The sequence below is a fragment of the Anomalospiza imberbis genome, chromosome Z (genome assembly GCF_031753505.1).
Source record: "Anomalospiza imberbis isolate Cuckoo-Finch-1a 21T00152 chromosome Z, ASM3175350v1, whole genome shotgun sequence".
Lineage (NCBI taxonomy): Eukaryota > Metazoa > Chordata > Aves > Passeriformes > Viduidae > Anomalospiza > Anomalospiza imberbis.
Window position 1 is genome coordinate 66,108,760 of NC_089721.1, and position 144,179 is coordinate 66,252,938.

Sequence of the window (144,179 nt, forward strand, 5' to 3'; positions counted from 1 at the left end):
TTGGCTCTTTCTGTAGAGGTGGTGAGTGAGAAAGAACTTTGTCTCTGATTAAATTAAGCACAGTGAATTTTTCAAGTTATTTTCATAAAGGTTTGTAGCATTCATTATTGCATATTTTTGCAGTATCTTAAACAATTTTTTGTTATACCACCCAATAACTAAATTTGATGGGCAGCTCCCTGACAAAATTAGAGGTATCATAGTCCAAAGAGATACAGCAGTGTATTTGGGTTTGACATCTCTTTGCTGTGTTACACTAAATATTATTTACTGTAGGCCATAATAGTAGGATTTCTCCTGTCCCCTAGTGGCTATTTCATTTTCTTAGTTCAGTACACTTGTTACCATTTCTGTCATCCTATCAGAAATTATGAGCTGCTTGTGGTTTAATTTTCATCAGAGAAAGCACACAAAAACAAACTGAGTTAGAAATATTTTCTGCTATAAAACATGACCCCTAATAGGAGTCCTATGAAATTAAGAGCAATTGTAGCTATTTAGCTCTAACTTTTTAGGAAGGTGCCAGAAGGTCCTTGCGTGATGCCCTTCCACAGAAGCTTGCAGTGAAAATGAAAGCAATGAATCATGAAAACAGCTAGAAAAGTAGCTTTCATTTTTATTGAAGTAAATAGTTGATATTTTGACATAGTGCTGAATTTGCTTAACTTGTCAAAACAATGTTCTGAGAGGGCAGGAGTGGCACAGACACTCCCTTTCCCCTGCATCCTGATGTCAGGCTGAGCTTGACAGCTTCTGCACTCAGACCCCCACCACCTGCTGGCTTAAAGCCATTTCTGCAGCAGCAAAACTGAACAGATGGCAGCATTGCCTGACCTGCAGCCTGAATAGAGCAATGATTCATCAGGTGAGGTTAAAAGGAGCTTTATGAGTGAGTTTTGTATAATATTACTGTTCCTAATGAGAGAAAACTCTGCACAGCTTCAGTAGGCTAGAGATGGGGAAAATGTGTGACATTTGTAAAGTTCCTGCAGAACAGAGATTGTTGTTGAAATGTAATTCATACATTAAAACTCAGCTCAAACTGCTTGTGTAGAATGACCAAATCTTTCCATAAAACTACAGAATGAAAAAATCCAAGAAGAGCATTGTGTGATCCTTATGTCTCGGAGTGTTTTATCTCCATCGATTAACTACAAGGATAATGATTTTTTTTTTTTTTTTCATTGCTTAAAGACTTTTTTGATACTTCTACCTACATAAGCATGGTTTGAGAGTCCTCAAACATGTATCAGGGATTCTGGCCTCCAGAGAGCATCCATAATGTTCTGCTACACTTTTTCCAGTCATGAAATAGTTTGCATGACTTGATATAAGCTGTATTGGAGCTTCAGCTGATATGAGGGATAGTCATACAGCAACTTTTTGTATTAAGTTTATGGAGCTTGGAGCCAGCTGTACCGGTCTTTTGGGAGCTCTGCTCTGGGAAGCTTCAAGTGCAGTCAGGGCTGCCAAGCCTCAGCATTTCACTGCAAGTTGACAATATCTATTGCTTTTCATGAAGCCTTTGTCTCCTTGCATAATGTTACATTCAATTGCTGACCATCACAGGAGAGTGCCAGCATCCATGCCTATGGAGCAAAGGGTTTAGGGGCAGGGGTGGCTCCACCTTGACAAGCACTGACAAGGCAGACTGACAGGACTTTGAGTGCCTTGAAAGGACACTTTCTTCTAGGCCATGAAAAAAAGACTGTTAGTTCAGATGCAGCGCTAGTCAGAATGTCTGTGTTCAGTTTTGAGTCTCTATGTGCAAACCTGACTTAAGGAGCTAATAAACAGGGTCCTGTCAGGACTCAATAAAGATTAATAATTAAAAAATAAAGACCTTTTTTTTTTAACAGCTTGTCTGGATCTGATTTAATTCAGGTGCACAAGCATTTAGCTTACCCTTGGGTTAGAGGAGTAGTGGATTTCTTGAATGGAGCTTTTTTGTATCTATTTTCTTGTCTGCAAATCTGCAGTTTATCAAACTAATTCTGCTATCACTGGAAAAATATGAAATTTTCCAAGGAACTTAATTATGTTGGAGTTCAATGGATGATGAACCTGAATCTCTATGAATCCTCAGTGAAAAGAGGGCCAGTTTTGCAAAGATATTCCAGCATAAAGGATAGTACCTGGCATAAAAGGGAGATGTCTTGATATCTAGCAGTCAGTGTATATCCTTATTTTAATAAAAGTCCTATTTAATTATTAAACCAATATATAAATTGGCATAAAGTGGCAGAAAATTCATGGTTAGAAGGGAAGAGGTAGGGGCCATAACCTGGGCAGGCCTTTCCTGTACCTCCACACTGTCCAGGTGCGGAGTGACCTGAGAAGTTTGTTCAGGTGCAGCTGTTCCCTTTAGTCTTGTGCTTTACAGCACTGGAGCGGTAATGCTTGCATGTGAATGTTTTATATATAAGATTTAACAGATGTCTGCTGCAAATCTTACTTTTTTATACAATTCTCATTTTTGCAGAGGTACTGAGAGTGACAGTAGTTAATTTTTTTTTACTACTTCTTAGTATCATAAATGGACTTCAAGCTGTGGCTATAATGTTTTCCATCTGCTAACTACATCAGTAATAAACTCCTTACCAACATGGGAAAAAAACCCAAAATTCTGCTAATTTACCCACTTCTCTGTTGTTCATACATGGCCAAATGCAGTCCTTATTTTTAAGTCAATGGAGCAACTACATGGATCAATTTATGCATGTTGAACAAATTACACAAAACAATCTTTTCGTTTGTTTGCACATGCATAAATGGTGTAAGGAGTCATGGAGCAACATAACATATGCTTCTGTATTTCTTTTTTTTAATTAAGTCCTTCAGCTGAGCGGGGAAACTATTCTTTTACAAGACTAAAATGTAATGTAGCTAACATATTCATAATGGATTCTTATGGTCCAGTCTTTTTCCCCAATGACTCATTTTCAGAGCTTAATTCAATACGCCAAAAGCTGAAAAATGTAATTCAGAGCAGCTTCCTGGTCTAAAATATTGATTCACTAGTTCAGTTTATAGCTTCTTGTTGCAGACTTTCCTGGTAAGTAAAACACAAACCAACTGAATATCCCAGTTCTTTCACTGAAATCATCAAGAAGGGTTTGATCACAACTCCAGTAAGCCTCAAATATATTTTAAAACTGGAATGTATGCTTATATATCTTCCCAGAGTGAAGAGGCTTTTCTAACCTTGTACCAAAACTGGAAGGGTTTGTCTAGAAACCAAAAGAAGGCAAATTACGATTACACACCTTAACTAAAATGTATTTAAGTCTTCCATGTCGTTTTATAATTTGGCAAACAGAAGCCAAGAATTTGTCTTAAACATTTAAAAGAAGCAGTAACAAAAAATGCAGTGAATATAAGAAAAAAGTGAGCATGAGAACACCAGACCTTCTGTTTGTTTATTTCCTCCAGAAATGCTCAGCCATGAGTGCCCATGAACTATATGTGCATATTTCAGAATTTTGTTCTAATAATTGGTCCTTGTTAAATCTCAGTCAAAAAAAAAATTACCATTTAGCCTGTTTTAAATACAATCATGAATTAAACTTCCAGAGTTTTATTATAAAAAATTTGTTGGTGTTTGATAGTTGTGGATTTAAAATTTATAGTTTTCTTTTAGCAAAACTAATGCTTGCGACTTTTCATCTCTAGGTGAAACTACATGCTGTTCACCCTTGAGAACTTGAATGCTGCTGGCAAGTGAAACTCCTGGGACTCTGTTTCTCACCAAACCCAGAATCTGGACCCAGTTCTGCCACCTCATTCACTTGAGCATTTCAGTGACTTTGGTAGTATTGGAACATTATTCAAGCATGTCTTGCAACCCTAAGATAAACATTACTTTCCTTTTTACAGCCAAAAGACCAAGTATCTGAGAGACCAGAAGATTTAGACAGTACTATCCAAAGTCTTCCTGTCCTCTTCTCTGCTCAGCCTCCCAGTGTCTGAAATGTTGAAATTGAAATTCCTTTGATGCCTGAAGGACTTCTCCCAAGCACTTTGGAGGTTTTTGGCTCCTGCTGCTGCATGGATCATCTTGCAGCTGAAGACTAAGCCTGTCAAAATTCACAAACCTCATTCTGATTCCTCACTTAGCCTTTTTAAAGGACCATTTGTCACATGTGCCCAGAGACCTGCTGCATTGGCCTTCATGTAAAATGGAAGTTCTTCTGTCCAGAGCAATGGATGAGGCAAGACCTTTGTGTTCTTCGTGGCTTGAATGAGGAGGTTTGACCTCACTTTCCCCATGACCCTGGCAGATTTGCTCTAACCATCAGGACACAGGTTCCATTGATTTGAAGGAAAAGCTGGGGAAAATTACCTGGGTCTCCACATGAAGCCATGGTGCTAGCAAAAAATAAATAAGATGTAGAGTGATGTAGGAGTGCAGCCAAATGTTTTGGGATCTTTGGGAATGGGCATCCAGGCTCTAAATCCTACCTGTGCAATTTTGATAACTGAGTCTCTAATTTCCAGTTGATTTCCCTAAACTTTAGTTTTAGTTTCTCTCACAGCTCTTGCTTGACATACAAAACCAGTTTTCTCCTAAAAAGCAGACTACTAGGTGTCTAGAACACTTTCTGGAGATACGTGAGGTTTAGCATTGTAAGGCAAAACTGAGAATAGGAGCTGTCTCATCTGTAGGCTGTAACTCATTTGAGCAGTAGTCATTTGGCATTGAAAGAAGGGTGCATCCTGATCCCAGGAGGCACAGAAAAGACCTATAGCACAGTGTGGTGGTGAAGGTTTAATGTGGGCAAGGTTTTAAGAGACATTCTTTTGCACTGGCATCACCTTTTCAGGCTATTTTCAGCAACTCCCTTTTCTTTACGGTCCATTATGATTTCTAGTTCCAAGCCATTTATTCCCACTGGCATTTGTTTGGGAAACTGAATGGGGACCTGAGGAGGCAGCTCTCTGCAGAGGTGATGCTGTGAGACTGAGTGGCCAACTCATATTACAGATCTTAAATTTCTTGTTTAGAATAAGACCCAAGGGTTTGATTCTAGAAAAGAAAAGCTAAAAATACCCCAGAGGGTCTTTCCCTTAAGTCTCCCTTTCTAGTGGAGACTGATCCCTTCCATGTGGGTGCAGGAAGCCTCCTCCATCCCCTAGCTGATGGCACACGTCATTTCTTGAGGGGATTTCAGCAGTGTAGACACTTCAAATGCAATTCAGAAATCATATAAATTTAATAATTGATATATTATATGATAAATTCGTTATTTGAATTATAAAAGATACAAACCCGGATCTTAACAGGGGAAGGATGGTGATCCTCTGAGTCTTTTCCCGGAGAGGCAGAGACTCAAGCAAAAGGCTTGAGAATAGCACCATCTCCTGGAAACACCTCATATGGCTTGGCTTTTCTCCTATGTCTGAATGCACTTTTTTTCTGAAACTACTATAATTTAACTGGTACTGTAGTTAAAGTATTCCTTACTGCTACCAAAGTGATGCTTCAGCAATAACTGAACATCACCCATGCACGTTTTTTCATTTATCCCATGTTAACTGTGAACCAAATATGACCCACGCATAGGGACGTTTTTTCAGTGTAGAAGTTGTGGGTACACCATGTTCACCACAGGGATGTATCACCATGCCTCTGAAGGCCAACTGGGACAGTAGCCTGCAACCCAAACAAAACTAATTTTACATTTTCTCTGAAGCCATCATCCGAAACCTGACTTTTCTTAAAGGTAACAAAGAAAATTAAAAAAAACCCAAAATGTAATATTTTTTCAAGGCAAGACTTTATAGCAGGGGGCTGTGAGGATGACTTACAAGACATGCTGCCAGAAGCTTGCCCTGTATCTGACAGAGCCAGTTCCAGACAGCTCCAAAGTAAATCTGCCACTGTCCGAGGTCAAGCCCATTGCAATGGTGGTAGCACCTCTGGTGTAACATATTTGACAAGGGGGGAAATATTACTGGACAGCAGCAACTGCAGTCAAAGAGAGGAGTGAGAATATGCTCTATGAACATGCCCACCTTGTATCACAGTATGTTTTTTCTTAAGAACAGCACTTGAATGCTTATCTCACTTGAACACATGCAAGTAGATAGCAACTTGATAGTCACATGATTTAGATTAAGCCTTTGACAAAATTTGCCACACCAGTGATTTATCACATAAAAATTATCAACGAAACACCCACAAACCCCTTGAAAATTAGCTGAAAACCAGTTAATTATTAAACCGGAGAGGATAATTTGAAAAATGAAATTAGAAATGTTATATTTGGCATCATGTAGAATTTCAGTATAAATATAAATATAAATATAAATATAAATATAAATATAAATATAAATATAAATATAAATATAAATATAAATATAAATATAAATATAAATATAAATATAAATATAAATATAAATATAAATATAAATATAAATATAAATATAAATATAAATATGAATGTCGAGATTTGTCTCTATTGTTCTTGTCAAGTGTTGCATTTTGCCTTTTATATTTATACCACATTAATTGAGGGCTAGCTAAATGCACATTTTGGTAATTGCTAGAGTGATTTTCCTAGTAGCACAATGATTTTGCAGTATTATTTTGCATTTACATTAATGTTTTGATTTAACATTTTTTCCCATGCTCTAATTTGAAGACCTGTCCTTATACTATCCGCTAGATTTTTTAATGCTTGAGACATGACTAATTTATTTTCTCTCCAGATGAAACCTAACCTGAAGATGAAGCATCTGACTACAGTGATAGGAAAAGACGCTCTGCTTTGTTAGCTTTAACTCACCAACCAAGCTGTGTTTCAAGAATTAAGTCACAGAGATCTCCATGTGGGCTTTGCTTCACCCTAAAATAGTACCATGAAAAAAACAGATAATCCTTCTGTATCTTAAGGTCTATCACTAAATACTATCAGCTCTTTACTTCTTTTACAAGTGAGATTGTGTGATTACCAGTGTAACTTCTTCTCCCTGTAAGTCATTATGGGAAACCACAGTTATTTTAAGTGAGTATCAACTCATTTAGACTCTCAGCTGATACTCATACTTAGTTTCAAGTCTGCTCTTTGATGCTGCATCTTTATTTTTCTTCTGAGTCTATGACTCTCAGCCTGACATTTCACAGAAGACTTTATGTGCATTCCATTCCCTTGCATCTCTTCCATAAAATGTTACATTACTGAAGACAAACAAGGGACTTGCAACAAAACTTGCTTTCATTTTCATTCAGGGACATAAGAAGCAGTTTTGTTTAACACTCCAATCAGTGTCACTCCCTTTTATTTTCTTTCCTCCCCATTTCCAATCTAAACTATGTGTCTTTGTTAAATCTGGTTAAAACTAAACCCAGGGTCAATCTGATTTCAACTAACGCTTTTACCGCTGTCAGTCATGTGTGTTATGCTTGCTTCAGCTAATAAACCACGGCTTACAGAATTAAGAATAGATTGCCTAGAAAAGCAACACCCTTCATGTTCCACTGGTAATAGAATATAATCTTACATTTCACAATATACAAACACATAGAGAATTGAACATGGACTTCAGACAGAATAAGAGAATGGAGCTCAGTTTTGCGGTAGGTGAAGCAAAAACGTTTTGAAGGAATCAGATCTAATTGCTATGCCCAACCCCAAAATTTTCTAGAAATAATTGCCCTTTCTTAGGTGGCTAGATGTATAATTACTAAGTAAATAAATATTTTTTATTAAAAGTAAAAGAGTAATTGCAGTGGCTCACTGGCTGCAGAGCAGAGCAGAACAGAGCCATTGTTAAGTAGCAGAAAGTGACCTGTGTGACTTTTGCCCTGCAACCAGATGACAAAATGGTCTCTCTGACATTGTCTGTTTTGCATGTCTTCCTGTGATGCATTTGTTATTCTCCTGCTCAAGCATCCTCATGGCAGTGTGTCCATGTCAGTCTTAGAGAGACCTGAAATGGGGACACTAGTCCCATCAATATACATCAAGGTATTCAGGGAGATAACAAGCACTATAATGTGTTGCCTTTTATTGGTAACTTCTTCCATGATTTTCCATTAGCAACCACTCAGGCTGTCTTTTTACAGTTAGGGGTCTTTCAATGTGAGTGATGGTGCATGGAGTACAGTGCAGTACAGTAGAAATTCCTAGAAGACAAGCAAGCAGAAGAGTGTGATTAGCAATTCTGTTAAGATGTCTGGCTTCTGTTACAAGGTATGTATGACTGGCTTGTTCTGAAATAGGAGAAGCTGTTGCAAAAGCAGAATGAAGGTTGCAGCTACTTCCTTCTTGAATGCACTTTGCAAGTTTATCTAAGGAAACTGAGAAAGACATAGACAAGACCTCTCCTTGAGCTCCCTCCTGCCTTGAGACAATGGAGTGAGGTGGAAGGTGATTGCTTTTCAGACCAGTGCAAAAAGTGATCCCCTCTCCATCAAATGGCAAATAGCCCAGCTTGTCTCTTGGGTAGTGAAAGGCAGGCCCAGAGTAAAGCACTATGAAACACATATCCAGGTACATTGGTGAAGCTGGTGGTGTAAATGGGGATCAGTCCTTTCTATGAGGTAGCTGGCCTGCAGACTCTGAAGCCACAAGGCTGACAAGTGAGAAACATGAGTTCAACAGACCTCCACTAAGAGCCTCTGCTTGGGATATGAAGAAGCAATGAGTAGAAGAAACGCGAAAAAGCAATTTCCTCCTTTCTGTGTCACTTTTAATTTCTCTCTCCCTCCCACACAATTCTCTATATACAATGTAAAGTGACCTATACAAACCTGGAGGGCTTTCACAATTCACTATGGTTTTATTTTGGTTTTGGCACTGATGACCATAATGGACCACTGTTGCCTTTTCAAGACATTAACAATTTCAGCTGTCAAACTGGTCAGATTTACATTTCATGCTCCTTCCCCTCTGCCAGCCAAACTGCATTAGTAAAGGTCATTGCAGGAGTCAGCTGGGAGGTGCAGAACTCAGTCTCTGGTTAGTGGTTACAGTGTGAGCTCCAGCACAAAGGTGAACAATCTTGGATAGGTTTGCTCTTCTTAAGATGAGAGGGACTAGTGAGCTGTGCCTCAGGAATTGCCCCTGCTGTCATATATCATTATCACACTACAGGCATTGCTGAATCCTGAAAATCTGGGAATTTCTTGGGAGCACAGCTAAGGAGATGGAATGATCAGCAAAATACTGAAATCAACAAAATCTATATACAGGTATTATGTCAGATTTATTCATATGTATTTGAAAGCCTAGGTTTAGATCTCAATTTGTAGTGTTGAGAACACAGTACATTCAATCATAAATAAATGTGAATCATAAATAAAGTGTCAATACACACTATATGGACCTACTTAAAAAGATCATATTTGGTCATAGAGTTAAGCAAGGGCAGTATTTTGTATTAATACTTACCTTTCAATTTTTGATTTTGAGGATTTTGGTCTACATTGAACTTTCCAAGCTAAATTTAAGCTTATGACAGAAATTATCACTTATCCGGTTGAAGAGATCTGATTTGTAATATACGTTAATTAATAAAATTGTGATTATCTTCTTGAATAAGTCACTTTAGACAGCCCACCTTGACTTTAAGATGTGCTCTAGATGCAGCATTAAATGGTAAACTAAAATTGTTAGTTTATTACATGTGATTTTTGTGTTTTATGCCTGAATTAATAGTAAATTCTGTGCAGTACCTCAGAAATCTAAGATGTCCTAAAAAAAGCAGAAGTAAAGTTCAACTTTTTTTGACAACCTTTACAAAAGCTTTTTAGATGTCTCTGGATCTTCCCTAGGAAGGAAGGGGAAAAAAAAAAAAAACAAGCTGGGAAAAAGCAAGCTGGGATTTTTTTTTTTTTTTTCTCTAGTCCACTCTAATACCAATCTGGATGGCTGAGTTTGCCTATTTAAATTCTGGCCCACAATTTCAGTGGGATAGGACAGGAGACACTTCTTGTCCTAAACAGCTGCTTGTGTTCTCAGTGGCTTAATCCTCCAACTCCAGCAGCACCGGGAGGATATTGGGCATCCCATTGTATATCAGTGCCCATTAAACAGGAATACAATACCAGAGCACTCTGCAGTCTATTTATTATAGTACACAAGGGGTGTTGTAAGAGAAGATTTTCACTGGGACTAATGAGCAGATTTTTAATTGCAGTGGAACTAGGACAACAACTTTTCAATTGCAGCATAAGTGATTGAGGTAAAATGAGGATATTCTCCTCAGGTCATCCTGGGCCTTTTGAAATTATTGTCAATGTAGATACCAGTACTTGGTAACTGTACCATGCAATTGTTTGCTCAGTTCAACCTGTGGCAATTTTTTTTTTAATTTCAAATACAGCTTAATAAGTATTTACTAATGCAAAATTTCTAGTAATTTGTTTATCCTTTCTGGAACTTCAGAATTGCATGTAATGAATTATTTTTCCCCATTAAATATTTTGTATCTGGTGTCTTGTTCTTTTAATTTGAAACAAGAAGCCAAAATATCTCTCTCCAGTTTGAGCCTGAGGTGAGATTTTTTTATTATAAACAAAATGAAAACTCTTTGCAATGTGATTGTGTTCACATGACATCAAAACCTAGTAATGGAGAGGGTGTACCAGGTAGTCCAACAGAAGGAGAGCCATTGCAGCTCCACACTGCCAGGCCCTCCCAGGACTACACACTCATATACATATGATACTCACATGCTCAGATATTCGTATACAGTACACACGCATATATAAACATATGCGCATAGCTGGCCACGTTGATGGAGTCAGACACAAAAATGCACCACTCGCACAAACTGCACCAATGGCCTTGTACTGCTGCCTTCTCTGGTTCATCAGGATCAAGGTCAATCTGTATGTTTATACAAAATATAGATTGCTTTAATAACTGAAGCCCTCTCTAAATGGTAAAGTGGATCCTTAGTTTACATGGTTACTGGCACCTCTGCACACACACTCCCAGTGCCTGCAGCTTTTCTCAGGCACATAAGCCCACTATGGCTCCCCAAGTAAGTGCCACCTGGATCCTCTTGTCTCCACCTGTCTCACACAGACACGCACACATACAGATAGAAACAGGTCTTTCAGTTGACCCCAGCCTGTACTTTCTGGCCTGACCCCGCAATGCCTCCAGTAGCAAGCTTGCACACCTGCACCCATGCCAGTCCTTGGTACTGTGGATTGAAAGGACTCCTGTGACACGTGGTCCCTGCTCCATACTGATGAGCCAGAAAAGGGAACAGTGCAAGGCCATTGGTGCAGCTGGCACTCAGACATCCATGCCCACATGTGCATACAGAAGAGACAGTCCTTCACCCAGGAAATTGCTTAGGAATGGATTTTAGTGGGAAGACAACACCACCTGAGTGTGGTGACCAGGCACATGACATCGTCAGAGAAGCAAGTGGAGCAGCAATGAACATGTTTAAACGTCACAATCTCTTTTATCCTCTTATCCTTCTATTTGCCATACTGGTTCCTCCCCAAAACATCCTGATCTCTTGCTTTCTCCCCTAACCAACCTTAATTAAATATTAAATAATCCCCAAATGCTCTTCCCAGTACCTTTATCATGGTTTATAGTTTCTCTACTGCAGGCAGATGATCCTGACACAGCTGCTTACTCACGTGCCACCCTCCTCCTCCACTCTTTCTGGTGCAGGAGAATCAGAATGGTACAAGTGAGAAAACTTAGGGATATAAGTAAAGACAATTTAGTAGGAAAAGCAAGAGCTGTGTGTACAAAAAAAAAAGCAAAACAAAAAATCATTACTTTTCTACCTGGATAATGTAGCTGTCATTCTATCATATATATAAAGAATATAAAATCAAAAATGAGGACAAATATAGCTCCTGGTCCTGCAAGAACATACAGAAGTACCAAACTTCTTAACATGCAGAATGCTGAACAAGCAGAATGCTAAACACTACCTACAAGTATAGGTAGTAATCCTAGACTTGCTTCTAGTAATCAAGAAAGAAGTCGGGTGTTTTGTTTTGATTTGTTTTGTTTTGTTATAAAGGTTGACTACATAACATGTATGACTAAAGATTATCTTTGTTTTAAGGAATAATCTTTGATTCCTTTGTCTGTAGACAAGGAATTAAAGATTATTATTATAAGGGCTCCTGATCACAATTGTTTCAAAGAAGAACAGTTCTTGCAGATAACTCCTCTCAGAGACTTGAAATGTTTTCTTTGGCAGGTGTTGAGATCTACCTTTTCCCAGGTGAGGAGGTTCTATTCAAACTCTCAAGTGTTTATCCTTTAAAAATGGAGACCTGAATTAAGGTTACGAGTATTGTAGCATTTTAAGGTAATACATGGTCAGATTCACTTAGCCAATAGTTTCATTTTATTCTACATTTACATTTGCTCATCCTCCTGATTTTGCAGACGAAAATTTTTGCAGATGAAAATCTCAGAAAATGTGTTTGGAAATGTTGAAGGATGTGCATAATTTGAAGAGAATGGAACATGAAAGTACATTTGAGACTGAAGTTCAACTGTCGCCTTCAAGACTAGATCACTGAGCCCATAGCTCCTACCTATCTGTGAAGACTGCTTCTCAGGAAACTCCACAGGACACCTGACACTGAAGTATCCCTCTTCTCACAAAGAATGCTAGTTGATAGTGACTGCAAGAACTAAGACTTGAAATTAGTATATATTCCCTTCAGAAACACACAGCAGAAGCTGTGTCTTCTCACATGGACATTCCCTCTGGAGTATGAGTGTAGGCACAGCCACACAGCAGTGAGAGCCAATGTCACCATTGTCCAGTGCATCAGGATGAACAGGCACACCCTCTGCAGCAATGAGGGAATCAATGTACAGAAACATGGTGCACAGGGAGAGCTGCAAGAGAATTTTAAAAGCAATTTTTGCTGTGAATTTGGGGAGTAAAAAACCGGATTTTTTTTCCTGATAAAGTAGGTAAGGTCACTGAAGTGCTAAGAAGTAAGCAAATGTGTGTTTTGTAGTAATAAATACACATAGATAACCTGAGGGTGAAACAAAGAGTTTGCTGTCTTCCAGCTCTTTTCTATTAAAAGTATGCTCAGTTAGAGCAATCATTTTCATTCTTTCCTGCATTGCAGACTTCTACATTGCAATGCCTACTTCTGTATGATAAAATCAAGTAAAACAACAGCAACTTGCCTTTTATTTAGTTATACTTCAATATTCTTTTAAAAATTTTCACAAACCCACACACAAACTTATCCATGTTAAAAATCACCATATTAGATGAGTGAAAAGATGAGGTAGTGAGACATTTTTATCTTCAAAAACACAATGTAAGCCACATTCCTGTCACATGCACAACCATCAATGTTCTCCAGTTCTGCTGAAGCTACAGGATAAATCCTGGCTTCAGGGTTACCATTTGACTATGGTAATCTGTGTGTGGTATTTTAGGGCAAAGGCCATCCTTTATTTTTTCTTCTCTACCATAAAATGTTAATCCTGTCATAAGTGAATCTTATCTATGACCAGAAGATAGCTTTGTTTAAAGAATTGACAATTCTGTTTAAAGTCTCATGATAGGGAAGGAAGTATTAGGGGTTTATGACAGAAGCATGAGGCAACAGGGACACAGCAGTGACCAGGACCAGTCTGACAAGGAGTGGCCAAGCCTATGAGTTGTCTGTCTCTACCCATATTCTTTCAGGTGTTTGCAGCTACCACAAACAAAAAAATGCATTAAGAAAGGATTTGAAGGGAGTCATGGAGAACTGCTTTGGTATTTACGAAAAAATCATGTAAGTGCAAGGAAAGTGGGTGTATTTCTGCAGAAGTTAGGGTACAGCACAGTGTTTCGTTTGGTTGTTTTTATGTTGGTTTTTTTTTTGGTTTTTTTGTTTTTTTTTTTTTTTTTTTTTAATGAAAAGGGTAACTCCCTTACAATCACCTTATTCAAACCTGGGTAAAAGTAGTGTCCTGGGGTGACTTTATGATGCTTGCATCCCCATTCATCTGTTTAGCCCAGAAATAAGTTTTGCACCTTTAAGACTGCTTCTGAGAGTGAAGAGGGGGAGCAAAGAAGCACCGAGGTTGTTATCAGAATCTGCGCTTCCTCCCCTGCATCCTTCTCCCGGACTGTGCTGTCTGCAGACAGACAGAAAGTGGGACACAGCTCTCCTTTGATTTTTAGTTTGTTTTTAGCTAGCTGAAGCATAGAAGTTCCCTAGACTGTGGTTTCTCTTTTTTCTTAAAACTGTTCAAACCTGCTCTGGAGTGAACACCCAGAAGAGCAGCAGCAGCAGCTCGCACCTGTGGCCCAGCGGACCGGGCCTGGGCTGTGGCCTTTCCAGCACTGGAGGGACTGAAAGAGACTGAGCGAGCTGAGCTACAGCCCATGAAAAAGTCTTTCTGAGTTTGTCATCTCTTCAAAGTAGCCAGAGTTTTTATTGTTTAATATTGTTCATTTCTTGTGCTAGTGAATGCTTAGCCTGTTCTACATCGCAATGCCTACTTTTTCCACTTTTCTCCAAAGAATTATTTTCCCAAATCAACTGGGGAAAGGGTCACTTAAACATGCTTTACAGAATAGCCCCTTTAAAGGTTTTCTCCCAAATTTGCCTTAAACCAAGACAGGTAGTTTTCACCGCAGGCCTCCAGCCAAGTAATAATTAGCATTGACTCCATGATTGCAGAAGGCTGATCAATTGCTTTATTATATCATCCTCTACTATATTATACTATATTTATTAAGAAACTCAGTAACGCTTCCAGCTAGTCTGATACAGCTTTGACCTAATTGGTCAATCAATCCAAACACCATCCACTGTCCAATTAAGAAATCACCCTTTGGTAAACAAATCTCCATGACACATTCCACATGTACACAACAGGAGGTGCAACAAGTGGAGATAAGAATTGTTTCTCATTCCTTTCTCCGATCCTCTCACAGCCTTCCCTGGGAAAATGCCTGGGAAAGTCTGTGCCTGCTCTCTGTGGTCAGAGAGCTGTTGCCACAGGTAGTTTCATAGGTAGTTACTATAGATTATTTAAACCCACATGAAGAATTGTTTCAGACCAGCTTGGTCCTGTCTTGGTCATGGAATATTCTGAGTTGGAAGGTGCCCACAAGGATCATTGAGTTCAGGTCTTAAATGAATGGCCCATACAGGGACTGAACCTTGGTGTTATTAACACCCTGCTCTAACCCTCTGAGCTAATCTGAATTTGTCACTACATATTGAGATAAATTGACCTTGCTTACTTTAATGCTTTCGGCTCTTCACCATTTAAATAATATATTGCAAATTAGATCCAAGTTTTTCAGCTTACTTTAATTTTTCCATTTTGTATCTTTTCCCTCATTCTTCCCATGTGTGCCCTGTTAAGGGCCTCTCTAACTTCCAAGGACTGTGACTACTGAATGACTTGTTGACTTTCTCCTGCAAAGAGCAGATGGGACTGCTGCTGTATTTCATTTCACACTAGGAAAACTGTGAGGGGCCCTAAGTCTTGCAGCCAGAAGGAACAGTAAGTCATGGGGCCAGCAAGAGGGCAGGGACCACAAGGCTAGGTTTCAAATTAGGCGCATAATAAGACCTTTGTACTGGGAGACTGGGGGAGTAGGACATATAAATCCTGCAGAAGTCAGACTGCTGATTGCAGGCAGTCCTAATTGGAAGATGTGGAGGATGAAGAAAAAATACTGAATCTACATGTTTGAGTAAAAAAAAATTGATCAGTCTCAGAATGATAAATATGTTTTCAAGGCTTTGTGAAGCGTCTTCTCTTGGATTACTCTATGATGGAGCTCTGCTGGAGACTTGCTACACTGACAGTTCCACATGGCATCTTTCAAGACAGTCACAGGTGTATGCATTATTAATGCCTTCTTGCTATGAATAAAAGAGCTGACCTGGTTAAAGGCCTGCACACTGTATGCACATTAATGTGTTTGCCTGTGTGGCAGCCACACCTCTGACTGCAACATCAACATGGTGCAAGAGGGAGTCTCTGTTGGTGATTTACAATGCAGTGTGTGAAGTCAGAAGACCTCCAAATGTATGAAGTGACTCCTCAACAAAGGTAAAGAAGAGCTGTCCAGATTTTATTCTCACCTTCCCAGTTTTTTTACAGGAGAAAGCTTTCTATTTGGCTCATTTAGAGAACCTTTGGTTGACCTATAAATGCCCATTCTGTCTTATTGGAAAATAAGAAGCTTTTGTCAAGAAATGGAAGATGCAGACAAAAGTTTATGAAAAAAAAAAAAAAATGCTCCAAAAAATTCACCTCCTGGTAAAACTTGTTATGATCATTCAAAAATGTTCTCATACCAGAAGGCAGAATATGGAGTCTTTGAGAGAATGGGGGCTAGGCAAAGTAAGGTCAGACTGGGAAAACACATCTCCTACAGTACTTGGAGGGAAAAGGGAGATTTCAGACTATGAAACTGGTAAATGAAAAGAAGTGTTAACTGAGCAACTGTTATTTCTATTGCATGTGTTGGATAACGAAACTTCCAAAGAGACATAAAAATCCTTTCATGTATGAAATAAGCTGACCAGAAAGGGACATGTTTCTAGCCTTACTAAAGGAATGTAAGAAGAGACAGACAAACTTTGTAGAGTGATAGTGATTATATTGAGTTTGTGTGGCAAGGATTTGGTAGCAGGATGTTGCTTCTTTGAGAAGCTAACAAAAGCTTCCCTCATGTCCAGCTGAGGCAGTTGGACCCACCAATGGACCCACCAATGCAATCCAAGATGCACCCACCAATGGCCAAAGCTGAACTAGACATCAGTGGTGTTTACCTGTTATCACAGTGCCTCTGTGATAATGCTTCACATGCTGGAGGTGAGATTCCCCTATGATGAAGACAATAGTGAGGCAGCCCATGGAGGTCCCAGGCAGAGCACATGTAGACTAGCAGCCTGTGGAGAACCCTAGAACAGAACATGCTGAAGCAGTTTGTGAAGAACCGCAGTTCATAGGAAGGACTGACAGTGGAGAAATTTGTGGAGGACTGTGGATGCCAGCCTGGTCTGGGAGAGAGAAACGACAATCGTTTCTCATAGTGGCTTGTGAGAATTTTTAGGGAATTGTAGGAATGTGATAACTTGTTAGTCAAAACAATCTGCAGGTGGTGTTTTTCCACCTTGCTTTTCTGTTCCTCTCAAGGATGGTGTGTGAGAAAGGGGTTTTTATTAACTAACCAATCAAATAGAATGTGTTGTGTCAGTCTATTTAAGCTGAAGTTTCCCTTCCATTAAAGCCTTCTTTTCTTCCTTTTTTACTCTGTGTCCTCATCTGTTCTTGTGTCATTCTTGGCACAAGGGTGACAGAGGACTGTTCTCCCAAGTGTGGGACTCCACACTGGAGCAAAGGAAGAGTGGGAGGAGGAAGGAGCAGCAGAGACAATGCATGATAGACTGACTTCAACTCCCATTCCACGTTCCCCTGTGAGACTCTGGGAGAGAGGGTAGAGAAATTGGGAGTGAAGTTGAGCTTTGGAAGAAGGGATTAGAAGGGGAAAGGTGTTTTTAAGATTTGTTCTTATTTCCTGTTATTCACCTCTGATTTGCTTGGCAATCAACTAAATACCCCAATTTGAGCCTGTTTGTCCTTTGACAGTGTTTGGTGAGTGATCCCACCCTGTCCTTATCTCAACCCAAGAGTCTTTCATTATATTCTTTTTGCCCTGAACAGATAAGGAGGAGGAGTGGTAGAGTGGCTCGGTGAGAGTGTGACAGCTGCCAAGATCAATCCACCACAGTGGAAGATACAGACTTTTGCTAATAAATCACATGGATGGAAATATATCACTAATAAAGATGAGGAGGTAACATCACTCCTTCTGGAATGAACACATCTGTGCGGAGGATGTCAAGGCTGCATTTGTTCTTGCTGTGGAAGGTGGTGGGTGAGGTTAAGGAAGAGAAAAGAGGGTAGTTGGACCTGACGTAGCTGCTTGATGTGCCCTCAAAGAACTTGTTAGTAAAAGGAAGTAGCAGATGCATGCTTCTTTCTTTAAATCTTTCATTCTTTCTTTCCACAAAATTTATTAATATCTCTAGGATTGCCATTTTCTGAGGATGAAAGGAAAGAAATACAAGTAGTCAGTAGCTATGATTTTGCATGCTTTGTATGCTTGTTTTGTTATGCTTAGGTCTGTTATGTAAATCTTGCCAAGGTTGTCCTTTTCCTACATGGGTTAGGCACTCCTGAGTCATTAGCAATAAATTACTTGGCTGCCAAATCCTGCTAGCCCTGCCTGTGCCTTTCAGCAGGAGTACAGACATCAGAGCCACCCAGAAATATCTGCCAACAATTCTTGCCTGACCCAGTATTTTGCATGCTAAATTCTTGATTTTCTCTATTGAGAAGTCTCATTATCATTAGCTGTTATGTCTATTAATTAATATATTTCTATATAATTTTTTGTTTGGGTTTTTTGTTTGTTTGTTTGTTTTTGTTTGTTCTGGGATTTTTGGGGGGGTTCTTTGTTTGTTTGTTTGGCTTGGGTTTGGTTTTGGTTTTTGTGAGGGTAGTGAGATACTGGACCAGATTTCCCAGGAAAGTTATTGATGTCCCATCTTCAAAATGCTCAAGGTCAAGGCAGACAGCTCTGGTCAATCTGGTCTAGTGGAAGATGTCCCTGCTCAAAGCAGAGGCAGTTGAACTAGATGATCTTTAAAGCTCTTTTCCAACCCAAAAATTTCTATGTTTCTGTGTTTCCAAGCAGCTGTATCACTTGAATGAATGTTTGGAATACAAGTCACAGGAGTTATGCTGAATGCATGTTCAGATGCATGTCTTGTAGCTACATTAGAATGCTTGTATTGAGCATGTTGCACAGTGTGCTTGTCATTTAGCATGTGCTATTCATGACTATGGCATAATTAGAACTTGCTACATTTCCTTGTAGTTGCTTTTACTGGAAAAACCTTAAATCTGGAAGTCTCCCTAGGCAAGCTGCAGGTACCTTTGTCACTAGAGATTTAAGAAAAATTAGCCTAGAAAAAACATCTGACAGTGAGATGTGCCAGACAATTTACTGGGGTTTCTTCCAGTCTGACATTTTTTGGAAGGTATCAATTTTGCTAAGATACCAGAGACAGAAGATGTGAAAATACAGGGTAAGATGTCAGACCTTCCATGTCTACATTTTCTCTTTAATGCAAAGGTTTGACAAACTATTTAGTTCTGGGAGCACAACCTTCTTCAATATACTACCGTGAATGTCATGGCGTATGGTCTTCCAGGTAAAAATTACCATGGGAATCCAAAATGTCGGAAGAGATCCAAAGTCTCGTTGTGGCAGATGGGAATGCATGTGTGTGATCTACAGCACATATATTCAGAGGATCATCCTAGCACCACGTACTGTAATCTATAAAGTCTCCCACTGCACTTAATGTTATCGGTGTGGGTACTTGTACTAGTAAGGTTGAACATGCTTCTAAAAATTTACAGTGTAAGCATGACAGAAGAGAAGAGAATACACAAACCCACAGTCAGATTAATATGATTACGAGAAAAAGCAATAGTCTTAAACAAGAATCTTTTGTTAAGATCTCTATAACTCTCACAACAGTAGAAAACACATATTTATTTGTGGGGTTTTCATGGAGATCCTTACAGTTATAGGAGGTGGCATAATAGAAAAAAGTAATAGTTTAAAAACAAATTTACATGTAAAACTGTTTCTAAGCAATATTGGAGATGGCCTACAAAGGCAGCAATTTATTGGAAGGTTTCTGCATGAATTAATTTTCTGCCTTTTATTTCCTCTCCTAAAAGATTTCATGAGAGGATTTTAATAGCATGTCCATATCCCAAGCAAATGAGAAGGTAAATACTTTTATTAAATTACATTGTGTATGTCCAAGTCTCCTTATCTCCTTTAAAATGTCTAGTAAATGACCATGGCCAAAAAGTTTTTCACCAAAAAAGGCCAAAAGTTCTTGGTTCTTCCACAAAGCTGTTAGTAACAATGCAGGTAGAAAATTACCACCAATTTTGAGGTTCTTTCATTCATTTGTTGTGAAAGCAAAAAAAATACAGGAAGCAGAGGTACTTATTTTAGGAATTCCCTGCTAAGTTTAGTTCATAATCTTACTCCTTTAAGATATCTTATTTTGCATACCATATATTGCAGAACAATTTTCACTACATAACGCTGCACTAAAAAAATTTTCCTTTGAAATGCAAGTGTAAAATATAATCAGTATTACTCTAACTAGGAAAAAAAAATTAGGAGAGCATAAACATTGACCCTTTTTCTCTAGCCAAGAGAACTTTGTCAAAGCTTGTCATAAACAGAGTTTTAAGATGACTGCTCATTCAAAAAAATTTTTGTTGATGCTTCATCCCAGCCCCTGACTTGTAATCTGTTTTGGCAAAGTTACATTATTTCAGTGTGATGGGTTCACCATGCCTGGATACCAGGTGCCCACCAAAGCTGCTCTGTCTCTCCCTTTCTCATCTGAACAGGGGAGAAATAGTATAACAAAAAGGCTTCTGATTCAAGATAAGGGTAGGGAGAGATCACTCACCTATTACTGCTTTGGGCCAAACAGATTCAAGTTGGGGGAAATTAATTTAATTTATTACCAATCCTGTCAGAGTAGGTTAATGAGAAATAACCTTGAATCTTAGAAGCACTTTGGCCACCGTGCATTCCTTCTTTCCAGACTCAGCTTCAGTCCTGACTTTCTCTACCTCCTCCACCAAAGCAGCACAGGGGGACAGGGAATGGGTGTTGTGGCCAGTTCACCGTATGCTGTCTCTACTGCTGTGTCTTCAGGGGAAGGACTCCTCACGCTTTTTCCCTGCTCCAGCATGGGATCCCTGTTAAGGAAAACACTCCTCCCTATTCTCCAATATAAGCTCTTCCCATGGAGCGCAGTCCTTTAGGAGCAGACTGCCCCAGGCTGTGTTGTCCCTAGGAGCACAAGTCCTGGCAGAAAACTTATTCCAGTATGGGCTAGTCTCTCCACAGGTCCACAGGTCTTGGCAGAAGTCCACAGGTCATGGCAGAAGCTTCAACATGGGTTTCCCATGGGGTCACAGACCTTTTTTGGGCATTCACCTGCTCCAGTGTGAGTGAGATCCATCACAGGCTTCAAGTGGATCTCATGTTCCACCATGGGCTGCAGTGGCACAGCCCGTGTAGGTCTTCACCACAGGTGGCAGTGGAACATCTGCTCTGGTGCTGTGGCACTTCCTCCACCTACTTCTTCACAGTCTTCAGTGTCTGCAGAACTGTTTCTCACAGAAACACACAATACGCTGAGCTGGAAGGGGCTCACAAGGACCATGGAGTCCAACTCCTGGCTCTGCACAGGACCATCCCCAAGAATCACACCATATGCCTGAAAGCATTTTCCAAATGCTTCTTGAACTCTGTCAGTTTTGTGCTATGACCACTACCCTGCAGAGCCTCTTCCAGTGACCAGCCAACCCTGGGTGAAGAACCTGTTTCTAATATCCAACCTAAACCTCCCCTGACACAACTCCAGGCCATTCCCTTGGGTCCTGCCACTCTTCACCACAGAGAAGAAAGCTGTGCCTGCCCTTCCTCTTCCCCTCATGAGGAAGTTGGTAACTGCAATGAGCTCTCACTTCAGTCTCTTCTTCTGCAGGCTGAACAGACCAAGTGATGTCAGGTGTTACTTATAAGGTTTCCCATAAAGGCCCTTCAACCATCTTAGTTGTCCTCCTTTGGATGCCGTCTAATAGCTTTAGTCGTCTTCTCTCACATTTTTTCACTCCTCTTTTGGGCTGGAGGTGTGCAGGTTGTTTTCCCCTTCTCAAATATATGACCCCAGAGGTGCTACCGTAATCACTGAGGGGCTCAGCATTGGCCAGTGGCAGGTCCAGCTTGGAGTCATCTGGCATGGGCTCTGTCAGACACAGGGGAAGTTCCTGGCAGCTTCTCAGAGAGCTCACTCCTGCAGCTTCCTCATGACCAAAACCTTGCTAAACCAGACCAACACATTTGGACATGCATGTAACCATTATAAGCACACTGAATACCTACTCCTCTGGTCCCTGGCATTACAGAGCTATCTTTGGCAAATAACTCTGAGAAGCCCTTGAAATTACTGCTGCCATTTGGCAGTGACCCCAGTTTGTGCCCAGCCTCCTTTGTCCCATGGGTATTATCATAGGTGTGCACCTACTACTTCCCATTCTCAGAGCATCGTAGCTATAAAACAAGGGTACATTTTACAGCTGGAGTCAAGGGCAAGTGCTGTCTTCTCACAAACTCCTTCATTTGATTTTGGTGTTCTTCAGCTTTCTGACATACAGGTCTTCTTGGGGGTGGATATTCGGGTGCCGTGGTCAGTGGTGGTCAGTGCTGGGGAGCAGGGATTAATGTTTCTTTTTGAAAAACAGGCTTCTGCCAGTAACTGAGTTCAATCAGCGCCCCAATTAGGTAACAGGAGGAGTGGTGAGGCCTCGGGCTGGTCCATGGTGACAGTTGTTGGAAATGGGGAAGCAATCCTTACTGCCCGGGTCCGTGAAGTCACCTTTCTTGCAAAGAAGATATTACCCCTAGCTTTGTGGTGAGCTACCCAGCACTAGGAGACGTTGCGTGGCCTTGCTCCTTCCTCCTTGCTAGTACCACAGATCTCACAGCCTCACAGAGGCTGCTCCGGGCTCTCTCTGTATGCCAGGGCTACAGGACCGGTGCGACTAACCCAAGGCTGGTGAGGGATAGCGTGGGTACCAGGTCTGCCCATGCGGCTGACCACGGCGCAGGTAGCAGGGCTGCCTGCCGTGGTGGCGGGGCGGTGGCGCGGGTACCACACCCGCCGCGGACGGGGGGGCGATGCGGGGTCCCCGCAGCCGCCATGGCGGGCGGCGCGGGGCGAGCGGCGGCGGCTCCGGGCGCATCAGCGGGAGTGCGTCAGCGGCGAGGGGCGGGGAGGCCGCCGGGGGAGATGATATCAGGCGCCGGGCAGCAGGACCGGGCGAAGCCGGAGGTGAGCGGGGGTGTGCCGGTAACGCTGTTAGGGAGCCCGCCTCCTTCTCCGTTTATCGCCGCGGCGGGCTGCCCGGCCGGCTGAGGTGAGGCGCGGCGGGGTGTCGCGGGTAACCTGCCGAGGCATCCCGCATCTCCGCAGCCTAGCCTAGCCTAGCCTAGCCTAGCCTGGCCGGGCCCGGCCGGGCAGGGCGCGGGGAGCGCTCGGCGGCCGCCCGGGGGCGCGGGGCGTGCAGCCGGGCGGGAGAAGAGTGGGCGGGCTGGGCTGGCCGCTGCCCCGCGGGCCCTCGTCCGCCGCGGGCGCCAGGTGTCCGTCCGCATCCCCGCCTGCGTCGCAGCCGCCGCTCCCCGGGCACCGCTCTCCCGCCCCGGGGCCGTGCCCGACCCCGCCGCTGCCATCGCGGCGCGGGCAGGGCCGCGCCGAGCTCGCGGGCGGTGGGCGGAGGCGGCCCGGCGCCGGGACCGGCCGGGCTCCCCCGCGGCGGGGGCGGCTCGGCCGAGCTCGAGCCCCTGACCTTCCCCCGGCCTTGGAAGAGCTTGCGGCACGCCGAGTTCGGTGTGAGCTCTGGCCCAGGCCACTCCGTGTTGGCCAGGACCAGCCATCTTTTGTGGAGTCTTCTATTGTAGCGTTGAAATTTACGTGTTATAGCCAAACGCTCGTGTAAGAGCCATTTATACACCTCTACGTATGTATGAAAACAGTAATTGCTATGCTACAGTTGCTATCTCCCACAAAGATGGCTGTGTGTACGTGTGCAAATACATGTGGACACACGCAGTTGCACACGCACACACACTCTATCTTCCTACGTATGACGTCTTTTGCAATTTTATTTTGAGGTAGGGTTGATTCATTCCTCTTAAAACACAGGGAAGCATCTTGCCTAAGATATCCATTAACGTAGCACTGCTGTCCTGCTTATGAGTGTTAAATGCAGCCTGAGAAAGTGGATTGCACCGAGAGCTAGAGCAAAAGGTTTTACTAGCATTAATGGTAAATAAAATCTATTAACTCACCAATTTAATACATGTATTAATGCTCTATTTAGAGAGAACGATTAAAGAATTATCTTTAAGCTTTTCTGAGCTGTGGAGTTTTCAGTTATTAATAATCAGAAATTTAGAAACTTAACCTTTGGTGTGGAGACACCGTTCAGCTCATACTTGGGTTTTTTTTTTTTGTGTACGTGCATGCAGTAGGAGGGAACTCTTTTCTTGTTCTGCATAACTGCATTTACTCATTTTATGCATTGGGCTGCACCATTGGTCATAGCTTAGTATAGAGCCCACCAGTTTGTATGGGGAATAAGTATTGTGTCAGAGTGATCATTATATTAAAATCAGTGCTTCCTCACTTGAGGACCTATAAAAGATTGCTGCAGATTAGAGTGATGGTGGTTTTCTTCCTCCATCAAACTCTATAGGAACTGAGTGCATCTTCTCTCTGTTTCCTCAACCACACTGGTACCTTTCTTGTTTAATTGACCTCTGCTTGATTTAGGTACCAAAGAACATCTTGCTTTTTCTCTTGGTGGCTAGTGAAAAAAACATGTCATCACCTGTTTTATAGTGGAAAAATGTTAGGACAGAGAGTGGTTTATAAAATTAATGTTCAAATTCAAGTATAATTAATGTCAGCAAGCATCTCAATTTCAACATTCTTTTTTTTTTTAGTTGTTTGTATAGGGAGGTTTTTAAATCCTTTCCTTGTTTCTCCTTCTCCAGTCTGATGTTTATTATAATTTTCTTTATGTGGAATCAACTGTTTTACAGTGTCTTTCTTTCCTGTTGTGCAAGATGAGTACTTAAGACGGGATTCTACTGTACTTTTACAGTATCTCTCTAGCAATGCGTGATCCAGAGCTCTTTTTGGAGTCTTACATAACTAGACACTTTACAAAGGGGCATTACTCTGCAAAATGAATTGGAAAATATGCTTAATTTCTTCAGTATGCACATCAAGGTAGATAGTATCTCTTTGATTTAATAATAAAAAGTGTGGAGGTTTATGTGTGTGAGCAGGTTTTTTTTTCTTTTTTAATGTCTGTTAGTGTTGTAAAGATAATACCATTCAAAATAATCTTAAAGCTCTTCTTATCCACACATCATATAAGCACAATTTGTTTTGAATAGTTTTACTTGCATACCTCATCCAGTGCAGAATCTTTGCCAGTGAAAGAGAGAGGAAGTTCACTTCTGTACTAAGGCTAACAATTATTAATGTTGTTTGGTTTTGGTTCTTTTTTCCATCTTTGATACAAAATCACTAAAAGACAAACATGGAATTTGATGGTGATGGAGAAATTCATCAGAGTAGAGGAGCCCATCAATTGCTTTACGTTCTTAGATATGATAAGACTTGATATCAATCTCTATTTTCTACCAATCAATGAATATCAAGTAGTGATGATCATTTAAAGCTGTTACCAATTATATTTCTAAACTGCAAGTACAAATGTAGCATTAGAGCTGAAGTAATATCTACTTAGGCTTATTTTCACATTGGCATTCCTTAAATATTTTTCCATCTTGTTTCCTTGCAGTTTTTTTTACTTTTTCTTTACTTTACTTTACTTTACTCCTGACGCTCAAAGTTGTGACTTATTAATCACATTGTATCAACTATACATTCCAGAAAGCCGCAGTCATCCTTTTGATGACTGCAGTGAATGTTTGGGGCAGCGGTGGTAGAGGTGTGCACTTCCCTTTGAACTGTTTTTTGTCAATGAATGTCTCTGAGGTGATCATTTTCTAACCTGCTGAAAAACAAAAAAACCTTTTTCTCACGATAGAAATGGATTAAAAAAAATAAATAATTCAATCAGGATTCAACCCTCCTCTCAAACTTACACTTCCAGGTGTTGCAGCATGGATTAAACAAGTCTGAGTGGAAAAGCCTGCTCTAATGTGTTTCCTCTACTGCATTTTTTTAAACATAACCAAAATGGCATATGCAGTGTAGCTACTCTGTGTAGCTATTCTCTCATACTCTTGCAGTTTTGTCTGCTATTGCTGATTTTTTTTTCCTGAACAATGGAATGTGACAGCATATATTTATTTAATCGTTATAAATTTAGTTGGTGTTCTCTAGTGAGTCTGAGATTTCAGAGAAGCTTTTAAATAACTTGCTAAAATATGTAAACGAATCCTGTCACAAAAGAGTCATGAGCTTTCAAATCTTTACTAAAATCTCAATAAAATTAGTGAGAATTGTCAGGACTAACATATTTGTTGCTGTGCTTTCAAAGTAAACTGGAAAACCTACTACTGTTTTAAATGATAAGTCTGTAAGTTCTACATGATCCCTTTAATTGAAAATCTAGGAAAATCCATTTCTCTGAATTGTATACTGAGCTGAGTGTTGCACAGCTATTCAAAGTAATAGCTTTGATTTGTTTTCAAATCTGAGTTCTCTTTGTCTTGTACTCTTTTTTTTGGTGTACATTAGTATTTTATGTCAGAGTACTGTAGAACAAGGCACCTCCATATTCACAGGGCCAGCATCTCTTGCAGCAGCTTATGATTAGAAACTGTTTATGGACCAGGATGAATTGAATTCACTGTTACTCTTTCTTCTAGGCTTCATCAAAATATGTAAAATAAAGGTGTTTAAATAGGTTTTTTTAAATCTGGATTATTGAAGAGAAAGAACTATCAGTAAAGGTGTGGTCTCTGTTGAATCAGTAGCCCCTGAGGCAGTGCTAGAAGAATACACCCTGTTCAGAAATTCTGGTGTGGCAGTGTCTGTGAGCCTGCAGCTGCACCAGCCACTCCACAGCACTGAGAGCTGGTGAACTTCGATTGGTATGAAATGCTGTCTTCACCCTAACTGGCTTCATGCTTCTAAAACACCTGGTGTAAAAATGTAAAGTGTGCTTGAGTTATCAAATGCATTGCTGGAAGACCAGTCTTTTATCTAGCTCTTTTGCAGCCGGCAAATTCTACAAATAGAAATGTTTTCTAGGTTGAATAATACTTCTCACAGCTGTTGTAGAGTTAGCCAACAATAACCATAACTGGGAAATTTGAATTAATTGTGAGTTGATAATGATAAAATTGTAGGGGATTTTAACAATAGCAATGTAAGTTTTACTACAGTGCAGAACAGAGAACTTTATAGGATTTTAAAATGTTGGAATAATTTATTTATTTTGGTACCTCAACACTGGGAGTTTATGTTGCCAACATTTAGTCTGAAGCTGCAGAAAGGAGTTTTTTGAAGGAGCAGGAGGTAATAAGCTGATTCCTGGCAACTCAGTCTTAAGCTGAGCACTGATTTAAGGTTAGTATAATGAGTCAGCAGTGCTAATACTTTTTTCTACTAATACTAGCACTTTTTGTTGTTGGGGGTTTTTTGTTTGTTGGTTTGGGGTTTTTGTTTGTTTGTTTGTTTGCTTTTTAACAAAGTACAGTCAGGTGGTATGTTCAGAAGTATGAGTAGCTTACTTATGTTGTCCAAACCTACCACTAACAATCAAGCGATGTCTGCATTTCCAAAGAAGACAAGTAATTGAAGCTTTTAAAGCAGTTTGTTCATTAGTTTTTTGGTTTTTTTTTTCAAAAATTTAAGTACACCTGTAACAGGAGAGCATAGGTACTAGAAGATGTAGCTTAAAAGTGCAAATCCTACAAACATGTATTACAGTGAGAAGCAGGGGAAGTGCAGTGTGCTGACAGAAGCTTGTGAGTTCTTGGAATGTCAGGATGATTGTTGATGGAAATGATGGCAGATGACACCAGGGAGGAGGTTGTGTATGAATTCCTTCCTGCTATTAGAGACATTCTTGCTAAAATTTGCAGACACAGATCTTGAGTTCTGTAGTAACATGTTTAGTGACACCTTATGGATTCACATGAATGGATGGGGTTTTATAATGTGGCTGTCATGAGTTGAACAAAACTAGCAGTGGCTATACCCAGACAATTGTGGGAAACAAAAATTCACCATCCACAAGTATAAGACTACTGAAATAAAAAGGCAAACAGAGCTGCTCGGGAATCAATCTGATAAAGATTTTGTTAAATATTTGTTTGGATGACAACGAAGTATGAACACTGGGGAGAAGAGGTTCATTTTGTGAAAGAGAGAGTCAGTTGATTCTGTCAGTCAGAACAGATTCTTGATTCTGATTCTGGGCAATGAAATATTCTTTTTTATGTTTTATTCTTCCTTTGTTATGGAAGCAAGATTTCTACACAAACAAATACCAGAGCTTCCTAATTTTTTTTTTTCCTACTAGCTAGAGCAGCTTACAAGATGCCTGTCTCTTTCCTAGCTTTTTAATTGTATTGATATGAAGCTTGTATATTATTTTGTTACTTGCTTATTTTTCAGAGGATAGGGTTTACTTCTAATTTTCTAGTTTTAATCCATATGTGCCTTTTTTCCATTCTTCTGAAGATGGGATGCGGAAGATAAACATTGTTTCTGCTGACTACAACTGACAGAGCTAGAGACAGACAGAGGTAGTCAGTTTTTGTGGCCTTTATAAAGCTGAGGAAGTAATGGTGCTGTTTTGTGTGGACATATGGGGCTGCTTATTACTGTTTTTGTGAGAATGGTCTCTGTCACCTGGGATGGTAACTTGTAATACCTCTTCCTAACATGACTGGGCTCAGACTGGGACTCAGTAATGACTCCTTATACCGTCTATGGCCCAAGCATGTTGTCTACAAGCCTGTGAGTAATGTTTTTGATGTGTGTAATAATCTTGACATACGACTTTCACCCTACCTTTCCTTTGAGAAAGGCAAGGTAAAATTCTTTCTCATTATCTGTGTCTGTCTCTCATTCTTTTGGAGTGTTCCCACACTATTTTGGTAGGTCCACAAACTACTTTGAGAGTGTGCCTGTGAAGTTAATAATCTTGTTGTAGTTCATAATTTGTTTGCAAAGAAGCTGAAAGAACTTGCTACAGTCAGACACTGAGCATGAGTAGAAGGTAAAATTCAGAATTTGCTCATATTAACACTGTTTTTTTTAGCCATCTGACATCTTCTGAAGATAATTGTAGTATCTTCAAGATACTGGAGCTAGATCAAGAATTTGGAGATAGCTGCCTATTCCTTTCTGGGAAAAAAAGAGCAATTTTTAATCTATGATGATGTTTAAATTCTCACTGCTGCAAATGTGTTATATTAACTTTCTTTCTGCTTTCAGAATTCTACTCCTCAGGCAGTTGTAAATGGCCCATAGGGCCATACAATGGAGAGTCTGAACTTCTCAATTATGTGTGCTTATTGGTTTGCAAGGAAGTTTTATGGTTGACTGACAGGGATCTCTTGTTGCAGCCTTGTTTATTTGCAGTCCTGTGTCCAGGAACATCTCATGTTAATTCCTATTCCCCTTTCTGCATTTTCATTTGAATCACCCACAGAACCAAGGCAGTTGCTGCTTTCTTAGTTGTAGGCTGTTTTCTTAATTGTAAGTCTCCTGCTGCAAATGACATTAAAAAGCAGGCAAAAACCTGCAAAACCACCCACAACTAATTTAAGCAAGAAAAAAAAAGATTGCATACTGCTTAACTGTTGAATTTTCCTACAGCTTGTCTGCTGAAAGCCAGACTTCATGTGGCATAATTTCAGACAACTGTTTTAATAACTCCTTGGGTATGGAGACTGTGATTGCAAAGATTAATCACCTGCTCCTCATTGTTAGTAGCCGTAGACATCATCACTTGAATTTCCATGGGGAATATTCTCCAAACAGCCAGAGAGAGTTGCTGTTCTTTGGCTGATGAGAAGTAACTCATTAGACTTTGCTAACATGTATCTGTGATTGCTAATCTAATCTGTGCAGCTTTGACGTCTGCCCCAATTGTGGGGATAGGGGATAGGACAATGCAGCCAAGTATTTTAAAAATAGATGCAAATGCGTACAAAGGGTTACTGCAGCTCCAGTCCCACTGTGGTATTAGATTAGTTATGTTAGGCTTGATAGTCCACCAGCTTTCTACCCAGATTTGGTGGGTTTCGCTGTCCCTTTCATTTATTTTCTAAGTGTGGTAAAAAAAGAGCTTTCCTTTTTGTCCTTATCCTTATCTGAAATCACTAGATGTCTTTATGAAATGGCCCTTGCAAACCAGTGGGGTAATGTTAGAGGAGGATATGAAGGTTTGAAAAAGGAAGAAGTTGCCAAGAAATGTGGGTGCCAAGTGGGAGTAAGAGATGATCTTCTGATATTAAGCAGCAAATAAAGCTTCAGAGTATTGCCTTGTTAGATGCCCAGAGGAGCAGGAGGTAAACCTATGGAAGTTATAGAAGACCAGCAGGGATAAGGATAGTGTAGCTGTGTGTGTTTCAGGTGGCCCAGCAGCCACCTGTTGAAGAGAGGCTGCGGAGGCTCCATGTGCTGAGTGCTATAAGAAGGTCATTAAGGTCATTAAGGAGCAGATGGTGTAAGGCCTAAACTGCAGAAACAAAACTGGAGGGTATTGAGGGTGGAGCTGGAGAACTGCACAGAAGCAGCTTCAAACTGCTAAGGCATGGAAGGGAGAAAGAGCAGTGACCAGAGATGAAAGGTGGGTCATTGAGGGTTTCTGTGTGGAGTTTGGTGTTTTTTTTCCTAGCCCTTAAACAGGTTTGTCATGTAATGAAGGGAAGTTAGAGGAAAGTGAGAAATTAGAAAGAAGAGTGAGTGCTGAGCAGTGGAAAGATCAGATATACATCCGAGAGAGGCAGATTCATGAATTAATAATACCTAACTGTATCTTTCTGTCTTATACATGTTAATTATTTTCAAACACAACTAGAATGGTTTTCATTTTATGTATGGATGTAATCACCTTGAATTGGAGTAGTTGAAAAGGGAGGCATGAAAGGTTTCTTTAGGAAAAACTAGTTTTCCAAATTTATTAATTGTGTTTATTTTGATCAGTCTCAAACACAGAATTTTAATTCAGCATATGTCTGACACATTTTCATTGCAGGAAACACTTGTGCACATTAACTTCCAAAACTCCCTACTAAAGGAACTGTTCTTCAAAAAACCAGACAATAATCTCATTAAAATGTGAGACTGTATAAAAATGTAAATAACAGGTTAGTAGTTTGTATACAAAAGATCTTAGTTGTTGATTAAATGAGCTATCTAATATAATATAATATAATATAATAATTTAAATCACTTGAGTAAAATGCCACTGGTGTTACACAGGTGGCTAATTAGGCATATGAGTAAGAATAAAAAAAATAGAAACCAGTGCAAATCTATCTGAGCTGTCAATAACTTGTATTTATTAGCCTATATTCTCAAAAAATGTGAAAAAAAGCTATACTGCAGGGAAATATGCCTTAGTGCTAACGTGTGGATCATGGTTTGAAGACTTGTTGTCCAACCCCCAAATTTGTGATTTATACCCCAAGAAAACCTACCTCTAAATAAGTAGATATTTAGTGAGAAAGACTTGAGTTGTCTATTCAATGTAGCAGATCAGTGTGTTATTGTTGCTGTTTCAGGCTGGTGCAGTTTTCAAGAAATCCTAATAAACACTTTATTGTTTAAAACGTTAACACCTCTTTCCTAAAATATGTTCCTCTTCCTACAGCCAATGTACGTAATATTACAGATTAAAATTAGTGGAGTTTTAAGAGATGGGGATGTTTATAAAACTCAAAAGCTTTGTTACAATAGTGGTTTAAATAGGTAATTATGGGACAGGTTTTGTCTATGTATTTTAATTATGTTGACTCATGATAAACCAAGTATGTACTCTCTTAAATTTATTTAAATAACTAGTTATCTTTGCACAGGTTTAAAATTTACTTATTTTTATAATAGAATATTATGAACTTTTTAACTTATTTCATACTCTATATTTATAGAAATAAAAAAATACTTTGAAAACAACTTATCTCAGTTCAAAGTATTTGTTATTGAATAAAGAAGAAACAAAATGAAAATGCTGTGTGTATGTAACAGCTGGTAGTTAAAGCAAAGAAACATTTATGTAATTTTTCTGTTAACAGAATAATTGGTAAGAGATCTCAACAATTCTAGTGACAGATGTGATGATTTTGTTTTGTAGTTGAAACCAGAAGACTTAAAAGACTACTTTTTAAAAATTTTAAATTTTCTTACAACCTTTATGTAGTTTCACAGCTTTCACCAGACCAGCAACTGGATGCTGCAAGGTGGGAAACAAGCACAGAAAAATTGAAATGATGCTCCTGCTGCTCTGAACAAGGTTGTTGCTGCTTTGGTGCATCATCAGTCTGGGCCTGGAGCCTTGCCTAGGGCTTCTACAGTCCTGGCTTGGCTTTCTCTGGAACTGGTGTATGTGTGGACATATATGTTTAGTTTGTTTTTTATGTCTCTTCTCATGATGTGAGCCCAGGTGTAGCTCACAGCTAGTCTGGAAGATCGTGGTAGGATCATGGATTATATTTTTTAAAACAGAACTTGGTTTAAGGTGTGTGATGATTCATAGGAAATGCACGTCAGTCCATGAGGCATGGTCATCCAATACTTCTGCATTCATTGAAATTGATCAAAGCTTGGGTCAGACATTACTGCAGTTTACATTTTGTCTGAGTAGGCTGGTGCTTCATCATAGGACTGGACTTGTATTTGTATCCTGCAGGCTGGGTCTAAGTTGATTTTCCTGGTTTGGCAGAAACGTTTTGCTGGTCATGACTTGAGCACTCTGACACCTGTTCTCTGAACTGCAAATCACTGTTTTAGAAAAACCCCAAACTACTACTTAAATTATAATTATTTATTGCTAAAAACAAATTTAAATCTGAAGATTGTTCACCTGCATGATTGTTTGTCCCAGTTATTTTCTCATCTTGAAAAGGCCTTGGATGATTTTTTTGTGATTTCATTTTTTCTACTATTTTATTTTTTTAAGGAGAATGAGTTGTTCAGGTGAGCTGTGCAGTGTAAGTAACTGTATATTTCCAATACTTGTCAAGTTTTGATACAATGTTCGAGTATCTCATGATCTCAGTTAAGTATTTCTCACACTGGTCCCTCTGTGGTAATGATTATTTGTGTTTTGTAAAGGAGTTCAGGCAGGTCACATAACATGTCTGTGTTCACATGAAGTCTGTGCTATGTCTAGAAATTTCTCTAAATCCTGTTAGCCTAACCAGTTAGACTCCACTTCCCCTGAGATAAAGGCACCCAAACCCAGTTTTAAGCTGTATTTAAGCCCTCTGACATACTGTAAGAAATAACATAGCTTTTGGATTATTATCCTTCTGCAATTTTGTGTCATTCATTATTGAGGAACTGCAGGGGGATGAATAGATCTCTTGGTTCCTTTTAAAATCCACATGTAAGCTGGAAGTTGTGTGTACTGTACACCTCTCTTTCATGCACTCTGAGAGGAAATAGGAGTTGTAGATCTAATTTATAATTAAGCCAATTTCCAATGTTGCTCACTTATTCCATGGCTTTTCTTAACCTTAGTGCTAATAGTAATAAAGATTTTGTGAATAAAGAAGTGCCTGTGTTGCACAGGAATGTGTTCACTCATCCTGTTACATGTGGTTTTTGTTGGCATTCCATGAATTGATCTGTTACCCTCTGGTGCTGCAGCTGTTCCTAAAAAAGGACATGCCATTTCTCATGTAATAGCTTGCATAATGCTGGCAAGAGAGAAAGTCATACGATTCCACATTAAAGCAAATATTATTCATGTGAGTTTATGACACAAAGCCATTAATATTATTTTGTGAAATGATATGTTTTTGAAGAGTGTAAGATTTATTTTCTTTCTCTTGAAATGCTTAAGTTGCCTCATTTAAAAAATGAAATGTATTTTCTTCCCTCCCCTCCAAAAACACCCTTCTAATATGCTTTTATGTACAAATGTATATAAAAGCATATTATGTACTCATGATGAGTTTGGTTGCTTAGGGCTACACTGCATGTGCTCAGTCAGCCTGACTGTGTACTAACCAATTGGAATGGTACCCCATGAGCAGAACGTGGTCATGCAATGTGTGACAAAGATTTGACGTGACAGTTTTACAGCTGTGCAGTGCATAGAGGTCCAGAGCAACAAAAAGTGGCAGGAGGAACTGCATGGTAGAGACCTGTGCTGTTCCTGCTGCCTCTGCAGCAAAAATGTGTTAATGCTGTAGTCAAAAAACCTGTAAAGCGGTTTTCTCCAGCCTTTTTCTCTCTCTTGTTTTACATGAGACTGGCTAGATATGGATCCATCAATATTTTTACTTTGTTTAAAATACTGTCAAACCGACTGTGTTTTAATGAGCGACTAATATTAATTCATTACTGTGGGAAGACATTTGATTTGTCTTTGGTAGGTTATTTTGCATTTCAAATTTGGGATGCTTGCATTTTGTATTGTGATCTACTTCCTTATGCTCTGCTGTAAATTGGCATGGAACATTGTTCTTTCATCACTTGTTTAACGTTTTTATTATAACTTGTTAACTTTGTGAACAGTTACTGATTTCTTCAGGTATACAGTGAACTTAAATGCGAACTATTTCTGACCTCTTCAGCACAGAGACAAAATGCATCACACAGGTGTATGAGAGCATGTGACTTTGCATGTCTAATCTGCTGCTTGGTAAAAAAGATTAATGTTTATTTAGAAGGAGTGCTGAGTAGGTTTTTCTTAGTTTCTGAGGAGGTCTTTCTTAGTTTAGTCTCTGTATTGCTTTCTTTTGCATGACATGTTCTCTGTAAATGCTGCGAAAGGAGAAGTCAAAAGTGACTAGTGGGAGTTGAGAGCAAATAAAATCTAAGTGTGCCAGAAGAAATTAGGTACCCCAAATAGCAAACAGAAAAGTTGTCTGTGAGTGATTTTGAGGGTAATTTAATGAATGCAGTAATTAGCCTTTTTTACTTTTAAGCAAAGGTATGGTTGCTGGTTTTATTTTCATAGTGTTGTAGTGGTTGGAACTCAGATAATCTATTGGATTTCTTATTGCATGTTTTCTGTTTTGGTCTTTCATTATTTTATTCCAAAAAATGTCAGGAATTATTACCTAGAGGCCTAAAGTTATAGCTTGTGGCTTATTTATCATGCAATAATGAAACCTCAGCTCAATTTCTTTGTTAGTAGCAGAGTTATCTAAGCACTAAGGTATTTGTTTAATAATAGAGGGGGGTTACCCTTTCTGCCAGCATACAGAAAATTAAGTTTTGTGTTTTTCACATACCTGTATTCCTTTACAGCTGAATTTATCTTGCCTGTTGCAGTTAACGTGGTGGCAAAGCCTCATCTTCTTGTAGAAGTAACATCATGTGATCTTATACTTCTCTTTGCTTTGTCTTGCAACATGCTTATCAGCATAGTCTGCACGGTATTGCTGGTGTGTTTGAGAACTGTAATATGTGCAGGCAAGCTGTATCTGCTAGAGATAAGGAGGCTGGTGGTGGATGAATTTCACCCCTGAGGGCAGCTCCTCTGTCTGCTTGTGCATTGCTGCTACATTCAAAAGCATGCACACCTCACCTTTAGCTCTGGAAATCAGTTTGCTTGCAAACAGGAGGAGCCAAAGGAGTTGATAGCAACGGCAAGGACAGCCCTGAAATGTGGGAAAAAACAGGTGGAGAATTAAGAGATGCAGCTAAGTATCCGATAGGGTCAGTGAGAAATAGTAGAAGGAATATGAGAGACTGGAGAGGAAAGCAGGAGAAAATGCAAATAACAGTTGAGGAGAAGGAATTAACCTGAATTTGAAAGGAAATGGCTCTGAGGAATGCATATGTATATCTAAACAATGGCATTCATGGAAAACATTAGTGTTTTCATCAGCAACAGTGTTAAAGGCAGCAGTTGTAGATACCAATGAAGTCAAGTCCAAGTTCCATTTTAGCAGGGAAAAAAATCTCTTCTGTAGAAGGAGCAGTCTCTTCTCTCCAATCAACTTAGTAGTAGCATGTTATTGCTGGTTAAAAGCCTTCAAAATGTAGACTTTTAATTTCTACTGATTGAGTCAGAATAAGATGTTGTTTTGCCGTTGATTTACCTGTATCAGTAGAATAATGAATGGTGGATTAAATAGGGGGGGACTGAAGGTAAAGAGGAAAAAATCATTGCACACTAAGATTAAAAATAAATCTGAAAAACTAGCCTCCATAGTGAACACTAGGAATCGTAAAACTTGTATGAAAACTTTTGTGTTCAGAAACGTATGTGATGGGCTCGTGGGAGCTGAGAAAGACAGTAAGATCCCTGTGTTCCTCCAGAACACCGGAGTAGGTTCTCATGAACTTGTATTTACTCCTGCTTCTGAGAGATTGAGTCATATCTTTGAAGCAGCTGAGGGGTATATTTCTGTGTATAGTTTTATAGAGCTGGAATAGCATTACCTGAAGACTACTGGCTCCTGGATTCCAGCAGCTCTTCCTCATTTTAATTTCATACTGCTTTGACAAGGAATATCTGAATCTAAGAACTTTTAAGGAGTTATTGCCACTATGGTTTGGCTTCAGTGTTACAGTCTTGTCTTGTCAACTCCTTAAAGTGTCTCTCTTTAGTCTGTTGTGGGCTCTTGTTTTTAATGAGATTGTGTAAGTTTCTGTTCACAGCTGAAATGCTTTTGGAAACAACCATCTGTTAAGAATACTAACTGGCCAGTTGATGAGAAAAATCCTGAGCAATGTTTTGGTTTCTTCAGAGAGGGATTTAAATGCAAAGTCTCAAATTAACTCCATCTTGTTATCATCTAGATGGTTTACTTTCTTTTACCATCTAGTTATAATGTGACTGGTGATATCAAAAACATCATCTTGGAGGGAGATAGAACTAAGTCTGCCACCTCAAAGCAGCATGTACTTGTGCAGCAAACATGGGCCTTGTATGCTGGAAATCTGCCACAGCTGAGGTCTAGGGGGATCTGTAGGCTAATCTCATTCTTTTCCACTTATGAGTACAGATTTATTCTTTTACAGGCTGGGTGTTATTGGTCACCATCCTAATTAATTGTAAATGCTGGAGCATTTCTCTTTTCTGTCATGGAAATAGGGTCAAGAGCAGAGTGTGGGTGTTCAACAGTCTTATTTACATCTGCATTGTATGTCTCAAAGTACCTGCATTAACAGTGTTTCTTTATTTCTCAAGAGCATGTCATTCCCTGTGGATATATTGAACAATTACAGTCATGAGGACTTGGAGAACTCAGCAGAGGACTACCTCTTTGACCTTCGGTGGGGGAATCCAAACTCTCCTGAATTCTTTTCTCTGCCAGACCGCAGCAAGGTAAAAACCAACAAATACTGTAGTACTGGTGTTCTTAATATCCTTATAGATTTAAGATTTAAGATATCCAGTCCTATTGAATTTCAGAACTATTTTATCAAAGCTTTCATATTTTCCAAATTCAGAATTTGTGTTAAACTCTACTTTTTTCACTCTCTAACTGGGTTTAAATCTGGGTTTCAGTTATGGTGTGCTGCTTCTAGGCAATGGATCTATGTATATTATGCAATTTTTAAAAACCTAAAAAACCCAACCTGAATATAACCCTAAATTTTCAACTGATGAATCAAACCTCATGCGTTCTCAAAAACCTATCATAACTAAGGGGTTCATGATTTACTTGAGCTAACTGGCTCTTTTTTAATCTCAGTCCTTCAGTGTTCATGTTTGGGTTCAAGTTTTGATTAATAAGCTTCACTAATTTCAGAAGTGGTTATTTTTTCTTTATCTGAAATATTCTATGCTGTTATTGATCTCTAGTAGAGAATAGCTGTGACACTTTTATGTTTTAAACACTTATCCCTTGTGTGATGAGTTGGTCAGTGTTGATTCTGTCCAGATGAATGCTTGTATTAGAAATAGTACCAATAAATGCAGCAGTGTATAGCTTTAATGAAAAGTAAGTGAGCCGAGAGGATTTTCTGTGGGATCTAAAGGTCAGTGCAATGGATTCCTTGGCAGAATCAGATTCTTGACTACTTTCCAGCATTTATGCAAGTGCTGTATGCCTAAATGATTGCTTGTATTAACATCCTCATTTGTGACAATAACATGTGATAATCTTCTTAAATTTGTTAAACAAGTCTGTCTACCACACCATTCATGTCTGTCAAGTTTTTTATACATTAATTTAATAATGGAAGCATGTGAATTTAAATATCAAAATGCATTTCCACAAATTTACTTGATTCCTTAAAAGAAGATTATTTGACCCTTCCCATATCTTTTTCTGAGGAGGAATATCAAGTAGACAACTTCAGAATTTCTAACATATGTAACTTCAGGGGACAAAACCCTTTTGAATTTTCCTTCCCACTGTAGCACATTAGCACTTGCTAACAAACACAGTTTTGCTGTGCCAGCTTGTTTCAGCACTTGACCAACTGCCTCATTTTTCTGTTGGCTTTGACAGCTTGTGCAGTTGGGACTGTTGAAGTGAACGTAATGCTGAATCCTTGCACACCTTACTTCAGTTGCGCACAAAAATGCAAACTGTCAGGAGAAGAGAGCTGTGCAAATTACTGTTGTCTTTTACAGCTAGCTGTTAAGGACTTGATTTTTAATATTCTTGTTTACCTTGATAAACATTCTCTGTATTTTACTGCTGTTGTTTTAGCAAGAGTCTACTGAATTATTGTACATTCTTCTTGCAGGTTCCTATTACCTTGACATCTGTGGGCTTCGTTCCTCTTTATGGTGAAGAGCAGACACACAAAGTTCTTGCACTGTTTGCACCATGGGATTCACTTACAGGTTTAATTTTAAGTTTTTTATCTCTATATTGCCTTTTTTTTTCCTTTTATTGTGGAAAATGCATGTAACCAGGCCCTTGCTCATTTCATGCAACTGTAGCCTGTAACTTTTCCATTGTGCATTTGTTGTTCCCCATCTTTTTGCTCACATAGTGTTATTTTTTGTTGTGTATTTATATACACAAGTACTAGAACATCTCACTCTAATCAGATCAGAACCGGACCCATTGAATTCAAATGATAAGTAGCAAAATAATGTGATGCTTGTCTGGATCATAGTACAACATGTATCTCTTGATCTCTTTATGTATGCTTCACCTCTCCAAAAGGTATTTATTGAACATTCCTAGAATCCATTAATTTGCATATGAATTTAAATGCTGTTTATTAATAGAGATTGATCAGCATCGTGTGTAAAATTGTCTTCAGCTTGAAGTCCTAGCATAGCTCTGGCTGAGATTACAGTTTTTGTGGGTTTTCTCCTTCCATTCCTCCTCCCTTCTTCCTCCCCTTCCAGTTCTCCACATTTCCTTCTTCCATTTAATGCCATGTATATGATTGCCAAGTATGCCACGAATGCCTATATATCATACTCTTCCTAACTGCTGCTCAAATGGCTATCAGCCTCTTTACATTCATCTAACTCTCTAAAACTTGCACAGTTTCAATATTAATATCTATTAGCCACCCAATAATAGAATACATGTATGACTGAGACTTATCTTGACAGGCAGTTTTTAGTGGAAGGAGATGTTAAGAGCACAGTGTTAAAGGATAGAGCTTATGTCTGAAAAATAGTTCCTGTATACCATACCACAAAAAAAACCCTAAACCCAAACAAACGAACAACCCCCCCCCACCTAGTGTTTATGAGTCTCAGTTATCAAAATGTTTTGGACTAGGGAGCATTAATATAGTATATTAATATACTTAATGTATTATAGTATATATTAATATACATTAATATAGTGCCATCTACAAGATGCCTAATGTGATTACCACATTGTTATTCCTGAGTATTTAGCAACTTTAATGAATATGGTTCTTTTGGAATGGTAAGAATCACTAACTTTTTATTTCCCTTGTTTCTTTCAAGCTGTAGCCCTGTATCTTGCTGACCAGTGGTGGTCAGTTGATGACATTGTGAGAACATCTGTTCCTGCTAGACAGGGGCTTCATCAGGTAAAGCGCTCCAACATTCGCCTAGCAATTAATCCTATACTCCAAAATAATGGAAAATAGATAGTGTGCATGATATTACATGTTTTAATTTAACTTGGAAATGAGAGGGCTGTTGCAAGGCAATAGAGGATTAGGTACAAGGGGGAAAGGAACCTCAACATGAAGATAGAGTCTTGAACAAGAATGACCTTTGTACAGCAGCTTCATATGTAGACAACTTAGATGTTAGCTGTGTTACCATTTTTTTTCTTTATTCTTTAGAATATTGTGATCTGGTTGTGTTGAAACATCTTGGTAGAATAGTGCATTGTACCATAGCAGTACCTACTGATCTTATCAAGAAACCAGTAAACCAAAAATATTGTCAGGAATGTGTTGACAGAAATAAGTTGGAGTCAGTGGCTTCCTGTGGCAATACATGAGGTTTGGAGAAGTAAGTTGCCTGGTATCTGCTTTATTGCCCATCATTGACCTTTATTACCATTATTTAACCCTGTGTAGCAATGAATTTTCCAAAACTGGAAATCTGTGTTTTTCCAGGGGTGTAATTTATATCTGCTCATGGAATCTGGGCATTTGTCTTTGATTTTTGCAATTTTTAAGATTTTCTCTTGAGAGTTTGGCATGTAGCCTGGCTTTCTATATAATTCTTAATGGTAGGAAAATCAGGAAAGCCAAATCTTTTACAGGGGAGGTAGCTGAGATTAAGGATTGGAATAGATCATGGTTCCTCCTTCTTTCACAAAAAGTAGAATAGTGGTGAACTCAAATTTCATATATGAAAGGAACCCTGTAGGACAGATAAAGGATATTTAATCCCTTATTACATGCCACAGAAACTGTTGTAAAAGCTTTTTTCACTGCATCATGTCCTGTTGCCTGCCACTCTATCAGGAGTGATTGAGTGTGCCAAGTCCTGCCACCCTGAAGCTCATAATTTCTCCTTTGTAAGACTTCAGTTACCTGCTAGCCTGGGAATTCTGAGGCTGATGTACTGCTGTTGTGCTTGGTGAGTGTTTAAGTACAAGCATAGGTTTGAGTTAGATCATAATATTCTCAGTCCACTGCCCTTCTCCCAGATTTTACACATTGGATTGGGAGTGACACTGAAGAGACGAAATATCCTCTGTGGTTGTGATTCGTCCTTAACCTGTTGCAACAGCTTCTGAGCATCTTCTTGCCTTATAAGAAACCTCAGAGAGTCACCCTGCTTTAGCACTTACAGCCTTCCCTTGAAATCTCTCTGCAGCTGTGTTAAATAAGGTCTCTCATGTATGGGTATTAACTAATCTGACCAATCCTCTGAAATGTTTTTTCTGTGTTCCCTTAGGTGAAGTCTGTTGGAGAGAGAGTTGTTCTCTATGTTCTAAATCGAATTATCTATCGAACACAAGAAATGGAAAGAAATGAGATCCCATTTCTCTGTCATGGTAGCAGCCATTATGCTAAGATCATGTGGAAAAAAGGAGAGGCTATTGGGTTCTATTCTGTTAAACCTACAGGTACAACATTTGAGGATTGTGGGATTTGGGAAGTAAAGGGGAGGAGATAGCTTGTTTGAAGAATATTGTATTAGTAGGCTTTATAAGCCTTGCAGGCCTAATTGAGTTGGTGTTTTCCTGCAGTCATAAGAGATCAGATGGCTGTGAAAATCTCTAGCTGAAATAAATATATGCTTTAGCTAGATAAGCTCTTAGATTGCTTCATAATTACAAAATATATTTCAAACTGTAAGAAATTTGATATACCCGACAGCATTTTTTTTCTTCTCTAGAGCAATTGTTGGACTTGGATTGGACTGTGCTTGTCTTCAGTCAGCAAAAATGGAAGGCTTCTCTTTCAAAAAATTTTCAAAATTTCACCCATATTTGAGTGTGTGTTGTACTCTCAAATGAGTAGCCTATGTGGAAAAGGCCACTCTGTAGATACATATTTTGAGGAGCGGTGGAGCTCTTTAGGCATCCCAAAGGGTACCCAAGTAATGTAACCTCTCTGCTCAAGTTTCCCTTGCTTGAAAAATGAAAATAATAATAGAATCACAGAATGATTTTGGTGGGAATGGACCATTAAAGACCATCTAGTTTCAACCCCCCTGCCATGGGTGGAGACACCTTCCACTAAACTAGGACCCCATTCAGCCTTGCATGAACATGGGATGGGACATTCACAGCTTCATAGTTTGAACTTCCCCTTTCAGGGATGGAGCATTCACACCTTCTTTGAGCAACCTGTCCCAGAGTCTCACCACCCTTGCAGTAAAACATTTCTTCTAATATCCAATCTAAATCTATTCTCCCGTGGCTTAAGGCCACTGGCCCTTATCCTATTACTACATGACCTTTTAAAAAGTCCCTCTCCAACTTTCTTGTAGGCTCCTGTCAAATGCTGAAAGGCCACAATTAGGCCGAACAACCCCAGCTTTCCTTATGTGAGCAGTGCTCCAGCCTTCCGATTAATTTTGTGGCCCAAAAATAAGTATGTTCATGGGTTGGAAAAAATACAGGGTTGCAAAGACTAGCTGGATTGTATAGACATCTTTGTTTCTCATTGGCCTTGCTAGAGAAGAGGGCAACTCTTTGCCATGGTTCACAGATTCACTGAACGGCCTGAAAATGGATTGGCTGTTAATGGACTGTCTTAATGCCATTATAAAGCCATCCTTTTCTCACTGCTGAGTTCATAGTTATCCTTGGAATCCTCTGATGCTGAAGGACTTATGTGTTGTCACCATCTGTTTCCTGTTTGTTTAATTTAGGATAATATATTGTTTATGGGAGAATTTCAATGTAAAGTGTCCTAGCATGTTTTTTGTGTCTTCATTTTAAAAATTGGAATCATTGTTTCAGTCTTTAAGCAAGAACTGAATTACTTTTCAAATTTGTCCTGAGAAGTTATGTAATCAGCATAAAAGTGTAAGAAATAATTTTGTTTTCTCCTATTCCCTCCTCCAACTTTCAGCTCCATTTTTACTAGCTTTCAAATAGAAGTGTAGAGTGAGATTTCAAAGTGAGCCTTTCCTTTCTGTCTTGTCTACTCTTTTCTGGTGCTACAGACTTTTTCTGTTACATTATTCTATTCATGTATCTTGGAAACCTTATGAAGCTTGCTTTAAAAAGTTAATAAATGACTAATTGAAATTATTTATTTTTAATAAAGTTATAAATTATTTTTATAACTTTCCTTACTTTTGCTTACTATTATATCGTTTGGAATTTTTATAACTTATAAAAGTCTGTATTTACATATGCTGAAATCCATGCTGCAGCATGTCAGTCAGCATGCGGTTATGTCATCCATACTCATGGATATTTTTTCCCTCTGATTATTTCAGGAAGTGTTTGTAGCTCTCTTGTTCATCAGAAATATAAGTTGCCAGTGCTAGACACAATGTTTGTTAGAAAGAAACATCGTGGGAAAGACTCTGGGTTAATCATGTTGGAAGACTTTGTGGATTCCTTTACTGAAGAGCCTCTTGGCCTACGATATCCACTGTCATCTGTCATGTATACAGGCAAGCTCTTTAATTTTTTCTTCTAATTGTCTTTGTGGTTTCTTTTCATGTCCAAATGAGTATTGTCATTCAGCCTCCATGTTTGTGGCCTCATCCTTATGTTCTACATTAAATTTTCTGCACTTTGGTGGAGACTAAAAATCCTGATTTGTGTAAGATGAAGTAGTTCCTGAATCAATTTTTAATCCTCTATGTAAAAGTTCTGTTGGCTTTCTGCTACTGTGAAGTTTACCACTGTCCCGTTTCCCCCACCAAACCTGTAGCATGGGCTAAGGTTTTTCTGTGTGGGATGTAATGTCTATTTGCCTTGTAGCACCTTTTCCTTGCTCACACCTAAGCCCCATGAGGTTAATTCATTCTTTCTCTGAATTTCTGGTGCAGAGGACATACTAGGCTCTGCTTTAACTTGCATATCAGAAGGCACAGTTCTAAAATAAAAGGAAAGCATATATGGTTCTTCCATTAGCAACCTAGGAGGACTATGTCATGCAGGAAATTACATGGATTCCGGAAACTATGTTCTTGGGACTGCGTTCAGACAAGAAGCACATTTCTTTTGCCCTGTTTCTCAAGGCATGTTCCTTCTTAAGCCATTTGCCAGGGCCCCTTCTATGAACATTTTTATGCGGCCTTCTTAACCAGTAGAAATTTTCTGCTTTTCCAAGCACCACAGACTATCACTGGATCTGATAAGACCTGCTTTGTTAGGCTTCAATGAGGAAAATTACTTGAGCAGAATTTAATGACTAATTCATTTTTGTAGTCAAGAAATGACACAGTGGGGATCTTGTGCTCTGAAATTGTGTATCAGTATTGAACCAGGTGAAAAATGGTAGCTTTTTCTAGCAAAGACCAAAGAATAGGGTCAAAGCATGAATGCCTCTTCACCTGTATGCTTGATACATGTATAGAGAGAAAAAAGATGGAAGGACAGCGGCGCAGAAAATACTGTGGAAGTGAATAGTGTTTAACCATTCAATGGTAACATGTTAGCCCTCCCAGAGAGTGCTTGTCACAGGTGCCTACTAGAGTGTGAGGTGACAAAAAGCACTCAGTTACATCCTCTGCTTAAGAACCCTTCTGTCCTGAGTCGAGTTTTGTTGTTGGCAGGAACAGTAACTAGTGAAGTTGCAAAAATCCCAAGTGGATTCTAGGAAAAGAAGAAAATCCCATTCATCTTTCTTTGCAATTCAAGATAATAATGGAAAGTATTTAAACCTATATTAAGAAAGGGTTAATTAAGAAAGATGTGTAGGGTAAAGCAAAGTTTATTTCAGACTATACTATTTTATTAAACAGTTTTTTATGTTGTTATTTGTGTATAATGGTAGACTGCAAAATAATTTGATTTCAGATAAACTTTAAAAACTGAGGTATAGCTGAGTATATAGTATCTATAATATAGTGTTTTTCTTGTGTTTGCTCAGCTTGTAAGCAATACCTTGAGAAGTACCCTGGGGATAAAAACCTTTTGTGGCAAGTGGAGGGAGGAGGAGATTGGTTCCAGAGAAAGTCTATTATGTCTATAGTGCAAATGGAAAATCTCAAAACTGCAGGTAAGGATGCTTTGTTTTGCTGTTTTCTGACACTTTGTAAAAGTTGAACAAATACTGTACAAGAGTGACTTCTGTGAACACTGTGTAGAGACTAGCAGAAAGATTTCTATTTGTCCTGAGACCTTTGAGATCATATTTGGAATGGTGTCATGTTTTAACCCCAGCTGGCAGCTAAGTACTATGCAGCTGTTTGTTCACCCTCTTCTCCACCAGTGAAATGAGAAGAAGAGTCTGAAAAAAAAAAAAGTAAAACCTCTGGGTTGAGATAAGAACAGTTTAATAATTAAAAAGAAGATAAAATACAATAACGAAAAGGGAGACAAAAGCAGATAAATAAACCCCAAGAGAGAGAAGTGGTGCACAGTGCAGTTGCTCACTACCTGCTGATAAGGTGCTGAGGCAATCGGCAAGCAGCCCCTTCTAGCCAATTGTCCTCAGTTAATATACTGAACATGATGTTCTGTTGTGGAATATCCCTGTGGCCAGTTCAGGTCAGCTGTTCTAGCTATGGTCCCTCCCATCCTCCTGTGCACCTGCTCACTGGCAAAGCATGGGAAACTGAAAAGTCCTTCACAAAGAGTAATCACTACTCAGCAGCAATGAAAATAGTGTTGTATCAACATTATTCTCTTACTGACTTCAAAATGCAGCACTGTGCCAGCTACTAGGGAAAAAATAATTCTATCCCTTCTGAAAATGTGATGATATCCACTCCTTATTTTCTGTATCTTTTATGTCATATCCATGTTCTGTTCTTTGCAGTACACCATTAGCTGTCCTGTCTTCTGACACATACGCACGCATCACACACATGTATCATTGCTTTAGTCTATGGGCCATCCCTCTAAAACGTCTGTTGAGTTCCTTTAGTCCATGACTTTGAGCTCCATCTGTTGTAACAGTCTTTCAGGGCAGAAAAGATTTTGCATCAAGTTGGATTGTTGCATGCTAGAACCAATTCTGCTTCTGTCACCACTGCACTTGTTTGATTTCACAGAGTTAATTCTTCATTGGTCTGGGTGATTTTTACTGTAATACCTTTGATATGGCAATTGAATGGGAATCAGGTTCTGATCCCCAAATTCAAAATGGTGAAAACAAGTGCTGGGAGGTACCCAGTTCAGTGACAGGCATATAACCATGATAGAGACAGTAAAAAGTGTTATATGGCAATTAAAATCATGCAATTAAATTTATTGGCTACTCAACACCCAAAATCTAATCCCCATAAGGAATGCAATGGACTTTCCCATCTTCCTGTATTACCTGCTAAGTAGAAAGTGCTTGCGCAAACTCTATTCCAGAAATTATTTTGCCTTTTCATGAAGCAGGAATAACCCAGACTTTGCCTGTTTATGCACACTACAGGAAATGTATCCCTTTCTACAATGTGGGGAAGTTTGGATTCTGCTGTGTCAGACTGACTGTCAGATTCCCTAGGGTTTACTTAACAGGTGGCTTCTGTTAAATGTGTGTCCCAATATTTGGAGGTCCTGCCACCCACTGCTGCAGGTTAAATGGGTAACAGCCTGTTGTATCATTTAATTTTTCTGGAGGCTGTTTCTGAGGCACATGACAAGGAATGTGATAATCCCACTCAATGCCATGGTCTTTGCCCCAGTTGTCTACAAAGCTGTTTAGGAAATTAATCCCACTCCCTTATTCTGGAACTTCTGGGACACCCTGCCATCTTCTTAATGTTTTCTTCTTAAGGCCCACTGTTTCTGATGGTGGCATGGGGTTCAGGCTATATTGTCTCCTCTCTAGGTGTTGCTTCCACCATTATGAGTACATGACATTTTTCCCTGGAGTTTTGGGGGAGTATGATGTAGTCTATCTGCCCAGTCTCCTCATATTTCTATTTCAGTTGTCATTCTCCATAATAGAGAGGCTTTAACCACTTGACCTGTTTAATTGCAGGGCATGTTTCACATTCATGGATAATCTGTGAAATTGTGTCCATGGTTGAGTCCACCCCTGGATCATGTGTCCACATAAAATTAATCATCCTTGATTGTCTGAGGTGTCATGGGTGCACCAAGGTAGAAATAATGTTCCCTTCTGTTGACAATTCTGATCCACCTGAGTCGCTTCAATCTTAGCAGCCTGATGCACTTTCTGGTTGTTCTGATGTTCCTCTGTGGCCCATTTCTTGGATGATCAGTCTCTATGTAAAGTACTATCACAACCAGGTCCTCCACCTAGACAGCAGGATCTTGTCACAATGTGGCAGCTCAGATGGCCTTACCTTTTTGCTGCCAGTTACTCTGCTTCCATCACTGCAACCACCCCACAGGGCATTTGCCACTACAGATGTCAGTATAGAACTAAAATAACAGTCATTTTTCTCATTCAGCAATGTCTAAAGCCAGCTGGATGGCCCTTACTTCTGCAAACTCACTTGATTCGCCTTCTCCTACAGCAACTTGTTGTAGGAGACTCGATCTCTGATCCTTCCCAACAATGTGACAGAACAATCAGTATATAAGGCATATTTCTTCTCATTTTCTGGTAATTTATTACACAGTGAGTCCTCTTCAGTATGAGTCAACTCATCTAGTGATATTACAAAATATTTTCAGGCCAGTCCTTAATCACTTTCAAGATTCCTGGACAACCTAGTTGGTGCAGTATTTCTGCTGGTGCACCATTGTGGTAGTGACTGGCACCTGTTATTCTTCAACAGCTCCACAAGAGAAGGGTCCTCTGAGACAAAATGCCAGGCAGACAGATGCTTAATTTCCCCTATCTCCAAGGCAGATGTAGTGAAAGTGCAATGCTACCCTTTTGTGTCCCTGAAATATCCTCTTCTGAAATGGTCTGTGCCAAAGATGCACAGAATCTCTGGGCCAGTCACAGTGACATGCTTTTGCCACTCATTCCCAGTCAGGCTAGTTTCAGCCTCCATTATAGTCAGCTGTTGGGACCTCCCTGCCACTCCAGAACTACAAATGGGTTATTGCCCTCTATAGCATGATGGCATTATGGCACACTGTGCACTAATGTCTATTAGAGCCTTGTGCTCTTATGGGTTTGACATTCTAGGATACTGGGTCCTCACATTCCAGTGAACTTAACTAATCATCTTCTGCCATTGACAGGAGGCAGGGCCCTCTAGTACTGGATATTGAATTCTCCACCCACTTCTTGTGAAAAAGGATTAGAATTCTTTACCACAGAATCAGGAGTAAGATTAGCCATTCCATTCTGTCTGGGGAATTGCTGACTGGAGCAGCAATTTTCCTGTAAGAATCCACATTTGTGATTGTTTTTCCTTGCAGTTCATGCCTATAGGGTGGAGGTGGATTTTCCATCTCATTTTTTAATATCCTTTCTGTGGTCCCATAGAACTTTAAAAACCGTGATGTGTACCCTTTATCCTCTTTTTTTGGGCAAAAGAATACTCTCTTAATAGCTGCGATACTTGTCTGTACAGGTGGGGAGTAGAACCTGTCTTCTTTTTGTTGCTGTAACTCCTGGAGCTGTTTTTCATACTTTTGGAACAGATTTTTTCACAGCTGAGAGGCAAGTCCATAGGTGGGAAGAGAGATTTTCTTTGTATTCCCAGAGTTAGCAAACCACTTCATCCACCGTGGATACTTCTTCATCTCTCTAGGTCATTAATGCCAATGCACACATGATGATGATGATGTGCTACATATACAAATATCTACCATGTGGATTATGTACATTGGGCTTTGTCTTGATCTGTATGTGACTGCACATTCTTTGGCTCATAACAAATAATCTCTAGCACAGCTAGCTACTTCAGGTACTAGACACCTCTCTGTCCATGATGGTCCACTTGCCTGGGTGACATGGAATGTCTTCCTTGAAGGCCTTTCCTTCACACTTGACAAGCAACTAAGTGCCACACTCTGCTTGTCCCCCACCTTAGTGGGGTGGGGAAGATAATCTGAAAAAAATGTAAAACCTTGGGATTGAGACAGGAACAGTTTAATAATTGAATTAAACAGAAACATAATAAAACAATAATCATGATGAGAAGGGAGACAACAAAAACAGAAAAATGAAACCCAAGAGAGAGAACTGATACACAATGCAGTTGCAGTGATTAGCCCCTCCCAGTTCATGCACTGGGCTTAAGAACGTGGTGTGGAATATTTCTTTGGTTAGTTCTCCTGGCTGTGTCTTGTCCCCAGCTTCTTGTGCACCTGCTCACTCAGCATAAGAAAGTGAAAAGTCCATGAGTTAGGGTAACCCTCATTCAGCACAATTAAAACATCAATGTGTTATCTCACACTAAATTCAAGACAGAGCACTGTATGAGCTATTAGGAAGAAAAGTACCTCTGAAATCCCTGAAAGCAGGACAAACAGTTGTTATATAAAGGTACTAATTTTCTCTTGCTCTGTTTACTCTTTTATATCTTCACAGCAGAAACCTCAAAGAAGGAAAATAAGAGTTTGCAAGCAGAGGACAATTTTTGTCAGTCTGCAGTATCTGAAGCAGGTGGACCAAGGACTGAGGCAGAAACACAACTAAGTGTGGGTACACAGTCTGTTACATTTTTTTTTTTTTTTTTTTTTTTTAGTATATTGTTACTGGAAAAACAGTTATGAGAAATTATTTTTGCCCATATCATTATAACTGAATTTGCCATAATGTATATAAAAGATAAATAGCTTTGTTACTTTCTGTGTGGATGTAATGCTAATGTCTAAGATGGGTTGGTGTTTTTTTTTGTTTTGGTTTTGTTTTTGGTTTTGGCTTTTTTATTGGGTTTTTTTTGGGCAGCTGGATTTTCCCCATGCATGTCGAGAGTCTATGCCACAGCTGTCAGGGTCTTTAATTTGAGCTGTTTACCAGCAGATTACATAAAGGATAGTAGTTCAACTGTCTCTGAGATTAAACTGTTTAGAGGGGTTTTAGAAGTACATATCCATGTTACAGTTCAATATAATGGCTGATGTTCAGTTTGCATGGAGAGTTAGACATTGTCCATACAAAAAGACCGCAGCTTTCTTTGCATGTATTTGATACAGCAACCAGATTACAGCTGCTCGTAGACATGTGGTCATGGATATGTTTGGGTCATTAAATATTATGAAGCTCTTCCTTTATTTTATTTGTGTTCTGAAACCACACAGAATGTGCTTGACAGTCATTCATAGCTCCAAATACCATCAGCATGGATTTTGCATGCTTTAAGGACTGTCTGTGTTATTGACACAACCATGCTTTCATAGAAGTCAGTGCTTTAATTAAAAATGGGAAATTATGGCTAAATCAATACTCTCATATATTAATATTAAACTTTATATTTAGAATTTAAGTCAAGTTTTCCCAATTGAGAAAATTGGTATTTCCCAAAGCAAAATCGACAGAAAAGTAGTGATGTTTTTAATCTCTCAATGACTGGATGCAGTTACTCTTACTTGTCTTTCATTTGTAAGAGTGTCTCTAGCCTCATCTCTGAGTTTTAGATAGATTCCAATAATGATCATATCAGCAAAACTATCTGAAAACTTACATATTTTGGTTATAGATCTATATGGATATACCTGGAGAAAATAGAAGACTGATAGTTGTTTTGATTTTTGTTGCTGTGAATTAAAAAGTCAAGCCCTGCCTCTTGCCCTTTTCCAGAGGACAAGACTGTAGATACCAAAGTGTTCCAACTCCTCATAGCTTGGTAAAACAGCTGGCAGCTCTAAAATTGGCATCTGCACCATCTATAAGCAGTTCTGCAATGGTTTGAAAATTGTTGGACCACCTAAGAAAATAAAATACCCCACCTTCCCCGAAACCATGAAAAAACATCTCCAAACTTTAACTTTTACCTTTCACTTAGTGCTCCCCATTTTGTGCAATTTGATTCTAGAATTATTTGCTGTTAGTTTACAAATTCTTATGTATTTAGTACTTAATTGAAACTACTTCAAATAGTAGAATGTAGACATGGCCACTTTTTGCTAGCCTTCTTCCACAGTATTGGTAGTGAGACTGGAAAAGTGAACCAGGGTGCTGGTAATTGCTGTTCCGGATTATTATTAGCAGCTAAGAAAAAACAATGTACCTAATTTTATTTTAATGTGTACAGCTTGTACTCACTTTATTGTATTAAGTGCTGAATCCTCAGCTAACTTGCAGAAAATAATTAAGGTATTGGGATGGTGTGGAGAAACGGGAGACAAAAAAAGTTCTAGGGAGAGGGAGCTAAGCAGCCTCTTGTGCTGACTGTGCATTACTGATGAATCACTAAGTTCTGGCTTTTCTTATTTTTTACATGGGTTGCCATTTTCTGTTGGATGTCATGATAAAAATAAAACTATACAACAGGATAAAAGTATAAAAATAAGATTTTGCAATTAAATTTTGCCAACCAGTGCAGTGTAGTCCCTTGGGTTTATACAGAAAGGGGAATCAAACAGAAAGAGGTTCCTATAATTGAATTGTGTGGACACTTGTTATAAGCAGAACTGTTAGGAAAACATCTTGGTAGTATTGTTTATAGTGACAGGTCACTTTCAAATCTTGTCCTCTACATTGAGGCCAGAAGTAAAAAACAGAAAAACTAGTTATCCATGACATAAAGATAACTTTTAAAAAATATTAAATTTGTTGAGACAGAAGACTTAGCTATAAAGTAAGAATTGTTTTAGCCATTGTTTTAACGGATCATTACTATGAAATAGTGCTTTAGAAAGGTGCAACCATAGGTAGGATGATGAAGGTATTTTAGTAAATTCAGAAAATTTTAGAATAACATTAGCTTTGCTTTTGTTCCACAGGCTGACTCTCAAAAAGGTAAAGAATCAACAGATGTCCATGCAAGCACATCTGAAGGTAAAAATAACCTTGATTATCAGTATTGCAATTATTCTAGATGGATAGTTTTGCAGGCTATTTTACAGCTTTCTATTTTACTTCATTCATCTGTAAAATGGATATAAAAACATGCTTTCCTCTAAGGTGCTGAGATTCAACTCATAAATGTTTTAGAGGAATTCAGATAAAATTGTTATGAGTCTTGGTAAAGATAATATCCAGAAAAAAAGTACCACAATGAAATGCTGGTTTAGTGGCACTCAATTTCTTTCATGAACTATTTTGGGTGGAGAGGTCATATGTAGACTGAATTTGTTCACTTGAAATTTTTTTGTGTTATTCTCCTAAGACCCTAATGCAACTCATGTTTCCATCTGGACACGAAGCAGTCATTTAAAACGTCAGAAGCTAAGTAAATATAGACAGAAACCTGGACTTGAAACTGCCCAACGAGATGAGGAAAATGCTCTTCAAATGTCCAAAAGCAGGTACCAGGAGCCCATTTTTACTGATTTCTAACATTGTTGCTTGGGCAGCCATGAACTACATTAGTGTCTCAAGGTGTGCAACTGGTATTTCTTCTCCTTTCTGTCTACTCTACTTGCTTGATTTTAAAATTAGTAAAAGTAAAGTCTAATGCAAGCTGGGAAGAGAGAAAAGTGAGACATCATTTGAAGAGTGGTTGCACCAAAATGTAGTACCTGTGAAAGCTCAGTATATTAGAAATAATAAGAAAAGAGTGAAGGCTGAAAGTGTCCTGTTTTAACTGAATCTGTACAATGGTAAAAATATTTGTATTCACAGCACAGTTTCTTGAGATAATATATCTGGACTTATATCCATAATACTCTATGTGGTCTTTGAGGAGGTATCCCATCCCCATTTCTTGTTACAGTTGATATATTGCAGTAAAATATAGTCTGGCTGTTCAGCTGGGGAGCTGGTTGCTGCTTGTCATCTAATAACAAGTGTTATAGAGACCATGTCTTCAAAGGAAAGCCCTTTGTTCAGATAGTATTTTAAACCATCATATCTGATCTAACACCCTGAAAAGAGCCCAAAACAATTTCCAGTTTAAATGATGTTAATGTGTGTAACAACAGTCAGATGTGGATGACTTGTAGTATGACTTGTGTGCCATAACGGTGCTGACAGGACAGGGCTTGGAGTATTAATTTGTACCGGCTTTCCATTCAGAATATCTATTTTAAGTAAACAAATAGCCCCTTCCTCATAGACACACTGTGCCCACCCCACCCTGCTCCATGTGTATGTCTCTCTCTCATTCTCTTCCAAAGAAGCCCACTTCAACCCCTAAAACCTCTTTTGACAAACTGAAGGTAAATTGATTATTTTCTAGGAAATCACTCAAGCTTGTGACTTGAGGCTTCTTTAAACATAATTAGTTGTGAGGATTTTTTTTGTGCAGTTGAGGCCTTCCACTAGGTAGCACCTAATTTTTGTGTTTAAATTGCTCTGTGGAATTACAAATATTGTATTGCTGTGCTGCACTGTCAGTGCACTGCCCTAAGCTGGTTCAAACAGGTCAAGTGGCACACCTGATACTGCCACCGGTTAAGAAATGCTGTTACTTCTAATAATGTTCGTATGTGAGAGGACTAACATTCTACTGAATGTCAAATTTTGGGCATTGCAAAATTAAGGCAATGAAGTGTTGCTGTTACACAAGATGTGTTACATGGTGTTTTTTAGCAGAGCTAAGAGGAATTCTAAAATGAAGGCATCAGAACAGCATATGAGCTTGGTATTTGCTTTCCATGCACACCAACAAATGACACTGGTCTTCTGTTGTGCACTTTCCTATGGAGTCCTACTTTCATCTCAAGACTGGCATGTAGGATAAGACCCTCCAGTACTGCCTTGCTATGTGATCACAAAGTAGACTCCTTTTGCATGCACTTTTTTCTTTGCTTGTATGTAATAGTTCCAGTTCATCTAAACTTTATAATCTCAAAAATGAGAACTGAATATTTGAGGTACTGTTACTACCCTGCAGTAGTGGGGCAGTGCATCAGCACTTCATCTTTAGATATTTGCTAATGTAACCGCTAGCTGATGGCAACTTATTCACCCATGATGTGTTTATTGCCTTGAGTTATTTTCCAGTCATGGTCTTTGTAATATCTGTATTTTCAGTGATTATACAAATATAGTAGTTTTCATAATTCCATAATTTGAAACTGTTTCTACAGTGGGGATGGGGAGAAAAAGAAATTGCTGTTTTTCTGAACTCTTTGTAGCTTTCAAATATGTAATGCATCACTGCTTTCTAAATTTAAAATAACAAACTTAGAGAAACTTCAGATTTCTTTCCCGTAAAATGGAAGTGAGACAGATATAATTTTATAATTGCCAAAGTAGTTTTCCTAGTTCTTATTAATTTTTTTTCCTAATGAGGAGTTAGCCATTTTTAGATGCATTTAGTTTTTTTGATTTGTATTTTATATGGCCAGCATGCACTACATAATTGGTCATGAAAGAATTTCTGTGCTGAGATCACCAAAATTATGTATTAATCTGAAAGATATATCTTAATATCTGCTACAGGCCGGAACTTCTTGCCCACAAATCTGAAAGCTCTGAAGACTTAGTAGAAGTGCCTAAGGTGGATACTGTTGAGATGGATGAGGAAATAATTGATGAAAATGAGGACCAGTCTTCATTAGAAGCAGAAGTGCATGTATCACCCTCTGAGAAACAAAGTGAGACAGAGGTGAGCTGGAGGGGATGGCAATAGCAGATAAGTTTGGAATACAGCTACAGTTTCTGTTAAATATGGTCCTTGCTACCGTGCTCTATGTGATTCTCATTGATTTTTTGCAGCAGTACTTCATTAAGAAGTGTATCTGAGAAGTTAAGGCTAGTAGATAATTAGTTTCAGGGAATACTGTACGTATTTTGAACAATAGAGTTTATAGGATCTTCAGTAAGATGACTTTCTAGCTTGTCTACCATCCTAATTTTCTTCATTGATTTCTCCTAACAAGAAATTACAGACAACTGGGATAAGGTCAAGATCTGACCCAGTATCTCTAATTTTTAAAAAAAGTTTTTTGAAGACATCAGTACCTGGTATGCTTCAGTGACTTCTATTGGCTCTTTTTACTTCTCTACTTAAAACTTGCCTGTTGGATTTAAACATCAACTTTAAGTGCAGCTTTTAGCTTTGCCTTGTTAACAACTTAAATTTAAATTTCTGAATATTCTTTGTGCCTAGCAATGCCCTCAGGGTTTTATGTTCTTACTGATGGATGAGAAAGTGGACCTAACACATGTTGGGTTCAAGGAATGACTGCAGGATGCATAAGACATGCATTAAAAACCTCTTGTCTTGGCTCCTGACTGTAAGCTATGGTCATGTATTTAGTGCAGGTGGTAACAACAAACTAATACTCTGGCTAAGTTAGCTAATCTGCATTAAGTTCTGCCTTCTTAGCACACAATTCTGGATATCTGAGCTATCTGCTTCTCACATAAAGCTGCAAATTTAGATCCCATGTACATCCATGAGTGCTGGGGAACAATTGCTGGGCATGATTTACTTAAAAATATAATTTTTTTAAATTTTTTTTTTTTTTTAGGAAATGCCATCAGACCCTCTTAATGGTGAGGTAGCAGAAGAAACTGGTAAGACCTCACTCATAGCTGAAGGGGAGATGGTAAATGAAGTGCCAAGTGGCGAATCAAAATTCCCGTCTGAGAATCAAGGAAAAGAACCTGTAATGCCATTTGTTCCATTGACCCTTGATGCTCCAGCAAAACCCCCAGAAGACACTGAATCAGAGAAGGTGAGGGAACTGAAACAAAATGTGAAGTTATTTTTACTTCAAAGTGTACTTATCTTGCAGGGATTTTTTGCTTTTTTTAAGTAACAGAAAGTAGCCCCTAACATTGTGTGAAACTATTGGGAGAAACAATTATTAGGCCAGATGATGTAAATCCATAAGGAGAATATACTAACATTTAACTAATTAACTAGTGCTAAAATGCCTTTGCTTTCAGAACACAGGTTTTACTGTTTTCTTATTTACGGTGCAAAAGCAGATTATTATATGCTAGCAAAGCAATAATTGTATTTGTCTAAATTAATATTTTTCCTTTGGGATTAATATCAGAGTGCTTTTTCTGTACCTCAAATTACTCAACTCTTTTGAACAGTTAGAAAATCAGAGAGAAACTCTGGATATGAAATGCAGGTCACAAAATAGTCTTGTGCTAGAAGAAGGACTGTTTTGTCAAGTTATGTGTGTAGAATTAAAAACCTGCTGAATGCCAAATTATCCTCTGAGGTTAATAGCTAGGGGCAGTAGTTGTTCAGTGTATTTTACCTTCAACTAATTGCCCTTTTGATTGTTTTCGTCCACCCACAGGTTTTAAATGAAAATGATTCAGAAATGTTGACTGAAGAAGTTACATCAGTAGAGAAGGAGGGCACTGAAGAACAGCAAGAATTTGAAAAGGCCAGCACTGAAAATGCAGCTGCTTCTGCATCAAAGGAAGAGCTTTCTGACAATGGCCTGCCCAACTCTGTAGTAACTGAAGCAGCAGAAGAATCTGTTTCTGAAAACCTCCCTTCCTCATTAGAAGATCAAAATGAGGAAGCAGGGCACAACTCGCAGGAGGCACCTGCTGCCTTGAGTCAGAGCTCCTTGGTAATGGTTGAACTTGAAGGTGTTTCTTTTCAGCAGCCTTCTGGACAGGAAGCACAGAAGAACCAGTTGGAAGAGCCCTCAGAAGAGTCTACAGAGCAGACAGATCATTACACGCAGACAGTGGCAGAGCGGGCTGCTGACAGCAGCTCTGAGGAAGCAGAAATTGAGGTACCCATTGTAGATCGGAGAAACTTGCGAAGAAAGGCTAAAGGCTACAAAGGTCCACCCAAGAAAAAAGGAAAGCCAGCTTAATAATCAAATAGTGATAATTTATCTATTTATAACAAGGCTATTTTGTGTAAAAACATTAAGGTGTAACTGCACCATATCTGGCACAGGACACACATGCTTAAAATTCTGGGTTGGATTTCCTCTTGGATTCATCACCTTTCCTCAAGTTTTGATTTGTTTAGTTTTTAAATTTAACCACTAGAAATTGAACTTCTTCATAGTATGCAAGTAAATAGCCAGTGTCCTCCCTTCATAAAGGATACATGAATAGATGAATAAATATAGTTGTGCTATCAAAGGGAATAGTTTCTCTATTTGAGGTGGTAGCCATGGAAGAAAAATGCAGTGTGAAATCCTGACCCTGTCAAGGCCCCTTAAATTGCTATAGACTTCCTTGTCACTGGACATCACTCGAGTTAATTTTTTTAAATAACTTTGTGTTCTCTACTGTGGAGAAAAGCAGAACAAGAAAAATCCTTCATTGTTTCTTGTTCCCTTCCCACAGACTAAGAGATTAAAAGAATGTAAGATCTCAAAATGTAGGTCTCAAAATGTACAAGAAGGTGTCGCTCAGTAGATCAGTGCCACATGAGCAGTACTTGTCTTTCATGAGAATCACTCGAAACAGCTGAATCAGTAGAATGCAGTGCAGTGTCCGCCACAGCACTTCCTGATAATGGATTTCTTGAGCAAAGATTAAGAGATGCCTACAAAGTATACTATTTATAGCTTCCAAAGCAAGCATTTTGGTAAGCTCAAGTTTTTCCAGAGTATATGGAATGGAGCCTCTGTATGGAATCATTTGAACTGCCTTCCTAACTACTTGCATGTGTTGAGTGCATAACTGCTTCCTTGTTGCATTACAGGAAAAGGATATGACAACTCTTGATCTTGTTTTGGTCTGAATGGAAGTGGTTCTTTGTGTTTTCCAAATACTTGGCTGGTGCTGTGGGGTAACTACTAAAATGTTGTTGTTTCCCAGGTGTGTGACTCCTGTGAGCACTGACATTTCAGGTGGTTGTGATATTCATTAGTGTATTTGTGGGTATTTCAGCAATTTAGTGGGTATTTCAGAAGTTTGCCAAACTTCTATGCCTTTAGGAGTTAGTGGGTGATACCTTGCAAATACTTCTGATTCCCGCTTTTGTTTTCTAACTTGAGGGGAATTTCTGGGATGATAGCTTCCCAGTTGATGACTTTTCTTAAAAGCAGCAACCAAAATTCACTGTATGCCAACAGGATACAGTCTGGAATAAACCCAGACTTTTCATGCTCATTTCCCTTCTGAGGTTCTCTTGACAAACTGTGTATTTAACTTGTCGCACATACCTAAGTTAGCCTTAGTTTGCGTGTGTTTCTTTCCAATAAATGCAGATCCTTTTGTAATGGGCTAACAACTCAGAAATAAAAGAACAATCATTCTGAGAAGAGAAAATGACACCACCTTTTGTCCTGCATATGCCTTTTCCAAGATGTGTGAACTTGTCTTTTGCAATATCTCAAAAAGAGAGGTACAAGGTTCACTTGAATAGTTGCAATGCTGTCTTAAATTTTATCCTTATATGAAGTCAATGTAATAATCTGGTTTTGGATTTTTATGCTTATAAAATTTTAACTCTATTTAAAAGATATTCTAACTATATAAGATACATTCATACTATTTTTTTTCAGGTGATGAAGTACCATGCTCCTTTTTAATCTCTTAAGAGCAACTTACAGAAAATAAAAAGGCAGTTTTAAAGAAGTGTGTGTTACCTTAACTTTAGATTCAGGGTGTGTGAGATTACTGAGTTAATTTTGGGTTTCTTGAACTATTGCATGTAGCTATAGTATCTTATCAATGTACATACAGATACTCCTTATGAACGCCATGATTGATAAATATTCAAGATCATTCCTGATTGTGTGTAAACATATTCAAGTGAACCATAAGCATTTCTAAACTCATAAAGCTTTTTATATAAAGCACATAAGACAAAACTTTTGTTATTTTCTGTATGGTTTCTCTTTTACTGCTGAGATTAATTGTTTAAAAAAAAAGAAGTGGCTAGAAAACACATCTATTGCATTGCTAAGAATTGGGAATTTTTGTGGACTGGTGGCCTAAAGTGGAGTGGTTGTATGCAGTATACTGCAACTCATCTTCCATTTTTAGGGCAAGCTTTACTGATGATTCATCTTCTGAGTCCTTCAATTGATAGAAATGTATTCACTTTGAAAAAGTTAAGGATTTGTTAACTTATGAGCCCCAGTAATTTCAATTACTTCTAGGTGGATTTTTGATATGTATGTTTATCACTTGTATTCCTAGTGAAGTTGGAAAACTGTTCATGAGAAGGTAATTTCACTCACCTGGCTTTTACTTTTCATGGCTAAGTTGGAATTATTTCAATTAGTATCTTTCTTTTGAGACATTTGCAGAGTAAATATATAAGTATTATGAGATTATGATATTAGGATAGTTTTGGTTTCTACTGAGAACAGTAAAATCTCTGATCTAATTTTAGTGAGTTTTAAATACTGAACTTAAATTCACATGTTAAAAGTATACCCTTGAGTAGATATCTTTATAAATCTGGGGTGCCTGGGATAATAGCTGATAAGCAGACTTTTACAAACAGAATGTGGGCAGTTGTGGTGCAATTAGCAATTCCAATAACCAGTACAGTCATGAAAAACGGGACATTGTTCTAACAGTGATCACAGCAGTACTTTGAACCAAAGGACACATTTTATTTCTACAATTTCTTTGGCATCAGTCTTTCTCCAGTAAATGCAGAGTAGCAAAATCAAAATACTGATTTTAAGTAATAGTTTTTATTGCTGTACTGATTGTCCCACAGGAACAGTAGTTCAATACCTTATTAATTCTGTTTCACTTATGTAAGGGAACGTGTTTGACAACTATATTGACTGGAGTGCTTTACCTTGGGGACTATTAACTGTCTTATAAACATCAAACTCTTAAACAATTTTGAAGATCCTATTGCACCAGCAATGAAAGATTAAAAGATCAACTTTATACAAGTTTGTACCAAATGTTATTACGAAATGCTGTGGAACTATGTGTGTACGGTGAAAGCAGGCAGTATTATTTTTGAGCTTTATTTAGTCTAGGAATAGAGTTTAAAGAACATTAATTTGTGATTTCAGCCTTGCACTTAAATGGTAAATGGTTTTGTACTGGAATCCAATATTTGTTCAAATGTCTGTCTTGTACTGCTTCTCCCATATTCTCTCTTGGTCTATTTTAATTTAATGCAGAATTCTTGTTTGCTGTTCTCCTGTTTCATAGTCCTTCGCATGAAAGTGTATATATCTTATTTTAAAAGCGCTTTAACTTATTTCAAATTATGTCTGACCTTGCTGCTTTTTTGTACCATTTCTTTTGTAAATGTCAGTAATCAAATTGATCATTTACAATGTCATTGACACTATTAGCAACAAATTGACCTAAGTTTCAACTTCCTTGCTTCTAAGTGACTGTTCTAAAATATTACCATGGGGATACACATTAAATTTATTTCCACAAATGTGGTGTTAGATGTTTTCTAAACTAGTGATACCCTGTTTATAAATCTTATGAAAGATGTATTGCTATTACATAGTATTGTACCTTAGTCTTGTTACTGTGTTAATTTTTCCTGATTTTTAGTACTGTCTTGGCTGCTTTTGAAATGTTTTGAAGTAGTAATAAACTTTTATTTTGTGATTATTTTTTGCTTGGATTTTAATATTTGAGTCCTTTTCTGCTACAAAGGAAGCACATTTTAAAGTGGTTCAATGCACTGGAACAGTCATTTTACAACCTGTCTTCTACAAAGGAGTTTTTAAGAAATCAAAAATTATTAATTAAAAACCTTTGTATCAATCAAAATAATTTTCTTTAGCTTATGCATCAAATCTTATTTTAAAAAAGCAGCAGAATAGGCTCTTCTGAGCACCACGGCATGCATTCTGCTGTTTATATCAGTTCTGCAACATGATGTAAACTTAGGAGTTATTAACTAGTAGTTCATATATATAGTATTTTGCCATAGACAAGCCAACTAGAAGTGCTGTAACACACTCCCCTACAGAGTGGTACATTAAAATGTCTTAAGTGCAATTGTGATATTCAGCCACCAAGTTATGTATTTATAGCACTAAATATACTAAAGCTTTTAAAGACAGCTGTTGAATTGCTTTATGTTGTTAATGTCCAGCAAAGACTAAAGCAACAAGAACTTTGCTTTATAAGAATAAATGGAGGTTTACATATTCTGACAAAATGCCCTCTCTCCAAGCAAGTAACTTACCAGTTTGTTACCCTCTCTTACTTTCAAATGACTTGTCACTAACACAAAGTAAAACTTACGAGTTACTAAGTCTAGACTGGGGCAATGTGTTAAACTAATAAAATAGTTGTAATAGGTTATGGTTACAGTTACTGTGTCTGTACAATCCTATAAGAGAAGTTATAAAGATTGTACAAAAGCAGCTAGCTTGACTTCCTGCCAGAGTTCCAGATCTGAAACATGACTGGAGAAGCATCTGTGATAGAAGAGCTGGAGATGCAATTGTTCTTCCTGCAGAAGAGAAAGCTCAGAAGGGTCTTAACCTTGTGTACACACACCTGGTGGAAGGGGACTGTATGTTACGACTGGTTTAGTTTGCTTAATGAATCACTGTCAAAGGTATTAGCAAAAGCAGGCTTAATATAAATTTGCAAATCATTACTTTAAAAAGTTTGATGGCAAGATTCACTTTATTACTTACTAGAGAGATGAAGCATACAAAGGAAAACTGAATTAGAATCAATCTGAATTTATTCACAGAGATAGAGAATGCAAAAAGGTTAGGGATACTTCCTGCTGAGTCATGATGTTCAAAAAGGACCCCCTTACTTTTGTAGAAGCATAGAAGATAAGGTTTGTTGGCAATTACACACTGAACAAGAGCAGGACATGGACTGACATGGGGACATACAAAGGTAGGGCAGCACTTTTCCAGCAGACACAGGAATAGGGTTGAGGTAGCCCCATGACTCCACGAAGCTCAGGTACACATGTGCCCCAGGATCCGGACAGCGCATCAGCTGGACCTTCCCTTCCCTTCCCTTCCCTTCCCTTCCCTTCCCTTCCCTTCCCTTCCCTTCCCTTCCCTTCCCTTCCCTTCCCTTCCCTTCCCTTCCCTTCCCTTCCCTTCCCTTCCCTTCCCTTCCCTTCCCTTCCCTTCCCTTCCCTTCCCTTCCCTTCCCTTCCCTTCCCTTCCCTTCCCTTCCCTTCCCTTCCCTTCCCTTCCCTTCCCTTCCCTTCCCTTCCCTTCCCTTCCCTTCCCTTCCCTTCCCTTCCCTTCCCTTCCCTTCCCTTCCCCTTTATCCAAACTCCACTGGTGTGTCTAGGAGATCAGGGACTAACATACCAATTTCCATGCTAAGTATGGAATTTTGAGGATCCTCTGGCTTTTTTAATTCTGTTCAACCATAAGCACATACAAATTTTGGATGCTTCCTTTTCCCTACAGATGGGATGCCACAGCTTTCCAAACTCCTGATATGATTGAGTCCAGTCTTAGTTCTGGACTTCATCAGTGGTTTATCTGTAAAGGACTTGGCAACACTCAATCATTGACTGTTTAACATTTATGAAGAGATTCAATGGCATTTACTCAACAATATAACATAATTATAGATCTGAGATGACAACACTTATACTGTACTTGCTACAGTGTGTTTAAATCAACTCACAGATATGTGTATATGTACAAAGATAAAGATACCTACTGAAGTTCCCCTTAAGTTCAGTATATAAGAAATACTCATATCGACTGCCTTTGCATTTCTGAAGGAGTAAGGGCTGAGCCTTAAGCAGTGTGGGGAGCTATCAGTTCAGGTCCCATCATCAGCTTTTGGCATGGGTCCTCTGAATATTGCAAACTCTCGAGTTAGTGAGCTGTGGGAAGTGTTCCCTTCAGAGGAGCCTGCTGTGGCCCAGGAGGGTTGAAAGGGCCTCACTTAAGAACATTGTTTATAGGATTGCAAGTTGATTGACTTAAGACATCAGTTAATCATCATCCTGGCTGTAAGTAATTACTGGAATTCTTCAAAAGTCCAGTAATAATAATACCGTTCCACTGGCTATGGTTCCTGTTTATGGAGTGTTTCTGGTAAGCTCAAGAGTAGTTTAACTGTGCAGGAATCATTAATCACGGGAAAAACCTAATGAGATCTGTGGAGGAGGCAGAGGCCATGTATCACTGCAGGATATAAAGATGGATTAAGACTCAGTGGTGCCCAGTTGGGGAAAAACTGGAATATAGGAAATTCTATTTAAACAAAAACCAGTTTAAACTAGAAGTGGTCAAATGCTGGATCAGGTGGCTCAGGGAGGTGGTGGAATCTCCCCACCTGGATATACTAAAATCTGCTGTAGGTGACTACTGCCTGTATAAACTGGAGGAAATTTATTAGGGTTTGACTTGCAACTTGTGCTAAAAACTCTTCGGCTAGAAGTGAAGTACTATTTAAGAGTAAGAATATAGTGGTGAGTGTCGATATTTATAGTGATAAAATATTTCTGTTTACCACTAAATCCATGACTGGAAGATTACCAATTCAGTTGCAACATTACTGAAAGCTTCCAGTTTAGAAGCAGCATTTGATTTCTTTATTTCAAGAATGCAAGCTACCTATATATTGATCAGCGAAAGCTTGTGACCTGTAGCTTCTCTTCAGTATTTCTTAAAGCCACCAAAATTGCTACAAATAGTTGTAGTATCAAGACTGTAAGACCATTTTAAAGTTCACATCTTTAAGCTCTTTTAAATTCATACATTTTAACTTCTGAAACTGTTATCTTGCTTGAAACTAAGGTGCCACACTCTCCTAGATTCATTCATTTCACTAATGCAGTCATGGAAACAAAGGGGAGAAAGGCATGAGAAAAGGGGGCAGGTGGAGAGTTGCTGCTCTTCTGGTTATATTTCACTCTGCTCTGTGGTGGTGCATCCCCTACTCCTTTTCCAGGCAGTGCTGTGATCTGACAAATGCTTGCTGGGCCTCAGCCATGACTGAACAGCACCCAGGCTCAGCTCCTCTTGGGCTCATCAGAAACACTGCCTGTTCCCAGAAACAGCTGATAACAAGTTCCTGTTCATAATGAACAAACTTGGAAACTGTTTCTCTTGCCTGACTGCCCTAACATCCTTGATCTAACACTTTCAAAGAAAGCGTCTGACCCTAACTGTGGCTAGGATGAAACACTGTTATAACTAAAGCCCACTCTCTCGGGGCCCCTAAACAGAGGTCAAAAATAAGACCTCCTGAACTGCAGCAGGCTGCGACTAGCAACTTCCAAGCGGGGCCTCTCAGAGCCAGCTAACCCTTGTTTGTCATATACACAGGATTGCTGAAAGAGGATACCCTCTCCCGGCCCAACCCTTCAGCTGCTGAGAAGATCAAAAGCATCCCAAGTGAGCATTTCACTACCTCTGACGGGAATGTTTCACAGGTACCTTGCACTTAGTGTGCATGCATGTGCGCATAGGCTACAGAAAATTCAGGAGAAATTCTGCTTTCTTAGGCTTATAAGTACCGTAGGTATCTAAGTTAGGCCTGTAAGTTAAAGACATAAGATAAATGTTGTCAAGTGTTGTGCTTTTGCTAAGTTGTTAAGTTACAAGTTAGGTTAAGTCCTGTTAAACGTTGTTCTTCTGTTAAATTGTTAAGGCTAAGTTATAAGTTAAGTTATGAGTGAAGTTTAAGATATAAGTTAAGCATGGTTAAGTTTGAGTGCTGCTGGGGTTTTAGGCTGTTTTAATTTTTATCCTTGCTTTGTCTATCCTTTTGTCATACACACTTAAAACACACACACACACCCACACCCACCCTTGGTAGTTCTTAGTTCATTTCTGTTCTGATTTACTAGATTTTGTTTTTTTTGGTTTGTTGCATCGCTTTTTCCTTAGTGTGGCTTAACTGTCTCATAGAAGTAGAGTGAATATTGCCCAATGAACTTTGTTGTGCTGTTACTTAATATTAAATCTGTTTCTTTCTAGTACCCTTGCCAGTGATTTTTTAAGCAATCTCAAACACTTGTTTGTAAAACACACCCCCATTGCTGCTCACATGTTCCCAAGCCCTTGATTCTGCAGGGGCAAGTATCACATTTGGTGCTTAGTTTCTAATGTCAGTCTGCAGTAACATTCCAGCTGCAGCCTCCCAGGTCTTCTGCTGTCCCAGAAGTCGAACACAAATTAGCATGCTCTTCTGTACCTTTAGTTGTTACAGCAGGACATTTTGTGACATAGTGGCTGTATTTCCCATATGGGAAATTTCCCTTATGGGAAGACAACCTGACTTAGGTACAACATACCTAAGCAAGGAAACTGCTATTGTAAAAACACTACGAAGGTTTAGATCAAATCCATACCACATGAGCAAATAGAAATTAAATCTCTTTATTTGGACAATGTTCAGCTGAGCAAACATAAAAATGCGAGCAGTTGTTTCTGACTGAAGTTCCTCATCGGCTTGTGGGGTCACTGTTGTGGAAAGGCTGAAGGTTCCAAAGATCTTGTAAATTTGGGTAAAGTCCACTTGTTTTGTACGTGCCCACGTCCAACACTTAGTATTCAATTTAAACAAGTAGAATTGCATTAATACAGCCATCATTTTCTGGATTGTTAGTTACTTGGGCGTATTTCCCTAGAGAGAAAAGGGAATTACATGTGTACAAAAGCTGAAAGTACTTCTTATAGATTAGATCTTTCTATGTTTGCAAATTCAATCAACAAGTCCCTAAAGTACAGGGACTCAAATGCATTTTGAAATCTAAATCTACCTTCTACTGAGCAGTAAACTTATGTTCTCAAAACATTATATTCAAGCTCTTTTTATATAAATGGACCATTTAGAGTTCTGAGAAGATTAAAAAAAAATCATAGGTTTCCGACTGTCCAAGTGAACTCCTCTGTTAAATGAAGTCAGTGTGATCTTAGGAAGATCACAGAACACACTAAGTTGGAAGGGATCCATCAGGATCATTGAGTCCAACTTCTAGCCCTGCACAGGACACCCCCAAGAATCACACCATGTGCCTAAAAGCATTGTTCAAATGCCTCTTGAAATCTGTCAGGCTGGTACTGTGATCACTTCCCTGGGGAGCCTGCTCCACTGCTCAGCCACAGCCTAGGTGAAGAACCTTTTCCCTTGATACCAACCTAAACCTCCCCTGACTCAGCTTGGTGCTGTTACCTCAAGTCCTGTCACTGGTCATGAGAGTGAAGAGATCAGGACCTGCCACTCAGCTTCCCCTTGTGAAAAGATGTTGAAGACCACAGTGAGGGCTCCCCTCAGTCTCCTCTGCTACAGACTGAACAAACCAAATGACCTCAGCCTCTCTTTAAACAGTTTCCCCTCCAGACCCTGCATCATCTTTGTGGCCCTCCTTTGGATACTCTCCAATAGTTGGCCACTTTTTTACTGTGGCACCCAGAACTGCCTCCAGCACTCGAGGTGAGGCCGCCCCAGGGCAGAGCAGAGCAGGAGAATCCCTTCCCTTGCCTGGCTGATGCTGTTCCTGATGCTCCCACAGGATATAGGTGGCATTCCTGGCTGCAAGGGCACTGCTGACTCATGTTCAACTTGCCATCAACCAGGGCCTCCAGGTTCCTTTCCATGGCACTGCTTTCCAGCCTACTGTCCCCCATTCCATACATACAACCATGGCTGCCCATCCCAGGTGCAGAATCTGTTGATAAGGCTCCTACACAGAACTCCCACTGCAAATAAAATTCAGTTGTTCATGGTTCACATGGTTACAGACCTGTGGCACTGCTCAATATGACATACAAGTAAGCAAGCTGAGTCTTTGTTCTGAACTTCATCTAATTTGATTTTGGAAGTGTGAATGAAAAGCCTAAGAATAACACTTAAAAGCTTGTATTTTCAGAGTTGCTATTAGTTGCTTCTGCTACAGCCCAAACCTAACTTTTAACAATGGATCAATTATGATAGAGGATGAGGTCCTGACAATACACAACGCAATGAAGATTAAAAACTTTAAAAAGTAGTTCTGCAGTATAACTAGTTAAACTTACTTACCCCAGATAACTTTGCCCCCTTGTGTCACAAGGCCAAGCTCACTCACGTTCACCTCAATGACGGTACCCTTAGTAATTACTCCCAGCTGTGTATACAAAGGAGATGATGGATTCTTTTTTACACCAAGGATAGGTAGGCAAAAAGTAGCTTTAAGTTCAGGGTGTGTCACATGTGCCTTCTTGAAACGCAAGCCCTGTTACATAAAGAGCATTAGAATGAGTTAATATTTGCTTTAAACTCTCACAACTGATCTAGTTAAACACTTTGGGAATTACGTCCTCATCTTTGTATGTATAGAGAGACTAGGAAGAATGAAACAACTTAGAATACGAATGCCATCTGCTTGCAGATTGCCAGACTTAATTTAAAAATCTGATTAATGAAAAGATAAAGCTTTCCATGTATATTTTCAGGATGTCAAGTTTTAGTAGTAGCCCAACAACAGTACTTGTTACCTTGGACAATTTCTGTTCCATGAAGAAGTATGGTAAAATATGAAATACCCATCTCCTATAGCACTTTTTATCTAGTGACCTGCACTTCAGAGGGTACGTTATATACCATACATTTTTCTGTATCAAGAAAATCTTTCCAAGACTACTGTGTAAGACCATCAAACTAGTAGTGAAGTACAACTCAATGGGCAGCCTGCACAGTGACTGTTGATTCCTGTAAGGGAACAGGAATGGCTATTTATATATATTAAAAAAAAAAAACTGTCTCACTGAATCCAGCTTTTCTGCCTGTCTGCTGCCAGGCTGATAGAGCCCAGGCACTGCTTCTGCATCTGTGTAAGTAAAGGTTGGGCTGGAGGCACAGCTTTTCCCTTCACAGTCACAACTGTGCTTCAAGCTTATTTAAACTAAAAGGAGGGAATCCCAAAGTCCTAGAACAGAGTGACCTTCTGCAGTTCAGAGAATCACAGCAGCTTGAAAAAGACACCTCCATCTTTAAAATATACACAAACTACTTTTGATAAAGACTTTTCCACGCTAATTCGAGAGCTCGTAGCTTTAACTTACTGGCATCTTCTGAGTTACAGGAATAAAAGCAGGTATTTCAACATAGACTGGGACTGTAGAGGCATCTCCCCACCCCCCATGCTATTAGAGGTTTATATTTTTGCGAGGAAACTAACAGGAATGTTCTACATGAGAAATGATCAAGTGAGTTATCATACAACAAAGTTTTTTTAACACAGAAAATCAAAGCAGTAAATCAAGAGAATTATTACTTAAATGTTCTTTAAGGCTCTAAAACATTACCATTGGTCGAATGAATCGCTCGTACTTAGGAGGCTTCCTAGTAAAGCCATCTCCAACAAAACAAACTTTTGTAACCATCCTCTTCCACGCCTTCTTCTTTCTCTTTCCTGTACGAATCACCTTTAAAACTTCTGTTTCTCCTTGTGCACGAACCTTTGGCACGGGAACTTCCCACTTCCCCTGGAAGGAGGGTAAAACAAAAAAAAAAAAAAGGGTCAATATTTAAATGAAAGGAGAAAAACCAAAGCATAAAGTCAAATTTCTGGAAAGCAAAGGGGCAGACCATAGTTGTTATGCAACTCATAGCCACTTACTTTAATTAGCACTTAAAAGTTCCTAAAATCAAGATACTGCATATGCTCACATTGTCCTAAACTGTTCAGTTACTCAAGGTTTCATGTTTTACTTAGTTTTTGCTTGAAGACTGCTAGGTAACCTGAGCATCAACAATATAAAGTGGTCATTGTTACACGTAATTTTAGGTATCTGATATATTTACTTACAGCTTTTTCTTTTCTTTTTTGTTTGATCATGTTAGAGAGGACCTTGGCCCGGGACTGGCCCTCTCTGTCCAGCAGATATGCTGGTACAGCTCCTTTGGGTGTTTTTTCATCACTCTTCTGCTTTGTATTTCTCTTCTCATGCATTTTAATGCTGCAAAGAAAGAAAACCAATATTAACAGCACAAGAAAAAAGACCTGTTTTTAGTTATACCATTTTAACTTAGCCTGTGCCTGCTCAAATTTTTCTTTAAGAGGTATTTGTGAAGTAAAATATATTTATATTTAAGGAATAACACTAAATAATTTTCAAGGTAAATTACTAACTTCACTTAATCTTGTCACTTCCTACCAGGACAGGAACACAGGAAAGACATGCACCTCTTTAAGGAATTTCTGTGTGACCTAAAGCAAACAGCCAAGCACTTTAAGAGAAGGTAGCCTTCCTCTCTGCTGACAAAAAATAACATTCTATTCCTCTTCTGAGATTTGATAACAATGCTTCTATATGTGAGACATGTGTGTTTGTAACAGGGGCCAAGTTTTGTTAATTTTGATGTCGTTTACTGAAGGAAAGAAAAGACCCACAAACTAATAATGGGTTAATAAACCCATTATCTTTAAAAGTAGCAGAGGAAAACAGCTATCTACACTTTGAAACCAGCAAAAACTACATGGTAAAAAGGTATGAAGTTCATTAGCAATCAATGAGACTTTTAATGATGCCTTGGCAACAAGACAATTCTTGAGCTATGCAAAAAGCTGGAGCTATGAAGAAAGAAGTAGTTACTTTTTAACAGAGTATGTGAATGAAGCACATTTTATGCAAATTTAGCAGAACAAGCTAACTGCAAAAGCTAACCACTGGCTACTTGAGCAGACAATCTTATGGAGCATGTGCAGGAATCAGGGGTGAAAAGTTCAAGCCCACCACCAGGAGGCTGGTGACCACCTCGTGCTGAAACCATGCATGTGCTACAAGGGCTTACATAATCATGTAATTAGAAAATATGCTGCATCATGAAGGCTGGGAAAATATCATTTTCACATTTGCACATTAAGTAAGAAAAGTAAAAAGCTAGTGCTGTGCAAAGAATGGACAAGTGAGTTTGTGCTGCAGCTATCCCCCTCACTCCCAGCATCTAATAAACAAATACCTGCTCTATAGGCCTTATGCTATGGAGTACTCTTTTCAATCCTAGTTTTCAGGAATCATTAACAGCTTTAGTTTCAAGTTCTGGATAACAGAAAAAATTTACCAAAAAATGCTTTTATTGTTGATGCTAGACACTGCTGTTAATCCTTGAAGACAGGCCTCACCTTCTCCCTAAATACTTTGTATGCTACCGTAAATTTTCTATTAACTATTAAAAAATGCTGCCTCTTGCTACAGTAACACAGCAGCTGATATAAAAGCTCCAAGGAATTGCATTCACATTTTTTGTCATGATTACATTACTCACAGTTACTGCTCATCAACACTTGTCTCAGAAGTACTTCTAGCAGTGAAACTGTTAACATTCATTTAAAAGAGAAGGGCTCTGAAATGTGTTTGCTGCGGCAAAGTCCCCTTCCTTCTACAGCTTGGTCGCTATTTAAGACCATAACGTGCGACTCAAGCAATAGTGAGCTTTTTGTAGCAGTATCAACGCCTCATCTCCTCCTTCAAGCGTCAAGCTGACGGGACGGTACCAGAGAGGAGGCGGACACTCACGTCTTTTTCATCTGTATCTTCTCGGCATGCCGCTGTTTATGGTACAGCTTCGCCTTCAGCCCGATCATCTTCTTGGCCTTGCGGGACCGCTCGTGCGCCTCTCGGCCCTCCTTCTTCCTCCGCTTCTCGTGGTAGTCCAGCCGGTAGCCATAGCGCTTGCGGTGGAGCTCGATGTGCTCGTTCTGCGGCTGCGGACACCAAGGCAGCGCGGTCAGCGGGCACGGGAGCCCGCGGGGCGGGGACGGCTCCTCCGCCACACGCGGGGAGGCGACGGCCCCACGGCGACACCCTCATCGCGGGGCCCGCCCGGCCTCCCGCAGCCTCCCCGTCCCTCCCCTGCACCGCCGTTTGCATCGCACCGCCCCGGCCCCTCGTCCCGTGCCCCCGGCCCCTCGTCCCGTGCCCTCGGCCGCCGTATCCCGCAGCACCGGCTCCCACCATGTCGGCAGTCCCGCCGCCTCGCCGCGGCGGAAAAGGCGGGCCCTTTGGGAAGCGGCCCCAGTGGAAACTCTTCCGCGCGCCTCTTAGGTTCCTCCCGGCGGAGAGGCAGCGGTCCGCGCCCCCCGATGGCTTCGCGCCGGGCTCGGCGAGGTCAGAGAGAGGGAGAGAAATGGAGCGGAAGAGGCCCAAGCGGCGCTTTTTGCTGCCGGGTCTGTGAGGCTGCGGCGGGAGAGCGGAACGCGGGAGGGAGGTGAGGTAGCGGGGGAAGGAGAAGCAGGTTGCCTTCCGGCGGCGGTGCTGACGGGCGCGGGTCCCGCGCGGTCGCGGGCCGTGCCGAGTGGGAGGTCCGGGAGCAGAAGGCGACCGGGAATCGGCGCATGAAACGCCCCGGGCGTTCGGAACGCGGCGAGGAAGTCGGCGTCGCTTTGCGGAGAGCCGCCGGGGCTCGCCTTCTGGCGGGACTGGGCTGGGCGCAGCTTGGGGACGCCGTCACCGAGCGGGCACCGCGCCCTGCCCGCTGCCGCCGTCGGCAAAGTGCGCCGGCGCCCTCGGGAGGCGTGTGCGGCTCGCAGGATGAGGGAGCGCAGGTGAGCGTGTGCGCTGAGCCGCTTACCCGCATTGTGAAACTGCTGCGAAGCAGAAAGTCACGGGAGCCGGACAGTGATGTCCCTCAGATAACCAGCAGCCGTCTAGGAATGCTTTTGACGCTGCTGCTTTTGGTGCTTGGGCTATTGGTTGCACTGTTTTTTGGCTGTGCTTAAAAGGTCGCAGTACTTAATATTTTCTGTTGTTTCTGACCGAAATAGGTACTTTGCCCTGCCATCCTTCCTTCTTCAAGATTAGAAAAGCTATTTGCACTTTACTTACCGGTTATCGATGCTCTGGAGCTAATCTGAGAGTGAGTATAAACTCCAATTTTCATTATTCTGCTTTAATGTTTCCTGGAGAAATAGATTATTTCCATGAAAAATATATTTAGTGTTTGTGGGTGTGCGTTTATGCTGCATTTTTAAGGCTTAATAATATTATTATTACAGATCTGACACTGACTTAACTTGCAAAGCAATAACCTGAAAAAATATTAACCTAATTTCCCATGAAAAAGAATGAAGTTTTGTGATTGAGTTATGTCAAAGGAACATGGTTAGCCTATTTCCTGTCATAAACAACATTTTGTACAATGTTTACTTACTTTGCCAGGGAACAGCTTTAGAGATGGGAGGCAGAATGTTGAGAATTATGGGGAAATTTTCAGTGAATGCATTGAAGTCATCAAGTTTGTGCAATAAGGTAAGCTTTCTCCCAGTTTTGATATTTCCTCTGTGAGCATGGGAAACACTTGTGTTATTCTGAGTAAGCTTTCTTTAACTGGGCTGTTGGTTTTTGTTTGGGTTTTTTTGTCGTTAATGGTTGGCCTCTGGACAATGCATACTTTCATGTTGGAATGGGACTTCAGAATTGGGAATTGAATTTGTAAATTCTGTGTAAATTTTTTGACTGCTTAACTCTTATCATTGTGAAATTATTTACACAAGTAATTAGATATATTGAAAAATTTTTGGCTATTGAAAAATATTTTGATGCTGCCATAAATTTTTACTGAATATCCCAAATATTGTTTGGATCAACTTTAAACCTTAGTGTGGACATCAACTTCAAGCATCTGCTTTTAAATAGTTGGTGTTTTGACTTTATATAAATACCTAGCAACAGTATCTGTTCTTGTAGATTTTTTTTAGTTTATTTTTCTACAGCTGCCAAAAGTGTGGCTACAAAGTAGCCAGTTGTAACAATAAACATTCTGTGTGATTCTTTTTTCTTTCAAGTACATGTATTTCAGAAATAAAATGAGAGTCATGGGTGTGACACAGCGAAACTGCAGTCTGAGAAACTACAGTTCTCCACCAGGTATAAGTTTATGTCATTTTCTTTATAGTAAGGATTAATTTAAGAGTGAATAAAAATAAAAAATTCTTTCTATCTCGCTACACTTTCTGTTTTATTGTGTATTCTTTTGGTCATTCTTTATAGAATTTAGTGCATGAAACAAATAGAGCACTTAGACGGCTCAAGGACTGAAGAGTTTGGTGTTGCTGCTGTTTTCTCATTAGATTCACAGTATAAAGCCTTCATAAAACAATAATAAGGAAAGGTACATGTTATAAGAAGTGAGGTCAGTTACGAAGTGTGCTGGAACCCCTCATTAAGGGCTCCTTTCATGCTACTTTCCTGTGTCTCTGATGAGACAGATGAGCTGCAGGTGGTGAAGGAATGTTAGCTTAAATATTGTTGAATTCGGTGTGAGCTATCAAAGATGAACTATACTATTTTTTTTTCCTGAAACACAATTTCAGTAGCTTGAGTAACTGAATTTGGGTTAGTTTCATAAAAAATTACCTTAACAATTTATTTTCTAGCTAAACTGTGTGAGAAAGAATGTATCTTGCAAGAAAATATCTTTTAGAACTTCCCAGTCCCATATTTTCTCAACACAGGTCAGCTTGCCTTTTAAACCTGAGAATTGTGCTGTATAGCTTTAATGCTTAAAGGAGAAAGAACTTTTCAAATTTATTATCTAATCACCAGTTCAGATGAATGTCAGCATTACAGTTGTCTTGAACTGAGGTATGCTTCTGCAGAGTAAGATGATGATACTTTCCTGTGTTGCCTTTTTTCTGTTGTTTCTAAATTACAGCTGTTTTCTCAAGCGTTTCTCTTTTTTTGAGGTGGGGAGAATTTTATTTAAAATTAAGTACATATCTTTAAAATTTTGAGGTGGTGGAGATTACAGACTGTCATGACTTCTGGCTCTGAATCTTTTTTTTAAATAAGGTTTTTAGGAGTTTTCTTAAATATATTTCTATATTGGGTTTTGTCTGAAAAGTTGTTTAATTTTTTTGATTTTTGTTTTCAGGAGATGTTAAATCTCTGCACTCTGTCATTAATCCTCATATATCCAGGTACATCAAGCTAGTTTATTGTTGGAATGTAACTTCAGTCAGAAGAGTTGATGTGATAAAGAATTGTAGGTTGTTGCCATGCCTGTCTGATGTGCATGTTTAATATAAAGCTAGTACTTGCTTACCTTTAGCCTTGTGACATTTCAATAGAGAGTGCTTGCTGGTGGCACAGAGGTCCTGTGTTATCCCTTGCTTGCACCATCATAACCAAAATCAGGCTGTTAGGAAAGCTCCAAATCCATGGTATTGCCAGGAGGTGAAGAAAGGGGAAGGATGGCTTGGCAACTAGACTGCTACCAGTGGGCAGGGCTGTGTGCTTTGCTTTCATGGCAGGTTTGATGAGGGCAAGGCTAAAATTAGGGGCTAAGCTGCTGAAGAAGTGCCTTAGGGCTGAGGTTCCCTTGGAAGGGTGCTGAGAGTAGGGTGTAGCTGAGGGTGAGGTTAAGCCAGCATTAATGGTAAACATGGGGGCTGATCACAGGCCTGTGCTATGCAAAGCAAGCGAAGCAGTTCTGGAAGCTACTGGTGAGGTACTTCAGGAAGAAAGAGTAGGCTGAACCAGATCAAGGTCAGCTTCATGAGAACTTGGGTGTGCTGTATTTGGGGCATAAAGAGTATATATGCAGTAAGTTGTTTAGAGCACTAGGTGTCAGGGATTGGGATGGACAGGAGAGGGGAGGGACTGTTTCTGTTTGTCAGGAGGGCAGATGGGTGAGCATGATCCCAAGAAGGGGCTTTCCGTGAAGTGGAGCTTGGAAACCTCTTGCAACACTGTTCAGTATTATTGATTTGAAGAAAATCCACCGTAGCAATACTGATATTCTTCAGTATTAGAATGTACACCATATCAGATATGCAACAGGGAAACAATGCTATTAATCTGGTGTGCTGTTCTTGGGGAATATTAACTATGCAAATAAGAATTATCACAGGCTTAAAAAATTACTGCACTAACTGCAATGTTTTCACTTTATGTAGAATCCGAAATATTGGCATTATGGCCCACATTGATGCAGGCAAAACTACGACAACAGAGAGAATGCTGTATTATTCTGGATATATAAGAACACTTGGAGGTTAGAAATGCTTTTTGTATTTCGGTATAGGTTTAAGAAATTTAATAGTGTACAATTACATGCAGTACAGTTGCTGGTGGAACATCTAATGTAGGAGGCAGTTGTTCCAAAGTTGTGCTGCAGTTTAATTGAATTTTAATGCATGTTCCTTTTTGCACTAAGGCACTTTTGCTTTCAGATATCATAGGTTGATATTTTTCTTTTACTTTCAGCATGTTATGTTTTGTTTAACATTTAGTTGGAGAATCTCCTTATTTTACTGGTTGCTAATTGGCCATTTTGCTAAAGCAGTTTGTTGAGTTCTCTTTTGACCTGTGAGGAGAACAGAGTAAGAAAAAGTATCTATTTCTTTTGAAAGCCATGACACAGAAAAACTTCTTTGCTACAGCAAGTTTAATAGAATTCTTCAAGATTGAAATGGTCACAGCAGCCTCTGTTTGTCTTTCGTTTTGACATTTTAAACTGTATACCCTCTTTTCTACTGTATACGACTGATAGAAGGTGTTTGGCTTGTGAAGCAGTTGAACTTGAGATCCTGCTAAATTTAAAATGTCAACTGCTTCTCTTGTTATTAAAAAGTAAGCAAAGCCCAACCTATTACTTGGTGGTTTGTTTGTTTGTACTTTACTTTTGATTTAATTACCTTTTGATTACCAAATTTCAAAATGTCAGTCACATTTCATACAGTGAGTGCAGCCAGGTTTTTTAGAGTTGTAGTTTGTTCATGATTTTGGGCTTTGTTTAGTTTTTAAGATGCTCATGAGGGATTAAGAACAAGAAAAAGGTTGTTGGAATTACTTGTCTTGGATTACTTGGAATCACTTGCAGGGCATTTATTCCTAGGAACGGGAGCCTGGGTAAATAACCTGGCCTTGTAATGTTTTCAAAAGGCTAATTTTCATAGCATACTCTTATATATATATGGAAAAGGACTATTTCCAATTCTCTCTTGACATCTGTATTCAAAGACAATTTCAGATTTTGAATTGTTAACCTACCGAATCCTGCTTTCTGTTTGCAGATGTTGATGATGGAGACACGGTGACAGATTTTATGGCACAAGAGCGAGAACGTGGTATTACCATTCAGTCTGCTGCTGTTACATTTGACTGGAAGGACTACAGAATCAATCTGATTGACACCCCAGGTAATGTTCTCTAGTTGCACTCATATTATTAAGAGAGAGAGGGTAAGGTGGAGTGTCACAGAGTGTCTTTGTTTTAAATATGGTGCAAAATTTAATTGGCTTAATTGCATCAATAAAAACGCCTATACTAAACTCTGTTCAGCTTTGGATAATTATTGCTTGCTGATTCCAAATCTAGCTTATATAAAGTGAGCTCAGATGTTTCCACATTAAATTGTTCTCAGTTCTAGGATTGCATTATAATAATCTTGTTTATTTCAGACTGATAGGTGTATTTCCCTGCAAGTAAAGAAAAAGTTGTTTTGACTTTATTTGAAAGAAAAAAAATTGTTTAAATGTATAATGACTTATTGACGGTGCCTGTTTGAATTATGATGGTATAAAAGGAAGATTGTTTTTTAGGCCATGTGGACTTTACAGTGGAAGTTGAGCGTTGTTTAAGAGTCCTGGATGGAGCAGTAGCGGTATTTGATGCTTCAGCTGGTGTTGAGGTAAAATCAACTGATAGATTTTTTGTGTGTATGTGTGTGTGTGTGCAGTCTGTCATGTTAAATGGGAGAGATTTTCTCAAACTTTTTGTATTTGATTAATCTTTTAGTTCCCCAGGAAAGATTAAATCCTTGTGCCCAATTCAGTCTGTGCCCAATTCAGTCTGTCATTGTTCCATTTGGGGTCCCAGGGACTCTTCATTGAACAGTCCACTGGATCAGAGCGTGGTTCAACTACCTTGTTCGGGGTCATATGCAAACAGAAAGACACCCTCCTAAGGGGTCCTTAATTGATCTGTTGGTGCTTCAGGAAAGATCCAGGGCGACATGCCAACAGGTTAAGAGAGACCCTGGGCTTTCACAGTGCAGTATGTTACCTGCTGCTAGCAACTGTTAGCACACTTAAAGGACTCAGACTTAAGAGTTTATGGAATAGCACTCCTCATTAATGTAGTTGAAAATTGTGACAGGTTAAGGTTTGAAGACTTCTGGTGATAGCATTTGGCTGCAAAAGTGTCTTCAAAGCAATCTGCTAACCAGCTCTAATCCCTAACCAAAGGTAGCTTGAGGTAGTCATTCAGCATGGATAGAGTACAGTACTTACCCAATAGATGTCGCTGTGGGAATGAAGACAAGTTCAGCCTGTTGTCTTATCCCAGAAGTTCCCAGGAGTCTCTAACATCTCCCCATTTTTTATTTACTTTAATACTATTTTTGTGTTTTGGTGAAGCTTCAGTGACTGTAGTCATGCATCATGTTCAGTGGGGGGTGGTCGTGCCTTCTGGCTGGGTAATATCAGTGTTACCTAGGGTGACCTTTAAGATGGAGATGTATGTCTGTGATCTTGCCACGGTTCCTGGTTCAACAGCAAGAAATCTTATTTTTTTTCACCCTTGGTTGGCAGCTGCTGTGTGGCTTACCAGCTACAAGGTACCACTGAGTTCCCCCTCTTCCAAGAATTTAAACAGAACCTGGACACAGTGTCTTCTCTCTGCTCAGCATGTATTGTGTGTGGGAAGTCGGGCATGCTGACCACATCCTATCTGGGGAATAGCAACTGCATCTCACCCTGTAGTTTCCACAGTTACAAATTCTGTTAGAGGGTGAATGTGCCTTCCCAGTTTTCTCTGATTTTATCTCCAGTCACTCAGTTACTTTCCTGCAGCGTTTAATAACTTTAATCAGGCTGAAATAATGTACAGAGATTTTTCTCTGTATTATCTCTCTCAATGCTTTTATAAAAATTCAGTTTCAGGAAGCTGAGCATTTAATTTTAAATCCTGCAGTGCACAGGAATTTCCATGGTAATAAGCAGCAAGTAAGTGTGATTACCATTATAAGTTTGGGATGGTTTTGTTGTTTTGTTGCTGTCTTTTACAAATGTTGACTGAGGTGAATGCTTCTGACTGGCTCCACAAATGGAATGAAATTAATATAGGCCAGTTTCCCATTTTCACATTTCATGTAGAAAACAGATAATTTTCAGGCAGGTTTTCTCCCTCCCCAGTGGCCTTCTTAACAGTGCAGAAAAAGTGGAGGCAAGCCAGAACTGGACTTTCTATAGCATGAGATGTTTCAGTAGTTCAAGCCTGTAGAAAAGTTACACGTGAAATCCCTCTTGCATGGGACATATGTTTTTCCTGGATGAGGGATGAGAGAACTCTTAATCACTGTAAGTCACATTGCTTAACTTGCTACTGGAAAGCATTTAGGTGCCATTAAATATGAACCTCAACTGAGTAATAGCCTCCACCTTCAAAACCAAAACAATTAGATCTGCTTGTTTTTTTCCTAAAGCTCTGTAGCAAATTATTGCATTATTCCATGTAGTGGTTAGAGACTATTACTGAATCTGAACTTATTTTTTCTATATACCTGCTTTAATTTTCAAATAAAAATACATATGATAAATGGCTCAGCAGTGCACAAATTACTGTTAAAACCACAGTAGTTTTTAGTGTTGTATGTGAAGCCACAGAAATGCTTGCCTCTGTGTGCCTAAGTAATTTGGCAATAAAGCATAAAGTCACTACATTGCAGAGTTTTCCCCATATAAGCTCCCCACAGTGCTTAGTTTCTCTTCACATCCCCTGGCTGCTATGCCTGCATGCCCTTAGTGCAGAAAAGGAAATGACAACATGCTGAGAGACAAGATAAGACAAAGCTGCTTGTGGAGTTGATCTATGATACCAGATATGGGATTGTCACAATACACAGCACAGTTCCCTTTTCTACTCTGAACTCAGACCATCAGCGGTATTGGGGAGCGTATAGTTCAGCTGTTGACACTAATGTTTCCATTTTGTCTTTTGCTTTAGGCACAAACTCTGACAGTCTGGAGACAAGCGGACAAACACCAGATACCACGAATTTGCTTTTTAAACAAGATGGACAAAACCAGGGCAAGGTATTCAGGCAGTTATTTTAATCATTGCTAAAAAGCTCATAAGAGAATGTCTAGCATTTTCTATTAGGCACAGAGCAACCCAATTATGTTAATACTTATGTTAATAGTGTATACTTCTTTGGTTATTTTTGTATAATTGTAGGACTAATTTTTGCAGTAAATAGGGAATGGTGAGCCGATCATACTAATATCATAAAGTTTTGTTTAACTTAGTATCTGTTCTTTTTCTGTAGTTTTACATATGCTGTTGAGAGCATCAAACAAAAGTTGAAGACAAAACCTTTACTGTTACAGGTAAGCTTAGAAATTAAATACTTGTTTCCTTTCTTTTGAATGGAACTCCTTTCGTAATTTTTTGCATCTGTCTAAAGTCTCTGTTCGATTTGCAGTTGCCTATTGGGGAAGCCAAGACCTTCAAAGGACTTGTTGATGTTGTGACTAAGGAGCAAATAATTTGGAAACCTACTTCAGATGTGGATGATGGAAAAAATTTTGAGCGAAAGCTGCTGCTGGAGACTGATGATCCGAACTTGTTCCAAGAAGTCCAGGATGCAAGAAATACCTTAATAGAACAAGTAAAGTTTTAAAGTAAATACATAACATATTTAAAACCATTACTCAGAGCAGTAGGAAAAATAGGCTGAAAGGGACCTCTGGAGGTGTCTGGTTAAGTGATTTGCTTAAAGCAGGGCTGACTTCAGCATTAGGTTGACTTGTTCAGGCTTGTTCGGTGGAGTTTTCAAGTCAAAGGATGATGATTCTCTGTAGACAGCTTGTCCCAGTGCTTGACCATAATTTCTTCATGTCCAGTGGGATTTACTGTGGCGCAAGGTGGGACAGCCATGCTGGTGCTTTCCTTCTGTACCTCTGAGGAGAATCTGGTTCTGTTTTCCCTGGAGCAGGGCCACTACCACTATCTCAAATAGTAAGAGACAGTATTTGCAGCCTGCTTTAGCTTCTCCAAGCCAGACAAACTCATCTCTCTGGGCCTCCAGCTGTGTTCCAGCCCCATTAGTGGTTTTCCAATGGCATTCCTACAATTTATCAGTCTCTTTTGTGCTGGGGAAGCTAAAAGCAGACGGTGTTTGTACTGTCTTAGATGCCAAAATATATGTGGTACATTCACATGAAACATGACAGATGTGACTTGAAACCGGCAGGGTATCCATACTCTTCTGAAGTGACATCCAGAAGCTGGATGGGATATTGCAGCCTGGTCAAAATGGCACTAAGTGCTGTGTTAGAAGCAGCTCAATCCAATCATAAATCAATCCTTTTTGTTGGAAGGGCTGCCTTCCACACAACTTTGAATAATATTGTGCAAGTGCATAAACAGATGATGGTAGCTTTCAGTTTCCTGTGAAATTGGAGACATCTGTTTTATATTGCTCTGAATTCAGTAAAACATATACACAATCTGTTTTCCAAACTTAGTAGGTTTTAAATGGCAGTGGTAATACCCAGCCGTTTATCTTAAGAAATACGTTGTCAGATAGAAAGGTTTGTAAGAACAGTGTTGGTTTTTTCCCCCTATGTTTTCTGGGCCCTTCCTGAAGGAGGAAGGGGTGGATTAGTAGTGTGATAATTGAGATATCCTTGTGTTTGTAAAGTATTTTTCAAAATGCTTTCTATGCTGTTAATATTCCTTATCAGAAACCCTGTAGCATTTTGAATACTGGCCCTTTTGCACACTTTACTTTCACTTAATTAAATGAACTATTTCCTTTATCTCTCATGTTTTAACTATTAATTTGATAAGACTTCTAATAGTTTATCAAGGGTTTATTTCAGAATTTGGCCAATTGGTGTTGTAACCAATAGAGAGGGCAAAGTGGTTTCCTGTGCTTGGGTGTTCTGAGCCTGTGACAGGGCAGGGACTGATGTTAGACATTTACGGAGTTAAGTTACATGCCAAGCTAACTGGTACAATTTGAAAACAAGAGACACGCTCTTGGACCTACATACCCTTGACATGAAGAAGACCAAAATGACATGATGCTTGTCTGTTTTTTCCAGCTCAGTATCTGTTGGCTTGTAAAAGTTGCTTGCTGCTTACTTCAGGCTTCCCCGTGTTTGCAGGACTGAAGTACATCAGTTAAACCCTTCATGGCTGACGCTGTATGGCTGAAGGTTTTTTCCCATTTCATGGAGAAGTACAAGCATTCTCTCTCCCATTGATGTTTTGTTTGACAGCAGCTTTATAAGTGGGTTTTTTCCCCTGTCCTTTCTTGAAGCCTTCATTTCCATAATTTTATATGATCTGAGTTTATAATTGCCTATGTCTTTAAAGGCTTTGTTTCTGCTCTGTTTAGCTATATATTCTAGTAAGTAAGATATGTAACTTTTCTGTGAAACTGCTGTATGTCAAGTGATAAGGAACTATTCTGTTGAAGGTTGCAGATCTGGATGATGAATTTGCTGAACTGGTTCTAGGAGAAAATAGCGAAAATTTTGACTTAATACCAGCTGACAAGGTATTTTTTACATTTACAAGTGTTTACTAGCTCTTATTGCAAGGGTTTGGGTTATTCTTCCTTTGACACATGCAAATTACGATTTTGCAGATTTTTCAATAAAATGAGATCACACCATCTTATGCAGTAAATTAATAGTACTGTGGATTTAGAACAATATATTCAGAGTTAGTAGGATTTTTATAAAGATAAAGTTAGACTGCTACAAAAGAGTTTAGGGAAAGGTGAATGGAACTTTCAGGTAGACTTAGTGCAGTTTGTTACTGAGCTGCTGATTCTCACTAACAAAAATAGCATCTCGGCTACTTGGAAATGGTTGAATCTTTAGATACTGCATGTTGAAAGCAGTGAGTTACAACATACTGAATTCAAAAGACTGTTATAACAAGAACAGCAGCAGATTGTGGGAAATGTTTAGCAATCTGAAAACCAGTGTCTTCTGTTTTAGCATCTGAATGTTTGGGTTTATGATTTGGAGCTTGCTAAAAGCAGTGAAAGGATTTTGGATGAGTGGTGTTGTATTTACAAACATACTTTTTAGCTTTTTGGAGATTGGTTAGCAGTATCTAATAGCTGGAGTGTAACTAAATTGTAGATCATGTATTAACAGAAAATAATTATTTTTTTGCAGTTGCAGTCTGCTATCCGCAGAATCACGCTAGCTCAGAAGGCTGTCCCTGTCCTCTGTGGCAGTGCACTGAAGAACAAAGGGGTACAGCCATTACTGGATGCTATTACTCTGTACTTGCCTGCACCTAATGAGCGTTCATATGAGTTTCTGTAAGTACAGGTAGAAAAGGAGATTCAGAAAAAAAGAATGAAAAATAAGTAGGAAAACACAAAAGGAGAAAATGAAATATATTAACAAAGCGTTCATATTTTTAAAATATATTTACCCTCTTTAGGTATTAAATAATAGTAGAGATGTGTGGACAGAAAAATACACTTGAGTAATGAACCTGCTTTGGTCAGTTCTTCTGGAATTGGATGCATTTATCTCCAGCTGTCAAACTTGCACTTTGGAGTTCTTAAGTCTTTTTTTAATCTGAGGACCTTGTCATTTTACAAAAATGTGATCTAGGAATACTGTTTAGTATTGTCTGAATCACATAACATCTTATATGTCCTATTGGAGGTGGAACTGCTTAGATTATTATTTTTTGGTACAAACTATGGTTTTTGAAAATCTGCCTCCATTAACATTGCAGTAAGAAGCATATCACCTCTTAAATGAGTGACAGTCTAGGTAAATGTGAGTATGAGTGGATTAATCCTACAAGTATGCTTTTTGTTGTGCTTTTTATTTTGTAGGCAGTGGTACAAGGAAGACCTGTGTGCCCTGGCATTCAAAGTTCTTCATGATAAATGTCGTGGACCACTGGTTTTTGTTCGTGTTTACTCAGGTTCATTGAAACCTCAGTCAGCTGTATATAATATTAACAAAAGTTGCACGTGAGTAAGATAGAGGTGTGGCTCAGTGTAGTATTGGAATGTCTGTTAAGGTCCTGAGTAACAGAGAATTTAATTTTCAGGGAGAGAATGAGCCGTCTGCTCCTGCCTTTTGCTGATCAGCAAATTGAAATACCATCACTAATGCCTGGCAACATTGCTCTGACTGTTGGGTTAAAACAGGTAATGAAAAATACGGATACTGTATCTCTGATGTGTTCTTGATTATGGTGACATACGTAAACTTGCTTTATTTGAAGGACGTTTAGGTGTACTTCCTCCTAAAATTAAATACCACAGTCTACAAATATCAGTAATTGACCTGGAAACTGCAGTGCTGATTGGAAAGGACTGAAAGCTGAAGGTGTATTTTGTTAGGGTTGGGCTCGTATTAATACTGTAACTCTTAAAATACAGTGTAATGTCACAAAGAGACCTCCTGTGGGGAAGGGGAATGATGGTCTGAATCAGTTACCCAAAAGCAACAGTTTCAAGTTCAAATAAATGTGTTTTGTGCTTGCTTCTACTAGATTAATAATTTCTTACTGTCTGAATAGGCTGCATGAATGTCATTTACAGAGGTTTTCTAAAATGTTACCAGCTTTGGCATACATTTTGAGTTTGGGGTTGTTTTTTATGTCACATCACTTCCTGTGTTGATCTGTAGAGTGCCACTGGAGATACCATAGTGTCATCAAAGGCTTCAGCCATCGCTGCAGCACGCCGAGCTGAAAGGGATGCTGGGGAAAAGAAGAGGTCTGTGAGTGATGTAGACAGTCTTCTGCTGGCAGGTGTTGAGATCCCTGAGCCTGTCTTCTTCTGTACCATTGAACCGCCTTCAATAGCCAGACAACAAGGTACAATGCAGCCGCCTAATTGGATGAGTGAGTTGCACAAACTTAACAGCCAGTGATTTAGTATGGTTCCTTCTGGTGTTTTTTATACGGAGGGTATACTTCACATCATGGTTGTGAAATACTAAATTCTATTTAGAAATAGAAGGATGGAGGTACTTCTTCTGAGTTTTGCTGCACTTACAGTGGTGGGCTGTACATAGTGTCCAGAGTACAAATAACCTTGAAATGTGGGTTTTTTTTCAGCTGGCACTCTCAGTTTTACTCTAGGAAGTCTTTATATACCAAGAATTCTCTGTGTCTAGTTAGGGTTCATCCTTGCATCCTTACAGTCCTGTAAATCTTACTGTCCTTTTCAACAGTACGTGTACCAGATGGCTTGGTAATATGACTTTTTTTGGAAATACCCTTTAAATTCTGTATCTTTGTTCTTACAAAGCTGAGCTTGTTTGGTGGTGAAGAGGAGGGGGATAAGTACCAGTGTACTGTGACAGAATGCAATAAGGTAGAAAACAGATTTAGAGCAACATGTCTGTAGGCTGAGCCACTGGGTTATAAGGTGTTACTGATTTTGTGGTGTTTGGATGTTTTAGTTTGCTTTTGTTTGTTTGCTTTTGTTGCTTTTTCCCCCCCACCAAAGACTGTCAGGTATGATGAATGTAGTCTTGGCTCTTGGTTCATCATTCTGCTGCTTTCCTCAGCAGTTAAGATAATGGGGAATCAGAAAAAACCCAAAACCCTGTATAAAAAACGATGTACATTTTCACTTGGACCATTTCATGTCAAACTCATCTTGAAGTACTTAAGTAAATCATGTACCAGCTGACATTTTTCTTATCAGTTATTTACTAGCTTCATGAATAATTTGTAGGTTCCAGTCTGTCTTCATAGAAACACAAAATATCACTCTGAAAACAGTATGTATAATAATTAAATTCAAGCACTCTGTAGCACAGTTAATTTGTGGGATAAAATCAGAAGTTGCTGGTTACTTGCAATTTGACCTGACTTTTCTTGCCAAAATCTATGCTGCTCTAGGATTCTTTTGCTTGTTTTGAGGAAGGTGATATTTAGGCACTTACCATCAAATTACTGAATTTGCTTCAGATAAAATGTCTGGTATTTCTGTACAGACTTGGATAATGCATTGAGCTGCCTTCAGCGTGAAGATCCAAGTTTAAAAGTAAAGCCAGATCCTGACACAGGACAAGTAAGATGAATCTTATAACATTATTTTAGAACATCAAGACCACACTTTTGTTAGTTCATTTGCATATTGAGATTTTCTTTAATAAAAAGGACTCTCTGAATGTTCCTATAATACATGTATTAAACTAAAATGGAGTCTTAGGCACTTGTGCTTTACAGAACAGAGGAAGTCATCCCATACTCTGCATGTTTTTGACAATTCTGTATTTAAAAAGGTTTAAAACACATAGTCTTTAAGGTTAGGTAAATTTATCTTTTTTATGAGCACAGTACTGGTAACAACACTCTCAATTAAATGTTTTTTATGTTAGATGGCTTAGAGCAATGTCTGCGGTCCTTAGAATTTTAAGTATTATGGCTGTTAGAATTAGAAGTATTTTTAAGAGACAATTTGAAGCCTGCAAGCCATTGCTTGAAGAATTTGTATTAAAACCTGAGTTTTGCATGGTTTTCCACTTCTCTCTTAATCATCTTCTCACCAGACTATCCTCTGTGGCATGGGAGAATTACACATAGAAATTATTCATGACCGAATCAAACGTGAATACGGAATTGAGACTTATTTGGGCCCTCTTCAAATAGCATACCGAGAAACCATCTTAAATGCTGCCCAAGCTACAGGTAAAATGAGTGAATGCAAGGAACATCTTGTTTCTGGTTTTGCAGCTTGTTTTACTTTAAACGATATATGAGTAGCTTTCAGATGAATTTTATGGGGTTTTTTTTCCTCCCCTGCAGATATATTGGACAAAACAGTAGGTGATAAACGACACTGTGTAACTGCAGAGATAGAGGTGAGACCCACATCAGGAGAAGGAGCAACAACAAAACCCATCATCAGCTATGCTGAGAATGTCAGTGAAGTACTGTCCAAAGAACTCCAAGGAGCTATAGAAAACGGAATCACAAATTCATGCGTTCAAGGTAAAGGAAATGTTATGTCAGCTATACGGGTCTAACATTTTTATAAGAAGCAATTTTCTGGAAGGAAAAACTGTTGCTTGAAAAAAAGATAGTATATATACGTACAATTAATGTATATGTAAGGTACAAAGGAATATTACAAAATCTACAAATGTTTCTACTACAAAAATTACCAAATATCTTCTTCTCTATGCCTGAAATGGAAGTTAGCATGCCTTTGGTTTGCTTTTAAGGTTGTTGTCTTCTCAGTCACTGAGAAGTGAGCCTGGCATTCTTTTGGTTTATTTTTTAATGTGGTATGAGAGATACGGCATTTACTTCACGACATCATGTAAACCATAGTGATATAACAGAAATGGTTTCATAGGCCAGCATGTATTACGCTTCTGTTACTGTTACTAATACATATTTTTGATTTTCAAATATGTTAAATCTATGAGTTTTCAGTAAAAAGCTTTACCTAATTGGAAAGTCTGTTTTCTAAAGGATTAAAGTGTCCTTGAATAAATTACAAATGTCCTTGACTTCTAATTAAAAATAGGAAGTCTTAAGTAACTTGTGGGCAAAAAACTGCCTTGCAGTAAAATCAATAGGTTGTGGATTAACAAAGGAGAATTTAAGAGCCAGCATGAAGGGATTTTTCAAATTTATTTGGAGGAATTCGAAAGCATCTGCCATATTTGGCTGTGGAATGTCTTAACCATGTGCTTTCTTTATGCTTCTTGAAGAAACTTCAGAACTGTACTGTCTCCATCCTAAAACTGATGCCATTAAGTGCTTTTAAAAAATAAAAATACCTGGCCATGTTCTCTGTTAAAAAAAAAATTGTGTTTCTTTTCTCAGATGTGGTTCAGGCCTCATATCTAGTTTAATACAGTTGGGTCTGGTTGAGAGTCCTGGGTTGGAGGTAATCTGCCTAGGAAACTAGTTTATCCTTTATGGAATTGAGCTACCCCTGGAGTTTTGGTTATGTGTTAGTATCAGGCACTGCTGTGATTGTATTGTGTTCAAAAGGAAAATATAGAAAATATTCTGGCTTCTGGTTAAACAAAAGTTTTCCCTACTTTTTCAAATGATGCCTTGTTCAAGAGACTAGTTTTAGATAATATAATGTATTTAAAAATATCTTTTTGGTAATGGTTGTCTGGATGAGTATATTCAGGAGCTTCTGGTTCTGAAAATTATCTGTGCTTTTAATAAAGACAGTAAGAAAGTTTGAGTCTGCATTCCTTTGTCTCTTTTGGTAAAGTTAGGTAATGATAAAACCTCTAAAAGAGGAACATGACCAGTAGCCACACCCCTGGGGAGAGGACAGGAAAGGAAAGAGTAAAGAGTAAAGAGGAAAGTGAGAAACTTCAAGTTAATTCTGAGAAATTTTTGCATGTGTCTTAATATTCTGAAAACAAATGAGCTTGGTTTTTTTCCCCCCGTTTATCTCTTCATGGCCCTACCCAGGACCTCTGCTTGGATTCCCAGTTCAAGATATAGATGTGACAGTGCAATCACTGACAGTGCACCCAGACACCTCGCACACAATGATATCAGCCTGTGTTTCTCGTTGCGTGCAAAAGGTACAGTGAAACTGTAAGCTGCTGTAAACACAGTAGCATGATCTACTGCTGGGAAAATATATGTATATCAATCAATATCTGGTCATTGTTCCTCTTTGCATGCCCTCATAATGCCCTTGCTGGGGAATTTACATCTTTTGCAAGTAGAGTTTGAGTCAGCTCCAGTGATACAAGTACTTATGTCAATTTTATTTTAAAAAAACCCATAGGAGTACATCAGCGTAACTTCCTTCCTTTCCATGTAGGCTTTGAAAAAAGCTGGTATACAAATACTGGAGCCCCTGATGAACTTAGAAATCACAGTAAGTGAAGATCATCTCAGTGCAGCACTTTCTGATCTTGCACAGCGGAGAGGTAATATTCAGGAAATCCAGTGTCGTCAAGATAACAGAGTTGTGGTTGCTGCTGTACCACTAGCAGAAATGATGGTATGTAATTACCTTACCAATGATAAAACTGATCTTTTTCATATGCTTTAAGATATCTGGCTTCAGTTTACTTTTCCTTAGTTATGGATAAGTAAATTTAGAATGGATTTTTAAAATTATATTTTAATTATTGAAGGTCAGAAGGAAGTGTCCACAAATTGAGTAGCTTTTTTATGCCAAATTCAGATTGCTAAACCAGCATGTATTCAGCTGTAAGCTAGAGAACTAGTAAATACCACTAAAATAGGTTTTATGGAGAACAGTTTTTTAAAAATATTATTATTGACTCATGCATGTGTTGCAATTCTAATACAGTAATATTGGAAAGTTAACTTACTAGTACACTGCAGTATACTTCTGACACTTTTTTTCTCTCTCTGTGGTCTAAGCAGCTTCTTATGCTAACTTATCTTCCCCTTATCCCACCTTGAGTGATGTGTATTCTCCATTTTGTCCAGGGCTACTCAACAGTTTTGCGTTCTCTAACATCGGGCTCAGCAACCTTCACATTGGAGCTTGCCAGTTATCAAGCCCTGAGCAGTCAAGAGCAAAGTGCACTTCTTCAGAGGAGGATGGGGTTGGTGTGATCTTTACTCTCTAGGAACAGTGTTTTCTATCCTCCTGTTAAATCTTTTCATATGTACGCCAGTGTGTTCGTCTGGAATCAGCTGGTGATGGTAAATAATGAGTTAGCTGCTGTATCAACAGACTGCTTTTAACTGTCCAGGGAGAAAGGTTCAAGAGACTCTGCTCTGCTGGCATAACCTCGTGACTGCAAAGCAGGGATGCAACCAGAAGTTGTTGCTTTGCAAATTCTTATCTTGCGGACATCTGTAATGAGAAGTGATGCAACTCGTCTTCACAGAAATGAGCTTTAAGTCCGCCTTAATGTGCCACTGGAACTGTTTTCCTAATCTAGTAAATAAAGTCTGTGGAAATTTTGTTTATCACTGAAATTTTACAGTTTTGGCACTCTGTATCTTGATTTGTTTTCAGCTGTACAAAAAGATATGGTAAATAAGCACTTTACATTGTACAACTTACAAGTATTACTTCCACTTATAGAAACCCTTTATGAACTAGAGGTTAGGACTGGGTGTGTAATTTCCACGTGAGCTTATCAAGTAAGTTAAATGGATACTTTTGCAAATCAGGTAAGATCTGGGCAAAAAAAAATACAAGAAAGGCGGTTTTTCCAGGACCTACCACCCTGCAGTGTGTTGAGAATGGATTTGTTTGTTTATTTACCTTTCGAAATTAGTTAATTAAGCTGTAATGGTTCTGATTTGCTATGGGTTGCAATTATCTGTTTACCTAGAAAAAGGGCAACTGATACTTTGAAATAAAAAAGATAGTTTGCTCTGAATTTAAATAATGTCTTAGCTTTGTTTTCTTCAGCCTTAGAGTGTACAGAATTAGTAACTTTATGGTATCAAGTTTCATGATTTCACAGTGAAATCATGCTTTGAAAGGTTGAAAATAATAATTTTTACTCCAACAAGGCTGTCAAATAATTTTATTTTAAAAGTGAAAATTTTAAGTCTTGATTCAGATACGAAACCACACGTATATATTCATACCCCAGAGGCACTTCAGGCTGTTGACAAGAAGTCTTTGCAGCAGTTATGGCCCTCTTGCTTCATGGGCACAGTATCCAACGAACACTGGTTCAGCCGCTATGCCACGGCTGTTAAAATAAAGCGGAATGGGTATGACTATAATCAAACAACTGGCTGCTTGTGTAGGCAGGAAGAGAGATACTGGCAATCTGTTTTAATAACTGTATAAACAAAACTACTCCCAAGAAACAATGTATGGCCTATTTAGGGAGTGAAAAAGGGCCCTATTCTACTTTTGATTGTACATTTGATTTGAACCTCTGTTTCAATCAGGGGCACCAAGCTATAAGCAGACTTGTTGAAAGGCTTAAATTTCTGGGCTAGTTATTTAGATGTTCCACAAAATCTATTGCTTTTATTGAAAAAAAGTCCTGAGAAAGGCAAATACAAATCAAATAACATTCACACACTCTTCTCTCTCCCAGTCTCAATGTTTCCTTCATATGCAGCTCTAATTCCATAATTTTAATTATTTTGGGGGGAGGAGTCAGTTTCTTTCAGCTTACACTATCATAAATTATTCTGTTCTCATGTGGCATTAAAAACAAACCAACCCCTGTGGGTTATGATGGTGCAGAAAGATACTATAAAAAACATGTTTCAGAATTAAAATAGTTGTAAACAGCTGCAGAGCAAGCCAGAGCTCTTTGTTCTCTTGGAAAAGTCCCTTGTCTTCCTACAACTGCCACAGTCTGTGCATATGCAATGAATAAAAACATCAGTAGGAACATAGTTCTTGCATACAAGCTAAGACTACAGCAGTCTGATACTAAGTCAGCTCTTTGAGGAAGCCCCATATACATGAAACACAACTGCAGCTCCATGGAATTTTCATTTCATCAATGGAAAGGGAATGATTTTTCTAGTGTCAAAGCCTGTATAAAAAGAGGCATTTTCAGGACAACATATCTTTTTATTAAGGTGGTTACTTCTAACAGGAATTGTTCATCCTAAATCAGCAAAGATTATTTAGACTGCTTTCTGTTGCTAAATATGTGCAACAATTACAGGGAGTAGTCCTTAGCATTCTGCATCTCTCATGCCAGCATTACAAGAGCAGCTGCTGCTATCTGGACCAGATCCCTTTACAGCAATATAAGTACCAGTGTTAAGGAAGATGCAGATGCAGCAGTGGAGTCAACCAGGTCCAGGAACAGCACAGCTTAGTTCACTGTTAGACCCTAATCCTAGTGGTACAGCCACTGTACACTTAACTGCTCAGTTGTAGCAGTGTTCTCCTGAGCCCCACTAAGAGATGCACCAGCCTGCTAAGTAACAGGACATAAATTTTGAAATCCCTTTAATATTGTTTTTAACATTTATTTGTCAACTCTCTCTTACCTATTTTTCTGACTGAGGGAGATAGCACAACTTATATACAGCTATTTTTGCTAACATGATTATTTTAAGACAGTTTGAAATAACCCAGCCAAGTCAAAACTTTCAAGTCCTTCAGTCACTCTTGATTAAAGAGTGAAGGAAGGTAAACATATACTGTATACTCTAAACTAAAGTGCTGTGTCCAGTTCTGGGCCCCTCAGTTTAGTAAGGACATTGAAACACTTAAGTACATCCAGAGGAGGGCAACAAGGCTGGTGAGGGGCTTGGAACACAAGTGCTGTGAGGAATGACTGAGGGAGCTGGGGCTGTTTAGCCTGGAGGAAAGGAGACTCAGATGTGACCTTATCACTCTCTACAACTCCCTGGAAGGTGGCTGTAGTCAGGTGGGGTTTGGTCTCTTTCTCCAGGCAGCAACTGACAGAACCAGAGGACACAGTCTCAAGCTGCATCAAGGGAAATATAGGCTGGATATTAAGAAGAAGTTTTTTACAGAAAGAGTGATAAAGTACTGGAATGGCCTGCCCAGGGAGGTGGTGGAATCACCATCCCTGGATGTGTTTAAGAAAAGAATGGGTATGGCACTCAGTGCCATGGTTTAGCTGAGGTGTTAGGGCTGGGTTGGACTTGATGATCTTTAAGGCCTCTTCCAACCTAGTGATTCTGTGAATTCTATGATTCCAAAAGACAATTATGCTAAGACATCTTCATGAATACGAGCAGAGAGCTTGAGATTCAAGTGCTGACTGTAACTGCGGTTGTATCTGTTCTTTAAAGAAATGATTGTATCTACCTTGAACTACTACCACACAGAGTGGAGATTTTCAATGAGTTGTCATAAACTTCAGTAGAGAAATAAAATTGTATGTTTCATGCTTGCTGCAATTCAACTATTCAGCTCTCTCACTGTATACTTCAAAAGTGGAGTCAAACTTCGACTTAAAACCAAGAAATCATTCATATCTGCAACTGTGAATGTACAAAAACAACATTAGCAATAACCAGTAACTTGTCCAGGTACTTTTTAGGAAAGAACTGGGAGAAGAATGTGTTCCGACTACTATAAATAAAGTCAGTACATAAATGAATTAAAATTTGTCATGGACTGCTTATCCACCCCTTTCAGCCCCTAAAGTAAGGCAATACCTGAAAGAATAGCTTGCCCAAGCTCAACTCTCATGCAAACAGCTCCAACTGATTACCTGCTGCAGATCTTTAATTATTATTCATGATAAATAAATAATACCACCTTTTTTCTTTTAGAAGTCTGCTCTTCCTTCTGTTAGTGTACTCCTCTCACATACCCTTTAATATAATTTTTGTTTGAAATAAGTCAATCATGGTGTTCATTTTTCCTTTACAGGAAAGAGAAACACAGAAGAGTCCTAGTATTTCACTGAAAAAAGTGAGTTCTGAAAATCTGAGTTGCAAAACTGTCCAGAGCTCCTTGTCTTAATGTATCTATCGTCCTCTTCTGTGCATACAAAACCAAATGGGATTGCATTTACAATCAGGTTAAACTGCTAGCTCTCTTCCCTTCATCTCCAGGCCAGCAGTTTATGCCTGTACCTTTATTCCATTGGTTATAAAACCTGAGAACCAAGATACGTTGTAGGTACTAAATCTTACCGGAGCATGCGGCATCGATGATTAGTTAGCCTTTTGTAGGCATCCTGCAAGTTGGTCACATTGCTGCTGCTCCAGAGTCTTTCCCCAACAGCACTTGCTCGAGGCCTGTAAAGGTATATGAAGTTTTAGAGTAGGTGTGGTCTATAACCAAGAATGCATCTTTTTTTTTTAAAACCAGGTCTAATATAATACTTCAATACCCAGCAGCATTACTTTTCATAGCTGCTTAGGTTCAAAGCAGTGCACAAAGCACTGTTAGCACTAACATACAGTCCTGTGGGATTAATTAATGCTTCTTACAGCTGGCTTTTTAAACTCCAATGATAAAGCAGTCCATACCATAATCTTGGTGTCCATACCATAATCTTGGTGTCAGGTTAGTTGCATCCACAAATTCGCCCCACAGGCAAGCTTCTCCACCTATTAGAAGTTTCTTCTGTTCTTCAGATCCTGAATTCAAACCAGAAAATCAGCATTCTTCTCTGTCCAGAAGATGGGCATACATCAACAATTAAACAGGACTGGTGTTCAGTTGTTTTCATGTAAAATACCTGAGCTATCCTGAGCATTAACTTATATTTTGGTAGTCTTGTTACTGAATGGGAGAACCACCAAGCCATTTGCCCAGAGAAGCTATTTCTCTGCTCTGTCAGAAAGGATTTTACCTTGTATGCTCTGAAGAGATTCCTCAGCTTTTTGGCATTCCTCAAAGATTTAAAACCTGATGGAAACTGTTCATTCTATCACATACAGAACATTCCTTGAAAAAATTACTTAGTCAAGTATTCTCCGTATTCTAGAGTCAAGGCTCCCTCGCACAAAATGAAAAGCCCCATGGAAAGCATAAGATGTTTAGATACAGGGAGAGAACATGTCTTTTTCTAGACTAGTTTAACAATCAAGAAGCTTGGTAACATAAATTCAGAGTCTGTCTACGAACAGCCATTTTGCACAACTCTGCTCCTAAAGCATCTGCCTACCTAGTCCAGTATTCTATCTTACGCAAACACTAGTATCAGATGCTTGAGGAAGGTAATACCTTTCCCTGTAAGAAGTGCAAAGTTCCTTTTTTAAAGAGTTTTTCAGAAGTTCTAGCTGACCATAATTCCTTGGATGATACTATAATCACAGTGATGGAGTGGCCGCTCTGAACAGTCCTATTCTTTCCATTTACAATGTACTATAAACCAAAGAGTTTCATGCACAGAACATGCATATAAAAAAGGTAACAAACCAGGGAAGTTAAGTGGTTCAACACTGTAGTATTTCTTCCAATCTTGCCCATAACTAATGTAGTCTAAGTACCATGGTGCTGACAGGATGGCAGTGAACCCAGCTCCTGTGACTCTGCTCAGTTCAGGAGCGTAGTTATTTGCCATCCACACCTGAACTACGGTGTCTGGTTTCAGCTAAAGGAGGAAATGACAAAAGACAAAATAAACAAACTAACCAACTTAACCCAAAACTACTAAAGGCAATCCTAATTGCAATTACTAGTGGCAATCCTAATTGCTGTTATCAATGAAAAGAATAATAAATTTCCAAACTCTCTATTTTGTTTTGAAGAGGAACATTTTGGAAACTACCTTTTGTCACCCCTCCCCCACCACCCACCCCACCCCAGTCTAAAGCTGATTAGCTTTTTGCTGGTTTTAAAAACTCAGCTGGAGTAAAGCCTAGGTTATACTACAGACAGTTAATGCTTTAAGAGGATTCCTACATTGCACCATGTATCTGACTAGCTCTTAAATGCCGAGCATTTGGTGTTACTAGACCAGACACATAGTTACATGAGAAAAAAAAAAAAAGCATAGATACTTCTCCACTCTTTACTCTGATGTTTTAAAGCTATTATATTAACTGTGCTCACCTTTAAAAAGCATTTCAATGCTGGTGTTCCTGTTTCACCTATTACATATTCAACAAATGATAATTTCAAGGGATTGAAATTACCCACAGCTGGAGAGACTTGCTAATGTCAGCAGACGTTGCTTTAACTCTTAAAGAGACAAAGCCAGATCTACCTAATAGTCTGGTCTGGAAGCCTCACACAATATTGTGGTGTTATGCAAGAGTACTTTACTAGTTTTTCCATCTTACCTGTGCTTTGTGATCAAACACTTCTTGCCAGACCATTTGTCCTTTGTTGTAGGAGGAAACAATGTCCAAAATGCTAGAATTTAGAAATAAGATCAGCTTTGTGAACTTCAATGCTTTAAGTACAAACATTCAAAGTAGCAACATTTTCTACCCCACGGCATATCAGACCATTCCCACCACTGCATAGGGGACCAAGAAAAAGCAGGTTGTTCTGGTTTCGGAACCATGCTTGCAGAGCATGTTCTACCATGTAGAACAATGAGCACATGCATTAACACAAACCAGCAATTCATACAGGGTGACTAAGTCCGTGTTATTTAAGGAGAGGAAGAAATGTCTGCAAAAACTTCCTCCCCACCCTTGTGCTGACACTACTGAAGATACCTAGTTTAAGATACCCAATACATTCACAGTGTGTGTAAAACTAGCTTATATATCCATGCTGTGTCCAACATTTTAAAGCCATGAACTTCAGACGTGGTATTTTAAAATCAAGTAGATAAGTTTCCAAATATGTGGCAATTTTTCAAAATAATGTTAGGTATTAAGTCAGCTTCCATATCTGCACCTCAATGCCACCCTCAAAAAATGGCTGTGAAAAACTGAGCAAGAATGAAAAAATCAACATACTTCTGAATATAGTAAGATTCCAGTTTAGCATAGTCAGTGCCAAAACCTTGCTTCTTCATGAACTCTTTCACCTCAGGGTTAGATTTCCTTAAATAATAACAAGAAAACAAGTTTAAAAGAAGATTATTTTTGTTGTGCTTTAAACCAGATTTCCCAATAATTTCTACCTATGCACAGCACACTAACTGATGCCTTAGCATGCCACAGCATGGAACACATTGCAGAGCAGAAGCAGCAGGTTAACATGACTTAGATATTTTGAAAGAGTTTCATCCTGATTTGAAATAAAGCCAACAGACCTAATTCTCTGGTAAATCTGATGGAGTCCCTGTTCTGAAGCAGTCTCTGGCAAGCTGCCTCCTAAGAGCTTTGGGGTTCCTAGCATCTCAGACACTTTGTGCCAAGGTTATCAGCAGTCTGATAACTCAACAATTTTGTATCTCTACCACAAAAAGTAAACCAACATTTCTGTGCTACAGCATTTGCCAGAAGTTTTCTTTCCCTACAAAAATTAGATCATGTCCTGAGTGTTTGGATTTGATCTTCAAAGAGAATGTAGAAATACTAACTAGATCAATCTGAATACTCATCAAAATGCTCCAAATCCTTTATTATTAGTTAAGTCTCTCCAGAAGTGAGACTCCAAAATATTCAACATCCACAACTGAATTAAGAACACTATTAATACCTGCTGTACTTCTAATACAAACACACATGAATCTGGTAATTCTTACTGTTACCAGATTTTCTGGTGGGCAGAACTCAGTGTAAACATCTACTTTAACACAAACCATTTAAATGTTAATTTTCTTATCTAGTACTTTTCTAACATACTAGTCCTCTGTCCTGCCAGGGTAATTTTTATAAAGAAATCCTTTAGAATACCTGAATATTTATGAAACTACAAGTCAAAGCAAAATTCTGCACATTAGTTGGTTTTTGAGGATCACAAATGATCTGCCTGTAAATTGTTACGGAGGTAGGAATGGAGATCTTTTGGTTATGCAGTGAAAACTGTCTTATACAACTGAGTTCCATAATTGATGTAGGTAGACAGGTTTAAGAGGCACTAGGTATTTGTTCCTTGAATTGTCACCATACCAACAACTGAAGTCCACTTCATCTCCTCCCAAATGAATGAATTCATCTGGAAATACACTGCTGATCTCTTTAAAGAACTTAGTCATGAAGTCGTAAGTTGTATTCCAAACAGGATTTACAGGTCCAAAGGACCCAGTTGGCTGTCCTCCATTGTAACAAGGAGTGAGAAGATCTTTTCGACCTAATAAAAACAAATAATAGCTGATACTCAAGTTTCATGTTGCTATGCTAACTTTGCTAGCAGGAAGAAGCAGTTAGCCATATTAAAAAGGTAAATATTCATGACCTAAGCGCTCACCTATTTTAAATATAATCAAATGGAAGCAAGATGAAATAAGACAACTTGTCAAAGGCTGAAGAATCCTCTAACTGGCAATCCGACTCTTGACTTTCAGATCTATTATTTAACACACACTAATATATGTAACATGTCATAATACCTGGAAAACAGCATTTGGATAACTACTTGAACAAAAGAAAAAGCTTTAATGAATATCAGATGGAAGCCAGTTAGAAGAAAGCCAAACATAATGAGTATGCTTCAGAGGCTTCTTTTCTTTTTTTATTACTCTGGGTTTTTAACACCTAAGTCAGTGTGAGGTACATAGCTCAAGGTAGAATGATGTCTAAAGCAGAATGTATCTGTACCCTTGCACACAAATCTAGCATAGAACATGTCAAATGAACGTGTTGTTCATTCATTTTATTTCCTGTAACCTGTAAAGGTCATGACATCACTTAATGCCTCTTCCTTACCTCTTATCAAGGGCCTTCCAAAGCACTTTATTGGTTACTTCTTAAAAAATTAATTTGTTTGCTACTACTTACCACAATTTCTTAACAATTAATACTTTCTTGGGCATACCTTTTCCCCAAGACTGCGTGTGTCCTGGTGTATCAAACTCCGGGATAACTCTGATGCCTCTCAACCGGGCATACTCAATCACCAGACGGACATCAGTAGGAGTATAGATGAGATTAGAGGAGTATGCCCCCTGTGAAATATTCACATTTAAGAGACAATACACTATACCAGCAGATGACAAAATCTGGACAGAAGTATTTTAACTTAGACTGGAGAGCAGTTTTACAAGTTGGCTGTGGTTTATCAACTGCACAGACATAACTTTTGACTTAACTTGTGGAGAGGAAAAAAAACCCCACCAAAACAATAAACTCACAACACTGAGACAAATCGCCTTAAGGAGACCTTCCTTTTCTCCTTAGCTTGCAGTTACTGAAAAACACAGAAAAGCTAGTTTCTTTTCCTGCAGAATTTTGAATGATATGTTTTCAATTCTTCTGTACAGAGGCAAGTTATTTTTGCCCATTAGCTCTGAAACATAGGGCACTCACTACATAACATACAAGACTAATGGAAAAATTCTGACAAGTCAGAAAGAACTTCCAGCATCTCTGCTTCTTGGTTTTGTGTGTGACTAATTTAGCATCAGGACGTGTTTCTTTAGTGACACTAAATTTGAGTGTAATTCCACTCCCACACAGCCAACAAATGTGACAATGACCCAGACTACTAGAGTTTGGTGAAAAAGATGCTTGCCAAAGATGCTCATGATAAATAGCACCTTAAGCTTCTGCTTATCTGAAAATGGTTTCCACAGCTGAGTTACTCAAAAAAGGAAACAGCAGACAAGAAGCCTTTCTAAGAGAAGCTTGTTGAGACAAAGACCATATCCCTCTGTCTAGCTGTCAGTGGGATATATGACAACTCTGCTAGAGTTTACTTTTACCACAAAATATAATCTGACTGCACTATGCAACACCTACAGTTTTTGAACTATAAAATTCTTCATAGCATCTGCTCTAGCACTGCCAACATAATTTTCATGAGGGTCAGATTCTAGCAAGCATTTTAAAACATAATCACAAATCTTGTACTTAAGTAGACTAAGCCTAACTATTCTTAACTACATTTGATTTGGCTCCTACTGTACCATGACTGAGCAAGAACCTCATGGTGGCTCTCACTAATGTAACAAAGCCTACTATGCATCTAAAAATAAAGAGACACATTCCACTGTATTTGCTTCAGGAAACAACCTTGCACTTTTGGATCTCTTACAGACATGGTGTGTTTTGTAAGGATAATATTACTATTGCAGTGGTGCTACGAGCTGGCAGAAAAATCTCTTACATTTGTTTGAGTGGCAGAAGTCAACCAGTTAAAGAAACCCATCAACAGAAATCCAAGCATTGTTCACTACTTATTTGCATACCATTAGTGTTCGAAGGCCTGCAAACACTGAGGATAATTCAGAAAATTTGCACAAAGAGTAAAGGTGGTCGTTTACCATGTATCCAAAAGAAGACTCAGAAATGGTCCACATAGAAACTCAGGCAGGATCCTAAATATGGACTTGCTGGTTACTGGTCCCATGGTACTGTTTCACAATTAGCATTGGTACTCAAGCATTGGTTAACTCTGCATGTTATTTTCATTAAATATGTGTCAGAATTCTGCCCTTCAACCCTGCTCCAATGATGTCCACTCACCTTATCACTTAATTCAGGGAAATAAATGCTCTGGTAAGGGAAGGACTGATCATCTACTATATGCCAGTGGAGAACATTGAACTTATTAAAAGCCATGGCATCCTGTAACAAATAATGCAACAGAATCTAGTTAAACATTTCATTCTCATAGAAAATCTATGCAAAAAAGTGGCCTTGTCCCAGCATATCCCAGATGCCTAGAGCAACAACTAAAAAAGAAAAAAAACCTCAACCAAACCACTCAAAAAATCAACCAAAATACACCAATCCCCCCCACCAACAAACCAGAAAAGCATTCTATGTTTCACTGAATCCTAGAAGCACACACCTCTACTTCTCCTTCCCTCTGCTGTCAACAAACTCTTCACTTGACCCCCATTCTACCAGCCTGTGTAGTATGAACTGCTATGAACACTTATGAATTTCTTCCACTTCAGAACATGTACCCTGAGATTAGTTCGGGGGCTTACAGCATGGTGCTACTAACGCCAAGGTCATAGGTTTGACCCCCATATGGACCATTCACTTAAAAGCTGGACTTGATGATCCTTCTGGGTCCCTTCCAACACATGGTAGATGGTTCTGTGGGTAATTCTCTATGCACCATCAACTATTTCAGCTTACAGAAAAGCTTATACTTTTATAACTAAATACCTTGGACTTGAAAACAAAGCAGCGTGAGAGTTTCCTACTCCATAATACATCCCTTCTCAATAGTAACTTCTGCAGAATCCATTTCAAATGCATGCAAAATAAACTAAGCATTGTCCTGTGAAAGAGTGTTTCTTTTATGTTTTCATTCATAACAGTGTCAGTACTTCCCTTTTTTTGAAAGGTCATCTTGAAGATGATCAAGATCAATGTTAACACACTTATTTTAGAATTATGACTCCAGCTGGACAGCTACACACATACCTTGAGTTATGCTGGCTTGTGAATCACTAGAAGGATGTGCTGTGAGCAGACCAAGTAAGTGTTTACATTATTCATGACTGACTGCAACACAGCTGCTCCCAATCCCTTGCCACAATACAATTGTTTTCCCCACCTGTTTTCCCCACCCATTCCTTCCATTATTTTTTCACCTAGGTGTATTTAAAGAGGTGAAAAAATCTCTTCAGGATCTGCCACCAAGTACAAAGGAAGGTTTATATCTTGTCCATTCCACAGATTTATTTCATCTGTTTCATTACACTGCAGAAGTTTGAATTGCCATGTTTTCATGCTTTTCTAACTAATACCATCCTTCTACATAGAAAATTACATCTCTGGACCTTCAATTCACCTACTCCTTCCTCAAGAACAATTCCATTCCTAAATACATGGCAGTAGTTGAATACAAACAAGAAATATACTTGAACTGCTGCCCTAAGTATCTAATCACCAAACATCAGAGAAGAGATTACTGATGCTTTTTATTAGTCTGGATTCAAGCAGGCACAGAAGTAAGAAGAAAAGCATACTTGTTCTTAAACCAGCAAACATCATGAAATGTAGCTCTGATAATGTATTAGAGACAGACATGCAATTTAAGGAAAGAAAGCAGAATAGCAGCAGCTACAGAAACATATAGTTAGAAATGCAAATCTCTTTGGACATCTCTTCTAGATAAGACAAAAAATATTGACACAAATATTTGAGACTTTGAAGCACCCTCTGTCACAAATGTAACACTACACAAGCATTACTTGGTGAACAGGCATTGACCTTGAATGTGAAATCAAGTGGTAAATACCTAAAGGACAAGTTCTGAGCATAGTTCAAGGATGACTTCAGAAATGAAAAACCATTTTTATCTGCACTCTTTCTGCCTATCCTATGCCTATTTTTCAAAGTTCTGCAACATGGAGGGGAAATTTCGAATATCATTTCATCTTGGAGAAGCAAGACAGAGACAAGATGGGAAACTGCCTGTTCCTCCACTTCAACCAATAAAATAATTCATCCTACAAGCACTTAAAAAAAAAACGGGGAGTGCAAAACAGTAAAAACCCCAGTTTTGGCTGCTAAGCTTATACAAATACATCACCTTTCCATCAGGGCTGGAGCACATTAATTCTTAATGTACTTGCTTAAGCTTTTTGGAGGAAGTTTTGTTTGGTTTTATTGGTTAGTCTGGGCTTATTATTCAGTAGCTTCCTGTGAACATTTTGAATTTTCTCCCTTGCTCTGTAATACTTAATTACTGATTGGCACTTAGCAGCCTAAGGAAGGACTACCTAAGCCTGCTGCTGGACTACCGAAGTCTGCTCCAAAAGACTGGAGTTCTCCTGAAATCACTGGCACTGAAGCTATGAATTTGCAAGGTATCCCTTGTATTGCTTGATGATAGTCAGATATCTCAAAACATGCTTCTAAGAAGTAATGCTTAAGCTGGTTTAGGCATCAGAAAATCAGACAATCCGAGGTACCACAAACACCCGTTCCCTTTAGAGATTCAATAATCATTGTGTCTGCCCACTTGATTCCTCTCCAGTCTATGTTCAGACCTTTGCTCAGCAAAGTTCATTCTGTCCTTTTAAAGTCAGAGAAGATGGGTTCTTCTTTCATACCATTTCCAGTTGCTACCTACTTCAGGGGCGAAAACACAACAAAAAGCCTTCATTAATAAATGATATAAAACTGCCTACTTACCAGGTTTGTAAGAATAGATTTCAAAGGTAAATAATGCCTTGAAGTATCTAATAAGACTCCTCTATGAGCAAATCTTGGGAAGTCATTGATTTCAGATTCATTGACAAGAAACTATGAGAACAAAATTTAAAAATTAGAATTTTATTTAATTTCATATTTATCATTTCAAACAGGAAATACTTTTTCTTTTTCAGAAAACGATTCTTGGAAAATACGTAACAAACTGAAATATTGCTGAATGAAACTGGTAGATCTGCTCTGTCTAGAAAAACACTCAGTTACCAGGACAGTGGATTTAGTTAATAGCCATACTTACTCTTCCATAGTCATCTTCATGAACCAACTGGCTGAAGGTTTCCAGACCTGGAGAAATATCCAGGGAAGGGATCTCAATTACACCCTGATGCTTGACCTTAAAATTTTAGTTACAAACAGCACAATAACTATTTACAGGCATTCACGTAGCTAGTAAGAATGCCTTGTAGCTGAGTTTCTTTCTCTTTAGCACAGTTCCCTTAATTGCTCAAGCACCACCATTTAAAAAAATCTGGAGAGAGCCATTCAAATTCTCTATTATGCACAGATACTGAATACTTGTACTACTGTAGCTGTACTACTAATAGCTGTAGCAGATTAATCCCCAAATAGTAAGAAAGTTACTGAGAGTAAGGTGGGAATCTCTGGTCTTGTTGTACATCTATTCCTGTAATATCTGGAACTGGTGAAGTTTCTAATTCAGCATAAACAGAAAAATCTGTTTATAGGTAACTAACATATAGACTTAACATTCCAGTAAGAACAGCAGATTGAAATGTCAGGATTATTATTCTTTGTGATGTGTTCAGTACGTCCACTTCATAGATGCAGTCAGAAAATAATCTGTTCACGCTGTAGTTTAGAAAGCTTTTTGCTTGGACTGGCTTATTTCAGGCACAGCAAGCATGTACTCACAGTGTGCCACTGGATCTGAGATGCTGAGCATCTGGACCAAGGGTCTAACTGCTACACATGTGAGTATCCTTCTTGCCTGACTAAGTTTACTTACAATGAAGTACTGAAAGAGGGCAAGTCTCAGTGGTCAGCTTGTTCTTGGTCTGCCACGAAGCCCTAAACAAATAGCTCAATGTGAAAAGCATCAGCTTACCTCTTAAAGCACCCCATACCTCAGAAGCTTTCAGTATAGCCACAGGCTCAGTTACAGTTAAATGGTCTAAAGAAAAGAAAAAAATGCTTACCCATCAAAAAAGGATGAATTGCAAGGACAATGCCAAAAGGATTAAAAAGATTCTTCAAGTACCACATCTCCCTTTGTGTATTAAATTCCAACCAATCCTGCTTTTAATGGTGACAGCATGCAATTATTTTTCATCTGTGTTTTCCTACATAAAGCAAACTACTGTTCAGAGTCAACAGCTCATCAAAAAGAAGATAAAAGTAAGGTACTTAGTAAGGGCAATGCTAAAATATTGTACAAGAGCCAAAATTTCAGCAAAGTTTAACGCAATTGACTTAAAACATAACATGCTATATTTTTGCATTTAAGACATATGTGATAAAAGTTGAGTGGCTAAGCCAAACTTTTCATGATTAGGAAAACTTTACTTCTCCTTTTACCTTCCTTTTATATAGTTTATGGTTACGTATTTTTTTAGAGATATAAGTTGTCACATAATATTTTCAGGTGCTTACTATTAAGGTCTTATTACAAAAAAAAAAAAATACTAATCAAAATACAGAATCACAGAATATGCTGAGCTGGAAGGGATGCATCAGGATCATCAAGTCCAACTTCTAGCCCTGCACAGGACACCCCCAAGAATCACACCATGTGCCTAAAAGCATAGTTCAAATGCCTCTTGAAATCTGTCAGGCTGGTACTGTGATCACTTCCCTGGGGAGCCTGTTCCACTGCTCAGCCACAGCCTAGGTGAAGAATCTTTTCCCTTGATACCAACCTAAACCTCCCCTGACTCAGCTTGGTGCTGTTACCTTAAGTCCTGTCACTGGTCATGAGAGTGAAGAGATCAGGACCTGCCACTCAGCTTCCCCTTGTGAAAAGATGTTGAAGACCACAGTGAGGGCTCCCCTCAGTCTCCTTTGAGCTGAACAGAACAAGTGACCTCAGCTGCTCCTCATAAGCAGCTCCCCTCAAGGCCCTTCACCATCCTCATGGCCCTCCTTTGGACACTCTCCAATAGTTTTATATCTCACTTTTACTGTGGCACTCAGAACTGCCCTCAGCACTCAAGGTGAGGCTGCTCCAGTGCAGAGAAGAACAGGAGAATCCCCTCCCTTGCCCAGCTGGTGATACTGTTCCTGATGCACGTACAGGATGCCAGGTCACCCTCTTGACCTGAGCACCAGTATGGGGGCAGTAAGATGAAGTATGGTAAGTAAAATGAGGAATGGTACCTGAAGGAATCCATAACAATCCTCCCCTAAGTTGAGTACTGGAGTACAGTACGAAGTACTAGTGAAAAAAAAAAAAAGCTAAAATAATTTTGGTTTTGAATTTAATGTGATTCAGTAATTTTTAGAGAAGAAACAAATATATTTTAAGTATTTTTTAAAATCATATACATTTATATGAATAAAAATATACTACATCTATAGATTTATATTATTATCCAAACATCAAAGCAATAATGCACATCTGAAACAGGAGAGAAGAAAATCAAAAGGTTGAATTACTGTACAATGACTTACGTGATCTGTGTCAGCATGAAAGAATGGTTGGCTACAATTTACACAGTTCAAACATTTATCTAAACTACCAGAGAAAAGCCATTTAGTGACATGAAGAAAGTACCTCAAGCTAAGAGGTTAGCCTAAGAACTGATTACACATACTGGGTGTTTGGAGTAAGAAAGAAAATTTAGAAGACTACTGCAATCTCCACAGGTATACTGTAAGGAAAATGTGATAAATTGTCAAGGATTTATTTCCAACACAGCAGGTTTGTTTGTGTTTTGGTTTTTTTTCTAAACAGGTATTATACCTTGAATGAACTTGGAAAATTCTGTAATAAGCTACTTGAAATATTTTACTCAAACATTTAAGAACTCAGCAAGCAGGAGGGCAGATAACCTGTACTTTGATTACATATCCAATACTCTTTCCACGGGATAGTCACTGACTGGTCCACACTATCTTTATTAAGGAGCCAGACCACCCAAACCAGCAAGTCACCAGTAACAGCATTTTTCAGAATCTGCACCCTTAAAAAGACAGACCATTAAAAACCAGAAAAAATAAAACCTGCTGAAGCCTAGAATGCTCAGCTTATTACAATGAAGAAAATATGTTATTTGTAACAGAAAACTTATTTCTTAATGCAGAAGGAAAAAACTGCCTTTTCTAAAGAATGCAACCTAAAAATCACATGATCTGACAGATTCCGTGACTTAAGACAAGAACCAGCTTTGATTAAAATCTTAAGTTCACAAACAAGCTCAAAGTTCAAATAATAATAAAGCAGCAAAATAACCTGACTGGCAGAACAATGTCAAGAGCATTAGCATTTTTGCTGCTATATTTCATTTGCATTGAAATGTATTATAAGCTTGCATATAAAAACCAAACTCTTTGGCTATATACCCCAAAAAGGATTGAGTAAATTTAATGTCAGTACATTCTGTCACAAGTCAGGTGGAATTAATCCTGCTGCAGATGTATGACTTGAGATTAAAAGGATCTTTCTTCTAAGGATCTGTATCCTGGATACCAAATAACAGAAGATTATCTCAAAACAGGTCTAGATGAACTTAATATGTTTATTTTTTGTATTAGCCTGCCCAGACAAAAAGCAATATTATTGCTTAGTCTTATTTCTGTTAAGGAAATCTCTGGCGATTAATACTTAAAGAGTACATCTCCACTCCGGACTTTAGTCACAGAACTAAAGAAGCATAGAAAAATAAGTCCAGTATAAACATCACGTTTTTAAATCCTTTCTTGTATCTACAGATAGAAAGGAAGTAGATTTACAGGACTGCAAGATGAATAACAAGTTCAACGAACACTCTGGTTTTCCTGAAAAAGCAGGAAATAGCATGTACTCAGTGTAAGTAGCTTCAATTTAAATGCAGTCATTTCTTAGGAGATGGTAAGCAGCGACAGCCTTCACTCAATAAATACCCTGTAGTGAATGGGATCATCTCCTGGCCACGCACAGATCTCACCAAAGGTAACGGCTACTGCACACTAGGGTATCTCTGATTCCTAATGTTAGCTGCCAGAAGAGATACTAGCAGGAAAGTGATCTGTATGAGAGCTGAACTGCAAAAATCATAGGCGGCATGTGACAAGCTTCATGATTCACCGTGGCTGAGATTTCCCACAGTGCCAAGAACAAGAATTATCTTCTGGTCGCCACTGCTGCGAAATGTTTTTGTGGGCCTCCGAGAACCACTGCTTTCCAGTTCCTTAAAAAAACCACGCAAAAACCTGCTGACTTCTACTGCGGACACGTGATAGGAAAACAAGCGCGTTAACGGTGCTGCCTAAGCCGGGGAAGGAGGAGCAGCCGAGCGGGTACTCACAGGCCTCGCTGGAGGTGAGGTGCGGGCGCCTGTCACAGCCAGGGTCCCCCGCTTCGATCACCACCTGCAGCTGGAACAGCTCGGGCTCCGCTCGGGCAGCCAGCGGCCTGCGGCCCCACGTCCGCCGCCGGGAATGCCCGAACATGTACTCATAGTACCTGCCGGGGAAGCACAGGCGCCGGCGGGGCCCTCAGGCGGCTGCTCCCGTCCCCGGGCCGCCGCTGCAGCACCCCGGTCCCGCCGCCGCTCACCTGCGAAAGGCGTCCTGCAGCAGCTCGCAACCCGGCCCCGCCGAGGAGCCGGCGCCATGCACCAGCTGGAAGCGGCTGGGCGCTAGCTGCAGCTGGCGAGGGTACGTGCGGACCCACTGCGGCAGCGGCCACAGCGAGTCCTCGGGGACGACGTCTGCCGCCAGCTCCCAGTCGGACGGCTCCGGCTCCGGCTCCGGCTCCGGCTCGGCCTCGGTCCGCGGGGCGCCGTGGCGGAGGCTGGTGCTCACCAGCACAGCGGGGACCACGACGAGCCCCAGGAGCAGCCCTGCCAGCCCCATGGCTCTGCTCATAGTGGGGCAGCTGCCTCAGCCCGCCCGTTCCACTCACGGGGCAGCCCGACTCCGCCTCCGGCGCTACGGGGTTGGTAGGGCGGGCTCGGGAGCCTCAGGGCCCTCCCGCGGTACCGCCCGCCCTGCCGCGCCTCGACGGAGTGCGGCCGGGGAAGAGGCCCGAGGGCTCTTTGCTGGAGCGAGTCCGTCCTTCATGCTCCCCTGAGGGGTTCTCCCATGTAAAAAAACATTAACTGTTAGCGTCCAAAGGAGAGCCACGAGGATGGTGAAGGGTCTGGATGAGAAGATGTATGAAGACCGGCTGAGGTCACTTGGTCGGTTCAGCCTGGAGGAGACTGAGGGGAGACCTCATTGTGGTCTTCAACATCCTCGTGAGGGGAAACAGAGGAGCGGGTCCCTATCTCTTCACTCGGGTGAACTAGTGACAGGATCTGAGGTAACAGTATGCAGCAGAGTTACGAGAAGTTCACGTTATTATCAGGAAAAGGTTCTTTACATAGAGGGTGGCTGAGCAGTGGAACAGGCTGCCCAGGGAAGTGGTCATAGCACCAGCCTGACAGATTTCAAGAGGCATTTGAACAATGCTTTCAGGCGCGTGGTGTGATTCATGGGACTATCCTGTTCAGAGCTATGAGTTGGACTTCAGTGATCCTGATGGGTCCGTTCCAGCTCAGCATATTCCGTGACCTTCCATCAGCCTGAGCCAGCACCATGAGGTCCTGCACATGGCACTGCTCTACAGAATAAGAGTGTGGCAGGGCCAGCTTAATTTGTGTATGGAAAGGTGTGATGCAGGCCACACTTTTATGACGCAAAGATTCTGCATTTTTTGTACTGCTACAAAACAATTTCAGTCTCAGCAGAAACTACTTTTTCACAGGCTTTCTTCAGAATGTGTTACAAGCTGTATGGTGAATAAGCAGGAGTCTGAGTTGCAGTGAAGTGTTTTAGCCTTTAACCAAACAAACCCAGTGTTTTGGCCAATGTCAATGCAAAGTTGGGGAAGTTGTTCTCTTGGTGAAGAAGGCAAATCAAGCATTTCAAGACTTGAAGTCACAGTGGGGAGGAATTCAAGCTTCATGCCACTTCTAATTGAACGCTTAATTCAAACACTGAAGTGTCGTCGTTGTTGCTTTGGCTGATGCACAAGTTAAACCCACAGCAATGATTGGGGAAGCTGAGACCTGCAGTCTGCTACTGCAGAGTAACTCAGGAGTTGGTCAGCCATCTTCAAGGGGATGGATCACAAAACACGCTAGTTTTGCCATTTGTTGTCCCCAACCATGCAAGTGGAGTGCAAAGGCTTAATGGGAAGTGTTTGATGCAGGCTATCCATAGCAGAATGTTATTTAACCTTGGAATTCTTTATTAGGTGATTTCGAAGAGGCACAACAGGACATGACACCTGCAAGACTCCTGCCCCTGCATACCAGGAGACACATGGAAATGACAGTCCTGTCTTTTCTGGTGCTCTCAAAGGCAATTGTAACACTCTTCAAGCTGTGGCAGAGGCATTGTTAAATATGCCTTATCTTTCCTTTGCCTGGTGTCATTGTCTCCTCAACTGTGTTGATTCAACTGTTCCTGCTGCCTACCTCTGTTCATCTTTTTAGACATACTTAGAAATTATGGGTTATTTCATAGTTTTCTTTGACATATCTTGATCAGTAAGCTCTCAGGGAAGGAGAGGGTGAGGATAATTAGCTGCAGTTGCAGGGGAGACTGTAAGATATTGAACTAAATCTTCTGTTTACTGGAAAGTGTTAACCAGCCTGGCCACCACTAAGGTAATTCTCAGACACACTGAGAATTTTTTCTTTCAGTTGTTTTCAGTGGCTGTATCTGTACTGTAGAACAAGTCTGTTTTATACCAATTAAGTGCACCTATTCATTAGTCACCTAATAAATATTCACCTAATAATTTATTTTAATCACACTTTAAAATACTTATTCTGTGCACAAAATAATAATTAAATTAATTTTGCTTTTTTGTCTTCTCTGGGTAGATTTTCTGATGACAAATAAAGAGATCAGGTAGTCTTTCCTTGTGTAAATCCATGAATATGGTTTCTTTCTTTTACTCACTGGTATACTGGACAAAACTGTAAAAACTTGGTATCTTGGCCTCTGGGATTTAACAATTGCTAGGTGGAGTACTCAGACATAAGCATGCTATCCTCATTTTCTGAGCAAACCTTGCTGTAGTGTCTTCAGTTGCCACAAACAATCTAAGTCGGCATCAGCATTTTCAGACACTTAGGTTTGAAGTGCTATGATGTAACCCACCTTTATGTTGCATCTTAGGACTGTTTCTAAGCTCACAGTGGAGGATAAACAGGACACATAAAATTGAAGAGTATTGGACTGCAGGCTGTAGGTGTTCTCTTCAGGTGCCAGGTGATTTCAGTGGGATTTCCACCGAACACCGCAGAACTATGAAACTGCAGAGCTAGGACTGTAATTGTTTCCAGCATTGTGCACAATCAGTGAAGACATCAGTGTGCTTCATGCTCTTAAAAAAAAAAAAAAAAGAAAAAAGAGCCCCAGTATCAACTCAAAATCTTGAATGTGAAAATCCACCATACTTTATTCCTGTTCTGTAAGTTTGAGAGAAATGGATTTTGATCATTCTTTATTGTTGACATTTTGCCTATATTGTAAACTATGTTAGAATGGAAATGTACTCTTATCTAGGCTTGTAAAGACTTCCATGGTTTTATAGGTTATACATATCCATTGAATGAGTACTAAAGTACTATTTTGCATTTTTGTGGAAAAACTGGAAAGTGCAATCATGAGTTATTCCGATAATGACCTTTAATCCCCTCGTTCTACCAGAGATGTGTTTTCCATTCCCCAAGGTAAAAGTTATGTGTCATTTAGTTGCAAACTAATCCTTTCTGAAAAGGGGAAGAAAATTGCTACAGTAAAAAAAACATGGTAAATGTAGCTGAGCTTGACTCCTACAACAGAATTGTACAGATTCCTTCAAAGACATTCCTGTGTTAAATAGGAATAAAAAAATAATAACAAAAAAGGCAAGCAGTTTTGGACATTAGGAATCATAAAAGTTCACCTTGCTAATCAAAATGGTAGTATTGGGCTGCACACCAGTAACTTTTACAGGATAAAAGTCTTCCATTTGTGTAGCTCAGTTCTTGCAGTTATTCTGTGGCTACAGCAGTCACTTCAAAGAGGTAGGAGATCTCTCAGCAGTGTTTCCTGGTGTGCCAAGAAGTGTCCCATATAGTTTCTGCTGTTGACTCCACTGAAGAAATGTACCATATACTCTTTGCTGTTGATTTCTTATTTGAGCAATAACAAGGCAGCATAAAGGAAACAGTGACTTACTACCACTGAGTAATATTTTGTGGCCACTGTAGTCTGGTCAACATATGGGAATGTTACTACCCAGTAGTCTAGGGTGTGAATTGAGACCTGACTGGGAATTGCACATCAGTGTTCTCACAAATACATTTTTGGACTATGTTAAAAGTTCATCCATTAAATTTTAAAAGACATTCACCACTGATAGTGAAAAGTATGACTTCCCCATTATTTGGAAACTAGGTGATATTTTATTAGCTGCATGGCCAAACTAAGCTAAATTCTGAAGTTACCTGAAACTGACAGATCACAAGTAAGTGTTTTTTACCATGGTTGTAGTAAGTTCTGTTGTTCCACTGTCTGAATAGTTGAACATATGACTAATACATATCTTTTGCAGATGGGACTGAATCTTTCCACGCAGCTAGGTACATAACATAGGGTACCTCAGATGAAGGTCTTGCCTACAAGGGGGTGTTGTGACTGAATAAAGTAGGATGATAATTTCATATTACATATAGCTGCTGACAATAATTTTGTATAGGGAAAGATTGTGAAGATTCTGCAGTTTTTAAATGAAATAAACTATTGGGGGCTGCAGTATGGAAATGTAATAAACTTCTAGCAGGAAGTCACTTGCTGCACTTTAAGTTTCTAACCTAGCTTGCACACAGTTTTCTGTATAGTTATTGTATGTCCACATTTTTCCAAATATATGTTCTAATTACATCTAGAAGGCTAGAAACCCCGACAGCATGGAGATCCTGTGTGTGACCAATGAGTGCTTGAATGATGGGTTTAGAACTGTCTGACTTTAAGTATGTTCGTTGACTGAAGAGAATTTCCAGATGGAAGATGACACATGAGCCGTCTGTGACCTGCACGCTGGGAATGTTGGTATTGATGTTGACATACATAATTAGGGATAAGAACTAATGAAAACAGGATGTTTAAATGACGTAACTTCAAGTAAACTCACAGGCTGAAAATATTTCAAATAGCAAGGACAGTTTGTGAATGGATGCACATGCCAGATGCATGATTAGTGTAAGTAGGTGAACCAGCTAGAAAGCAATCTGTAGACACAGTATATATAATACGCACACATTTTTTTGTAAAGGGAATTGTGGTTTAGGCTGCCAGCCTCATTGTGTACTACTGTCTGATTACTTTTAGTATTTGTTATGTTATTTGGATAGAAAGAAATCTGAATGATTCTAGTATTGGGTTTGATCTATGGCTTCAATGCCTAAGCACCTAGAAAGTGTGAAAAACATGCTGGGAGAAAGTGCTAATGTATGCCAGATGCAGAAAGATTCTAGGCTACTGGGTGGCTAGAAAACTCCTCATGGTCTTTTGTTGATTTGTCTTTTTTATTTCACAGCTGTCTGGGAATTCTGTGAAAGTGAGGTCTAGAGCAGTGCTGCCTCTGGGGTTGGGGATTTCAGACTTGTGGAGCCTCCTATTCTGATAGAGATACACTACTCGCAAATAGATTGCTCTGGGGTCTTTGGTTTTGTCAGCACTTGTTCTTTGGTCTGCAGCAATTGCAACGAGATATCAGAGGGAGAAAAAGGCTGAGTAAAGCCTTTTGTACAGTCTATTTTGAGTAATGATTTGTGCCTGTTCGTTAACTGCTGATATCTCAAAGTGCTTTGGTCATCACTGCAGAAACAGTTTGTCAAGTAGGACATAGTAGAGCTGTTCTGGATTGGAAGTGTGTGGAAAAATTCACAACACCAGAGACTTACGAAACAGAAAGGAAACAAAGGAGTCCCGTAACTTTATTCACTTTATAGAATTTTATATAAAGGGAGAGGCCATGGGGCATTCCCCTGGGATCTCTCAAATTGTTGGGGGACAGAGGCCCCTTTTTATCCCGAGTTCCTGGGCACATCACGTTCTTCATTTCCCCGCTGGCTGAGGTACTTGGAAGGTACAGACTACCTGAAACCTACTCTATGCCTACCTCTAATATACACTTAGGTTTTTTGGTTTTGGTTTTTTTTTTTTTTCTTTTTCTTTTATAACAGAACACTAGGAGTGTCCACACAATATTTGAGGTGCAGAGCCCTTGCAAGTTTTATATGTTGGAAATTTCTCTAATAATCAAAGAGGACAAAGTCTATACAGAGAGGTTTTATTGATGGATTGACTGTTTTATATCTAACTATTATAGGGAACGATGACAAAATCTTTTCCTCCTTTCTGAAGCCACGTGTTCGCCAGCAGGTGGTGCTACGCTCTCACTGCACCAGTGTCTCTCATTCCTGAGGCCTTCACCCTGAAAGTGTAACTGCTGGCGTGATGGCAAGAACAATTAGTCTCGTCTGTACATCTTGTTAGCTGATTACAAACCACCCCAGGATTCCATGTGCATAGTTTTTTGCTGAGTTTCTCCATGCTGTGCTTATATGGCAAAATAAATATTACTGCATTTTGTCACTGAAGAAATCCATGCAAATCAGATGCCTACTTAATGACTATTAGTATTCTGTGTATTTAATATTCAAATATAGTGATTATAGATTACAGGAAAATAGGAACCCCGGTGTACAGGGGTACAAGTCTGTCCCGTCTTTAGGGACACTTGAAGAACTTTCCAGTGGCAAAAAAAAAAAAAAAAGTGAAATCAGCTATGTTTAGAGAGGCAAGAAATAAAATTGTTATTTTTCAGGATCTGAGCAGATTTTGTTTTGTTTCTGCCTCCTTTCTTGCTGTCACTGAAAATGTTAAACTTAGGATGAATTAAACTGTTGTGGCCTTGGAAAAGTTTTCATCTTTTTCTCCTAATTTTACTCTGAACACTAAGTCCCTACTAAACAAACAGTGTTTTCAAGTGGAGACCCATTGGTCTGCTGTGATGAAATATCCAGCTTATGGACAGTACAATTTAGTCAGAAAGGGTGACGTGCCTGCAGGTACAACTTCGGAGAGACTTCAAGAAACTTAAGGATTGGATAAACAGAAAGCTCATTAATTACAGTGTCCTATGCATCAGAACAGGCTGGTTGGTAACTTCAGTGCAGCACTGAAACAAGCTGTCTGGAGAGTCTGTGGTGTTTCATCCATAGGGTGTTTGAGCTTGGCCAGATAAGGCTGAAGCTGATCTCATCTGGTGTTGCTGTTAATCTATTTTGTGCAGAAGTCCTTTCCTGCTAGTACCCCTTCAACTCTGTTACTTTGGCTTGGTGACAGCTGCAGTCGATCTATGTTACACACTATACTTAAATTAAGAATATGCACTGATTAATGTGGGAAATATGTATGACATAAAAGTTTCTAGGAACAGTAACCTAACGATATTGTCTTCTGTTCACCTTGGATACTAAACGAGGTTCATCTGCTCTGTGTCACCTGGGCATGCTGTGCCTCTCTCTGCTGCACCTGAACAGAGGGACCCTACAGCTTCACTGTTTTGTGCTGGGGTAGGTAGGGTTTACTAAAGCTGATCTGGACATGGAACCAAGCTATGGCTACAGTTATGTTGTCCTGGAAGAGAAGTAAGTTTTGTAGGAGAGCAAAAGAGAAGAACAAAAAAGAGTGCATGTGTCACTCAGTGCTCCAGTGTTTCTATTGAGATAAAGTCCCATACATCAAGTTCTGGCAAAAGGGCAGTCAGATCACCTCACAAGAAAAAGGTTAGTAAAAGGAAGAGGTGCTCCAAAATGAGGTGCTTGTGTAGCTTTCTGTTGTAAAGGACTCTGTCCTACATGACCTGTGTCTCTAAACTGGGGAGATATGGATTGGATGGATGAGTCATTTGGTGGATAAAGAATTGGCTGGATGGTCAGACTCAGAAGGTTGCAGCCTGTGGTTCAATGTCCAGGTGCAGACCAGTGATGTGTGGAATTCCTCAGGGGTTAGTATTGTGACTCTCCCTGTTTAAAATATTTGTTGGTGACATGGACAGTGGGATTGAGTGCAATCTCAGCAAGGCTGTCCAGAACACCAAGCTATGTGGTGCAGTTGATGTATCGCAGGGCAGGGATGCCATCCAGAGAGACCTTGTTAGTCTTGAGAGCTGGGTCCCTGTAAATCTTATGAAGTTCAACAAGGTCAAATACAAGGTTCTACATCTCATAATCCCAAACACAAGTTATGGGGTGGGGAATGGGGGCAGAATGGTGTAAAGAATGGATTGATAATAGATTTGAGTCAAAAGACTTGGGGCTGCTGGTGGGTGAGAGGCTGGACATGACCTAAACATGGGCACTCACAGCCCAGAAAGCCACACGTGTCCTGGGCTGCATCCAGAGCAGTGTGGGCAGCAGGGCCAGGGAGGGGATTCTGCCCCTCTGCTCTGCTCTGCTGAGACTCCACCTGAAGCACTGGGGCCTCTAGCATAAAAAAGCATGGCCTTGTTGGAGCTAGTCCAGATGAGGGCCATGGAGATGATGGACAAGGCAGGAACACCTCTCCTTTGAAGACAAACTGAGAGAGTTGGAGTTTTCAGCCTGGAAAAGAGAAGTCTCTTGGGAAACCTTAGAACACCATCCAGTACATAAAGGGGGCCGACAAGAGATATATAGAGAGGGATTTTTTATAAGGGCATGTAGTGATAGGACAGGAGAGAATAGCTGTAAGATGACAGAGGCTAAGTTTAGATTAGACATTAGAAATAAATCCTTCACTATAAGGATGCTGAGACACTAGAACAGGTTGCCTAGACAAGTTGTGGATGCTGTATCCCTGGAAGTGTTCAAGGCCAGGTTGGATGAAGCTCTGGGCAACCTGGTCTAGTTGTAGGTGTCCCTGCCTGTGACAGGGAGGGTGGAACTAGATGATCTTTGAGGCCCCTTCCAGCCCAAACTATTCTATCATCATGTGATTTGTGATTTTTACGTCCAAAAGGTCAGATAGTGTTGCTGACCAGTAATGTGAACTAGTATATTGTCAAACTAGATCTGGTGTATTATTCACTGCTGGCAACTTGTTACTGATTTTTTTATTATTATTTTCATACAGTATTATGATCCCCAAGAGCAGCAAGCTGCCTGCAATCTGTTAAGAAGAAAATAATCCAACCCTTTTTTTTTTTGCAGTGTCAAGTACACTATTCTTGATGCAGATGGCATGGATGGGGGAATATGGAGGAACGAGATATAAAATTATCCTCCTTAGGCTCATTTAATTTTTAATATGAACTTTGATTACAAAAGAGTCATGCTTTATGGAACAGTAAAGAAGCCAGGGCATACAAACTCTTCCACTGGTCCTTATAAAATGAAACAAGAACATGTGTTAGGATTACAGCATGTATGCAAACAGGACCCAGAGTACATACAAGGCAGATGCATTTTCTAGACAAGAAAATTAAAGATATATGTATATCCCTTTTTCCTTGGACTTCATGAGAACTGTGAAAGGAATACCCTATGCTTTAGACAGTAATATAGGTAACACTATATTAAAAGATCTCCAGAGAGGAACACTTTGAGGATACTGGTTTATTTTTAACAACACTTGTTTTTCTCCTGGACAATACTGTTGTTGTGAGAGCTTGCAGATGCTTTCAATAAAAACTGATAGTAGAACACAGGTGAACACATTTCTCTAAAGGGTGAGGATGAGGCCAGTTCTACCTGCCATATAGTTTGCATCTGTTCTAATTTAGCTTGTGATTGTTCTGTCTCTGACTTGGTAAGTGTGATTTTGGCTAGCATGTTACATTTAGAAAGCAGTGTCTCCTTTGCAAAGTGTTTGGAGACCTCCTAACATAAACAGTACTAGTAGTATTTATTATCTTTGTGTTCTTAGCTTTGGAGAAAAAAAAATTGAGCATAAATGTGTAAGTCTTGTGATATGTGTAACAAGCTGCTTGTTTTGAATTTTTTTTTTGTTATTTATTTATGCTACTGTAATCAGTCAATTTTAATTTCATTCTGTTAGATACATGATAGACGTATTCTAAGTGACAGATTTCATCCCCAGAGGTGTCAGGATATTTAGCAGTGCAGATAGTCTGAGTAGTGTTTATTTTCAATAGCAGGAGTCATGCAGAGTCTCAAGATTGATTTAACCAGGCCTTCTTTGTGGGATCCAAAAAGGAATAATTAATTTATGTTTCCAACTCAGAAACCTTACCGGGAATGTACAGACTATTTACCTTCCAGCATTGCACAAGTGCATTGTTTCTCTCTTCCTGGTGTTCATACACAGAATATTTCTGTGTACTCTGTCTTCCTTGAGCAATCCATTGTACAAGAAGTATCAGGTATGCTTTTGGTCCAGATTGTTTCTGTTTACAATAAAATAACAAAGAATTTCTAAGAGAAATGCAATGGCAATTAGGCTTATACATACAGTGAGAAATATTAATTACCTCCTTAGTCTTGTCACAGCTATCTGAATCATTATACACAAACCTTTAGACATGGGATGTAAGGAGTCTGCTGGCTTTGGTCTGAAACCACACTGAAAACCCATTCAGCTGGCTATGCACAGCAAGGCAAGTGAATAGCCAGCTTTGTGTTTACCAAGGATAATCTGATGTGCTGTGGTACTCAATCTGTAATTCTAAATGTCCTTGTCTTGTAGTTGGCAGTACACTAAGCCCCAAGTTTTCTGACTGGTTTAGGAGACCGGCTGAAACGCTAACCAATCAGAAAGTCATTGGAGCTGTCTTTAGAGAAGAAAACCGACGGCTGCAGCAGGACAGGTCTTAACTTGAGAAGCAGGGTAAATTATTGAACATCATCTTAGCTCAACTTCTGAGGAATTATCAGTGATGGTGGATCAACCATCATATTTTTCATGGGCAGAATGATGAATGTTTTCCCATCTTTTGAGTACTGTCTAAAACCTTGGGACATTTTTGTAGTCTTTGTTATGTTTCAGGAAAATACAAGTTACAGGGTCAGGGTATTCATAGGACTGAAATTAATTATACCCTCCCAGCAGTTATGTATTTCAAGAACCTTGTTTTTTTAATGTTTTTACTGGATATAGTATAACCCTCTTTTAAATATTGGCATTTAGTAAATTTGAAGAGAGGTAAACAAATTAATCATTAATTATGAACTCAACCCTAGACCGTAGCCTCCAGGTTTCTCTGAGACCCTATTAGGTCTGCCTCCCTTCACCTGAAATGTCTGGGTTTTTTTTTTTAATGGCTGTGCTCCTGCTTAAGACTTACAAAAAAAAAAAAAAAAAAAAAGAAGGCATGATGTGAGAAGTAGTATGTAATTTGAAACAGGACTCACAATGAATTGAGCAGAGGAACTTTTAGGTTTCAGTGCCAGTATAGGAAATATTACAGGACAGAAAAGACCCTGGGGTTAATTTTACTTTTTTAGAAACAGAAGTTAGAAGATCATGTTATGATACCATTTTGAATAGGATTGTGAAGTATATTTGCTGTAGTCATGCTAAGATTGTTGTTTTTTGTTTGTTTGTTTTCAAGAATAAAATCAGATGTGTCACACTGATACATCAATTATTCTAAAAATGTGTGTTTTCACTTGGCAATCTTCACATCTCTGTATATCTTGTATTTCATTAAACCAAACCCTGCATTTAATAAAATGTATTTTCATTACAAGGAAACTAGTGGTTACTGCCCAACCCCTATGTTAGTACCTCTTTTTCAGTGGCATTCTTACAATTCTTTATTTCTACTTTGCTGTGCTTAAAGTCTTTTGTGTCCTGTCTCTTCAGACATCTTGGTGAAGCACCATTTTTATGACATAGTGTCTGCTGCTTTTCCTTTATGTGCTCACCTACATGCCTTTTCATCCCCTTCTCTACCTCATACTTTAGCTATTGCACTAGAAATCTGGCTTTTGTGAGGGACTCAAACAAGCTTTTCAGATGCCATATGGTTATTTGAGAACTGTCACTCTAATTTAAAATATATTTGATAATATATTTCTGTTCCTTAGAGATTAAAAAACCCCAGGAACCAACAACTCCCCCCCAAGTCAAGAAGAATCCCACAGCCCAATTCCAAATTGGAGGAATTAAAAGATATTAGTTTTCAATGTCTTCAGAATTTTTAGCTCACTGCTTGATATGTTGTTGGATATGGTTACAGTTGCCCGCAATTTTTGTACTAATAGTTTCCATTTAATTTTCATTAGTTGCTTGCTCTGTTTTTTGTAAATATTACCTACAATTATGTGCCATTTACTGCTGGAAGAATAAGTAAGTGCATATTTAAAATACAGTCAAGTGAAATCTTAGTCTGAAATTGAATTTTTAAGTGCATTTCTTTAAATGTGATAGCAGTGATGATTCGGTCACATGATTTGCTATTTACTATATCACAAACATTTCCTGTAGCTTAACTTGCTATCCCTGTCCCTTGCGCTCTTGAAATAAATGGACTTCCAACAACAGCTTTGACAATACTCTTGTCTACAAGTAATAAAACATCTGGAAATTAGGCTAGATGGATAAAACAGTTCCATGTAATAATAGGTATCTGGCATTCGTAGAACCTTTGTATAATGCATGTTTTTTATGGGCCAGATGTGGTATTTATGTGTTATGAGGAACAGAGGCATGTTCAGTCATGCTTTTTATTGCATTTAAATGCAAGATATATTTTAATAACTCTCAAAGGGAATTGTATCCTATTGATTAGAATCTGTCAGTGTGTTAGACATAAACCTCAAAAAGCAAATGAATCTCTCAGAAAACTGCATATGTAATTTAAGTTGACATTAAACTGTATGCTTATTGTGAGCTGGCTTCAAAAAAAAAAAGGAAAAAAAGCAACTAATAAATTTCTATTTATTCCTCCAGTGAAGGTGATCTATGAAGCCTTTGATCTAAGAGTTGTTTATTTCTTCTCTAGGACTGTGTTCTGTTAGATTTGCTGGTCTCTGAAACTATTGTTCTTCAGCCTTTCACATTTTCTCATTAGGACAACATCTTTGCAAAAAAGCCACCTGGAAAGTCTCCATTTTTATAGTCCTGCATGACATTTTCAAATAAATTGAACTGAACTCCTATCAAATGGAAGAGAGATTCCACTGAATCATGCCCACCTTGCTTTTGCCATTGTTAATTTCCCAACAACTCTGAAAAGCAGGTAACTGAGCTGTTCTCTCCTCTACACCTTTTCCTTGCCTAAGGTTTTACTATTTTAACCCTGAAATATCACTGCTTTTTCAAAATAGTACTTCGAACTGTGTTTCATTTACCATTGCCATTTCTGTTGAGCACATGGAGCTTTGTTTACATGGCATTCTGCATTTCCTATAATCCTTTGTTCCATGCCTTTTTAACGTGTTTATTATCTGTACAAGAGCTGTCAATGTCAATCTCTTACAGTTTCTTTAGTTTTGTTTTCTTTTTAGTTTTTACTCCGCAAAATCTCCTCAAACAAATAAATCCCCTACATGTGTATTTCCAAATATGTTACAGGTTGTTTAAAAGCAAGTGCATTAAGGCCAGCATTGACAGGTGTCAGAACCCCAGAACCCCACTAGTGCATCCCTACTTCCATTAACTTTTATTGAAAGGGAGCAAAAGTCTGTAGGGATGATGGTTGATGGTTTGGCAGCTATGAAATATGTTTTGTTTTTTTAAACTTTGTGAGAGGATGGCAACTATTGCAATAATTTGCTTAATTATCTTCTGCAGTAGTGAAGACAAGAAATCTCGAAACCATCCTTGAGTCTGACATGATTTCCAAACCTTCTATCCTCCTTACAATTTGCTTGTATGTCACTGACCTTTCCCAATCCCTACAGCACTGCAAAGCTTCTTCCTTGACTCAGCCCTGGCTCTACTGAAATTCTTATTCATTCTTGAACCATTTCCTCTCTCAGCTTCTTCAGCTCTTCTTTTTTTATAGTTCTTCTAAATCCCTATAATTTTAGGCTTCAGGAGACACAGAATTCTCTTTTTAGAATTCTTACTGGATTTGTATCTCATTTTCCACTTTTGAGTCTGTGATGAACAGAATGGCTATATGTGCTTCATTCAGTAACAAGATTGATGAAGGCAAAAGAAAACTATGGTGTAGAGAAAAAGGCCTGACATTCAAGTTCAAGATCCAGTGTTCCTGTCATTACAGTAACAAATAAACTGTCACATATGGGTTTATTCATAGTCTAAAGCCCTGACAGAGAGGGATAGCATGTCTCAGTCTAATGTATAGTTCAGATATGAGGGACATGAAGTGGTTTCACCAGGAAAAAATAGCTCTAAGCCAAAATATTAGAATGCTCCACAGTCCAAATTGGAACAATTTTTTTGAAATTTGTCCATCCCTGCAGACACCACCTGCTTTGCCTCAATCTTTATTGGCCACTGATATCAGCCCAATATTTAAGACATACAGTGTGAAGAAACCAGTGTGGTCAAAAAGGGACCACGTGGCTGAGCTCAAACACAAGAAAGGAGTGTATGAAAAGGAGAAGATGGGATATGCTACCAAGAATAGAAACACCATATGGGGATGCAAGGATGAAATTAGCAATACCAAAGTTTGGCTGCTATTGAAACATACAAGGCATGTGAAGTGCAACAAAAAGGGCTTCTGCAGTTATATTGCAGTAAAAAGAATACTAGGGAAATCACAGACCTGGTGGTGAATCAGGTAGATGATCTACTAGTGAAGGGCATGAAAGATGCTGATGTACCTAATGCTTTACTTATTTCAGTCTTTACTAGCAGGACCTCCTGCTAAGCCTTCCAGGTTCTGCCAGTTCTGTTTGATCTTCTCAGTGATCTGAATGCAGGAGATGAATGCACCATTATTATGTTGATGATACTGAACTGGGAGGTGCTTTTGACTCTCTTGAGGAATGAGAATCCTTGCAGAGGGATCTAAATAGAGCATTAGGCAATCATCAAAGGCATGAAATTCAGGAACAAATGCTGGGTTCTGTGTCTGGGAGAGGATAAGCCTGGACACAAATACAAATTAGAAAAGGAGCAGCAGGAGAGCAGACCTGAGAGAGGGATGTGGGGTGCTGGTTGGCAGCAGCTCGGTGTGAGTCAGCAGTGAGCCCTGACAGCCTGGCAGGCAAACAGGATACCAGGATGCATCAAACACTGCACTGCCAGTCCAAGAGAGCTGATTATCACTGTATTCAGCATTGGTGCAGCCTCTTCTGGAATGTTGAGTGCAGTTCTGGGTCCTGTGATTTAAAAAAACATAGAATCAGAGAAGAAGGATGTGGCAGTTCTTGAATGTGTCCCAAGGAGGGTAACAAAGCGGGTGAGAGTTCTGGGAGATGTCACTAAGGACTGTGGGCTTCTCTAGTTTGAAGAAAAAGAGGCTGAGGGGTGACCTCATTGCTCTGCACAGGTTCCTGAGCACAGGAAGTGAGAAGAGATGTCCATCTCTTCTTCCTGGGACCCACTGATGGAATGTGTGGGAATGGTGGAAAGCTGGGCCAGCAGAGGGTCAAACTGGACATTAGGAAGCCTTTCGTTATGGACAGGGCAATCAAACACTGGAACAAGCTTCCTGGAGAGATGGTCAATGCCCTGAGCCTGTCACAGTGTTTAAAATGCATTTGAACAATGGCCTTAATAACATACTTTCACTTCTGGTTGGCCTCAGTCAGGCAGTTGGACTGGATGATCATTGTAGATCCCTTTCAAGAAAACTAGGCTAATCCATAGTGTTCTGTTGTATACTATTGTAATAGCTCAGAGAAGGGCCAAGTTAGAATATACTTAAATGAGCTGGAGATACACAAACCAGTGGAACTTTGAAACCATGGAACAAGCAGAAACATGTTCAACACGTGTAAAGGCCTGCACTTGAGGCAGAAAAACCCCATGCACTGGTACAAACTGGGCACTGGCTGTCATAAGACCAGCTTTGCAGAAAAGGACTGGTGAACAGCAGGTTGAACCTGATCAGCAGCATGACCTCACAGCAGTGATGGTGAATGGCATCCTGAGTGGTATAAGCAACACCACCAGTGGGTGAAGGGAAGTTAATATTCTCCATTCTTGAAGATTTTTCAAGACTTATCTGGAGATTTTCAAAGGGGCTACATGTAGGCAACCTGATTTAACTGCAAAAATAGCCCTCCTTTGAGCAAGAGGTTAGACTAGAGACCTTGAAGACCTTTCCAGCTCATAATTTATGATTTTGCCATAATGGAGAAAATAATCTGATATACTTTACTCATCACTGGAATCTCAGGTCTCAAAAGTAACTTTAATTAAGCACTTAATGGGTAAGTGCAAAGTAAATTTGATGGAATTTATGTACTTTATATTTTAAGTGCTTTGTTTGTAAGAAAGACTTTAGATTAGAAATATTTAAAACTTTCTATATATTCATTAAATGAATAATTGATCCTTTAATATCTGATCAAACCCTTTATTGTGACTATCTTTATTGTGACTTTAATTTATCATGATAGCGTTTGAAAAGTGCAGTGTAGAGCCTGAAAGTCTCAAGGGAAATATATCTAAACCCTGATTCACAATCCAAAGAGCTACCACAATATAACTAAAAGGCTTTTGTAAGCAGTATTGCTCAGTATACTTAGACCTGTTGAAAAGGATTTCAAGATTTATTGGGAAATATTTTGGAGAAAAGCATTTTTTAAAGTGATAAAGAAAACCTTACAAATTATCAAGTTTCAAAAAAAACCTCAGACAATACATTTAAATTGAACTGTAGATTTTAAGAGCTACAGAATGGTTTTGATTGCAGTTAAACAGTAATATTTTCTTTGTATAGACCCCAGTAACAGATGTTGCTTTTTTTTTGGCAATCTGTAAGTAATCTCTTTTGTTCAATGAGCTCTAAGGCTTGTGTACTGTGTTTGCAGTTAAATTTGTCAGAAGTGGTCATATCATGCTATTTATCTCCTGCTTCTTTTGGTCCTTAGTATTTGTATGACCTGGGTGCTTTGTGTAAATGTTCCTCATAAGACTGCTATGAATAAGTAGTATCAAAACTGTACTGTACTAATATAAAATGTCTTTTATTATTTCTTTCAGCTCTTTGTTTGGTCAGCTGAAGAGTGCTTAGAAAGCCAGCTTTGTTCAAGTCAACAGTGTAAATAGGGGGAATGTGCAGTCAAATGGCACATGGTGTTTAGAGCTGCCTCGATTGATGCTGACAGTGCAAAATGGCTTTAAAGCAACTCCCTGGGTGGAGGAGTCCTGTGTTACTCCCATTTTGTGTTCCTTAAGTAGTTCATGTGTACTGCCATATTTCTGCTTTCCCTCCCCAAGGGCTATTGAATGTTAAAAGAAGCGTGGAGGTGGCTTTTTGCCTTGGCTGCAGCTGGAACTGGAGAAAAGGAAACAAAGAGAGGAAGACAGTTTAAGCCATATCTGTCTGCTGCTTTCTGCCAAGAGCTGCTGTGCTAACATGCCAATATTTTGAGATTGCCTAATATTATTAGGCATATGTTTTATGTAGACTTATTGTTTTTAAGAATAATCACACAAAAAGGTACTTCAGTCAAAAATAAACACCTGTAGACAAAGAATCTGAAGTCATAATTACACATTTTTATAAAGCTCAAGTTGACTTTCTGATGAAAAATGATATTTAGATCTATATATTATGTTTTCTTGACTCTTTGTTCTAGTTCTGCAAAACTATATAACTTTGAATCTTCCAATGTCTATTTTACAGGCTTTACAATTCACAAAGAAATAGGAAAACACTTAAGTTCTGAAAGAGAGGAAAAATGTCAGGAAATAGGTTTGCAGATAGGAGTTTGATACTATATACACATGATAGTATAATGTTTTGGAGTTTCTTTCATTCATAAGACAGAATGGTTTGAAGTTTAAAGTTGTGTCTTCCAAGAAAAGAAACACGTAGGGAATGTGGTGGTTTGCTGAAGGTGCCCAATTCTGTAGCTGGCAAAGGCAAACGGTAACTTGTCTCTACTTCATGAAAGCATGATTGGATGCCTAATAAAATGACTATGTAATATGGTATGATTGGCATTTCCTGCTTAGGAAGCCAAAGAATAAAATAGCAGAGGCGTTGACATTCACTGGCAAATTCCCTCTGACTTCACAGGAGCTGGGTTTGAATCTTCAATAAATAATGTTGAAAAGATGTGCTTCAGAAACTTTGGGTAAATCTGTTGGTTCAGATCAGGGTAGAGTGGATAACTATGCCTGCAGGAATTAACAGGTCAGACCTATCTTTTCATGGTTATGGGATTCACTGAAATAAGTGGATCAGATAGGGCATGTGGTACCAAAATCTATCAGGGTGGAATCTGTGAAATCCTTCCAGAATCTGTCCATTCCCAGGGTGTGACTGAGTATATTTTGGCTGTGTAATTGGCAGGCTTCTTTGCAGCTCCTTTTACCCTTATGGACAAATACTGCTAAGCTGGAAGGGCAGCTAAATGTATGTTTTTAACAGTTAAGGCACGTGACTGCACTGTGCAAAGATGAAGCAAAACAGGAACTGTGCAAAGAGGAATATATGCAGAAAAGAAAGGAAAAATGCCATTGTAATTAGTTCCTTAGGAATGTGTTTATCTATAAAGAATAAGTAATTCTACCATAAGTAATAAAAAAGGGGAAAGGAATGTATTTAAAGAGGGAAGGGTGGAGATAGTTTTACGTTAGTGAACCTAGGTAATATAAATGCATGTCTGTTTCACTAAGCGTTACTGCCTAACTCTTTAATAATTAGGGAGACATAATCACGTCTCCAATCATCCATCTACTATCTTCAACAAAGCCAGGATGTACTTACTCCTTTTTCAGATGTCTGAGTTTGTTCATGATAATGGATTAACTAAATGTGAGTTTAACATCCTTTCTCATGAGCTTTGGGCAGTCTCTTGGCTTGCCTGGTGCCATATGGTTGTCTCCCAGTCAGGCAGGGAGGATGTTCCTGTCCTGCCCTGCCTGTGGAGGTGCTGACTTGGGCAGGCCACTTCACCACAGGGAGAGTGAGGAGAGATGGCTGCAGAACTTAGCCCAGATTTTATAACTATCACAGTTTAAAAAGTGGGGTCTAAATCATTATACCTAACAAGTACACAGTTGAAGATGATGTTAATTCCACAGCTGTAGGTGCTGTAACTAACAGTGGAAGAAGAATGAAGGTTTAAAGAGATTTCCTCTTCTTATAAGCCTTATTGAAGTAATAAATAATTAAAGTATCTTTTTCTTTTGGCTCCTTAAACAATGGACTGGATTTTTTTTAGCTAATTTCTCAGACAGGAATATATTGGGATAGGTTGAAATATACAAATGTTTAGACTATAGTAAAAGGAAAAATTTGATAAGATTTCTAAAGATTGCTTCTTGTTTAAATTTATTCTAAACATCATGGACAAAATTTTATGCTTTGTATTTGGATGGGCTGGGAGTCCTGTGTTTTAAATGTATTTTCATTTCTAAAGTCTGTTTATTGAGGTGCATTAGCATGAAAAAGCTAAACCACATCACATTACTTACTGCATGTTTGAGAAGTTCATATGTTAATGCTGTTTGGTGGGAAATGAGATGAAGGAAGTCTAGAAAATTTAAAACTGTTTTGCTCTCAGGCAACACAACTCTTTTGCAGAAGCACATCTTCACTACAGTGCTCAGAGAAGCAACCTAAAATAATTACATTCATTAATTTTATAGAAAATACATGAAATCTGCTGTGTCAATCATAAAGGAGAATTCTAGGTTGTTGGAGGTGGGGGAGGTTTTGTTTGTTTTTTAATCTATTTTTTTCTTTTGTTCTGCCTATGATGTGGGGTGAACAATGGCATCTAATGAAAACATTTAAGATTTTTGTCAAACATTTTGTACCTCTAAGATTTTTCCCCATTTAATGGAATGGAATCTCAAAGACCCCCAGCAAATAGAAAGCTTCTTCAAAAGTACTTGAGCAGAAGAGAAATAGAGGCTTTTTCTGAACTATCATACGGGCTCAGGTGATACTCTAGATAAATCTTAGAATTCCATTTGCATATTAATGTAGCTTTCATTTGCATTAAAATCTGGTAGTTCTGTTAATGCTTATTGAGTTTTTCAGTTATTTCCAATCTTCATTTGAGCAATGATCATGTAAAATTTGTTTGAGATAATTTTGATGTTAGATTTCCAAATCTGGTGAATTTTCATATAATTGGCTCTATGTGTGTGTGCACGTGTACCATAAATGTACTGGCATGTGACACAAGCTACTGACATAGCTACTGAGCACTAGAGATATCTGCCTAGATATTTTAGTTAACTATTACTTTTGAACTACTAAATCAATTTACACTTATTTGGCCACTGCTGTGTGTGTACCACTGTTTCAAGGCTGTCAGCCTCTATCCCATCTCTTCACTGTTACATGACAAAGCTTCCACATATTTTTCTATCCCGAATATTTATGATGTGTGCAGTTTATCACAATAAGCAATTAATTTCAGAGATGTCTAGAGAATGTATGAGTGGAAATCTATTCTTTTAGCCATCAGAGAATAAGATTGCTTCCACAGCTTAATCTACATTAGGCCTTTGAGGAAAAAGTGAGATTCTTCCAATCAATTATTTTGATATGGTGAGTCGCCAGGCTTTGTTATTTTATTTGAGCAAAATTCTAAGTTCACATATAGAAGAAAGCAGATTCTGAAAAGGAAATTGCTTGTTAACTGAAACCTTAAATAGTTTTCTTTAAGAAAGCACAAGTGATCAGTCAGCTATCTTCCAACTATGCACTTCAAGTTCTTTCTAATTTAATGTATTACCTCTTTTACATCTTAACACACAAGACTTGTTACACAAGACAGAAGCTGTCTTTTGTATTTCCAAACTACTGTCTTTTCTTTAAGCCAAAATACACATATGTTGATGGGCCTAGTGGCTCTTCAGGTAGGAAAGTAAAAACATGTTCAGACATGTCCTGGAGATTGGGAAAAATGCCACAAAATGTTTAGCTCAAATAAAGCATCAACAGCTTCATTTTTACTACTTTCAGCAGCCATCAGATGTCTAATTAAATTCCATTAGCCTAAAATAAGGCAGAGCTTTGAAGACACAAATCAATAACAAGAGTAAATGCCACACTGTGTTAAGAGACTTTTGAAGCTTTGCCCACACTGAGTTATGCTCTCTGACTTAACTTGGCCATACCTGAATCATCCAAATTAACATTTAGAGAAGAGGAGTAATGGGCCTTTTTGGAATACAGTTCACCTAAGAAATCTGGTTTCCTCATCCTGTTGAACATGTAACTTGCAAGGCTTTGCCTATTATAATGTGACATTTCTTCACTCAAAAGTTCTCTTTTACTTTTAGGAAAAGATTTTGCTGCAGACCTAAATTCATCACATTGCACTAACAGTGAATTAATCTTCTACAAAGGCTTGGTCATTAAAAAAAATAAAATAATTCAAATCACAACTATGAAGGATTTTTAACCTTTTTATAACATATGGCCTCTGTGGCAGAATCAAATTCACTGGTTTATTTTGTAAAGAAGAACAATGAAGTGTCAGAGTACATAAACAAGTCTTTTAAAACAAACAAATGTGTCCTTTTAAGTCCTTCTCATTAAACAGGCACAGCCTGATGAGGATACTGAGGCAATTTGTGCATTTAGTGCCTGAGAAACAACCCTTGCTGTAGGCAACACGTTCAAAAGTTTGATCTAAACCACAGAAATACCAACTCCATAGGACACATTTCGTTTTGTTAAAGAGTTTGGAATCAGATTACTTAGTCCTCACAACCATCAAACTTCCCAGATTAAAACTAGGTGAGTGAGACTGTTTTAACCTTCTCATGTTCTGCCAAGAGCCTTCTACAGATACTTGTGAAGTATCTGTAAAAACGCTATTTAAGAACATCCAGAATTAATGTGGCCTCAAAACTACTAATAATGCTGTTCCAGATGTTTGTGGTGAATTGCTGAGCAGGAAAATGAATAAAGTCATACTTACACAAACAAGCTTGCTTTAAAATACTTGTCTGGATCTGTCCTAAACCCACTAAAATCAAAGAATTCTGTACTCTCCTTCTCCTTAAAGCAGTGGTCTCCAACAAATCATGGTAATCTTCCTAATTTCTTATGTGTTCTTATCATCAAACTTTTTAAACTGGAAACAATATACACTTTTTAGTTTTCCTTGGTTCTGTGGACCACTTCCCATATCCTCATGGCCTGAAAACTTAGATCTCGGTATATGATAATGGAAAGCATGACTACAGGAGGTTTGTTTGCTCGCATTTTAGTTTGGTACAGTGGATAATAATAGCATTGAGGCATAGACTATTGACAGGTGCCCAACAATCTTCACTTATAGCTAAGATCCTGACCTACCTATACATATATCCATAAGGACAAATTAACTCAGAGTCTCCTGGGTGCTGAAAAATAGAAGGAGCAAAAAAAGTTTTTCTCTCATGTTTACTCTTATTCACCTGAATAAATCTGATAAGTTCTCTCAGTATGAGACAGAGTGAGGGCATTTCAGTCCCTATGCATTGCCTTCTTTTCCTTTGGCATCTATCTGTGTATGGCTTGTCTTCTTCAGCAGGCCTGAAAAAGTGAAAAGTTTGTTCCATTCTGACTTAAGGGCAAAATATAATCTAATAAATGGAACAGTGAAACAAGCCCCCTAGGTAAAATGTTTTGGTGCTTTTTGTGTTTTGAGACATACATGTCTGTGTTTGCAGACTTCAGTGACTTGAAGTTGCACGTCCAAAAGAGTATATGTATTTCCATCTAAAACCTTTGTCAGAAATCCTCATCCTTAAATACATTAAATGAAGTCCTTAAATAGTCCTTAAGTATTAAAAGTCCTTAAATATCTTGTATTTCAATGTGTAATGCTAGTCAGCAATGTAAAAATAGCTATTTAGAGGTGCATTACTGTCCTCAAAATGCCAAAGCAATTGTTTGAATGAATACATTTTTGTCTTCCTGCTTTGAATACTAACATAAAAGATGAATACAAGAAAAATGCCTCCATCATTTAGGGGTCTCTCTAGATGACATGCTGTACCATTTAAGTGATATAGTTCTTTCTTAAAGACTAAACATCTTAGCGAATAATACAATACATAGCCCTATTCTCAAAGCCTCATCAGTGTTGGTCAGTTTGTGGGGGGGAAAGGGGTGGTCAGAAGAAACTGGCCCCTGGTCCCTGCAGAAGTGAAAGATGTGGGAAACTCCTAAATTCTTATGCCAAGGTTGTTACAACATGGAGGCTTTTCAGTGCAGCGTGGTAAAACCTGAAATAAGGAGCCAGCTTAGCTGTCACCACTGGGGGCCACTGCTACTTAGCAAGAGAGAAGGAAAAGGAAGCTGCTGCATGGCCTGGAGTCTGCACTACTGGAGATAGCTCCTGTAGAGAGGCAAGAAAATGAACCAGTATGGAGTTGCTTAAGAGATGAGAATAGCCAGCAAAGATATGCACAGGGAATTGAAATCTCCTGACAATGAACATATGACTTCTGCCAAATGTCATCACACGTGATGGTAGAAGTGGAAGCAAACACTCACCCTTTGCACTGGTATTCCCAGTCCTATGCTGATCCACATATCTTTGGGAAGGACTTGCATATCAGTAATAATTGGAACCCCTCACTAACCAAACCTGCTCAAAAATGGGTCATCATCGTCATTGTCTTCTATGAACAGGAATCACTTTTCTTGTTAAGGAGGAGAACAGACAATATGGAATAGATAAAAGTGGTCTTATGGCAGAGACTTTGAGGAGTAATTCATGAACAAGACAAAATGGAAAAGGGTAGAATGGGCAGAGGAGTTACATACAAAAGAGAAGTAAGTGGCCTCTCCTTAGAGTCTCAAGACATTTTTTTTTTTCACCATACTACTTATCTTTGTAAGTACATACTGCTGGAAGTATGGATTCTGGACTAGATGCAATAGTCAGGCTTTACAAGGGTTTCTCCTAAGAATCACGATATTTCATTAGGAAAGCTTTCTCCCTCTAGACATTATTCATATTTATTACGTTATTTATACCCAAATTGATACTTCTGAAAATCTTTTGTACAAAACACATTCATATAATGGAAACCAAGGCCTGACTTTTCCTGTCTCTTTCCGATAATATGATGGCATAACTCACTGACTTCAAACGGGCTAGCATTCATACACTTTAAAAAGTGACAAGAGACATCTCATAACAATTTATCACACTGATACTTTGGAGAGGAGCAGTTATGTGTCACATACAACAATATTTGCCCCATTGTGGTGCTGGTTTAGATAGCAGCAGGTATTTTCTCTTCTTTTTGGTCTGAGCTGTCATGACATGAAGGAATGACATCTAAGGGCTAGCCTGACTTAATGTAATCCTTTTGAAAACAAACATGCACACAGATGAGAAAGGCAGAACTGGACAAAGAGGGTTTTCTCACCCCTGGAACTGGTGGACAAACTGGTGTAATTCCTGCTAAGAAATACTGAATGTTGACCTCCCCAAACACTTTTAGTATGTCTCTAGGACTAAACAAGCACTATAATGCATTGCGCTGTATCCACACAAATCTGTTTGCAGGCCAGCCTGGAGAAGCACATCAAAGACAAATGATAAGAAAAGCAGGTGTGGGTCACTGAGGGGTGTTCCAGGCTCCATCCCCCTGGGAGAGCTCTGGCACTGGTACTGCTATTGTACATTGTTAATTAAATCATTCTAATTAATTCATTCAAAGTGTAAATTAGGAAGGAAAGAAGATAAATTACACTAATACATTTAACCCCATGCTGTTTATTTAGCAGTTGAACAAAATAATGTGGTTAAAAAGAATCTAACAAGGCAAAAGCCCAAGACACAGCTGTTTAATAGCATTAAAAATGAGATCTCAGACTGTGCTGCAGGCACATATTGCCTGTTTGCATTTAAAAGGCTTGCTAAGATAGCTGTACTGGCAAACTCTGCTACTTTAGATGCAGCTGACACTAACAAAACAAAATAAAATACATATTTCCATCTCCTAAGTGAAATAATCTGCTCTGGTAAATTGATTACCAGTACAGCTCTGCCACTTTTAGAACTCTTGCTGGTGCTACTAGGGTAATCTGTGAGATTTTTTAGCTACATAGTTAGGCCTGCAAAACATTTAAGTGTCAATAAAGCCATATGATAAAGATTGCTATACATTCAAGGTTCCAAGAACTTGTCTCAACACAGAAGCCAAACCAATTTAAATAAAGAGCAAGGTGAAATAATTTAGTTAAAACTGCAGTGTTCTTTGCATATCAAGCAAGCTGGATTTATGAAGATTTTCCTTGCCCAGTGTTTTCAGAGTCAAATGTGGCACTTAATTCTAGAGATTAAAATGAAAATATTTAGGGGTTTATATTGACATACTCATTCTTTCAGACTTCTTATTAAAAACAAAGAAACAAACAAACAACAAAACCAACCCTAAGAGATTATCAATTTCACATGACTCTAAAAGCTGAGGCTTTGAGAAAAGGGCCAATTATCTTTTGATTTGTGATAAAATCATGATATTTAGCAACACTGCAAAGATCCTATCCATCCTGGCATACTAATACTAGGAGAAACATGTTTCAACTAGTTCAGCAGGCATGTTAAACAATGTCCTGGAATAGGCTAGGCCAGCTTTGTTTTCAGCAATGTCAAAATACAGTTTGGCCCATCTACAAAACTGGCTGAACCAGAATACTGCTTAACTGTGATCTGACTTAGTTCTCAGACCAACATAAACCAGGCCAAAGATTTGCTTGGACCAAGTTAATTTTTTGGGTATTTTTTCCATGCTGGCAAAACCAAGCATTCTTATTCTAGCTATGCTATAAGCTGTATTCAGACAAACCTATCTACTTCTAACTCCTGTGCCAAAAGGAGAAGAAACGCTTCAGGTGTTTTGTCACTTAAGCATAAATAAGAGCTCATTTGAGCACATCCAAAAGAACAACTGCTGTGGTTTGTAAGCATGGACTGTGGAGTTCCTTTTTCTCCTCATTCTCTCCCTGCTATCACCAGTACCACTGCTTTACACACACAGAAGTATCTGTCTGGCTGTGTACTTGTTTCCCCAACAGATGACTTAAAGCTTCATCCAATCATTCTGCCCTGATTAACTTCAAGAGGTTGCTCATTTCATGAAAAAAAAGGAAGATCAGTACTTCATCTGGTCATTTGCTTACAGGATTATTGCCCCATTTTTTTAATGGAGGGTACTGCCCAAATCTGCGTGCTGTGGGCATCCACCTAAATCCCGTATGTTGTCCCCCCATGTGGATCTCATTTTTTACTGACCATTGCTTACAGCTGTAGTTCAGATGTTGCTAAGCAATAGATAGGAAACATTATTCTATCATTTTCATTTATCACCCATAGTGATAAATATGCCTGTTCAAAGTTTGTCCTAACACTGTATAAAGTAATGTGTCCCTGTGTTTTTAGGTGCATAGAATGAGCGTCCTGGTTTAGGGCAAATTTTGGAGGAAACCTCTGAACTGGGGTCCCTCTAGAAAGCAAATCCAAGTGGCCCCTCCTCCAACCAGTTTGGGAAAAGATTTCCTTGGAGAAAAATGGAAAAAACCTGTTTATTTTACAGGCAAAGCATTCACCAGCACAAGAAGTGAACAATATTAGACAATAAAACTTCTGGCCAATCTGAAGAGGCCTCAAACTCAGAAAGCCCCCTTGGTGGGCTGTAGCTCAGCTCACTCAGTCTCTCTTCAGTCCCTCTGGTACTGGAAATGCCATGGTCCAGGCTCTGCCCAGTGGGCCACAGGTGCGAGCTGCTGCTGCTCTTCTGGGTGTTCAGTCCAGAGCAGTTTTAAACAGTTCCAAGAAAAAGAAAAACCATGGTCTAGGGAACTTCTCTGCCTCAGCTAGCTAAAAACTAACTAAAAAGCAGAGGAGAGCTCTGTCCCACTGCCTGTCTATCTGCAGACAGCACAGTCTGGGAGAAGGATGCAGATTCTGACAACAAACTCCATGCTGCTTCTCTCCCCACTTCAATCTAGGAACCTGTCTTAAAGGTGCAAAACTTATTTCTGGGCCAAAGAGAAGAATGGGGATACGAGTATCATAAAGTCACCCCAGGACATTGAGATAATCTGACTTTCTGACACCAGATTGTGGAAGATTCACCATAATAGACAGGATTTGGGTGGAATCTCTTCAGGTTTACTTGGGGGGAAATGTGGGAAAATAGGATCGAGGCATTTTATGGTTATGTTACGATAAAAGGAAAAACCTGGACTCATAACATGGACAATACCATGTGCAACAAAGATTGAACATTCACAGTCTAATCCAAAATCCTCTATAGGTATATGACTCATGTGAACACTGGTGTCCGTGAATACCCCTTGTGCAAGGTTGCTTACAATTTACAACAGCTTATCACACCTAAGCAACTCTGAAACATTCTTTATTACATACAGATGTGCAACATTTTTAGACCATGCAACCTGCAGCCTTCATGTTGTAATAAAACAATATTGTAAAAAGAAATAATCTATGAAACAAATTACTCTTTAATGTGCTCCCTGTTCAGCTATGCTCTCCAGTCTTGCATATGCCCACAGGATGTCTAGAATTACAGATGTGTCCTGCTGTACATTAACTGTGTGCTAATCTGCAGACTCTGGAGTCCAGCAACACAAATATAAATAACGCTCTGCATGTGAGCAAATTGCTTGCAGGGCATTCTTTTTTTTCAACAGGAGTTTGGGTGACATTTAATTATGAAGAATAAGCAAATCCTCCGAACTATTATATTCAAAAAAAGAAGCTTCCTGCTGGTGTAATTGTTCTTCTCTTCCTAAACGAGCAATATGTGCAATGTTTATCGTGGTACCTTATGTTCTTCTTGTACAGAGCCACACAATACCATTATATAAACACTGCTGTCATGTCTAGAAGATGTTTAGTGTTGAAATCGGCCTTTTGCACAAATCTGTTTTCCACATACATTGTTAATTGGGAAATAATTAAAGCCAGGCTCCCCTTTGTGCCGCGGGAGCACTCCACTGGGCAGCTATGAACAGCCAGCTCTGCGAAGGCCGCCCGAGAGCGCAGCGGCCGCACAGCCCGCGGTAGCTCCGCGGTAGCTCCGCGGTAGCTCCGCAGTAGCTCCGCGGTAGCTCCGCAGTAGCTCCGCGGTAGCTCCGCGGTACCGCCCCGTCGCGGGAGGAGCAGCGCTCGGCGGCGGGCTCGGAGCCTGCCCTGCCCGGGCTCCTCCGCGCCCTCCCGGCCGGTCCCAGGGCGCGGAGGAGGAGTTTCCCACCGCCTGCCTTGCTTGGTCTTCGCCAGCCAACGGGACACGCCGCGAGGACCGGCCCCCGTCCCGTCCGCTCGGCTCTCCCCATCCCGCGCAGCTATCTCGCCGTCTGCGCGGCGGGGCGCAGCCCTTGTTCACCCGGAGCGCGGGGCAGGAGCTCGTACAGCGAGAGGCTGCTCCGCCTGGCCCCGCGGGGCCCTCACGCCGCCCCTGCCGTGCGGGGCAGGGTAGGCAACGCAGGAAGCAGAGACCGTCCTGAAGCCCCCGTCCAGGGCGACACGAGAAGCCCACTATACCTTCCCTGCCGTTGGCCGGGACAGCAACTGCAAGCGCGCTGCTCTCGTCCTGCCGTCCCTCCCCTGCCCGTCACTCACAGGCTTTGCATAAAGCCTCCCCCCGCCCCCCAGCCCATATACCCCTTCTTCGCTCCGCCGCCGGGGCAGAGCTTGTGGTCGGCGTGCCGGCAGTAGCGGCTGCCGCTCTTTTCCCTTTCTTCCGTCCCTCTTCCCTACCTCCCGCCCTCCTCCCGCGACCCGCCTCCCGCCAGCGGCACCAGCTCCGCCCGGCGCTGCGCGGCTCCCGGCGCTGCTGCTCGCCCGCCGCATCTCCGCGGCGCCGCCGCCGAACCGGCACAGCCCAGCTCCTCTCCCATGCGCGGCGCTGCGTCGCCCAGGGACCTCCGCGCTTGCCCAGGAGCCGCTGCTGTAAGTTGGTGCCGCTGGCCCGGTGCAGCGCCCGGCACGGAGAGGAGGCGGGAGGGTAGCGGCGGGGCAGAGCTGCCGCCAAGCTGCCGGCGGTGCTTCTCCGGCCGGAGCCGGGCTGCCGTGTTGGTCCCCGGCACGGGCGGAGGCCGGGCTCTCTCCGCCCTGTCCGGAGCGCCGGGTACCAGCGGGGCACTGGGGGTCGGCGTTCGCGGTGGTTTGCTATATCCTGTACTCGGCTGCCCTTGGAAAGCGTGGGCTCTTGTTACGAGGGCTGCTAGCCTCCCCGTTGGGCTTCAGCTTTCCTGCTTGGAGCCCCGGGCGGTTCGGAGCATCCCTCAGCGGTGGTGAGGCAGGGCAGGGAATGAGCGAGCGCCTCGCTGCTCCCCGAGCTGGCTGCGGCGCTGCTCTCCCTGCGCCAGTACAGAAACTTTTGCACGTGGTTATTGCTCTATAAAGCAAACTAAATGCATTTTAGCTTCTCGCACTGGTTTTTATATCAGTCTGGGAAGAAGCTCGTTAAGTTTCTTCTCAGATTCGGAGTTATTTAGGCGTTTCGATGGGGCGAACCGAGGGGAATTTAGAGTTGCGTTTCTTTGTTTGCATGTGGTGAGCAGTAGTGCATTCCTAGCAGCGTGTTCTGCTTTCTGTCTCGCTGCAGGTCCTAGGCAGCCACTGAGTCTGAAAACTTTAGGCAGTGTCACGGTTTGCCTCTGCCACATTGAGGCACACAGTGCCTCACACGTCGATGCTGGTTTAGCAATTGAAAGCGATGGGACGATTAATAGATTTCCTCTCTTTCAGCTGTTTCACTGATTCTAAAAAAAACCACAACCACCACTGTCGTATTAAAATGAGCGTGCATCAGGGATGCATCAGTAATTTGAAAATACTTAAGTTTTCAGTTGATTTAAGCTGAGACCTGCATGCTATAGAACTGTTAAGTAGGACAAGGAGCCTGTTGTTTAGTCTTAAAGTAGTGTTTACTACTGGGCTGCTGTGACAAGTAGCCTGTTGAAGTGTAATTATAAATCAAAGTCGTGGTTCAACCTCTGTTCCTAGATAAAATCTGTATCTGTAATTTACTGACCACTTCTTGTCTTTTACATACAAATACTATTTCTAAGGAAATAAATGCCTAAAGGGAATTGACTAATATTGTTCAAGATGAACACTTGATCACTGACAGTAAATTACCTCTGCTGAAGTATTTGAGGCTTGCATAATTTCCAACACCAAGCGGAGAAATTGGAAATGTCATTTTTGCATTTTAGTATTCTTCCAAGATTCTGGATTGACCTAATTTACAGAGACTCAGGCAATTTACAGAAACACTGCCTGTTAGTGAGTGATGATACCTGCTTCTAAGGGTGTTTGTTCAGCTAGTCAATGTGCAAACTCATCTCAGCACCACACTGGAGGAAAAAGATGTGTATGGATATGTATCTTTGTTCTGTTTGGGGAGATATGTTAGCTTATCTTAAATGTGAATTGACATATTTTGAATTCCTCTCAATAGATGACATTGTGATGATAAAGGCAATCTTACAGGCACAGTTCAAGACCAGCATGTGTGAAATCTACTTCTCACCAAGAGACTAAGCCTTCTGTTTTAGTAGGGTGAAATGCTGAGTGCCTTAATTCAGTAGCTGTTTGGGAAGGGTTTTTATACAAATTTTTGACTTTTTTCTTTTACAGTGGTATTTGTTACCCTGGCTGTGGGTGGACTTTGGGTAACAGACAGTGAGTGATCTGTTCCTCCCCTCTGCATGTGGTCTGTAGTTCACTATCCTCCACTGCATGCATGACTGCAGGGTGGTTTTTTATGTTTGCCTCTATTTTGTTGTGGTTATGGGCTCATTCTGAATGGTGCTGAACAGGCCTTCCGGGGAGTACAGAGCCTGGTGAAAGATCGAAATCCCTGTATCTGCAGCCTCTAATGTGAACTTTACCTGCCCTATTACTGAATCCTGTGTGCATGATGAAAGAAAGTTTTCAGTAAACTCTGGATTCCTGCAATATGTGGGGGCAAAGAAGAGAGCCTGTGGTTTCATTAGAGATCCTGACATGCCTAGACTGTGATGTCTACACTCGCATTCAGTTAACTGGAATAGAGTGTGGGGAGCAGTGAGCATATTCAGATACTGGTTATTCTGTTGTCTCTGATGGGTGTTTAGCTCCCATCCTGCTCCCTGGTGAGGAACCTTGAAAGAGTAAGTCCTCAGTGTGAGGAAAACCTGCCTGTAGAGATCCAGTGAATACTGTGTTTTGCAGCATTTAAGACAATAAAGTGCCTGGAAAAGTTTGAAAATTTTGACAGTAAAGTGTTGAGCTTCCTGTTTGTGTTATCAAACTGCTTGTATACTAGTATTTCAGGCCATGACCTTTCTGTAATCCTTCAGTTCCAGGAGATTTCAACCTGTAAATGGTCAGTATCTTAATTTTGGCTATAGGTTAAGTGGGTTATTTTAGCCTGAGATTAGTGCTCAAGATCCTCAAATGCCATCTGTTTTTTTTTTTTTTTTTTTTTTTTTGCCAGACAATACAACTTCATTAAAGGTCATTTATTTTCCTTGTAGGAGTTCCTATTTTGAAGACATACCAGCTGCCTTAAGTTGTTCTGTGCTTAGTGCATTGGTGTAGGGAGCACTGGTATGATCCCTTTCTAAGCTTTTGCTTAGAAAATGGTAGGGTGAGACAGATTCTCTGCCTTGTAGCACTGATGTGTAGGAATGCTCTACTCCTCTCTGTTTTGGAGGACTTTGGATTGTGCACTGTATATTGGGCAGTGTTGCTTGCTATTTTCAATCCCAGTTAAGTTTCATGTGACAAATTGTGTTTCATATTAAAGAAAGTGGGCTATGGTACTTTTACAGTAAGATGTCTCTCTAGTCTTTGCTTTTAGTTGGGTTTAAGGGCTTTTTTTGCTGTAACTGAAGGGAAAGGTGTAACACAGACTTGCTGATGTTCAATATGGCGAGTCAATTACATTAGCACAGATAGTGAGGAGGATGGTACTGGCTGCGCTACAGTTAGACTGCAGGTGTTGCATATTCCATATACACAGATTGCATGTTCTGAAATGGAGTCTGCTGTCCAAATTATATGTGAGGTTTTGATTTTCTCAGTGTTTCTGGTCATATGAACCTAGAAAAATACATCTATTAAAAATGATGGTTTTGAGGCTTGTAAAGCTCTTGTATTATCTTGAAGCAGAAATGTAGGAATTAAATTCTACAATTCAATACTGCTTAAAGATGCTCAAGTATACAGAAATGTTTGTGTGAGAGTAAAGTATATCCACATTAAATACCTTCACAAGTGGCCCCAGGTGCTCTGACTTAGGACATTGCATGCTTTCCAGGTAGACCTTTTGGCCAGTTCTTTATTCGAAAGTGCAGTAAAAGGTACTCTGGACATGCAAACAGCATAATAATTAGTCAAGTTTGGTTCTTGGCTATCACAAAGTGTTCTCTGCAGTTTGAAGAGAGAGAAGTGAGATTATTACAGTACCAGTCACAGCCACAGCCTGCACTGAGTTCTTTGTTTCATCTCCTACTATTTGCATTGTGGCTTTTTGGCCATTAGCTTTGTATCACTGCCAATATTCCTCCCTTACCCTGTACTCCATACTGTTCTGATTTGACTCTTAAATCTGGAAACTTGCTGTAATTATACGTAGACCTGCATATCATGGCAGGTAACAGTACCATTCACCTCTAAACAGGATCTGAATAGGGTTTTGTTTGTTAGGAATAGGGCAGGATAGGATGGTTTTATGCCTCCTCAAAAGTTCAGAATGAACAATGGCTTAGGCTCTGAGGACCTGACTCTCCAGGTGGCTTCAGAGACAGTGTCTCAGTGACTTCAGCTGGTGATCAAAACATGTTTTTCTGCTGACCCTGCCTATGTATATGCTATATCACTATAACAAGCAGACGCTGAATTCTGTGGAATAAGGATGGCATCTGTACAATTTACTAATCATATTTTTTTACAGTTACACAAGTCTGAATGTATGATACCAGGGTTTTATTTTAAAGTTAGGGTTTTTTTTTTTTTTTCATTTTGTGTTGTTGCGTATGGAATCACTATACCAAAGGGAAGCTTCCTAATGGGATTAGTAGGTTTTTGTTCTCTATGCAGCTTTTGACATTCCTTAGGTATTCTGTCTAGAAGCTCTTCCTGCTATGATTCAGTACAGGAGAATGTTTCAAGCGTGTGCATGTGTATGTATGTAATGAATCAGCTGGTCTAGGTTGGGGAAGGGTGAGAAAATCAGTCCTGGTTCATTTTCTTTCTCCAACTTACTTGCTTACTGTATTGCTCTGAAAGTTGGAGATCAGGTTTCCCAAGATAAACCTGCTCTTGGGCAACAAATTTAGACTATGTCATTTATGAATCTCAGCTTACAAAAAAATAAATGTATGCCAAAGGGAGATGTAATTCTCTGTCCACTCAGCTGTAAATTAAGGTTTTTTTCTCCCCCATCCTATAGTTAATAATAGACACACTTTTTGATATGTAAAAGTAATAATGATTTTGACTTTTATTTATTTTAATTTTTTTCTTTGCTTATAGGTGTGAAAGAAAATGTCGGTCAGCATGCATGAAAATCGCAAGTCTAGAGCCAGTACTGGCTCCATAAACATATACTTGTTCCACAAGTCATCCTATGCTGATAGTGTCCTTACTCACCTAAACCTCCTGCGTCAGCAGCGTCTCTTTACAGATGTACTTCTCCATGCTGGAAATAGGTCGTTCCCCTGCCACAGAGCAGTTCTAGCTGCTTGTAGCCGCTATTTTGAAGCAATGTTCAGTGGAGGACTGAAAGAGAGCCAGGACAGTGAAGTCAACTTTCACAATTCTATTCACCCAGAAGTTCTGGAGCTTCTTCTGGACTATGCATATTCCTCCAGAGTTATCATCAATGAGGAAAATGCAGAGTCACTGTTGGAGGCTGGTGACATGCTGGAGTTTCAGGACATTAGGGATGCTTGTGCAGAGTTTCTAGAGAAAAACCTTCATCCCACCAACTGTCTTGGTATGCTGCTGCTGTCAGATGCTCATCAGTGTACCAAGCTGTATGAGCTCTCTTGGAGGATGTGCCTTAGCAACTTCCAGAGTATCAGTAAAAGCGAAGACTTCCTCCAGCTGCCAAAAGACTTGGTAATGCAACTCCTTTCCAGTGAAGAATTAGAAACTGAAGATGAAAGGCTAGTATATGAATCAGCTATCAACTGGGTCAACTATGACCTGAGTAAGCGTCACTGTTACCTGCCAGAGCTACTGCAGACAGTGAGACTGGCCCTCCTGCCAGCCATATACCTTATGGAGAATGTGGCCATGGAAGAACTTATCACAAAGCAAAGGAAAAGCAAGGAGATTGTAGAAGAATCAATAAGATGCAAGTTGAAGATCTTACAGAATGATGGAGTGGTCACCAGCTTGTGTGCCAGACCCCGAAAAACTGGCCATTCACTTTTTCTTTTGGGTGGCCAAACCTTTATGTGCGACAAGCTGTATTTGGTAGATCAAAAGGCAAAGGAGATCATTCCGAAAGCTGACATTCCAAGCCCACGGAAAGAATTCAGTGCTTGTGCCATAGGCTGCAAAGTGTATATCACTGGGGGACGGGGATCAGAAAATGGAGTCTCCAAAGATGTTTGGGTGTATGACACCCTTCATGAGGAATGGTCGAAGGCCGCTCCCATGCTGGTAGCTAGGTTTGGCCACGGCTCTGCTGAACTTAAGCACTGTTTGTATGTAGTAGGAGGGCACACTGCAGCAACTGGTTGCCTTCCAGCTTCCCCTTCAGTATCCCTAAAGCAAGTAGAACAGTATGACCCCATGACCAACAAATGGACCATGGTTGCCCCACTGCGAGAGGGCGTAAGCAATGCAGCTGTAGTCAGTGCGAAGCTGAAGCTGTTTGCTTTTGGTGGTACCAGTGTTAGCCATGACAAGCTGCCCAAAGTCCAGTGCTATGATCAGTGTGAAAACAGATGGACTGTACCAGCCACCTGCCCCCAGCCCTGGCGCTACACGGCTGCAGCTGTTCTGGGAAACCAGATTTTTATTATGGGTGGAGATACTGAATTCTCTGCATGCTCTGCTTATAAATTCAACAGTGAGGCATACCAGTGGACTAAGGTGGGAGATGTGACAGCAAAGCGAATGAGCTGCCATGCGGTGGCATCTGGAAACAAATTGTATGTGGTTGGAGGCTACTTTGGCATTCAGAGGTGCAAAACGTTGGACTGCTACGATCCCACATTAGATGTATGGAACAGCATAACAACTGTGCCCTATTCATTAATTCCCACGGCATTTGTCAGCACATGGAAGCACCTCCCCTCCTAATTGTGTATATGTTGGCAATTACAAGTTATCAGGTAAGCAATAACGCCTTTGAATTTCAGTGTAATAATGCTTTTCAAAAAACTTTTCAGCAGCAGCTCTGAGGAGGGGTTAGTATATTTGATGCAATTTTACATCTGGATCACCTGAGACACATATGTTCACAGGCTGTTGTAAGCCAGGCACCACGTCTGTGACAACACCAGATCCTGGAAGTAGTTTACCACATATCTTGCACCTGCCTTTACAAGGCTTTTCCCTATATGATTGTGTTGTAAAGGACTGAGAAAAATAACATTTTCAACTTGTGTGGAAATGCAGGTAATATTTTGAAAATTGACTCTGGCTCTTAAGTATTAAATGCATGCTAAACAAAGGTTCTACTGCCATTTGTCTGATGACTGAGACTAGGTCACTCTGCATCCTGTAGCAATACCTGAAAAAGATACAGTAAATTCCGATCTGAAGCCTGTTAGTGAATTCACTTGAATTTTCATGCAGACAGTGGAGACAGCCTCTAGAGAAAGCTGCTGTCTTATGATAGGTGTTTTACAAGGAGTTCAGGCCTAATTTTCAATCTCAGCTAGACAGTGTGGTTGCATCTTCATAGACTAAGGTTGCATTTTCTCCATTTTAACACTTTAAAATACAGACTTTTCAAAATACTTATGCTTATATATGATGAACTAGGTATAGTGTCAGGAAGATATGTAATTAATATTGCAGCCTGAAATAATTACTAGTTTATAGCACACACTGTTCCAAAACAATTTAATTATACATAATGGGCCAGGTTCTTACCAGATGCAACTTCAGCATTGTATCTTCTCACAAGCAAGTCTGAATTTGGTCTTGCTTGATGGGTTGTTGTGCATTTCTTACTTTTGGGAGGAGGGGAGATGATTTTTGCTCTTAATCTGTATTTTGCAGCAAACCTGGCAGACTCCCATTTGTGTTGTGTTGCTTTTATTCCCCATTTCCTCCTTGTGGCTTTAATACAAAATCAGTTACTGTCAGCCAAATAAATAGAGTGATGTCCTTGATCCTAAATAATCAATGCCCTGTGAATGGTGGCTTCTTTTTGGATTTGAGCAGTGTATATTGTACCCATAAAGATGAGCAGCTTATAAGAAAAAGGCAAATAAATAGAGTTGCAGTAATTAAACAAGCTATTCATGTGCCTCTGGGTTACCTAAAAGTTCAGACTGAAGAGGTTCTCCAGAATATAGGAAGAAGAACTTGTGTGTAAAGACTTCTAGGTTCGTCTGTTTGGGACAGATCATTGGGGAGGTTTTTTGGTGTTTTTTGCAGCAGTAGACCTTTGTCTGACTCTTGCAGTAAATGCAAACCCCAAAGGTCTTTGAAGCAGTGTAGATAGGGCAGACAGTTACTCCTGTAGTTGTCTTTTGGTTGACTGGGAGTTTTGATTGACTAAAGAATACAAGGTTGGGCCCATGCAAAGCAGGAGCTCAGCTTTGAAATATACTGTGAAATTGGGCAGTGTTGTGCCATGATGCTCTGCTCTGAGGTAGTTGTTTGCCTTGAAAGCACTCTGCCCACTTTGTTTTTCCAGACTTTTCTTTGGAAAGCAGAGCAAGCCCTAAAGACTTACCAGGTCCTGGTTACTGGCCGTAATTGCTCCCCAACAGCAAATGGAAGCCCTCATTTCTGTGTGTCAGCTTCCTCCCTAGCTGGGAACTGTATCTTAATATCTTCAGTTAATTTGTATTATTACTGACTTTATGCAGTTCTCAGTGTTATCAGAACAGCAGTATTGAATGCCTGGACTCGGGTCTGTGCCAAGAAAAATACTGACTTACTCTTCTGAGTCTCACTTAATTGTTCTGGCGTTTACAGCGCATAAGGGAGTCTTTTATTTTGAAAAAGAGTTCTCCAAATATAACGGTGCAAAAAGCTTTCCTTTACTCTGCAGTATCTTGTTAAAAGCCATTATTTTATCTTCACTAACACACCAGATATCTGGCTTAACTAGCACACAAGATAACTGAATGTAGCTGTAGTCTGAAATCTCTCCGGTACTGTGTGCTCATCCAGCAAGTAGGTTGTTTTTTTTCCTACTGACTCCTGCTGCTTTGTCAGTGGGTGGGAGGGCCAAAAAGGAAATTACTTGTGATTAGTCTGTTTTCATGGTGCTGTGTGGCCCCAATCTGACAACTTTTAGGAAGACTTAAGTCTGCTTTGTCTTGTTCCTCAGACTTGGGAGTTTTGGGTTGGTTTTTTCCCCTCTATTTTGGTATTATTTGTAGCTTTTTTTTAAGCTCATCCCATGACAAGAAACACTGTTTCAGCTTGAGTGTTGATAGTCTGTTTTGATGGGAAGAATGTCATGCTACACTGAAGAATGCCTAGAAAAGACTAATCAACACTGACTGGACCCTTTTTTTAGACATAAAAGGAATAGCCCACACTTGCAAAAACACTGTGGACTGGTATGTAGGCTGAGTTGTTTCCTGTGAATGTTCTCTGTTGTTCTTAGACATCACAGCCTGAGAGAAATGTGGTGTGTTCAAAGGATCTGTGAGTGCACTAGAGCTCATTTGCATTGTAATGAAGTAGTATTTGCCTTATAAAATTCTAGCAGTGCTGTCAGAAATTATTGTGATGAACTGGTTATGGTTTGGAAGCTGGAATTTGGATACAGGTTCACAGTGAAAAAGCAAGCACAATCTCAGCATCCAGAGGCTGAGTTTCTCATTGAATAATTTATTTTATAAAGGACTCCAGGATGGATTTATTGATGGATGGTATATTGCTGTTTAAAAAGAAATTAAGCAGAATTCTGCTGAAATGAAGAGCAGACGTATTTTAAGTAAGGGAATTCTATGGCCCTCTCTGTTAGTAAATTCAATTCAGAATTTGTTAAGGTGAACAGAGGTACTGGGGCAAGACCCCTTCAGCTTCCCTTCTGCTTTGCTCCAACCAGGTTTGTTTTGGCTGAGGTACAGAAAAAACTCTGCACTGAGTGTTCATGTGGATTTTTGTGAAGGAGAAGTTACAAAAGGTTGTTTGCTTAAAACAAGTCCACAAACTTTTAAGATTTTGGGGAACATAAAAATATGGAAGTATGCAGGATACATAGTCTATCACTTTGAAGTGTATCAGGCCACTTTGATTTAAGTTTCAAGTGACTGAATTTATAACCAAAACATTAGTCAGTCTTTTTGCAGTCAAGAGGATGGTTTGCCGAGTAATGTTACTAGAATAATAAAGTCAGAATCTCATCCTAAATAATTATGTTCTTGACTCATTTATGTATTAATAGTTGGGTATTGCACAAGAACCTTGAGGTTCAGGGTGGGCAGTGAAGCCCCTTAGCTGGGTTGTATCCTAAGCCTAGCTTTTAGATTTTCTTTGACATCTAACAAAAACCTTATGGTATATTGTTGCAGCAAAACCTTTTAAGTCATTTCTCTATCCTTTCCTTCCACCTCTTCCCAT

General features: G+C 39.5%; 5 protein-coding genes across 6 annotated transcripts in view; 3 read left to right on the forward strand and 2 right to left on the reverse strand.

Annotated features, from left to right (window-relative positions):
* Window positions 1-22,804: 22,804 nt before the first annotated feature.
* On the forward strand, window positions 22,805-57,310 carry FAM169A (family with sequence similarity 169 member A). The gene is made up of 13 exons (XM_068177046.1): window positions 22,805-22,936; window positions 36,981-37,118; window positions 38,492-38,591; window positions 39,687-39,772; window positions 41,103-41,274; window positions 43,104-43,283; window positions 44,711-44,839; window positions 49,238-49,347; window positions 51,595-51,649; window positions 51,981-52,119; window positions 54,200-54,365; window positions 55,234-55,440; window positions 56,023-57,310. Exons 1-13 carry the CDS (start codon window positions 22,805-22,807, stop codon window positions 56,554-56,556), a joined length of 2,148 nt encoding a protein of 715 aa, XP_068033147.1. The 3' UTR covers window positions 56,557-57,310.
* Window positions 57,311-64,958: 7,648 nt separating this feature from the next.
* Window positions 64,959-70,647, reverse strand: NSA2 (NSA2 ribosome biogenesis factor). The gene is made up of 6 exons (XM_068176513.1): window positions 70,537-70,647; window positions 70,099-70,286; window positions 68,388-68,538; window positions 67,885-68,064; window positions 66,620-66,812; window positions 64,959-65,221 (listed from the first exon to the last, which is right to left on the reverse strand). Exons 1-6 carry the CDS (start codon window positions 70,537-70,539, stop codon window positions 65,154-65,156), a joined length of 783 nt encoding a protein of 260 aa, XP_068032614.1. The 5' UTR covers window positions 70,540-70,647; the 3' UTR covers window positions 64,959-65,153.
* GFM2 (GTP dependent ribosome recycling factor mitochondrial 2) lies at window positions 70,648-88,892 on the forward strand. Of its 2 annotated transcripts, XM_068176510.1 has the most exons (22): window positions 70,648-70,748; window positions 71,346-71,437; window positions 71,740-71,829; window positions 72,366-72,447; window positions 73,454-73,499; window positions 74,478-74,575; window positions 75,597-75,722; window positions 76,125-76,213; window positions 78,529-78,617; window positions 78,851-78,911; window positions 79,007-79,192; window positions 81,011-81,091; window positions 81,723-81,871; window positions 82,403-82,543; window positions 82,624-82,723; window positions 83,208-83,397; window positions 84,528-84,604; window positions 85,086-85,224; window positions 85,342-85,527; window positions 86,983-87,098; window positions 87,344-87,526; window positions 87,985-88,892. In XM_068176510.1, exons 1-22 carry the CDS (start codon window positions 70,709-70,711, stop codon window positions 88,111-88,113), a joined length of 2,490 nt encoding a protein of 829 aa, XP_068032611.1. In that variant the 5' UTR covers window positions 70,648-70,708; the 3' UTR covers window positions 88,114-88,892. The 2 variants fall into 2 exon arrangements, with proteins under 2 accessions (XP_068032611.1, XP_068032612.1); XM_068176511.1 differs by lacking the exons at window positions 70,648-70,748; window positions 71,346-71,437; window positions 71,740-71,829; window positions 72,366-72,447; window positions 73,454-73,499 and adding an exon at window positions 74,284-74,382 and having other exon boundaries at window positions 78,989-79,192.
* A 133-nt stretch (window positions 88,893-89,025) lies between these two features.
* On the reverse strand, window positions 89,026-106,251 carry HEXB (hexosaminidase subunit beta). The gene is made up of 14 exons (XM_068176512.1): window positions 105,884-106,251; window positions 105,633-105,790; window positions 102,236-102,301; window positions 101,408-101,454; window positions 101,092-101,202; window positions 98,458-98,559; window positions 96,809-96,938; window positions 95,944-96,124; window positions 94,843-94,929; window positions 94,213-94,285; window positions 93,347-93,521; window positions 92,472-92,562; window positions 92,113-92,217; window positions 89,026-89,213 (listed from the first exon to the last, which is right to left on the reverse strand). Exons 1-14 carry the CDS (start codon window positions 106,192-106,194, stop codon window positions 89,150-89,152), a joined length of 1,701 nt encoding a protein of 566 aa, XP_068032613.1. The 5' UTR covers window positions 106,195-106,251; the 3' UTR covers window positions 89,026-89,149.
* Window positions 106,252-134,213: 27,962 nt separating this feature from the next.
* ENC1 (ectodermal-neural cortex 1) overlaps window positions 134,214-144,179 on the forward strand; it is a 12,000-nt gene continuing 2,034 nt past the window's right edge. The window contains exons 1-2 of the mRNA XM_068177146.1: window positions 134,214-134,363; window positions 138,942-140,755. Coding sequence (XP_068033247.1) covers window positions 138,954-140,723 — 1,770 coding nt within the window. The 5' untranslated portion in view covers window positions 134,214-134,363; window positions 138,942-138,953 and the 3' untranslated portion in view covers window positions 140,724-140,755. The remainder of the gene's footprint in view (window positions 134,364-138,941; window positions 140,756-144,179) is intronic.

Excerpts from the sequence above, each read along its gene's own strand:
- FAM169A (XM_068177046.1), top strand. The coding sequence starts at position 22,805 with ATGGCGGGCGGCGCGGGGCGAGCGGCGGCGGCTCCGGGCGCATCAGCG. Across the intron at positions 38,592-39,686 it reads ACCATGGGATTCACTTACAG|CTGTAGCCCTGTATCTTGCT; the intron begins GTTTAATTTTAA and ends GTTTCTTTCAAG. Across the intron at positions 44,840-49,237 it reads GGAAAATCTCAAAACTGCAG|CAGAAACCTCAAAGAAGGAA; the intron begins GTAAGGATGCTT and ends ATATCTTCACAG.
- NSA2 (XM_068176513.1), bottom strand. Across the intron at positions 68,539-70,098 it reads AAGATACAGATGAAAAAGAC|CATTAAAATGCATGAGAAGA; the intron begins GTGAGTGTCCGC and ends CTTTCTTTGCAG. Across the intron at positions 68,065-68,387 it reads AAAAAAGAAAAGAAAAAGCT|GGGAAGTGGGAAGTTCCCGT; the intron begins GTAAGTAAATAT and ends CCCTCCTTCCAG.
- GFM2 (XM_068176510.1), top strand. The coding sequence starts at position 70,709 with ATGGAGCGGAAGAGGCCCAAGCGGCGCTTTTTGCTGCCGG. Across the intron at positions 71,830-72,365 it reads CATCAAGTTTGTGCAATAAG|TACATGTATTTCAGAAATAA; the intron begins GTAAGCTTTCTC and ends TTTTCTTTCAAG. Across the intron at positions 87,099-87,343 it reads TTTCTCGTTGCGTGCAAAAG|GCTTTGAAAAAAGCTGGTAT; the intron begins GTACAGTGAAAC and ends CTTTCCATGTAG.
- HEXB (XM_068176512.1), bottom strand. The coding sequence starts at position 106,194 with ATGAGCAGAGCCATGGGGCTGGCAGGGCTGCTCCTGGGGCTCGTCGTG. Across the intron at positions 96,939-98,457 it reads TCCCTGAATTAAGTGATAAG|GGGGCATACTCCTCTAATCT; the intron begins GTGAGTGGACAT and ends AATATTTCACAG. Across the intron at positions 94,930-95,943 it reads GAAGTGGACTTCAGTTGTTG|GAAATCTAACCCTGAGGTGA; the intron begins GTATGGTGACAA and ends TTATTATTTAAG.